At 37.6% G+C, this 144179-nt stretch overlaps 3 protein-coding genes across 7 annotated transcripts; 1 reads left to right on the top strand and 2 right to left on the bottom strand.

Annotated features, from left to right (window-relative positions):
* Positions 1-16057: 16057 nt before the first annotated feature.
* On the top strand, positions 16058-78215 carry LOC109060922. Of its 4 annotated transcripts, none has more exons than XM_042731600.1 (8): positions 16058-17560; positions 29198-29266; positions 29807-31744; positions 37337-37507; positions 58436-58609; positions 63635-63802; positions 76482-76528; positions 76643-78215. In XM_042731600.1, exons 1-8 carry the CDS (start codon positions 16059-16061, stop codon positions 77191-77193), a joined length of 4620 nt encoding a protein of 1539 aa, XP_042587534.1. In that variant the 5' UTR covers position 16058; the 3' UTR covers positions 77194-78215. The 4 variants fall into 4 exon arrangements, with proteins under 4 accessions (XP_042587534.1, XP_042587541.1, XP_042587550.1 ...); XM_042731607.1 differs by having other exon boundaries at positions 29207-29266; XM_042731616.1 differs by having other exon boundaries at positions 29210-29266.
* Positions 78216-98039: 19824 nt separating this feature from the next.
* Positions 98040-132842, bottom strand: LOC109063857 (ras-associating and dilute domain-containing protein-like). Its single transcript, XM_042731633.1, is given in 18 exon segments — positions 98040-100272; positions 101794-101933; positions 103442-103569; positions 105195-105537; positions 106730-106887; positions 107149-107293; positions 115177-115349; positions 115758-115977; positions 119505-119617; positions 119805-119980; positions 121839-121876; positions 122202-122876; positions 125425-125687; positions 126028-126093; positions 129668-129903; positions 130688-130893; positions 130895-131015; positions 132110-132842. Coding segments are annotated over 18 exon segments (3417 nt in total). The 5' UTR covers positions 132238-132842; the 3' UTR covers positions 98040-100184.
* A 2559-nt stretch (positions 132843-135401) lies between these two features.
* On the bottom strand, positions 135402-141384 carry LOC109063856 (luc7-like protein 3). 2 transcript variants are annotated; one of them, XM_042731651.1, is made up of 10 exons: positions 141056-141384; positions 140938-140977; positions 140567-140711; positions 140307-140381; positions 140123-140227; positions 139820-139981; positions 139124-139452; positions 138532-138719; positions 137850-138031; positions 135402-137750 (listed from the first exon to the last, which is right to left on the bottom strand). In XM_042731651.1, coding segments are annotated over exons 2-9 (1155 nt in total). In that variant the 5' UTR covers positions 140940-140977; positions 141056-141384; the 3' UTR covers positions 135402-137750; positions 137850-137882. The 2 variants fall into 2 exon arrangements, with proteins under 2 accessions (XP_042587585.1, XP_042587578.1); XM_042731644.1 differs by having other exon boundaries at positions 135402-135881; positions 141056-141379.
* Positions 141385-144179: the final 2795 nt, after the last annotated feature.

Consider the following 144179-nt stretch of genomic DNA (forward strand, 5'->3'; position numbering starts at 1 on the left):
CGCACACGAGAAATTTTAAATGACTGTTGGGAATATAAAAAGAATAATGGGAATAGTTTTGGATGGAAGTATAAACAATGGGTTAAGGAATGTGGTCTGGAAAATGTAGATATTTGTTCCAATATGCCATTAAAAGGGGTATCGGTGTGGAATATTCCTGAACCTAATGTTGAAATGAGATTTCTGGAGGATCGGGAGAAAGCAGAAGATAGATATTCTAATAGTTATGAAATTAATGGTTTTATGAGAGAAAATTTTTATTCTTGTATACAGATTTATACAGATGGATCTAAAGACCCAGTTGAACAAAAAGTGGGACAAGGAGTATATATTCCAAAATTTGAGACAAAAATAAGTTTAAGGTTGAGTGATAAAATGTCTGTATATTCAACAGAACTAACTGCTATAATAGTAGGGTTGCAGTGGTTAGAGGAGACTAAACCAAATAGGATGCCAACTGTAATTTGCTCAGATTCTGCATCAGCACTTAAAAGTATATTGTCAACAAAAACTGACAGAGAAGATCTGCTAGTAGAAATTTATACATTATTATATAGGTTGAACATAGAGGGTATAATTGTATACTTTTGTTGGGTGCCGGCACATATTGGGATAGTAGGAAACGAAATAGCGGATAAGTTAGCAAAAGAAGCGTTAAGGAAAGAATTGATAGATATTAAGATACCTTTAGGAAGAAATGAAGTTAGATCAATAATTAACAGAGAAATAACAAAAATATGGCAACAAAGATGGGATAGTAGCAGTACAGGTAGGTGGTATTATAGTATTGTTAAGTCAGTAGGGAAAAAAGAAATGTGCTATGGAAGGCATAGAAAAGAAGAAGTAATGATTTCTAGACTAAGGATGGGGCATACAGGATTAAACTCAACACTGGCATTAATGGGAAAACATGGAAATGGTATGTGTGATGAATGTGGTGTGGTTGAAACAGTAGAACATGTGTTTTTTAAGTGTAGTAAATATGAAGAAAAGCGTAGTGATCTTTTTAAAAATATAAAGAACAGGTCAGTGAGTATAATGGATTTATTGGGAAAGGGTTTGAGTGATAGACAGAGGTTTAAGGACGTGATGACATTTTTAGAGCTTACAGGACTAGATCACCGGATCTAGAGCCTGAGGAGAAGGAGCAAGTAGCTCTGATCATCCTGGAGGTTGAGGAGATCAGTGTGGAAGCTGGAGGAGCTGAACACGCAGCGTCAGCTGAAGCTTGGTATCTGATCCTCTGGGATGTTAAAGGGATTTAAAAAAAATTTTATTTTTATTTTTTTATTTTATTTATTTATTTATTTTTATTTTTTTGCAATTCAGATCCATTATTCATGTGGGCAAGGTATACAGTAGGTGGCGGTAATACTCCTAAGGAGTGAACGGCCATATAACGGAAGGAAGAAGAAGAAGAATTCACTCGAAGGACCACATAAGTCATGCAGTGGTGCATGGAGGTATGGTGAGAGCATTTCTTTAGATACTGATTGATTTTTGTGGTTTAAAATCATAAATATGTTTATGTAGAATGATGAGGTAAATAATTTTTAGTGGACACATATACCCCCAACACGTATGTATTCTCTATTTTTAACAGGAGCGCCAAGAGGACATAAAGTGGAAGTTTGTAAGGGACATTGGTCCAGCGTGGTACAGAGTCATCGTGGGTTATTCTGTGGGGAGGTGACAGGGCCTGCCTTTCTCCAGATGGACAGTAAAAATCAACAGAATGCCATCAGAGACTACCTGGAGGGAGAATCGGAGGATATATTGAAGCAAGGAATCTCTCTGTGTAGTCTATGTATGTATGTGTGTGTACTGCATGTCAAGAACTGTTTATCTGATCATTCAGCTGTTCATTCAGCTGCTCAGACTTTATAATATTTGGAGCATATCTTTTGTTAAACACAACCAGTCAAAAGTTTTTGAACAGTGAGATTTTTTAATGTTTTTAAAGAAATATCTTCTGCTCATCAAGCCTGCATTTATTTAATCCGAAGTACAGCAAAAAAACAGTCCAATTTTAAAATATTTGTATAATATTTTGCTTTTGTAATATATTTTGCTATTTAAAATAACAATTTTCTATATTTCTATTAAAATGAAATTTATTCCTGTGATTTCAAAGGTGACTTACTCCAGTCACATGATCCTTCATTCTAATATGCTGATTTGATGCTCAAAAAACATTTTATTATTGTTATGTTAATACACTGAAGACTGGAGTAATGATGAAGAAACTTCAGCTTTGATCACAGGAATAAACTGCATTTTAAAATACATTCAAATAGAAAGCAGTTCTTTTAAATTGTAAAAATATTTCACATTACTGTTTTTGCTGTGTTTTGGATCAAATAAATGCTGGCTTGGTGAGCAGAAGAGACTTTAAAAAATAATAAAAATCTTACTGTTCAAAAACTGGTGGTGTATATTATTATTATAATTTTTTTTTTTTTTTTTTTCAAATTGTACATGTAATTATTTTTGTAAAATAATAAATATAAAATACCCAATGAAACAATGGATGCCTTTTTCATTCATCTTTAAGTATGTGGAGGACCTGGACATGTTTCATATCAAGTTGTGATGAACAAGGCCTGAAGGTCAATGTCATGTTACTTATATAATCTATCAATGCAATCTTTATTCAGCCTAAGTATGTGTAGCCTACTGCATATGGGGAACTGTTGATTCTATCATTCAAATGTTAACACTTTATGATAAGTGGAATAAATCTTTAGAAAATTAAATGACAATTATACAATACCAACTTTTACAATAATTTTGCATACTTTTACAATACCAAAATCTAATTGTCCCTTTAAATTTGATGCATTTCAATTTTGCCTTGGGTAGGTCAAAATCGTTTTTTAATAAAAGTGAATTTATATCATTACATAAATGAACAAGGTAAGGTTTAAAAGTTTTAATTGACAATTAGCCTACTTTAATCAACATAAGCGTTTTAGGAGCTGTTATGATGACGAAATCAGCTCCGTATATTAGACATATTAAATATATATTAGATTTACATACTTCCGGGTTTCCAGGTACGGGGATGGGGAAATCACATGAGGAGACGTATTTGATATGGGCGTGGCTTTCGTTTACGTCACACTTGGACGTGGGCGGGGATGGGCGTGACTTATGACGTCACATTTGGATGTGGGCGGGGTTGGATGTCCAGCGCAGGCTGCAGCGAGCCCTACTTGCTAATTAAAGCCGTTCCATGTGCTCCTTTTATACTTTGAGCACGTGCCCCTCCAGAGGTCTCCGCACGGCCCTGCACAGTCCAGTGCTCTGTGATTTATTTGTTGTTATTTATTTATTTACGCCTGCTGTAGCGAGTACGTAGATAGCACGTAGCCTGGATTCCAAAGACATGGCGTTCAGTCCGATTTGTTGCTGCGCTGTAGGTTTTTTTTTTTTTTTTTTTTTTTTTGTGGAACTCAAAAGTGAAACCGAAAGCGATCTCATCAGATGACTAGACGCCATTTCAGAGGATTCGAAATCAGCGTCTTCTTCACGTTATGGTAAGTTCGTTAAAACTTTCCATAGCAGTAATATTGTATCAATAAGAACATGTTGCGTCGAAACAGACAGTATGTCGAACTGAAATATCTCAAAGATGTTCGTTAGTCTCCTGAAAGCGACGAGAAGAAGAGCAGGGCGGTTAAAACATCACCAGGCCTGTAGTAGGGCCTACTAACAACTCTCGCACATTTTCGATCTCACTCTTCCTAATCCTAATCAAACATACTCACCCAGGGTTTCAAACACAAGGTTTAAGCCTAGTCCCAGAATAAAATATAAATCTGAGCTGTTTCAACTAAAAGAAACGTTCACTGACTGATCTTAAAATATATCAGTGCCTTTGTTTTGACTCAAGACCAGTAATGTTTTTTTTAAGGCATGTTAATATAAATTACTTGTACAGTATGTCCTAATTGAACTATAGCCTAATCCTGGTTCAGTCTAATAGCTTTCTGTGAAATAAGGCCCTAAAGTTCAACACTGCAGTTAACTTTGTTTTATATTAGACATTCGTTTGACATTTGCGGTAAATGCCCGTTGTTCTCATACTCACGGAAATCAGTGGTACTTAACTCAAGTACTTGAGTAAAAGTACAGATTAGATGCTCTAATGAAATATATTACTCCAGTAAAAGTATTAAGTGCTCCTTATAGTTTTAAGTGTATTTTATTTATATGTATTATGTATGAATTAATAAGTATTAAACGCAAAAAGTACTGACCGATGAATGTGCATCTATTTTGGAATTTCATATACTTAAATACTTTTATGTTTAATTATTTAATATTATATATTTCATATAATTCTACTGCTCAAAATACCTGGGGTACAACAAGGAAGATTAGTGGATGCAGATACTTATATAACATATAGTATTTAAAAAAATGAGGAAAAACAGAATGTGTGCTGACAAACAATATAAAAACAGACGTCACTTTATGTTGTTACTGTATGTATAGTTTTTTTTTTTTTCATTTTCAGATAGTGATACACATGTGAATATGTCAGCATTCAAGCATTTCATACAGTGGAGTTTAACAGCTCACTCATTTACAAATAGTTGACAGTCATGGTCTAAATATGATTTTCATTTAAAATAATCCTAAAATTTGGCATTAGTAGCTTACTTTTCGCGGCATCAGTTGTGTGCACACTCAAGCCCAGAGGATATCCGTTCTTTGCCCATTTTGAGTCAGACTTGTGAATTCACTGGAGACTCCCTCTGACTGGATCATTTGAATCATTGAAAAGAATCAGCCGGTTCATAAATCAGACATCACTATCACATAAGTAACAATTTCTACACTTCAAAATTACGAGGAACAACGTTTTTACTTTTTAGGAAATGTAATGGGGTAAAAAGTCTAATATGCTTTGGAATGTTGTGAATTAAATGTAAAAGTTTCTCAAAATAAAAATATTCCGATAAAGTACAGATAGGCTACTTGAAAAATCTACTTAAGTACAGTATCTAAGTAAAAATACTTCACTACTGTCCACCGTTGTTGGAAATGCATGAATAGGTTCTTTTCCCTTCATGAGCCCCTTTCACACTGAGATTCCGGATAATGTACGGGTAATGTGTCCCGGCAATTGTTCCCGGATCGTTAGATTTTGGTTCATTCACACTGCCAAGTGATTTCCCGGAATATGTGCGTGTGTTCACACACAACCCGTAAAGGTCCTGCAATGACACGTGACATCAGGATGTGACGTGTAATGTACGAGTCGAAAATGCTAGTTAATGCACATTAACTTTCACTTAAGCTGGCGAACGAACTCAGCTTCAGTGCGGATTGTGAGGAGCTAACTGATCACTGCTTCATTACAGTTTACACATATTTTTTCGTTGCGAACATTGATCTGCCTTCAAAACACCTTGTAAAAGAGTCGCACGATAACGTGTGTAGCGTATCAGACCCGAACCAGACAAATTAAAAATTCGATCGGGAGCATGGTTGAAACATGAGGAGCCGAATTCCACAGAACTGCTCAAGACAACAGGATGTTGTAAATCAATTCCTAGCACCACAAGTCAGAAGCAAGTCCACTAACCAACCAACTCTTTCACAGAACAGCTTTCAACATTAATACCATTAGAACAATTAATGACAATTTCAATTCGGAAAAGAGATTGTCAAATTTGGGGCAAGTAATCCAGATTGAGGGTCAAAGAGATGCACAGTATGACCATCACATGTAAACCCATGAGAGTAATCATGATCACAAGATCTTTGGATTGACTTACTCCACCTAGAAGAAAAGAACCAGACTGAAATTCCTAAGGGGACCTTTTAACCTCTGGTCTCCACAAAACGTCCTTATGTCAAAGAATGGCACCGAAACTGTCTTTTACAGATGTAGATGCACCAAAACGAACTCAAAAAGACTTATAAACGAATACCAGTCCAATGCTCGACTATTTCATTAATTCCATTAAAAAAGTGAAACTTGTATATTATATTCATTCATTACACACATATTTCAAATGTTTATTTCTTTTAATTTTGATGATTATAACTGACAACTAAGGAAAATCCCAAATTCAGTATCTCAGAAAATTAGAATATAACTTAAGACCAATACAAAGAAAGGATTTTTAGAAATCTTGGCCAACTAAAAAGTATAAAAATGAAAAGTATGAGCATGTACAGCACTCAATACTTAGACTATTTTTGCCTGAATTACTGCAGCAATGCGGTGTGGCATGGAGTCGATCAGTCTGTGGCACTGCTCAGGTGTTATGAGAGCCCAGGTTGCTCTGATAGTGGCCTTCAGCTCTTCTGCATTCTTGGGTCTGGCATATCGCATCTTCCTCTTCACAACACCCCATAGATTTTCTATGGGGTTAAGGTCAGGTGAGTTTGCTGGCCAATTAAGAACAGGGATACCATGGTCTTAAACCAGGTACTGGTAGCTTTGGCACTGTGTGCAGGTGCCAAGTCCTGTTGGAAAATGAAATCTGCATCTCCATAAAGTTGGTCAGCAGCAGGAAGCATGAAGTGCTCTAAAACTTCTGGTATACGGCTGTGTTGACCTTGGACCTCAGAAAACACAGTGGACCAACACTAGCGGATGACATGGCACCCCAAACCATCACTGACTGTGGAAACTTTACACTGGACCTCAAGCAAAGTGGATTGTGTGCCTCTCCTCTCTTCCTCCAGACTCTGGGACCCTGATATCCAAAGGAAATGCAAAATTTACTTTTATCAGAGAACATAACTGTGGACTACTCAGCAGTAGTCCAGTCCTTTTTGAAGCGAGACGCTTCTGACGCTGTCTGTTGTTCAAGAGTGGCTTGACACAAGGAATGCGACAGCTGCTGAAACCCATGTCTTGCATACGTCTGTGTGTAGTGGTTCTTGAAGCACTGACTCCAGCTGCAGTCCACTCTTTGTGAATCTCCCCCACATTTTTGAATGGGTTTTGTTTCACAATCCTCTCCAGGGTGCGGTTATACCCATTGCTTGTACACTTTTTTTTCTACCACATCTTTCCCTTCCCTTCGCCTCTCTATTAATGTGCTTGGACACAGATCTCTGTGAACAGCCAGCCTCTTTTGCAATGACCTTTTGTGTCTTGTCCTCCTTGTGCAAGGTGTCAATGGTTGTCTTTTGGACAACTGTCAAGCCAGCAGTCTTCACCATGATTGTGTAGCCTACAGAACTAGACTGAGAGACCATTTAAAGGTCTTTGCAGGTGTTTTGAGTTAACTAACTGATTAGAGTGTGGCACCAGGTGTCTTCAATATTGAACCTTTTCACAATATTCTAATTTTCTGAGATACTGAATTTGGGATTTTCCTTAGTTGTCAGTTATAAACATCAAAATTAAAAGAAATAAACATTTGAAATATATCAGTCTGTGTGTAATGAATAAATATAATATACAAGTTTCATTTTTTGAATGGAATAAGTAAAAAAAATCAACATTCACATTACACTAAAACTATACTAAAAAAACCTATACAATAAACCCACACATTTGACTATCACGTTTCTAATTGGTTGTTGTGTATGTCTTTTTAATAACTATCGAATAGCTTAAGGATTCATATTCATGTTTAGTATGTGTGTGTTTGAATATTCTTGCTTGAAACATTTCTGACCATCTGGTATTTGTCAAATGTATCATATTCTTGTTATAGGAATCATGTCCAAAATTATACCCTGCAAGAGTGGGAAAATTCGGACCACATGTTTGATAAGATAACACATGATTTATGACACCCCGAGCAAAGACAATATTTAATTGGTTAAGACAGCATTTGAGGTGTGGCCAAAAGGCCAGTTTAAATACTCAGGACACCATCAGATTTTGCTTTTAGCTTTTGCTTTTTAGCTTTTGCTTTTAGTCATGCCTCCTCTTAGCTTTGGCTCTTAGCTTTTGCTTTTAGTCATCACTTTTAGCCATGCTTTTTGACATTACTTTTTGCATTCTTTGAGTGCTGTTCCAGTGTGCTTCGGCCTGGATGCCTGCTACTACTTAGCCACGATGAGAAGAAACACCACCTAGTCTCGTCAAACTTTACTTCTATTCTTTATTTTAGTTTCTTTTCTTTTCCGTTTGAGAGTTTCGTGTTCTGAGTTAAGTTTTGTAACGGCGTGTCTCAGAGTCTGACCTCGAGTGCCTGTTCAACTTCAACCAGCCCACAGCCCACAAGACATCACTTCAACGACTACTGAACTTCCAGCCAATCAGCAACCTCGGGAAACCCCCTTTTAATTACCCCAAACCTCAACCCCTTCAGCTGAACTGAATTCAGTCGCTACTGGTTGTAAAATTGACATGCTCTATCTAAAATAAAAAAAATGGTGTAACATAAACCAGTGAACTGCAGAACACATTTGTACTAATCATTTTATATATTATTTTATTATATATAAATAAATTAAAAAGACACCACAACCCGGGATTTGAACCTGTGTTGCTAAAATCACTGACTAACTTGATAAACAAACTTCCCTTCTCCAGACACGCTCTTCATTCATCTCACTTCGCAATAATAAAAATAACCGTGTCATCAGGCAGATAATTCTTGTATGTTTATTGTAGTGTTTAAACGCTGATCTTATATATTTGGCCGCGAGGGCTGTGTGTTGTCGTGCTACTGGGTTGAAATATGCTGCCTGCACTCACAGCAGCCCTACTCTTTTTATTTATTATTTTCTTGCGGCCCATATTATTATTTTCACCAGACCATAATAATAACAAATTCTTAATTGATAATTAAACCATTTATTTTTTGCAAAAATCATTGTTATTTGTAAACGTAGGCGTTTGAGGAAGGCTTTAAGACCAAGCAGAATCCTCGTGCTAACTGCACCCAGGTTCACCTTCCGCAAGTTTTGATTTTACAAAATCAGTTTGGGCAAATACAACTTATTTATCGTGAGCCCAACATTTAGCAAGGCAGGAAAACATTAAGTCTACCTGAAGGAAGACATATTTCATTGTAAGTTAATGCAGTTAAATAGAGAGAGAAAAAAATACATTGAAAAAAAAACAAACAAACAAAACTTAGTGTTGGCTATACTTAAACTTGGACCTCATTATATTGAAGTATCAATCCAAACACCAAAAGCAACCTACACTCTCTTCAAGTGTTCTTTCATTGAAAAGTATGCATTTGTATTCATTCACAGGCTATATGGTTGAAATAATGATTTAGTTAAAAAAATGCTTTATTGACTGACGTTTCATAGACCTTCAGGTTTTTTATTTTATTTTTTATACTAGATTTAACTTGAATCTCAATACTATTAAACTGACTTTAAAATCTCAAGGAGTTCATAAGTTGAATGTTACCATGAAACTAACGATAGAATTTGATTGTTTTTAAAATGAACAATTCCTGTATAAAATGTGACAGCAACCTTTATATCAAACATATAAACAAAAATAAATTGTCCACAGATGAGCAATGCGGGAGGCAGGTTCTGCGCCAGAGCGCACAAAGTGAATGTGCATGCACAGTTTTTGGGGGAGGAGGCTTTTTTGTTTCTTAAAGTGATTTTCAGTTGCAATGGAAAAAAAAAAAAAAACGGGATAAACACAAACATGAAACTTGTAAATAGTTAACAACATAGTCTAGATTAACCCACAGTAACAAAATTGAACCAATGAATTTGTTAACCCAAAGTAACATATTTTAACCGATTAATCACCTACGGTATTTTCGTTTGCTGCATGTTCTTTAAAAACATGCTAAATATAAAGATTTTAAGAGGAAAAAAATATGTCATGTATAAGTTGCATTTTATTACATTCAGAAATTGTCACTATAGTGGGTCTCTTCTTTGCTTTCCCCGGACTCTATTTCCCATAACCCCTGCCTAAGAATTCATTATTACACCACACCTGGTTCCCATCAGTGACACTATAAAGGTTGCACTCATCCACACTCGCATTGCTGATTATTGTTTAGCCTGTAACCTGTTCCTTTTATCCGTGTTTCCTTGCTTTGCCTTGCCTTCTTTTTTTTTACCTTTAGGCCTAATAATGTTATAATGTACCAACAGGATATTTTTTAGTTTCCCTCACCTTACAACAAATCCTTTAAATTTAACAGAAGAGAACAGAAAAGAACAAGAATTAAAAATATATAATTCTAATGCAAATATAATTGCAGATAATAATACAGGCTTAGCTATAAAAAAAAAATAAAATAAAAAAAATAAATAATAATAATTTAAAGCGAAACATAAGGTAAGGTTGGGGTTACCTCTTTCATTCGGGACAAATCCAAACGTTTCCATATTCGTGATGTTGCCCAATTTGAAGCTAAACTAGTATACATTAGGTAAAACAGGCTTTGTAGATTGTAGTTGTAGTTATATATTTAGTTGTGGCCAAAAATATTGGCCCCCTTGGTAAATATAATCAAAAAAGGCAGTGAAAATTAATCTCCATTGTTAATCCTTTTGGTCTTTCATTTAAAAAATTCACAAAAAAGTATCCTTTCATTGGATAACAAGAATTTAAAATGGGGTGAAATATCATTATGAAATAAATGGGTTTTCTCTAATACACAATGGCAACAATTAATGCCCCCCTTTTATTCAATACTTTTTGAAACCTCCATTTGCCAGTTTAACAGGTCTAAATTTTCTCCTGAGGTTAGAGAACACCTGACAAGAGATCAAAGACCATTCCTTCATCCAGAATCACTCCAGACCCTTTAGATTCCCAGCTCCATGTTGGTGCTTCTCCTCTTCAGTTCACTCCTCTCATGTTCCGTAGGGTTCAGGTCAGAGGACTGGAATGGCTATAGCAGAAGCTTGGTTTTGAGCTCAGTGACCCATTTCTGTGTTGTTCTTGAGGTTTGTGTTTGGGTTATTGTACGGTTGGAAGATCCAAACATGGACTATTATACGATTTCTAACAGAGTCTGTCACGTACTGATTTTTTTATCTGTTGGTATTTGATAGAGTCCATGATGCCATGTATCTAAACAAGATGTCCAGGACCTCCAGCAGAAATATAGGCCCACAACAGCAAAAATACAGAAGTATATTTCATTGTACACATGGGGTACTTTTTATCCCTGTTTTCAACAAACCCATCTTGAGTGTTTGCTGCTAAACAGCTCATTTTTTAGTTTCATCTGACCATAGAAGCCATTCCCATTTAAAGTTCCAGTCGTGTCTGATAACTGAATATGCTTTAGTTTGTTTTTGAATGAGCGAGGATAATTTTTCTTGTAACCCTCCCAAACAAAATGTGTTGATGTAAGTTCTGTTTGACAATTTTTTTAAAGGTTTTCTGAACCAGAGACTCAACTATTTTCTGCAATTCTCCAGCTGTGACCCTTGGAGAATCTTTAGCTACTCAAACTCTCCTTCTTACCGCACATTAGGACGATATAGACACACATCCTCTTCCAGGCAGTTTTGTAACATTTTCTGTTGGTTGGAAATTCTTAATTCTTGCCCTGATGGTGGAAATGGGAATTTTCACTGCTCTAGCTCTTTTCTTAAAGCCACTTCACCAATTTGTGAAGCTCAATTATCTTTTGCTGCACATCAGAAATATGTTCTTTGGTTTTTCTCATTGTGATGGATGATTAAGGGAATTTGGGCTTTATCTTTCTGTGAAACAGGAAGCCAGAGCTGGATGATTTCATGTTTATAATCATGCTGGAGTGCTCAAAATTGTGAATATGAATAGGAATATACTTCAGAGATATTTTACTCATAAGAATTTATAGGGGTGCCAATAATTGTGACCAACGAGTATTTGAGAAAAACATTCATTTCATAATGATATTTCCCCTCCGTTTTAAATTCTTATTATCCAATGAAAGGATACATTTTTGTTGTAAGACCAAAAGGATTAACAATGCAGATTAATTTTCACAGCCCTTTTTGATCATATTTACCAAGGGGGCCAATATTTTTGGCCACGACTGTAAATATGTATATATTTATATATATATAATGACTGTTTTATAACAATAGCATGCAGAAAGAGCCTCTCTGTAAAGGTCTTTCTCTTAATTTTCGATGTGTAGACTGTAGCCTAAGACTATCCCACATTTTGAAATTAACTCACTGTAAATTTTTGTTACAATTGTTTTTTAAGTATGTTACAATGTTATATTTTAATGTTATTGTTGTTTTACTTCGTCGTTTCATCTCCATTTACAAACCAAAATTTTACAATTACAGTCAGTTTGCAACCCGTGCCTTTGCGCCACCTGGCGAAAGTTTCGCGAATAACTTTTACACGCGACTGACTTGCAGTTAACGCCACGGCCCATCGGCGGTGGTACAATTGCCGGTATTATCCATTTTGGTTGTCCACCTACTGTACAGGCAAGCAGATGAACCCAGAATATAAATGCAGTGCACAAAGTTTAATATTAAATGTTTTCCCATAGAAAAACATTATAAAGAAAACGCTTCGCTATTTAGTGCATTGCATTCATATTCCGGGCTCATTTGCTTGCCTGCATAAAACACGCATCATCAATAAGGTGTGTACTGAACTTTTAATATAACTGTTTTAAAGGCACTTTAAGTGTTTTTACACTAAACATTTTAGAATGTCCCACTGTTTTTAGCAAAGTCTCTTTAAGACAAGTCATTTCACTCGGTGGCCATCTTTGAAACGCCTCTTGGGTATGCAAGTGCAGCTCCTATCTCTTTGAATGGGGAAACATCAAATTCTCTAAAACTGTCCGCCAAGCTTAAGATTAAATTTCATATTTGAAATCACCAATGAAATCTGACAACTGTCTCTTAAATTTTGCTTCTATTGCTCATATAGCATTAATAAAAGCTTATTTTTCAGACTAGACCAGCCAATGCGCATGCACAGTCCTAAGCGTACGTCTTAGAACTAGAGATGCACCGATCGATCAGCCAGGGATCGGAATAGGCCGATTTTCCTCATGATTGACCGGGAGATCAGTCAGACTTCTTTCTGATTTAGAGCCGATCCGTTTTGTTACCAGCGACACAGGCAATAACGTCACATCAGCCGCGCATTCTCGCTCTCTTCTCTCTCACACACATCTCAATTGCTCAGGTTAAATTGTGCTTGTATTGCACATTATTTTAGTCATTCCCACAGGTTTTGCACTTACACCAAAAGCGTGCGCACCACCACTGATCTATATCAGTGGAGCGTACAAGCTGCGCTCAGTCTCAGACAGCTTGTGAGCCACAAATATCAAAATGAGTGGCTAACTGTGCTAAAGCGTTCAAAAACATACAAAATTATGTCAAAATGCCCGTCTTGGCGAGTATCCAGGTAAACACAGTCAGTTTTGGAACGTTAAATAGTTGAGAAAGAGAACGCATTTTGTGTAACAGTATATTCTGTGGATAAACTCTTAAAGGGACCGCAGTCCAATATTCCTGCTGCTGTCTGTCATGTTAATCAAAGAACAAAAGACAGAGAAAGTCACTGTCTGCTCTTGACTGAATACGCTTTATAACTTTAATGGTAGGCATTAATTTCTATTAATTTTTACAATGAAGACTACAGAAATTTAATTTGATAAAAATTTACATTTGATTACTTTTATTTCTGTAGTATTTCTTACCTGAATAAAAACTTACTTAACCTGAAAAACTTATTTTCATAGCTCTCTTTATTCTATTGCATTTATTTGTGCTTTTGTTTGCAATTTTTTAAATTGTTCTTATTTTATTACTGACGTTTTACTTTTTTTAATGAAACTTTGCATTGAAGAAAAGTAGATTTTTGTTTGTATATGCTGTCAATTATAACTTTTAGGGAAAAAAATGGAATAGGCAAAACAAAAAAATCAGAAATCGGAATCGGCCAAGAAAATTGCAATCAGTGCATCTCTACTCAGAACACTGACTGTTTCTATAGCAACCGGGACTTCAAGCTGCAGCTGCAGTGACACAATGAAATAAAACATCAATATTGAGTGTTGCATTTCAAAACCAATCAAAACAATCGAAAGAAACACCACAATTATCCTTTAATTTTTTCCCATTCAAAACTATAGGAGTGACACGTCTTGGGTATTCTACAGTCTTTGTTTTTACTGATTGAAATAATGTAGCACATTATTTTACATTTATTCCAAAATAACTCAAAGCAGTAACAATTTAAATAATATATTTTATGAACTTATTTTTTTTAGCTATTCTTTTTAATAGTTAACTTTGAACTATTTTTTAATTTTTTTGGATCATCAGTCATCAAAGCTTGGTAAATATTGGTCAAAGACAAGGAGATTTACTTGTCTGTACCAAGTAAACTTGTCACCAAGCTAACCAAACTAAATTTCATCAAGCTGATTGCTCACTAAAAACTCCCACATCAAGATCCCAGATCTTGTTTTCGGGCCATTTCAAGTCTTATTTTGACATGACATAATTTAGTTATCTAAGTGTGTGAGTTGTTTACTTACTTTTTAAATTAGTCTTCCCATTAATGCCATTATATTGTTCATTCAGACTGATTCACGAACGGAAAGCACATTAACACAAGAGGCTAGATTTATTGCATGAACCAATCCGATTCCACATTTTACTAGTACTGTACCAGTACTTTAAGAATGTGTTCCAATAACAGCCGTACTTCCTGAGTTGCGTTGAGGTGTGACAGCAGGACAGTGTGTGTGCAGCACTCTGCTTCTACTCCCTGCATGAACACTAACCATGACAAACTTTATTTATCTGCACAGTGCAGCATGGTGCGGCTGATACACAAGAGCATACGCAGCATACAGTGATATGGAGAGACACAGAGGAGATTGTTCACAAAGGAATTGTTGAATAAAGTCAGTATTTTTGTTTTCTTCGCTTACAAAAAGTATTCTCGTTGCTTCATAACATTATGGTTGAACCACTGATGGCAGATGGACTATTCTGACGATGTCTTTCATACTTTTATGGACCTTGACAGCGTAACTTACTTGGCAGTCTATGGGACAGCCACAGGCCTCCCGGTTTTCATCCAAAATATCTTAAATTGTGTTTCGAAGATGAACAAAGCTTTTACGGGTTTGGAACGACATGGGGGTAAATGAATAATGACAAAATTTTCATTTTGGGGTGGAGTATCTCTTTAAAGTTACAGCAGGCTAATATTCTGCTGTCTGTATATATAATGTTAATCAAACAACAAAAGAAAAAGAAAATCACTCACTGATCTTTACCAACTTTAGAAGCTTTAATAAGGACCAGTGTATATTTAATTCATACAGTTAAGACTATGCAGTTTTTTATTTTTACATTTTGATCATTTTATTCTATCATTATAACATTTTAATTTTCCTTTATCCTTTTAGCTAACTTACCAATGTTGCAAAGATCTACACATACCTGTAAGCTTGGTAGCTGCTCACCATAGTCCTATGTAGTGGCACTGACATGTGATTTTTATTCATTTAAAGGGGGGTGAAATGCTCAAAAACCAGGGCAGGCACACACTAGTCAATGGAAAGTTTTTTTTTTTTAATAGATAAAATAAGTTCCTTGTGGATCATTTATTATTCACTTACATTTCCTGTTGTTTTATGTTTTTGTCGTAGTATCGGTTCAGTAGTAGTATCAAGACATTTTAGTCAGGTATCATATCGAAGTCAAAATTTTGGTATTGTGGCAGTAGAATTGAGTGGATGTGCCACTGACTAACGTAAACATATCAGATTAAGTCATTGTGTTTGGTGTTAAACAGGCATGTCTGTGATAGGTGACAGTGCTCAATGCTGTTAAACACATCATACTTATGAGACAGGAGTGAAATTGTGGCTGCGTTTATGGCTGCATCCAAAATCGCATACTCTCTTGGGTAGGTACATATTTAGGAAAATATGCAATTTGGGATGCAGCCAGACTTACTGTCTTATCAAGGTAAACATTTTAACATTATTAGCCACTTGCTGTGCTTTCTCGCTTCTGATCACAAGCAAGAACTGAAATTCAATTGTATTAGTTTTCAGTGTATGTTCTCTGTTTCAACATAAAGGACAGAAATAATCTCCCTCATACACAAAGAAAACAACAACAACAACATCCAGTGTAAAATGAGTGTGTATGAGGAGAGAGAGCAGGAGAATCCTGTTGACACTCAGAGAGCAGCATCTCCAGGATTCAGTTATGTGTCTATGAAGAGCAACAACTCCATGGGTCTGCCCCCTGTTCTCAGTGATGTTGACTCTCAGAGAGCAGCATCTCCAGGATTCAGCAGTGTGTCTATGAAGAGTAACAACTCCATTGGTCTGCCCCCTGGTCTCAGTGATGTTGACGCTCAGAGAGCATCATCTCCAGGATTCAGCAGTGTGTCTATGAAGAGTAACAACTCCATGCATCTGCCCCCTGTTCTCAGTGATGTTGACGCTCAGAGAGCATCATCTCCAGGATTCAGCAGTGTGTCTATGAAGAGTAACAACTCCATTGGTCTGCCCCCTGGTCTCAGTGATGTTGACGCTCAGAGAGTAGCATCTCCAGGATTCAGCTGTGTGTCTCTGAAGAGCAACAACTCCATGGGTCTGCCCCCTGGTCTCAGTGATGTTGATACTCAGAGAGTAGCATCTGCAGGATTCAGCTGTGTGTCTATGAAGAGTAACAACTCCATTGGTCTGCCCCCTGGTCTCAGTGATGTTGACGCTCAGAAAGTAGCATCTGCAGGATTCAGCAGTGTGTCTCTGAAGAGCAACAACTCCATGGGTCTGCCCCCTGGTCTCAGTGATGTTGATACTCAGAGAGCAGCATCTTCAGGATTTAGCTGTGTGTCTATGAACAGTAATAACTCCATGCATCACCCCCCTTATCTCAGCGATGCTGACGCTCCGAGAGCAGCATCCTCAGGATTCAGCTGTGTGTCTATGAAGATTAACAACTCCATGCATCAGCTCCCTTATCTCAGTGATGTTGACGCTCAGAGAGCATCATCTCCAGGATTCAGCAGTGTGTCTATGAAGAGTAACAACTCCATTGGTCTGCCCCCTGGTCTCAGTGATGTTGACGCTCAGAGAGCAGCATCTGCAGGATTCAGCAGTGTGTCTGTGAAGAGTAACAACTCCATGGGTCTGCCTCCTGGTCTCAGTGATGTTGACGCTCAGAGAGTAGCATCTGCAGGATTCAGCAGTGTGTCTATGAAGAGTAACAACTCCATTGGTCTGCCCCCTGGTCTCAGTGATGTTGACGCTCAGAGAGCAGCATCTGCAGGATTCAGCAGTGTGTCTATGAAGAGTAACAACTCCATTGGTCTGCCCCCTGGTCTCAGTGATGTTGACGCTCAGAGAGTAGCATCTGCAGGATTCAGCAGTGTGTCTGTGAAGAGTAACAACTCCATGTATCTGCCTCCTGGTCTCAGTTACGTTGACGCTCAGAGAGTAGCATCTCCAGGATTCAGCTGTGTGTCTATGAAGAGTAACAACTCCATGCATCTGCCTCCTGGTCTCAGTTTTGTTGACTCTCAGAGAGTAGCATCTCCAGGATTCAGCTGTGTGTCTATGAAGAGTAACAACTCCATGCATCTGCCCCCTGGTCTCAGTGATGAACTTGCTGTGACCTCTGACTCTTTGTGAGTATCATGATGTTGGATGTGAATTAATTTAACATTTAGGTTATTTTTTCTGAACATGAATATGTTAATAATAATAAAAGGTTTCTAATTAAAGTCATTTAACTAGTTAAACTCCTAGGACACCTGCATAACCTCTGAAATTAAAACTGCTAAGAAACTTACTTCAGCTAAAGGAGAAACTATAATAAGGCATGAGATCAGCTAAAAAAATAAATAAATAAATAAAAACCTTTAACCACTCCCTAATGTAATATTAAAGAGAAATTTTAAATAATAATAAAAGAAAAGATGTACTTTTTTCAGAGTCAGTGTGTTAGACAACATTCTTATTTATTTTCCGGTCATGAAGTGTAGCGTGTGTGGAAGAGTGAATCCTTACTGTAAAAAGTCAAAGAGGGGGCATCACTGACATGAGATCACAGCAATAGCAAACAACAACCATCCAATTAATTCCATTCAATTAAATAAATGATGTAAAAATGTGGGCTATGCATGAGTTTTATAGGCACATATGGATATATTAAAGTTGGAATCAGACATTTAAAATAGAATACTATAAATAGTTTAGTAAACTATAAAAATAATTTTACTTTAAAAACATAGAAATATGACCCAAGCTGTGAAAAAGGAATGATTTCCATGAATTATATATTTCTATTCTTTATTAGTATAATTTTGCAGGGTCCTGCCATGTAATAGTTTGGGATTCACTGACCTACGCTCCTCTCAGCAGTTTATACTCTTAGAAACTGAAAATTACTTTTATCTTGTCCACAATGGGACATTTGCACCTGTTCTGTTCTGCTCTGCTATGTCTGTTATGAGTGTTGTTGTAAGGGGAAATTATGACAAAGGGATTCCCTTTTTTGTTACATGTTTCCCACTCTATTGTTATTCATTTTGCTTATCTAGGCCCACAGAGCTAATGATATAGATCCAACCCTGCTGTGTAAAATTTTGTAAAAATTGGGGTAGTGCAGTGAGGGTCAGCTTCCTTCTAGGAATGTCACAATGTGAAAATTTGACTAAATGATTATTGTCTCATAAAATAGCATGATATATACGATTATCAGCAAATTTACCTTCATTGAAACAATGAAAAAACAAAACAAAAACAAAACATAGTAATATAACAATTTTGGCCCTGTTTACACCTGATCACTTCATATTCGAGTATCTTTTGGTTTCTTTGAGGTGCACTCCAATAATTTACATAAAGCATGGGAACTGAAGATTGGACTTATTTCCATTTTTGCGGAGAAACATTTATGTGGCCAAATGTAAATGGAATGGTTTTAACAAACCAGATAGTTATCAGACCAGTTAAAACACATGAAGTGACCAGGTGTAAACAAGCCCTTTATTGCAGCCTTCATTAGGATATGCAGTTAAGATACACATTCCTACTTTTAACCTTTAAAGGATTTTAAAGGGGTCATATAATGTGATTTCATGCTTTCCTTTGTCTTTGGAGTGTTAAAAGCTATTCGTGCATACAGAAGATCTGTAAAGTCGCAAATATTAAATTCTTAAACCCAAAGAGATATTCTTTATAAAAGTGAAGACTCATCCATGCCTTCCTAAAACACCTCGTTCAAACACGCCCCACATGTCTATGTCACGATGTGGAAAGATTTGCATAACGCCGCCCAAATGTTCATACAAAGAAAAAAGGTGTAACTTTTATTCTCGCTGTAGTATTATTGCTGTCACCTCCATATTGTGGAGATGCTGAGTGTTTCATTGCAAAAGATAAAATACTTTGTTTGGCCTTCCAAAAGAGGACACAACTAAAAATCAGTGGTTAAGTTTTATTTACAACACTGTTCCAGAAGAGTATAACCCAAATATTCGAGTGTGTGCAGTGCATTTTACGGAGGAAAGTTTCCTGAACCTGGTAAGGGGTGTAACATTTCCATCACATGTTTGAGGAATTCGGCCAATCACAACACACTGGATAGCTGGCAAATCAAAGTACACAGTGCTTTTCAGAACGATGAGCTTTGTAAAATTTACACGTTTCAGAAAGGCAGCGCATAGAGGAGAAACAATAATGTACAGTATGTGGAAAATGTGTTTTTTGAACCTTAAACCACATAAACACATTGCATTACACCAAATACACAAAATAATGTTTTTTTAGCAACATCATATCATTGGTCATTTGCAAACATTGAAAACTTAAAGCTGTTTATGATGTTAGCAGCGCAATACTTAACTGGAAGGGTAAAAATAATGGTTATTTTCATCAGTTGCAGCTCATTAGCTGTAGCATTCTGCCCGCTTTAAATCAGATGAAATAGAACAGTTAGATCACATTTATTTGAATGAGTTGACATTTATATGGTTCAAGAGAGAGATGACAGTTGTGTGTGTGAATGACCTGCATATGTGTGTCCCTCTCTACAAAAAATGAAGCTGTTTAGTTACTCTGATTTTACCTTGTGTGTGTGCAGCGGGATCTGCAATCTCCGACCTCTCTCCCTCTCAAGCCGCCTTGTATATATACGTAGAAAACATATCCTTTTGGCGTGGCTGACACAGAAGAGCGTATGCTGCCTGTGTACAGTTCAGATTCACCAAAATGGCGCTATGCTGATGTGGAGTGACACAGAGGAGTCACAAAAAGCGTACAAAATGAACTTATTTGCGTACAAAAAGTATTGTCGTCACTTCATAACGTTACGGTTGGACCACTGATGGCAGATGATTATTCTGACGATGCTTTTCATACTTTCCTGGACCTTGACACTGTTATTTATTTGGCAGTCTATGGGACAGTCACCATCATCCCTTTTTTCATCCAAAATATCTTAAAATGTGTTCCGAAGATGAATGAAGCTTTTACGGGTTTGGAACAACATGGGGGTAAGTGATTAATGAGAAAATTTTCATTTTGGGGTAGAGTATCCCTTTAAGTGAAAATATAATGAATACATAACATAATTCATATATTCATAAAAATGCTTGTATCTTTATTTAAAGGGATAGCTCGCCCAAAAATGAAAATTCTATCATTTTCTCACTGTAGCAAATTAGCTCAAAAGGGAAATGTATATAAATAATTACAATTAATTATAATAAATTACAATTATTTACCCAATCTGCCAGTAGTAAATGTAGCAGAATTAATATTACAATTATCTAATCTGTTCATCCAGCGAACATTCAGTGCAATTTCATATCAACTATAAGAAAGGATATTTTCATGGCCACATAAAGTTACTTTCTTACAGTACTACTAATGCATTAGAGCATGTAGCTATAGATCGGATCATAAAAGGGACATTATTCACAAATGGTGACAGAACCAGAAACTCATCTATTTTGTGCACAAAAGTTTTATTAACTTAACACTAACACATAACTAATTTAAACAAACAAACATACTGTCACTCATACATGGGGGAGTTGAAGTGGATTAATGAAACCATTAGAGAAATGCAGTTATGGAAAATAAGTCAGTTAACCACCCGAGCAGAAACCATCAGGGTTGTTTTACAACGGGGTCTACAGCTTATACTAAACTTCTGTTTCTTTTAGTTAAAGGGGTCATATGATGTTGCTAAAAAGAACATTATTTTGTGTATTTGGTGTAGTGAAATGTGTTTATGCGGTTTAAGGTTCAAAAAAACATTATTTTCCACATACTGTACATTATTGTTTCTCCTCTATGCCCCGCCTTCTGAAACGCGTCGATTTTTACAAAGCTAATTGTTCTGAAAAGCAAGGTGTGCTCTGATTGGCCAGCTATCCAGTGCGTTGTGATTGGCCGAATGCCTCAAGCATGTGATGGAAATGTTACGCCCCTTGTCATACTGTGATGCGTGTCCCGGTCAGAACAAGTCAAAAACAATAAAACCCATTACAAACGAGCCATTTGTTGCATCCATTGTGTAGTGATAGTTGTATATATAGAAACTAACCACTAGGTGTCAGTATTATTATACTTACCGGTGATATAGACAGACAGAGAGTTAGACCATCACATGTGTTGTTGCTGTTCCTGCTCGCAACCTGAAAGTGAATTAAAAGATAAGTTTAATTACAAACAGTTTCTTCATTGAAATAAGAAACATTACATGGTACCAGGACTGGGGCTAATCACCAACATCGACAGTCGTCATGGAAAGTGTTAAACCGCCTGACGCTGTAAACTGGACTGGAAACATTGATCACGAATGGCGTATGTTCAAGCAGAGATTCACGCTGTACTTGCAAGCAGTGGGCTTGGATGAAGCGTCGGATGCACGCAAGATTGCATTGCTTCTCACCGTCGCGGGACCTCAGTCAATCGAAGTGTTTAACACACTCGTGTTTGCACAGGCCGAGGACAAAGGCAAATATGACGTGGTGATGGAAAAGTTTGATGTGCACTGCACACCAAGAAAAAACGAGACTTTTGAGAGGTATGTTTTTCGCTCTCGTCTACAACAACAAGGAGAGACGTTTGACAGTTTCTTAGTTGATTTAAAGTTGAAAGCTAAAACATGCAATTTCGGACTGTTGCAAGATTCAATGGTCCGTGACCAAATTGTGTTCGGCATCAATGATAAAAAAGTGAGAGAGAGGCTTTTGAGAGAGACGGAGCTAACCTTGAATGAAGCAGTGCGTATATGTCAGGCCAGTGAGATAGCTATTCAGCATGCTAAAACCTTTAGTGAACACACAAAGATGAGCGGGAGTGACAATTCAGCCGTAGCTGCAGTAACAGAGAAGCAGAAAAGCGGAATGAGTAAACTGAAACAGCAGAAAGAACTGTTTAACTGTAAGAGATGTGGCAAAAGACACCTGCCAAAACAGTGCCCAGCTTATGGCAAAGTCTGTGCTAAATGTAAAGGGCAGAATCATTTTGCCAAACAATGCTTTTCAAAAGGTGGACAAAGTCAAAGAGAGCGTGTGCATGCAGTGGAAGAAACATCCCTCAGTGACACATTCTTCGTTGGAATGGTGCAGAAGGCCGATATCAGTCAAGAAAGAACAGAACAGGCTGATGTGAATAGTGTTGCAAGGGACAAGTGGATGACTGCTCTGGAAATAAACGGAGTAACAGTATCACTCAAGCTAGACACAGGAGCAAAAGTCAATCTGATTTAAGAGCATGATGTCAGAGCAATGAAAATCAAGCCGCGCATAAGTCAGAAAACTGTGCAACTCAAAGCCTATAATGGCCAGAACATTCCAACAAAAGGAACATGTACTCTCAGAGTAAAAGTTAAAAACAGAGAACATTACCTCATGTTTGTGGTTGTTCCAGATGGCCATGATTCTGTGTTGGGAGATAAGGCATGTGAAGATCTGGGTCTGGTAAGAAGAGTATACACCATAAATAATGGAGAAACACAGAACAGTGTGGAACAAATCGTGAAACAGTTTCCAGACATCTTTGAAGGGTTTGGAGTATTACCATTCACCTACAAAATACAGTTGAAAAACGATGCCCAGCCAGTAGTTCACGCACCCAGACGGGTTCCAGCACCACTTCGTGAAAAGCTGAGGCAAGAGCTGGATAAAATGACAACAATGGGAGTCATAGAAAAAGTGGAAGAGCCTATGGAGTGGGTTAATTCAATGGTGTGTGTGTGAAGAAAGCCAATGGTGATCTACGTATTTGTATGGATCCAAAGGACTTAAATGCAAACATACAGAGAGAACATTATCAGATTCCAACACGGGAGGAAATTATAAGTGAGATGGCAGGTGCTAAGTTTTTTACGAAGCTGGATGCATCTCAGGGCTTTTGGCAGCTGAAACTACATGAGGACAGCAAAAGGTATTGCACATTCAACACGCCCTTTGGCCGCTACTCCTTCTTGAGGATGCCGTTTGGAATTTCCTCAGCTCCTGAAGTATTCCACAGGGCTATGGAACACGTAATCGAAGGTATCGAGGGTGTGCGTGTTTATGTGGACGACATTGTATTGTGGGGATCCACAATAGAACAGCACAACAAGAGGCTCATGGACGTCCTACATCGTGTAAGGAAGTATGGGCTCAAGTTAAATAGGAACAAGTGTCAGTTTGGAGCGAAGGAAATCACGTTCCTTGGAGATACGCTGTCAGAAAGGGGTGTGGAACCAGACAAGAGTAAGATACAGGCAATACTCAAAATGCCCAGACCCACAGACAGAAAAGCTGTATTGAGAATGATGGGGATGATCAATTTCGTTGGGAAGTTCATACCTAACCTGTCTTCAAAAACTGTTTATTTGAGAGAACTGTTGTGCGATAAAGGCGAGTTCAGATGGACAGCTGATCATGAACAAGAATGGGGACGACTGAAGACTCTCCTCACCACAGAGCCTGTTCTGACGTTCTTTTACCCGACAAAGAAGACAAAGATCTCGACGGATGCATCCAAAGATGGAATGGGTGCAGTTCTACTGCAGGCGGATGGAGAGAATTGGAGGCCAGTCGCATATGCCTCGAGAACGATGACTCCGACGGAACGTCGCTATGCACAGATTGAAAAAGAGTGCCTGGGCTTAGTGTATGGATTGGAGAAATTTCACGGCTATGTGTACGGCTTACCAACATTTGTGGCAGAGACAGATCACAAACCATTAATTGCCATCATTAAAAAGAACTTGAACCAAATGTCTCCAAGAATCCAGCGACTGATGATGCGACTGCAGAGGTATGATATGGAGCTAATGTACACTCGAGGGAAGCATCTAGTTCTGGCGGACGCTCTGTCCAGAGCTGTGGAACAGAGTGGAAATTGTGAAAGTTCCACAGAGGCTGATGTGACTCAACATGTGAACATGGTAGCTGAAGCTCTTCCAGTCACAGACACAAAACTCAAACAGATTGCAGTGGAGACTGGAAAAGATAAATGTCTGCAATTGGTCATCAAACATCTGAATGAAGGTTGGCCTAGAGGAAAGTGTGCTCAGTACTACAACATCAGAACAGAGTTGAGTGTTGTTAAGGGATTTCTGCTGAGACAAGACAGGATCATTATCCCTCAGTCACTGCGACAGGAGATGTTAAAAAAACTGCACGAGGGACACCTTGGGGCCGAGAAATGTAAAAGAAGGGCTAGAACTGCAATCTACTGGCCCGGAATAAACGCAGACATCGACAAGATGGTGTCAACCTGTGATACATGCTTGAAGCATCATGCTAAGCAACAAAAGGAGCCAATGATCATCACTGATCCACCGGATGAACCATGGCAGAAAGTTGGGACTGACTTATTCTTTCTGGACGGAAGAAACTATTTGCTGGTGATAGACTATCTGTCAAATTACCCAGAGATTGCGTTGCTATCCAATACATCTTCTGCTTGTGTGATAACACACATGAAATCCATCTTTGCGAGACACGGCATTCCGCAGGTGGTTTGCAGTGATAATGGGCCATGCTACAGTGGAAGGGACTTCCAGAAGTTTGCTGAGGAATATGGGTTTCAACACGTGACATCGAGCCCATTATATCCGCAGTCGAACGGAAAGGCAGAAAAAGGAGTTCACATTGTGAAACTACTACTCAAGAAAGCAGTGGACAGTCAATCAGATCCTTATTTAGCTCTGCTGAATTACCGTGCTTCTCCACTAGAACACGGTGTGTCTCCTGCTGAAATACTGATGGGGCGCAGATTACAAACCACACTTCCGTGCTTGGCAACACAAAACAAGAGAAAGTACCTGAAAAGAAAACAAAAGCACCTGAAACTGAGACAAAAAGCGAACTATGACAAGGCATCAAAAAGCCTAGAACCACTCTCCAATAATGACACGGTAAGACTTGAGGATTCCAATAATACTGGACTAAAAAAGCCACAGTCCTGGAGGAGGTGAAGCCAAGTTCTTACACTGTCAGGACAGAAGATGGTCAGATCCTGAGGAGAAACCGGAGAAGTCTGCTAAAAACAAAAGAGACAGCAGAGAATACACATACAGGTGACACTGACTGTGCAGAGTCAACATCTGAAACACTTCCAGTACTGCATCACAATGAGCAAGCTAAAGAAATGCATTCACCTGTGCTGAGAAGATCCAATCGCACAGTAAAGCCTCCTGATAGACTGAACCTCTGAATATTGCTTAAACAGATCAGAAGCATTAGAATGTTCATAAATGAAAAGATAAAAGAAAATGTAATCAGTTGATTATTGTTACTTTGATGGTAAAGCAAATAATTCTGGAGATTGTTATTTGATATTATACATCCTGTATAATGTGTACAGTGCTTACTTAGTGGTTAGATAATCTAGAAGTCATTAGTTGTAATAACTTGTTCTTTATGTCTAAAGGAGAGGGGATGTAGTGATAGTTGTATATATAGAAACTAACCACTAGGTGTCAGTATTATTATACTTACCGGTGATATAGACAGACAGAGAGTTAGACCATCACATGTGTTGTTGCTGTTCCTGCTCGCAACCTGAAAGTGAATTAAAAGATAAGTTTAATTACAAACAGTTTCTTCATTGAAATAAGAAACATTACACATTGGGGACACAACTACGGATAATAATGACTTATACTGTGTTTTTATGCATAAACAAAAAACCATGTCTGCATTTGTGACCGGAGAAACGACAAACAATAATCGGTACTCTACACCAGCGGTTCTCAATTCCAGTCCTCGCGCCCCCCAGCTCTGCATATTTTACATGTCTTTTTTTCTTAACAAACCTGATTCAGATAACCAGCTCGTTAGACGTGAGCTCCGTGCATGAACTGTGTTCCCATTGACATGGTCCCTACACAGTGTTCACTGCTCCCTACTCCCTGAGCAGGGGAAATCTGTTGAAATTTATCTCACTTCGGAACATTCATTCACGGATTTCCGCTGCGCAATGTCTTCACACACGGACAAGTGTGACATCATATACCTCTGTAAATAAATACAATTTAAATTAAAGTCTCACACACTTCAGTGCACTTTGAATGGAACATAAACATTTGCTTCAAACTGGAATCATGGCGGAATATCCTGTGATGTCTACTTTGCAGGGCACTTACGTTTGAATAGAACAAACGTCTGAAGACGTCAAATGGATGTCAAATGGACTTGAATTGAAAACCGCTGCTCTACACTGCTCAAAGCTCACATTTGAATTATCAGTGGCAAATCCTTTACATATGTAAACGTACTTACAGACTGTGTGTCAGAAGCACCGGCATTGTAGTCTTCTCTCCCAGGATCAGGAAACAGTCCTCCATAAAATGCGTTGCACACATCTAAATATTTGGGTTGAACTATTCTGGAACAGTGTTGTAAATACAACTTAACCACTGTGTCCTCTTTTGGAAGGCCAAACTAATTATTTTTCGCTTTCACAATGAAACAGCGTCTCGACCGACGGCAACAGCGAGAATCAAAGTTACGCCTTCTTTCTTTGCGTGAACATTTGGGCATCATTATGCAACATCATTATGGGGTGTGTTTAAACGAGTCATTTTAGGAGGGCGTGTACATTTTTTAATTTTTATAAAGAATATTTCTTTGGGTTTGAGACTTTAGTCTTTGAAACTTTACAGACCTTATCTACTCACAAACAGCTTGTTACACTCCAAAGAGAAAGGAAAACTTGAAATCGCATCATATGACTCATTTAAATGTACAATACTTGCATTTCCTTGGCCGTTGAAAGAGCATCTGGATGCAGTCTCAGATAAAAAGTCTTGATGGTTTTAAGGTTTGGTGGTGTTGATATTATGATCACGTTCTTCTGGGTATGAAGGGGGTGATGACTCAGTGGTTGTCGGGAGAGTTTTCTCCTGGGTGAAGAGTGTAGACATAACAGAATAGCTAAAAGAGACATCATCTGAAATCTGAGGATCTTTAGTTAATGGAAGGACAAGGCCACAACCTGGCACAAGCTTAGGGTTTTTTAGGAGACATCTAGCTCAGCATCCTCATCTTCTCAGAATCTAAAATAAGTGCCCGATCTTGTGACTGTGGTAACACTCTCAGGATTTGAGTGAGCCAATGAGGAATGGTACCTTTGGGGGGAAATTTTATGACTCTTTGTCTTTGATCATGGTGTTTTGCACATTGATTGGGTGTTGATGCAAAACTATTGAATATTCTTAGAACACTAATATGTTGCATATGTATCAACATAAAATACACTCCTATTTAGATAATGAAAATACAAATTCTTAAATACTAAACATGCTATAGGTGAGGTCATATTAACTAAGGATTCTATCATAAGCATGCATAAGACAGTATACAATACAAAAGACAATATACAAGAACAGTAATAATATACACAATGACCTGAGGATATGTGTGTTCATTCAAAGAAAGGTTTGTCTATGAATTAATTAGAAAGGAGTCAATTTCTATGGGCATTTTGTGTCTTTCCTATGAGGAAAATTAGTGAAAATTACTGTGCCCACATTCCTTTGAGCAGTAAAACTGTAAAACTGCTGTGATTGGATCAAATATGATTTGTCTTTGGTTGCCATGGAACCAGGGGCCTGTTCTGCCTTTTTGAGGTGTTAGTTGCATTTCGGGGGAAGGGTCCATAGACCCTCATGGTTGGCTTGTTGGTTGAGTGAGGGGTCTTAGGGATTATTTGTAGAATATAACAAATTATTGTGTTTCTGATTGGTCCACAAGCTACATCACCCTTCTTCTAATGAACACAAAAGAGAAGGTGTTTTGAAGAATGTTGGTAACCAAACATTTGCTGGTAGCTATCGACTTTTCAAGCTATTTTATTTCCATACTGTGGAAGTCAATGGCTACCGTGAACTGTTTGGTTACCAACATTCTCCAAAATATCTTCTTTTGTTTTTTCTCTTGTGAAGTAATGAGTTTATAGACACAGAGTGGTTTTCCTGAGTTGAATAGCATTACATGACATGTTGTTTCACAAGCTGTTTCATTAATTGTCTTTCCACAGTTGAAACATGGTTATGTTATGCATTATAAATTTCAGTAAATTGCACTTTCAACATACCTTCTGATGTTCATTCATGTTTATTTTGTGCTGTAATGAGCAGTAAAGCAGGAGAGATGATCTGTTCGGGTTCATATGTTTCTGCTTGAACAGAAGTTCATCTTTAGCGATCTGCAGATTTATAAAGATTGCAAGTATTGTTAGGAATTTGTGATAAAATTGACAGAATATAAAAGATGAGACCCTGTTAATGTCAAAATAATAAAGCACGCATCTTATTGTGATTACTGGATGGGAGGCATGCTACAAATAATGTTAAGTGAAGTTAAGTAAAATTTAATATGTTTAATATGTTTTTAAACTATTGAATCTTTGGATGGTGATTCCTCAGGTGCTGTAACATTTTCATCTGCATGCTTTGCATATTGGATACCCGTCTTCAGCCAATCCTGGATTATTTTTTAAATAGACAAAATGATTCCAAATAGCCTAATTTGCATCTTCAGTCGAAGTCTGGGAGATTGCCTGGTTCCACCATGTTTTCATTTTGAGAGTTTCACATGTGCCTTTCCTAGACAATCACCAGTGAACTCAGCTAGTAATAGCCTCACAGAGCATTGAGCACAAAGCACAGAGGGCACTGCACATGCATGGCGAAAATAGTTGATCCAAGTCTGAAAGACTAATTTTCATGTTTTTCCTAGTTTTCAACCATAAGACCTGTTCACACCCATGTTACATGTAAAACAATATTTCTCTCTTTTTCTCAGTATTATCAGCAGGAAGAGAAAGAGAGCAGCTTCTCCACTGCAGCCCCCTGATCTCAGTGATGGATCAGTGTGAGTATATTCATGTAGAGTGAGACATTCAACACAAGAACAATCAATGTACTGTAGACAGAAATACACGAGAGATACTATTAAATTTAAATTTTATTTTAGCAATGAAGTTCTTTAGACAAAAAATAAATGGAAATTGTGTTCTCTTTTTTTAACAGCAAAAATAACATTAAAATGAATATCATAATATAAAGAAAGTAAACTGAAAAGAAAAAGTTAATAGGCTCTTTGTTAAATACTGTACATATGCTTTGTTATAGTGCTCTTGTGTGCTTCTCTGTGTCTTTTACCTTTTTGTCTAAATACACACAAAAATATGGGACACAGTGGGATTTCTGCATTAGTGTTATATTGACAGTAATAAAAAATAAATTATAATTTAAATGAGCCTATTAATTAAACACTCTTTCTAAAAGTGGCTGTGGTATGATTTCAAATAAAATCATTTAATATTAGAGACATGTACATTTTTTTTTTCTGTTTTGATAAAGCTCGTTTCTCTTTGTTTTTGTCTCTCTGTTCATCTTAATATCTTTTCAGTGGCTGGAGAGCTGATCAGATCAGATATGTGTCCTGTCAGAGCTTCACATCCTCTTACAGTCAGAACCACTTCAGTCATCATGACACAGAAGCAGATCTGCAGCTCGATTCTCACCAAACAGTGCATGATGATCTTCAGAGAGTCAAAAACCAGCACAAAACCAGCATGAAGAACAAGTATGAGCGCTTATTTGAGGGAATCAAACTACAAGAGAATAAAACCCTCCTGAACAGGATTTACACACAGCTGTACATCATAGAGGGAGAGAGTGAAGGAGTGAATGAAGAACATGAGGTGCTACAGATGGAGAAAAGTTACAGGACACTCCAAGACACTCCAATCAACTGCAATGACATCTTTAATCCTTCACCTGAACCAGGATATGAGGAGAAGAGAAGACAGAAAAATGACACAATAAAGACTGTTCTTACTAAAGGCATCGCTGGAATTGGAAAAACCGTCTCTGTGCAGAAGTTCATTCTGGACTGGGCAGAGGGAAGAGCCAATCAGGATGTAGATTTCATGTTTGTGCTTCCATTTAGAGAGCTGAACTTGATTAAAGATCATCATTACAGTCTTCACAGACTTCTGCTTGACTTTCATCCTGAACTTCAGTATCTGGACTCAAAGATTTATGATAAATGTAAAGTTGTGTTCATCTTTGATGGTCTGGATGAAAGCAGAATTTCACTGATGTTTTCAGACTGTCAGAAAGTTTCTGATGTGACTGAGGTTTCATCATTGAGTCTGTTGATGTCGAACCTCATGAAAGGAGATCTGCTTCCCTCTGCTCTCATCTGGATCACCACCAGACCAGCAGCAGCCAATCAGATCCCCTCCAACTACATCAACCGTGTGACAGAAATTCAGGGATTCAATGACCCTCAGAAGGAGGAATATTTCAGGAAGAGAATCAGTGACGAGCATCAAGCCAGCAGAATCATCTCACACATCAGAAGAGCAAGAAGCCTCCACATCATGTGCCACATACCTGTCTTCTGCTGGATCTCAGCCACTGTGCTTCAAAACATCCTGAAACAAGATCTCAGTGCAGAAATCCCTCAAACTCTGACTGAAATGTACATCTACTTCCTGCTCATTCAAACAAATATGAGGAACCAGAAGTATGAAGTGAGAGATTCAGAGAAACCCCTGCAGTCCAACAGAGAAGTGATTGTGAAACTGGCTGAACTGGCTTTCAATCAGCTGATGAAGGGCAATGTGAAGTTTTATGAGGAGGACCTGAGAGAGAGCGGCATAGACGTCACTGACGCCTCGGTGTATTCTGGGATTTGCACTGAGATCTTTAGGGAGGAATCTGTGATTTATCACAGGAAGGTTTACAGCTTTGTACATCTGAGCTTTCAGGAGTTTTTTGCAGCACTGTATGTGTTTTACTGTTGTTTACACAAGAACAGTGAGGTTCTGAAAATGTTCCTGACAGGAAAGTCCAGAACTCAGTGTGAGGATGTTCCTCTGGATGTGTTTCTGAAGGGAGTAATGAATGAAGCCTTGAAGAGTAAAACTGGACACCTGGATCTTTTCCTTCGGTTTCTTCATGGCGTCTCACTGGAGTCTAATCAGAGACTCTTACAGGATGTGCTGATACACACAGAGAACAACCCAGAGAGCATCAAGAAAATAATCCAAAACCTCAAACGAGGTCAAAAAAACAATGTCAGTCCTGAAAGATGGATGAATCTATCATACTGCTTGATTGAGATGAAGGATAACTCTGTTGTTGAAGAAGTGCAGGCGTTTTTGAAATCTAAAGCAAAAAGTAAAAGTCTTTCTCTTGCACAATGCTCAACTTTGGCAAACATGATCCTGATGTCAGAGGAGGTGCTGGATGAGTTTAACGTTAATAGGTACAACATCAAATCAAAAGAGGGCAGATGGAGACTGTTACCTGCTGTGAGGAACTGCAGAAAAGCTGTGTGAGTGTGAAAATCAAATAATATTGCAATATGAACATAATGTGAAAGAAGTTGTGATGGAGGTTTGATGAGTATTTTCTGGGTGTGTGTGTTCATAAGCATAAAACATAATTAAACTGCTCTTAGGCGGGGCTGTACGTTAACTTTTTTTGCACTAAGCACTGGTGCTACAGAAGTTGAAAGTTTTTTAGTACAGGCCAAACAGTTGTAGCACAAGTTAGGGGTGAGCGATATGGCAAAAATAGCATATCACCATTTTATTCAGGAATATGACAATTCACGATTTTATCATGATTCTTTTTCATGTTGGTTTTACATTTTGTAATTTGCCTGAGCAGTACAGCCAAACTAATTTCCCTACTGTAAAAAAAAAAAAAAAATTAACACAATATAAAATAAAAAAGAATGGCAGACATTTACGCCAAAGTGGGTGAAGATAAAAATCTGTCATTATTTTATATTTCTTTTATCTTTCTTATTAGAAAAGAAGAACAAAGATATACATTACAAATACACATAATTTACAAATAAAACTAATTTTATTTTTCAAGTATAGTAGTTAGCAGTAACTTTCAAGAAATTGAATGAACAAATATTAAAATAAAACACTATACACTATATAAATCAGTTATACATTTTTAAAGCAACTGTATTAAAGTACATCAGTCATGAGCAGTGAGTGATATATTTTTGTTGTTTTATTAACATTAAAAATAGTTCACCCAAAAAATGACAATTCTGTCATCTGTCTAATAATTCTGTCATAGTGTTTTATTTTTATACCATCATATAGACCCCTTAATCGCCTACGTGACTGTGACGTCACCGCTCTAGCTGGAGGCAAAACATAAGGAAGAACTCATAGCAGGCGCGCTAAAAGTTTGAGGTTTTGACATTAAAATGTCGTCTTGTTGTGTTTTTGGCTGCCAGAATAGAAGGAACAGCACTTTTGGTTCAAAACTAAAGTTTCACCGGATCCCGGCCGACATTCCTTCACAGAAATCAAGAAGACAATTGTGGTTGAATGCAATACGGCGTACAGACTAGACAGAGACGATCATAGATAATGCTCGTGTTTGCAGTGCACACTTCATATTAGGTAAAATAATCTATGCATATGTACTGGTGTGTTGGTTTTATCTAGTACAAATCAGCAAGTTTATGTTTTATAGGTGAAAAGGTCGCCAAACTTCAGCGCACTAGCTAGCTTAAATGTTAAACAAACATACAGCGATAGATGTGTGTGCCATCCTTTGAATGGTCTCTTAAAAATAATCCACATTGCTAATCATAGTTAGCCCAGCGATAGGTTACATTAGACAATAAGCCCTGACAAAATTCCCCAAACCACCCGAAAGTAATTCATATGTTGTCTAGGAAATATCCAAAACCTGGTTAAAATGTTTCCAATGAGAACAAGATACAAGAACTACACCAGGCTTAGATAAAAATAAATAAATAAATAAATTAGGCTACTGTAATGTTATCCACTCGTCATTATATTTTGGTCTGATAACCAGTTTGGTCAGTGAACTGAGTGATCAACTGAATTAATTGATAAATATGTGCTAACTTCCACTTTTTTTATTATTATTTTTTTTGTCACGGTCCCGCAGAGTCAGTGACTGTACATATTCGGACAGTTCCGAACCTTCTTCTGCATCCATGTTTAATAAATCCCTCCTAAAACGTGCTAGTTTACGCTTGTCAACATTGCATCCGCGCCTCTTTTTGCCTCCAGCTAAGCCCCGCCCACCCGGAGACGTTGCAATGTTTACAAACTTTTAAGGGGTCTATACTCACACTCAAGTTCATTTAAACCTGAATTAGTTTCTTTCTTCTATTAAACATTATGTTGAACATTCTGTTGATCATCCTGAATAACTTCTGTTGAAGTTATTTTGAAGAATGTGGGTAACCAAGCACTTGCTGATCCCCATGCATTTTTTTCCTACTATCAAAATCAATGGGGACCAGCTACTGTTTGGTTACCCACATTCTCCAAAATATTATTTTGTGTTCAGCACAAGAAAGAAATGAATACAGGTCTGGGACAACATGTGAGTGAGTAAATAACAACAGAAATGTAATTTTTGGGTGAACTATCCCTTTAATGACAAGCGGCAGCGTGTTTAGCTCTGTCCCTTTAAGAGCTGCACACATCCGTTTCTCTCTCAACTGTTTACTTTCATTTTAGACATAACTGGTGTTTATATGTAAACAGTACAGTATCAGACGCAAAATCAATCATATGCAAAAAACAACTTAGTCTTGTAATCAGGCGCTGTTTGACAGGTATGTGCATGTGCTCAGAAAAAGCGCACGTCAGAAATGCATGTGAATTATGTTCAACTGGCAGATGCAAATAATGCACTTTTGTTATTGTGAATAAGTGCAGTCTCCAGTGAGCGTAACTCTACTGCAGAGTTAACATTAGATGTATGTGAATGTATGTGGCGTTGTACAGTATATTTAGATGGAGGCGCCAGAACTGCAGCTGATAGAATGTGCGCTGTAGCATGGTACAACGATATTTCTTTAAAAGCAGACCGTGGCATGGAGACATTTTAATCATCCATGATCGAAAATCATATCGCACGCCTCTAACTACCAAGTATAATCAATATTGCACACAAAAACAAGCACAATGAAATCACTTCACACTATTAAGTATGGAAGCAGATTAGTCTCAAATATAATTCACGCAAAAAACACGATTCACACATGCGTAGACAATTTCACATGCATGAAACCTAATTCACGTACACACCAAAAAAATTCACGTGCGTGAAAAAAAAATATATATTCACAAAAAGCAATTCACATGTGCAAAATAAAATTATATATTCATAAAATACATTTCACAAATGCAAAACACAATTCGTAGATATACAACTGTGCACAAAAACCTTTGAATGTTTAAAATGTACGAGTGTCTGAATGTACAAATCGTCATTTACTACGAATCCACTCGGATTTGTGTGTGTGTGTTTTTGAGACTTTCCTGGCAGAGCTCTCTTCCCACGTGGGTCTGTCGTACTCTTTAGCCAATCAGATGCGAGCTTACCATTCAACCAATCATATCATAAGCCACTGAGAGTGCATTCAAGGAGCACGATTCTGCGCACCTTTTGCGCAATATGGATTAATTAGAATGGAAATTAAGCCTTTACATCAGTAATCCCATAGACAGTAAAAGAAATGGACACAGCGACCCAATTGAAACTCAATTGAGACAAGTGAAGCCCATTTTTAGCGATTTTTAGCACTTCCGTTTCTGACGCGCAGACTCAAACTAAGCTTGCTGACGTCAGCAACCTGTCTGACAGATGTAAATCTTCTAGTAGCTGTGCGTGCAAACTGCCATCGTTAATCTTGCAGAGACGGAGAGCTTGAGCGGGGAGTTCTTTGGCGTGAGTGAGCAGGAGTAAGTATTCTGATTAATTGTTTTGTATAGTATATTAAAATGTAACGCCAGGGCTTCTATGGGCTTCTCTCTTGACGTCTCCCCGATTGCCTGCGAGCTTCTGAATGCACTCTCAGTGGCTTATGATATGATTGGTTGAATGGTAAGCTCGCATCTGATTGCCTAAAGAGTACGACAGACCCACGTTGGGAAGAGAGCTCTGTCAGGAAAGTCTCAAAAACACACACACACAAATCCGAGTGGATTCGTAGTAAATGACGATTTGTACATTCAGACACTCGTACATTTTAAACATTCAAAGATTTTTTTGTGCACAGTTGTATATCTACGAATTGTGTTTTGCATTTGTGAAATGTATTTTATGAATATATAATTTTATTTTGCGCATGAGAATTGCTTTTTGTGAATATATATTTTTTTTCACGCACGTGAATTTTTTTGTGTGTACGTGAATTAGGTTTCATGCATGTGAAATTGTCTATGCATGTGTGAATCGTGTTTTTTGCGTGAATTATATTTGAGACTAATCTGCTTCCATAATTAAGCGGCTAAGTTATGAACTTGCAAAACTGTATGCACGCATGCAACAGTGGTAAATTTATTCATCACACAGACCAGTTTTTTCATAGCACGTGCAACATATATGTCGCACTGTACAGCCCTGTTAGGGCTGTGCCAGTCAGCGTCACAACTGCCCCACTGCAGTGGTACCAAAACAGTGCATAATCTTACAAATTAACTATATATATATATATATATATATATATATAAAAAAACAAAATATATATATATATATATATATATATATATATATATATATATATATAAACAAATATATATATATATATATTATATATATAGTGGATATTAAGGTACAAGTGAAGTATGAAGCTTTGTTGTGTGAGCCCATAAATTAAAATTAAGCCATACATGGATTTGTGTGCTAGTGACTCAAATTTCTACAAATTTAACAATATTCCATGAATTATTCCACTGGAACCTCTTGTTTCTTTTCCCAAATCCTTACAGTCTAACCCTCTATTTTTGCAGGGGATTATAAATGTTTTATCTTCACGAGCTCCCTCATTTTAGTTAAATTGTGGCCATGTTGTACTAATTCCTTCCTTCATTTTAATTTAGTTAATTCTTAGCCACAGCAAACATAAATGTCTTGCTTATAAGAAATGTATAATTCACTTTTCTGACTTATTACAAACAGTGTCAGTTGTTTTGGAATATTTGAAGAAAACATGAAGATGAGTAAAGAGATTGGCTTTGTCCTGCTCGTGTCCCACAGTCCCCTTATGGCACTTTTCCACTGCATAGTACGGCACAGTACGGTTCACTTTTAGGGGGGTTTCCACTGGGTACAGTACCTGGTACCTGGTACTTTTTTTTAGTACCACCTCAGTTGAGGTTCCAAGCAAATCGTACCATTACCAAAACGTGATGTGTAAACTCTGCTGATCACGGATTGGCCAGAGTGAATCGTCACTACCTGCATCACTGAACCTGCGACACAAACACAAAAGAACCACTAGATTTAAATCAGCTCAGCCAACGAAGGATCAAACGCAACTGTTTTGTACAAGCGCACCTTTTTTTAACAACCAAAAAGATGTGTTGGCTGTTGCGGAAGTACAGACATTCCTCTCGTTGGTAGCAGAGGAGCAGATCCAGCGAGAGCTTGATCAGGCGACACGCAATGAAAAAGTTTTTTTAGGAGTCGTGGCAGTAGAGGCGGCGCAACTATAACGATATGTAAATAATCCCGCCCACTCTAAAACGATACTAAACTGCAGTGAAAACGCAAACCATGTGGAGCCGAGCTGAGTCGTACCACGCAGTGGAAAAGCTCCATTAAAGTGCAGGATATATGATGAAACATTTATATTTTTGGTGAAATATAAACTATACAATAGAACTGGTTGATGTAATAAGACTTTCCACAATAAATTCTGTTTAACTAAGAAGAAAAAAAATAGTTGAAGCTTCATACACATAATGCTCATAAAATATGACCTTTAACTAAGTCACATCTTTATTTCCTGATGTAAAGACCAGAGAGTGAATGGTCAACTAGCATGATCTTTCCTGGTGATTTCTTTAATCAAGGAAGACACCAGCACACCAACATGCCTTTTAACAACAGTGTTCTTTTTCAGATTGACAGGCTGTAATCTCACTGATCAGCACTGTGAAATTGTGGCTTCAGTTTTACAATCATCAAACTCCCTGAGAGAGCTGGACCTGAATAACAATCACCTGCAGGATTCAGGAGTGGAGCTGCTCTGTGCTGGACTGAAAAGTCCAAACTGTCAACTCAGCATACTGAGGTTTGGCTTTTACGTTGATTCATCTAATATGTTAACCCTCTGATGTTGGCAAATGTGCCAGCCCGCACAGTTGCACTTTTTCATAATAACAGCAGAAAAACTGTATAGGGTCTACTTTTATTTGTGTACTCTCACAGTAACAAAATGTTGTGCTTCAGTAAAATAGAAAATTGAAAGAAAAACTCTGTGCCATATTGGTTTTAGTGAACTTCTACTTTTATATATACCGATTCAAACTGAAAACAAATATTCACATGGATATTTGCATGGATTTTACATGGGCCAGATGTGGGCTGAATCTGGGCCAACACTATGTTGCTGTCTGGGGATGAACACCCACTGTTATCAAACAGAATCACTGAAGAAAACAGAAACAACAAGAACAGAAAAACAAGAGATCTGGGGTCTGTTCTTCGGATGTGGATTACTCAGTTAGCTCCAGGATTGTTAGGTTCTTTGAAGCTCATCCTGGAGTTACTATCATATCAACAGGTCCATTAGCTCAGACCTGCTTTGGAGCAGCTTATTTCACGTAAACAGGATTAAACTACGTTATTTTAAGTGAAGGTGATACTGAAAGTCTGTCCCAGCCACTGCTATTTTCTTACAAAAGCACCATAATGAACTAGGAAAATGAATAAAAAATAAAGTTATTGAAAAATAATTAAAATGTTGTGTAATCTATGAAAATATACACAACCAATATTACTCATTGATAGAATTATTTGTGAAGGTATAATTCTCATCATTTTATTGCAGTCATACACACATTCCATACAGTTTGAGCTGAGCTGTGCATTCATTTGAACAGTGAGCTTTTATGCAGGCTTTGATACATCGCAGGAGATGCAGACTTGCTTCTCAATTCTCAAAATACTTTTATAATGCAGAATTAATGTAAACACATTCCAAGTATGTCTGAATTTTATGTTATGTTGTAATTTAAGCAGATTTAAATGAAAATATTCAGAAAAAAGTAAATGGATATTCTGCTAGATGTTCCACAACATTTTTTGTTTTCTTTTTTTATAAATCTTGATTTTTAATTAAAGGGATACTCCATCCCAAATTGAAATTTTTGTCATTAATCACTTAACCCCATATCGTTCAAAACCCGTAAAAGCTTCGTTTGTCTTCGGAACACAATTGAAGATAGTTTGGATGAAAACCGGTAGGCTTGAGACTGTGCCATCTGCGTACTGCTCAGAATTGCCAAAATGGCGCTACGCTGATTTGAAGAGACACAGAGGAGAGGAATTGTTGAATAAAGTCATTATTTTTGTTTTCTTTGTTTCTTTTGTGTTCTTGTCGTTTCATAACATTACGGTTGAATCACTGATGGCAGATGGAGTATTCTGACGATGCTTTTCATACTTTCCTGGACCTTGACACTGTTATTTATTTGGCAGTCTATGGGACAGTCTCAAGCCTACCAGTTTTCATCCAAAATATCTTAAATTGTGTTCCGAAGATGAACAAAGCTTTTACGGGTTTGGAACGACATGGGGGTAAGTGACAAAATTGAATAATGACAAAATTTTCATTTTGCAGTGGAGTAACCCTTTAAGCAACACGTGGCAGAACCATTTACATTGAGTAAAGGCCCCTCATCCTCCGCAACACCATTCTCACTTACTGCAACAATTTAAGGCCAGTTGCGGTAGAGAGAACTTCTTTTTCGGTAATGAGAATTTAATCATACAGACTATTTTTAAATTTATATAATGAGTAATTAATTTAAATATTATTTAATAAATGTTGATATTTTGCTTTATGTCCTGTTTCATTGTAGACAGTAAGCAAGTGACAAAAAGAAAGCTTAAGCAAAGGCTAGGGTAACAAATTACAGAGAAAAACTTTACACTAATCCACCAACTCTCCAGTAGATAGAGAGGTTATGGGTTCGAGGTTACAGCAAGAGTAATTAGCAGTAAACAGTCTACAGTGTTGGGAATCCTACACAGTGTGCATGCTCACACACACATGTTGGTACATCTATCATTATGAGGACTTTCCAAAGGTATAATGTTTTTTATACTGAGCTGATTTTTTTCTATCCCTTAACCCCACTCCTAAACACAACCCTCAGAGAAAACTTTTGCCATTTTATATTTTTAATAAAACACTGGAAGTCTATTTGATTTAAGGGGAGAGCTGGATATCCTTAAAATCTAGGGGTAGAGCCCTGAAACATGAATACATACTACTTTATGCAGACATTGGCCACGTATACACTGCAGAAAAATTCAGTTGTTAGTTCACCTTTTACTCCTTAGTCGTGTTCTGTACACACATAATTCACTAAAATACAGGAGTGACAACCGCATTAACTCCCGAAAAATACAGGTAGTGACAACCGCATTTACAGAAATTCTGTGCAGTGTGTACGGAACCAAACTTAACAACTAGTTGTTAATGATGTCTCATGAGAAGCACACCAATGTGCATATATTGTCAGACATTAAGTGTTTACCTCAGATCTGACAGTATTCCGGAGAGAGGTGTATTGTGGACCGAGCAGTTGCGGTCCAAGAGAGCGTAGGCTGTTTAATAATAACAGTTTAAAGAACAAAACTACATTACGACGCCTGTCCCAATGGCACTTTAATAACGTTTTGCAGATTTTCAGTCTAATGTTTGTTTTCTCAACAGCAGCTAACACAAAACTAGCTAATCTGTGGCATCCATTCTCTCCGAGACACTACAACATTGCTATGCTTACCACACTGCCAGTTTCGGGAGTGAGTTGTGTTTTGTACACACATGGAACAATAATTTACAGGACTCATTGTGCATTTAAATGCGGTTGTCAGTCCTGAAACTTGCAGTGTGTATGTGGCCATTTAGTCCTCACAAAGCAGGTGAAACTAGTTAACATACACAGGTTTGTTTCACTATGTTAGTGAGACCTCTCATAGACTTCCACTGTTTTATATGTCAGGTTTATGATACTTTCTATGTCCTAACCTGACACCTAACCCTCACAAAATCCTGTGCAAATCTGTGTAAATTATAAAAATATATATTTAGATACATATAAAGATACATAAAATGTCCTCACAAGTCAGTTGTCATAATATTTCACTATTAGGAAGGAAATTAGGCCCTAAAAGTCCAGTTCAAACTAAGAACAACACCTATTTGTTAACTATAACATTATTAGTGTCCACACACCAACTGACAATAATGTTATGTTTATTCTAAGCACCTGCTGCAGTTGCTGATTTAAATGTTTGAGTTCTTTAAATTCAGGTGGATTCTTATTGACTATCAATGTTTTTAATATTCATGAGCAGGAAAAAAATCACTCTGAAACTGTTTCTCTGTGCCTTTATCATTGTTATGTGGACTCTACTATTGTCTTAAACCTATAAAAGTTTAAAAAAAATAATAATAAAATAAAAAAAAAATAATAATAAAATAAAAAAGTATCACAATTTCCCCCAAAAAATATTAAGCAGCACAGCTGTTTCCAACATTGATAGTAAATCAGCACATTAGAATGATTTCTGAATTTTCATGTGACACTGAAGACTAGAGTAATGATGCTAAAAATTAAGCTTTGATCACAGGAAAAAAAAAATGTTTTAAGAGTAGTAACATAAAAAACTGTTACTTTAAATAGTAATGCTATTTCATAGTATGTGTTTTTACTGTAGTTATGATCAAATATATGTAGCCTTGATGAGCAGTGTAGCCGCACTGGGTAGTACGTTAACGTTAGCTCAAATGATATATAGGGAATTTTAATAATTAATCAGGAATATGATTAATATATATATCTCGCGTAACAGTTACATTAAAATTATTGAAGATGAAAAATAGGTCAATTGTATATATATCAATAACTCATTACAAGGCACTGTAATTTACTCATTAATATGTCAATATTCCATTCTTCATATCAATTAACGTGATATCTTTTACTGGGAATTAATGCAAATCAAACAGTGGTTTGTCCAGCAAACGGCCGTAAGATTAACTTATCAACTTCAATAAAGTTATCACTTCTTATAATTCCAGGAAAAATAGTTTCTGGCCATGAAACCATTCTCCCGTCCTTATAAAATTTAGGTTACTGGAAAGTAACAAATAAGCTTTGTAGCTAAGATCAAACATTTCATTGACTTCGTAATGTGAGCATTTTAGACAGAAGCAATCATGAATATATTGGCTTTTAATAATTGAACTAATAATACATCAAACTACGATTCACACAGAGTAAAAATGCGTATAACAATACAAACAGTTAAAACAAATACAACACAAAACGAATAACAAAATGAGAGAGAGAGAGACAGAGAGAGAGAGAGAGAGAGAATGAGTGAGTGAAAGGGTGAGCGAGAGAAGGTGAGAGAGAGATAGGCAGAATCATGCAGAATGATCGCGCAGTATGGCAAAATCACATACAGTAACCTTTTTGAAAGACAACAAGGAATCAGATCACCTTGAAAGGGAATAGACAACCTTAAGCAGCGTTTAAATCTCTATAGGAAATAATACTTGCATGTGGGTATCTTTGTGCCTGCTAAGAGCTGGGCGTGTTCTCCTCGTGTCTTCCGGGGCGAGCAGACTCGCGCGAAGTTTCAAAGGTTCAACGAACGTGGAGTTACCAAAGAAATAATTCAAAGTTCGTCTCCCTCGTGTAGGGAGAGGCGAATATAAGAATAAAACTTAGTAAAGAAAAGAAAAGAAAAACGGAGATGAAAGCTCCCTAAGGAGCCATCGCGACAGACGTTCTCTCGACGAAGTGCCGAAACAAAAAGTGCAACGAGAAAGTTCTGTGTCAGTCTCTTATGGAGCGACTGGGTTCACGCCTCTGTTTGCGCGAACAACCAATGAACGTCCATGATCTGAAGCGGGAAAAAGTTCCTTTGTCTCTGGGGAGACACCCACTCGAGTGAGTTATGGTGTTGTCAGAATTCAGCAATTATATTCCAGCAAGATGGTAATTCCAGAATAATACATTTTACTGTAATTTCCTATGTATGAGTGGTACGGTCAAAGCAAGACGGTTAAACAGATACCAAAAATGACAGGTAAAGGTAGGAGAAACATAAAGTTACATTCATATGCAGAATTACACACATTTAAAGTTTGATTAACACAATAAAATTGTAGATACTCCAATTTGATATGGAAGACATCGAAGCACAAAAAGGAAATACCGTCAATACATTTAGAATATATTTACTTTCCTTTTTCCTTACAAGAATTCCTAGCGATCTGGGCTTTTTCTGTTTCTCCCAGTTTGGGGTAATAAAGTTTTACGATCTGGTCAGGAATTTAAACCCAGCCATGCTGGCACCAGGCCGGCCATTCAGCTTGCAGAGAGTTTGATTTACCTGCATGAGTTCAGGGGCTAAAAGCTTTGGGTTTTAGCCAAGGAATGTGCATTGTTTTAGATTCAACGAGCCATGATTCATTAATTCAGAACCAATGAATGAATGAACTGCTCATACGCTACAGTCCCCCTTTCCGTCGGATGAAGTCCCTGTGTGGACATCATCGGACGGCAATCATCACGATGGGCAGATGGCAGGCGAATCATGATGGTCATGTAGCAGGTGGATCATAATGGCAGGTGGTTCCTGGAGCTGAGGATTCAGCTTGATGAGGTTCAGTGTGGTCTCGGACTTGGCACCCCCCCTTCCGGGGATTCTGTCTGAGACCTGTAGAGATGCACAGTGCAATGTCGGCAGCGGTCCAGGCTCGGACCGCAGATGACGGGTTCAGAACGGGCCGTCGAGACAGTGCTTGGAGGGCTGTGTCGACGGGAGCAATGTCAATGTGTCGGGACCCCCTTTCCTCAATCCAGAGTTCCAGTTCTGGATCTAAGATTGAGGTTGTAATTCTTGAAGGATGGGAGTTCCAGTGCTGTCTGGTACTCTTCACTCAGAAAATGGTATAAGGCCAGGTCGTGAAGGTAGGGCGTGGCACCTTTCGGTACTTGAATCCCCCTATTCGGGTTGGGCACGTTGACACGGCTGGTTGTGTCATGCTGGTCGTAAGTGAGAGTAGCTGTACGCACGGGAGTGTTGACGAGCCATCTGTCACCTACAATCTCTGCTTGCGTCTCGGTGACTTGTGTACGAGGCTTGGATTCGGCAGGGCAGTGTGTGTGTCGCTGACCAGGGTTTGCAACCCGCAGATTCCTTCAGTGTTGTTCCTGAGGAAGGGTTTGCTAAGGCAGAGATAATGAATGTCTTTGGTCAAAGTACACATGTGCAGGTTTGGGGCCAGGTACAGCTGTGTGTCGCTGTCGTGGTAGGCCACCACATCTGGAATGTGTGTCTTGGTGTGGGTGTTGCTTTTCCAAAAACCTGACATTGACAATGTCTTTAAGTCTGTAGACTTGGCTTGACTCACTGATGGGTTGGTTCAGGAGCACATCCACTTCCCTCTGCTCGGGATTGACGTGCAGTAGGATGGCGCTACCCAGAGAGTAGGCCAGGTGTATTTGTAGTGGGTCAGCTGGCGTGGTGATGGCGGAAGCCAGCACAGTTAGCACAAGGCTTAAGGGTATCATGTAAGGTGGGATTCTACCCGTGGTTAGGCTGTCATTGGAGGAGTTAACCTCCCACAGCATGTCTGTCGTTAGCGCTGTAACCAGCTGAGTCTTGGCAAAGTCATTCTGGAAGGCAGTAAACAGCGGTTTCATGGAGTTCACGGCCTGGTTCGCTGCATTGACACTGGACATACCAATGTTAAACAGAGTTTTGGCGGCAGCGGCGGCTCCGAGCAAAGCTCCCAGGAACCGTTTGGAGTGGTGGTTGTGTCCAACTAACTCCACTTGTGTAACAGTCATTTTCTCACGTTGGCTGAACACGTGTTTGACATCGGCCTCAGCGTGAGTAAGGGAGTTCTCTGTCCATCGGGCACCTGCCCAGCTGTATTGGGCTACGGTGCTGGGGTAGTGTGGTCTGTAGTCGGTGGTCAGGAGTCTCAGTTGTTCTCTCTGTGGCAGCCGTCCTCTGGTTGGCTGACAGCACAGCATGGCGAACCACAGCAGCATCCTGGTACAGACAACAGGGAGAGAGAGACAAAAAGGGGAGGAACAAACAAGCGAGGGTTGTCTTTGGTTGGACAGGGCAGTCTCTTTACTTTGTGGGCGGCGACTGGGTTTAGCTCGCCTTGGCCCATGTTTTGCCACATCTTGCTGCTGGCATGACGCTTGCTTCAGTGTCTCGTCAGTGGCTCTGGTGCTGCGTTGTGCAGCACATGATGCGTCATGGAAATACATTGGCATTATCCCCCTTTTGCGCCGTGGCATTACAAGCCTTGGCATTGTGATGTCAGACGGTGCACAACCCACAGTGTTGTTCTGTGCACGCAGCATGTTCTTTGTTTCATGCAGTGGTCTGAGGCACTGGTTGTCAGTGAGTGTAGACAGCGTGCAAGGGTGGATGGAGGGGTTTGAGAGGTGGTTAAACAAAGTCTTTATGGAGGTGTCAGAAACCCCGCTCCTCTGCTATGTTGGTATTTGTAAACAGCGGAGCCAGCGTAAGCGGCTCTGAGGTAGGCAGTCTAGTTTGTAAAGTTCTTATGCTGTGTGTAATCACTTTAACCCTTGAAAGTGGGTGGGTGGGTTGGGAGTGACCACAGCCTGTTGTTAAGTGTGCCAGTTTTGGCGAGGGTGTCAGTTTGAACATTTAAGTCCTTGTCGAGACCTGGTAGCTTCGAGTGTCCTTTTACCTTCTTCCAGTACACAGTCACATTGTGTGTTTTTGTGATGTTATCACGTTCCTGGAACAGGTGTTGGTGTTTGACTGGCTTGTTGTTTGCAGTTTTGAAACCATTCTGTTTCCAGCTCGGAAGATGGCACACAAAACTGAGTCTGGCATAGTTAGAGTCTGTACATGCTTTGTTCAGAAAGATGTTGAATTCAGCTGGTGAGTTGGCGTAGCTGAACGGGCACCTGTTGAAGGTGAACTGTCGGTTGCCAAATGTGAATGCCAGCTTGTGTTGGTTTTCCAGGTGCACCAGAATGGTCCAGAATCCAGAGGCCACGTCAAGTGTAGAGAAGATTGTGGCTCCTCTGATTCGGGGCATTTCTTGTTCTAGCTGGGTCATGGGCCGTTGTGACAGCGGCACCTGTTGATTCAATCTCCTGTAGTCAATGGTGGGTCGCCATTCGCCGTTAGGTTTGAGGACGGGCCAGATGGGGGCTGAGTAGGTGCTGTTGCGTGGACGGATGACACCTTTCTCAAGCATAGATTCGATCATCTCCTGCACTGGTTCGTGTGAGGCGATGGGAATCTTGTACTGTTTGACAAAAGTGGGAGGAGCATCAGGGTGCGTAGGGATGTGGCACCATGTGGAGGTTGGTAAGACCACAGTCTAAAGAGTCTTTGGCACAGGATTCTTTGAATTTATAAAGAACTTGTCTCAGTCCTTGACGAACTGTATCGCTCCTGAAGTGCATTAGCGTCTTGTAGAATTCGCTGCACTGGAGATTCAAAACCTGGGTAAGGCTCCTCCATCGGTGTGTCATCAGTCGGTTTGGTATTAAGAGGTGTAGCAGGTTCATCAGTCTCACCGACGCTCTGGTGGGAGACTGTGTATACTGCGAGGTGTTGGTCCTCGGTCAGCTCCGTTCTGCACACCTGGTCTTTGGTCACTGACATGACAGATGTGATGGCGATGAATTTGAAGGGTGCAGTGAACAATGTGTTGTCTGTACTCCCTTCGGGTATCAGTGCAGGTGGAATGGGCCCTATGACAGGCCGTACACGTTCAAAGTCATGAAAGTCATGGCTCACTAGCCATCCCAGCCGGTAGGCCTTGGGAATGTTGATGTCAGTTACCGTCCAGTTGTTGCACAGGATGTAAACTATATGAGATGACACTTCAGTAAGGGGTGTGGCTTCAAGTGTGAGTCCGAGTTCCACACATTCAGGTGAGGGTTGGAAGAAACCCAGCGTGTGGTTTAAGGTTTGACCACATCGCATGTTGAGCCGAACAGCGACCCCTTTGGTGTAAGCTGGTATCACCGTTCCCTGTTCGTTGACTAAGGTGCAGAGGAGCGAACTTGAGCCCTGGTTTGTTGTTGAGGCTATGTACCCATGGCTGGCTGCTGGGGTTCCCGTGAGCTCTGTGACCTGGCAGTCTGGCTCTGTGGGAGTTCCCGTGACCTCTGTGACCTGGCAGTCTGGCTCTGTGGGAGTTCCCGTGACCTCTGTGACCTGACAGTCTGTCACCGGCGACCTGTGTGGCTGGAGGGGAAGAGTTTCTCGCACTTGAGCCCAGACTTTTAGCTGTTTGAAGTCCAGTAAAGGTTCAAAGCGATCTAGCAGGTCTTTGCCGATGAGGAGTGGGTAAGTGTCCATTGGTGAAATGTACACAGGATGTACTAGACTCATAGGACCAATCGTCAGGTGAATGGAAGCTACCTTGTCAAACCGGATGTCATTCTGGCTGTATGACTGTACATTCAGTTCACAAGTTTGAGGTGTAAGAGTTCGATCTTGTCTCTTAGCTTCAAATTGGAGTCTTTTGAAAAGTTGAGATGAGATCACTGTAAGGTCTGATCCTGTGTTGATCAGGGCTTCCATGCTCACTCCTTTTCCTAACGTGATGTTCAGGTGGAGTTTTCGGCCCACCCCCTTTTCGACAAGGTTGCCCAGGAATGTTGTCATCGGGGCAGGTGTGACGATCAATGGGTGGTTAGGACCGGTCTCGTGTAGCTAGCTGCGGAGGCAGTTAGCCAAAACAGCATTTTCTGGTACCTTGGGATTGTGGTACCTGGTGTGAGGAACTGTGCTGTCTCGTTCAGGGTGTGCAGCTGTCAGCTGTGGAGCTTGGGTGATGCTGTCACCTTGTGATGTGACAGTTAGCTCTGTGGTCTGTGGATGACGAGCAGTGTTCGGGGTGCTTGGCTCAGTCAGATGGCAGTTAGACAGGGTGTTGGTTTCAGTTCTTATGCTTAGACATAAGATGTCTGGTTCGTCTTTTGTCTTGTCTCCCTTGCGAGTTTTCATGTAAAGAAGCTCTTTCAGCACCCTCAGGATCTCTGCTCTCTCAGACGTGGCTTGCCCTGTGTTTTTCTGATGTGTGCACAGGATTGAGCTTACCAGTGTCGTGTCGAGAGTGGTTCCCCTGCCGGCTGTCGGGGCTTTGTGTCCTGGACGGTGGGGATCGGCTCTTTTTTGGGTCGCCGGTCCCAGAATCTTTCATAGCGCTTGCTCTGGTGCTTTGGATGAGCACCACCACGATTATGTAGCCCTCTGCTGGCTTGGAACGGTCTTGACTCTCTGTAAAAAGGTCTGTGACTGTGGTGTTGTGGGGCGCGCCTCTAGGGTCAACTCCGAGCAGTGCTCAGAGACAGAGTAGATTGTGGGGTTTTTCACAGTCTTTTCAGAAATAGTCTTTTGCTTGGTGTAAGCTTTGTGGGCTAAGTCCCATGACTCTTGTGTAGACATGCTACACGGACACGCTGAGACTCCGAGATGAAAACTCCAACTGGCATGTAGGTTTCGGAGGAACAGAGTTTTAAAGTTGACATCCTGTTGCATACCTGGTTCGTTGCGTGCTCCGAAGTAGGCTTTCCGTAGTTGACTGTAGAAAGTCTGTGGGTTTTCAAGTCGGCCCTGTTTGAGGTCCATAGCGTTAAGGAGCCCGTGGTCTGAGTCTGGATCAGAGAATTCAAGAATCAAAGTTTTTCTCAGTTGCTGGTAGTCCACTTTGACAGTCTCTGGTTGACGATCCAGAATCCTATGCACATCACTGCGGGACGTGATTCTTAACAGGTACAATTTGTCCAAAGCTGTCACGTTGGTGACAGTTTGTAAGTGAAAGTCAATGTCTTGTAAATAAGCGTGAACGTCATGACCTCCTGCAGGATCTGGATTGAACGTAGGGATGTTTCTGGCTAGCTTGTTCTCGGGGAGCTGTGCAGGGTTTAGTGGCATGCGTTCTCTGGAAGGGCTCTCCCCCCTCCGTTGCTGACAGGTATTCTTGGAAGCTGGCTGGTGATGTCTTGAGCCATGGGCTTACGCCCCCCTTTTCAGCTCTGGGTTCTTGGCTGAAAGGGTTGGAGTGGCGGGCCGGGAGAAACTCTATGGTGTGTGTTTCTCTGTTCCAGCCACTCTGTAATCTGTAAGAATGTTTCAGTTCAGCGTGAACAGTGTCAAGTTCATCTTGGAGCTCGTCTCTCTGCAGAGTAAGCTTGTCGATTTTAGCTCGGGCCGCTTGCAAATGTTTTTCACAGGCCCTGGCTTTAGAGTCTCTTTCTTTCAGTTCAGTCTTTGCTCTCTCTAGGAGAGTGTCACATTGCTGGAGTTTTTCGTTGAGTTCCTTTTGGGCTTCTCTCTCCAACTGTCCTCTTTGGTCTGTGTCGAGGCGAAGATCTTGCAGGGCATTTTGAAGTCTTTCTACTTCTTTCTGTAGCTCTGGATCTGTGGCGTCCTCTTTCTCGGGCTGGTTCTGGGTCTCGAGGAGGAGCTGATCAAGGCGACTCTGGGTTCGGGCCTGGTCCTTCCAGGCGTCCTCCGCTTGAAGCATAAGTGTTGCTGCATGCTGTTCCAGGTCGATGTTGCTCCATTCGCTAAGCCGTGCCTGGGTGACGAGAATGTGAACTAGGCTTCCGAGGATCCTGGCGAGCTCTTTGTAGTTGTAGCTTTGGGTTGGATCGTGTGCCATCAGTTCATCTGGCTCGGTGTCCAGTTCCTCTTGGTTTAGGTGCTGCAGGTTACTGGCGTCCTTGGGCAGGAAGGGGGTCGTCACTGCTTTCAACCATGTTGAGAGGTTGCCCCCGTGGACTGCTGGACTGGATGAACGGAACATCCTGGCTCACTGTAGGTGAGAGAAACACAGCATACACACAAAGAGACCAATGCAAGTTCGTTCTACGGTTAACGAGCTATACTCATACGGGCTATGCCGTTTATGAGAATTTTGGGGCTTACTGATGCAAACAGTCAGACAGTTCGCGGAGCCAATTAACTTGGGTCAACGGAGGACCTGAAATGGAGATTTGACAGGCAGTAGCCTAGCGGGTCACGTGATGACACCGGCTGCTGGTTGTCACTCTACTGTTTAGCTTCCTTGGTGGCTCTCATAGGTTACTGTCTTTCTGTGAAATGAAAGAAAGAAAAAAACACAACAGAACAAAGGACAGAAAAGATCAAAGTGAAACAAAACACTTGAAATGAGATAAAACAGTAGTAACACGATATGTGTTAGGGAGAATAAGGAGGCCTAAGCCTACTGCTAGGTTTTAAGATAGGGCCAACAGGTGAGTGGGGCTATCGGGGTAGGAAACCTAGGAAGATGGTGTGGCATGGAGAAGAGATGGGCCAAACACTTAAAATATATCCGGGGGAATATCTAATATTCTGTGGCTTATAATAAGTGGATGGGTTTTATCACATTTCGGTAACGCTGGCCGGGCAACCTTGCTCAATGGAAACCTGAGATGACTGTCCAATCACCAAGGGAGTTCTACAATCAAATACACAAAGGATGAACAAGGGAAACTTAAAGTGAATTAAGGCTTGTTTTGTTTAAAATCAATTGAGTAAATATATATGTAGAAATGAGAGGTAACAGCTTTACCTAATAATGATAAAACAAAAAGGGAATTATGATTGTGATGGTAATTATCAAAATAACCTAACCCAAAAGAGAGAAGAAAAAGAATAAAAATCAAAATAGAAATAGACAGGATGAAACATGGGAGAAGGCCGCAGTAGCTGGTTTTCACCACAAGGGGGTGAAACTCCCTCTCTGTGCTTCACCTGGTAAACAGAAAACTTAATTCAAATTTAAAAATTCAAAACTGGTTTAAACTGAAATTTAAAATAAGCAAGAAGAGAGCTGAAAGCTATGAACCGACTTAACAGGAGACGGCCACTAGATGGCTCACTTCCTTCTAAGTGGGTCAATCAGTGGTTAACCTGAGACACTTAATTTACACTATTAAACAATTAAATTTTAATTCAAATCATGTTTGAACCAAACTCAAAGTAAGTGTGAACAGTCAAAGGCAGGAAAATTTGTCTAACATAACATAATATTCGCACGAGCAAAGCTGTAAATGCAAATAATTATTGAGAATTTAGACGGGCTAATTCAACAACCACAGGAAAAAAAAAAAAAAATAGCATTATCTGAAACGGCCACGAGATGGCGTAATTGCACTCATGCAGACTGAAGTCAGAAGGCAGGGCGTAATTTGAGACTACTAAACCCTTAAAGGACGCCCTCTGGTGTTTAGTTAGCGGAATTACACCCTACTACTTCAGTGTGATTTAGAATCTGAGCGTTTGTCAGCGCTGATTCTCCAACAGACAAAGGTTTGTACCTTTAAGGTGCTATACTGCACAAGAGCGTGAGGCAGGATTTCTTCGCTGCAAAACACGCAAATGTGAACAACAGGAATTGTCCGTCTGTTGCACTCCCATACACATTTATCAAAATAGCACTTATGATTTAAATGTTTTAGGTTTAAAATTGGGTAACTAAGCCAATTTTTTGACCAGGAGTTTTATCATTTATTTTTGAATATCACTGTGGTTAACCACGAATTCAATAACGATATGTAATTACAAGGCCTTTTAATTACTGAATCAAAGGAACGTCGCTCTGATCAGATTTACGTCTCGTCCTAAAAAAAAGAGATTTCTTCGTCTTTAATAGGCGGGTTACTAATATTAAAATGTTCTCACTGCAGAGAGATCTTGATCTTCTCTTAACAGGACATTTAACATTATACTGCAGTGTACTTTCAGCAAAATAACAGTGACTATACTGTTAGGTATTTCTAGAAACTGTTAATGTGCTGACTGATCAGCTTTTTGCCTCAGTCAGTTAGGAGTGAGTTCGCGTCTTGCGACTTATCTCACAATCTCATAATTTCATAGCGCGCGTGCAGAAATTATTAATAACCATATAAACAGATTGAAACTGAATTGCTCATAAAACGAAGTTTGAAATCCCCACGTTTCTCCACCAAAATAATGTAGCCGCACTGGGTAGTACGTTAACGTTAGCTCAAATGATATATAGGGAATTTTAATAATTAATCAGGAATATGATTAATATATATATCTCGCGTAACAGTTACATTAAAATTATTGAAGATGAAAAATAGGTCAATTGTATATATCAATAACTCATTACAAGGCACTGTAATTTACTCATTAATATGTCAATATTCCATTCTACATATCAATTAACGTGATATCTTTTACTGGGAATTAATGCAAATCAAACAGTGGTTTGTCCAGCAAACGGCCGTAAGATTAACTTATCAACTTCAATAAAGTTATCACTGCTTATAATTCCAGGAAAAATAGTTTCTGGCCATGAAACCATTCTCCCGTCCTTATAAAATTTAGGTTACTGGAAAGTAACAAATAAGCTTTGTAGCTAAGATCAAACATTTCATTGACTTCGTAATGTGAGCATTTTAGACAGAAGCAATCAAGAATATATTGGCTTTTAATAATTGAACTAATAATACATCAAACTACGATTCACACAGAGTAAATATGCGTATAACAATACAAACAGTAAAAACAAATACAATACAAAACGAATAACAAAATGAGAGAGAGAGAGAGAGAGAGAGAGAGAGAGTGAGTGAAAGGGTGAGCGAGAGAAGGTGAGAGAGAGATAGGCAGAATCATGCAGAATGATCGCGCAGTATGGCAAAATCACATACAGTAACCTTTTTGAAAGACAACAAGGAATCAGATCACCTTGAAAAGGGAACAGACAACCTTAAGCAGCGTTTAAATCTCTATAGGAAATAATACTTGCATGTGGGTATCTTTGTGCCTGCTAAGAGCTGGGCGTGTTCTCTCGTGTCTTCCGGGGCGAGCAGACTCGCGCGAAGTTTCAAAGGTTCAACGAACGTAGAGTTACCAAAGAAATAATTCAGAGTTCGTCTCCCTCGTGTAGTGAGAGGCGAATATAAGAATAAAACTTAGTAAAGAAAAGAAAAGAAAAACGGAGATGAAAGCTCCCTAAGGAGCCATCGCGACAGACGTTCTCTCGACGAAGTGCCGAAACAAAAGTGCAACGAGAAAGTTCTGTGTCAGTCTCTTATGGAGCGACTGGGTTCACGCCTCTGTTTGCGCGAACAACCAATGAACGTCCACGATCTGAAGCGGGAAAAAGTTCCTTTGTCTCTGGGGAGACACCCACTCGAGTGAGTTATGGTGTTGTCAGAATTCAGCAATTATATTCCAGCAAGATGGTAATTCCAGAATAATACATTTTACTGTAATTTCCTATGTATGAGTGGTTCGGTCAAAGCAAGACAGTTAAACAGATACCAAAAATGACAGGTAAAGGTAGGAGAAACATAAAGTTACATTCATATGCAGAATTACACACATTTAAAGTTTGATTAACACAATAAAATTGTAGATACTCCAATTTGATATGGAAGACATCGAAGCACAAAAAGGAAATACCGTCAATACATTTAGAATATATTTACTTTCCTTTTTCCTTACAAGAATTCCTAGCGATCTGGGCTTTTTCTGTTTCTCCCAGTTTGGGGTAATAAAGTTTTACGATCTGGTCAGGAATTTAAACCCAGCCATGCTGGCACCAGGCCGGCCATTCAGCTTGCAGAGAGTTTGATTTACCTGCATGAGTTCAGGGGCTAAAAGCCTTGGGTTTTAGCCAAGGAATGTGCATTGTTTTAGATTCAACGAGCCATGATTCATTAATTCAGAACCAATGAATGAATGAACTGCTCATACGCTACAGCAGAAAAGACTTCTTTTAAAAAAAACATGAAAAATCTTACTTAACCCTAACTTTTGAATGGCAGTGTATTATAATATGAAAAAAACAGGAATTTAAATTCTAATTTGGAAAGAATTATTATATAATGGTGGAATATCCTGTGAAATCCACTCTGGAACTCTTTTGTATAATTAATTAATTTAAATTAATTTTTCTAATAGACACATTTATTGCAGAACCTCAAGTAAATCTTATGTTAATTTTTTTAGTCATGTACAGGTCGGAGCTTTTTCAACTTTTTACTCAGAACGACTTAGAATAGCCAACACCTTTCTTTAAAGACTTATTCAGGGAAGTAAAGCAGGATGCAGGAAATGGTTGAGTATTCTTTTAGGTATAAAATATCTTTATTGTAATGCTTGTAATGTCCATTTATAGTCTTTACACAGCAGCCTGGCTCCTCAAATGTTTAAAAACCGGCTAATTTCAAGATGCTGACATTGCATCTGGTCGTCATGTGGGTCACCAGCAGTGTAAGACACTCAAAGCTCAAGACTTTCAGATAGACGTTCGATTGATCAGTCGGTCGGTCATTCAAACGTTTGATTTTAGCATGGAGTACATGCCAAATATTTCTCTGTTCACACTCAATTTTATCTGCCTGTGAATTCAATGATCTTATCAGATCTCCAGCTGCCATGTTTTGAACGATCCAAGTGTAACACGCTTCCGCCAATCCCTGTTTTGAAGCAATGATTGACAGAGGGTGGGCGTGGTCAGTGTGGAATTTCTCTACCTATATGCTTCCTTAGAAAATTAGATTAAATTAAAATTCATAATGTAGCAGGCCAATGGTAGGAGTGAAAATTTCTATCTACTAACAGTTAGCAATAGAACAGAAGCCGAGAATGCTGCTCTGGTCTCTTCACGTAGCCACAGGTGCTCTTTGGATAATTGGAGGTAAATATCAAACTAAAAAGATGAAATACTACAAGGCACTCATTTAATAAAGATAAAAAGCCTTTAATTAAAGCTTGCTAATTAAAGGCTGGTTATCTTTATTATATGAGTGTCTTGGAGTATTTAAATTTTTCAACAGTTAACAATAGTTTTTTTTCAACAATGAGACTTATAAATCAGTTTACAACTAATCATCAACAAATAATCAACATCATCTGGTCATCTGTATTTTCAGCTTGCTTTTCCTTTTGTAATAATGGGCTTTGGTAAACACACCATTAACTAACGCCAAATTGTCAAGTCCTAAAGTGTCCAACTAAAGCGACTACCAACCACCATAATGGTGACTTCAAACAAAACTATCATTTTCAATGAAACATCAACATCTAAATGTAATTATCATTTAGAAATTCAGAAATTAATTCAGACTGGTTAATTATAAGTGAAGCTGGTGATGCTGTTTATGGAGTTGTTTAATCCTCCTCTGCTAGGATCTTGAGAGATTTAATGTCTTCTTTTATTTTAGTGTATTTCCTTTATAAGGCTTTGGCTGGAAGTCAGTTGTAGTTGTTATCCAGGTGGGTATTCCAAAAAGCAGATTATGTGACATACCCGGGTATGTTTGAAGATAAGCGAGTGGATTTACCTCAGCTTTCGGTTCCAAAATTGGAGGTTACTTTCAGGGTATGCAAGTAACCATAGTAACTTGCTCTCTGAAGATAACCTGCTCTGGAGCAGGTTGTGTTCTAGTGTTAGTTCACTTCAGCACTATCAGCGCATGCATGATCAGCGCACGTTTGATATACTGACGAGCCTTCAGTGGGCATGACAGATAGCGCACAACATTATATAATATTACAATATGTATATTATATTATGAGTTGAATGAACTTACTCCCAGATGCGTTTTTGGCACCACATACAATAGGCTATATTACATATTGTAATATTATATAATATTGTGCGCTATCTGTCACGCCCACTGAAGGCTCATCAGTAAATCACACGTGCACTGATAGCACTGAAGTGAACTAATCCTGGAACATAAGCTGCTGCGGAGCAGATTATCTTCAGAGAAGAAGTTACTATGGTTACTTGCATACCCTGAAAGTAACCTCCGATTTTGGAACAGAAAGCTGAGGTTATCCGCTCGCTTATCCTCAAACATACCCTGGTATGTCACATAACCTGCTTTTTGGAATACCCACCTGGATAACAACTACAACTGACTTCCAGCCAAAGCCTTATAAACAAAATACACTAAAATAAAAGAAGACATTAAATCTCTCAAGATCCTAGCAGAAGAGGATTAAACAACTCCATAAACAGCATCATCAGCTTCACTTATTATTAACCAGTCTGAATTCATTTCTGAGTTTCTAAATAACAATTACATTTAGATGTTGATGTTTCGTTGAAAATAATGTTTTTGTTTGAAAATCCAAACATTTAGTGAAAAACAATATTTTGTGGGGAACAAATATTAGTGTTGCACTAAATATGGTAAAATGTTACCATTGCTATTTGTATTATTATAAAATCCATTCATTAAAACATTCATGAATGTATTTATAGTATATACTGTACTATAAAATTAAAATACATTTATTTTAAATGTATAGCATATTTTTTTAATAAGGCAACAACATATGATAGATATGATAGGACAAAACAAATACAGTGCAGCATGAAGTGCTTAAATGTGCACATCCGGTGTGCAGAATGATGCGTTTGAAGCAAAACGGCATCAAAGCCTGATGCCATGTTTAATCAAGTGCAACATTCTGCACACCAGATGTGCACATTGTATGCGCTTTGTGTTAAATAGTGCAAAGCACAAAAGGGAAGAGAGATTGATGCATAGTGTATTATATCTGTGCAACAGTTATTAAGCCTTTCTTTTAGCAGTTTTAAATTTCAGTTACTGTGCACATAAAAACCAATTTTTAGTCTTTTCTATGCCTGTGTTTTGTTCTCACAGACACCCGGTAGAATGTAACAAAACATTAAACTCTGGCAATAAGATAAAGTCCTTTTTGCAAATTCATAGACATGTGTTTATAAATCAAGTAAAATAATGGGAACACAGAATGATCTTGGAAAGAGCTTTACTGAGCTGACTGTCTTAACCGAACGCGACCAGGGTTTAAAGGCTGAATGAACGACTGACAGCCACAGCAGAGAAAAGAGTTTGTGTGAACTTTAATGTAAGGACTTAAATATTCACATGTAGCTCACATTAAGCTATCGTATGGCTCCAGAATAATTTGCACAATCAAAAAAAACAAAAAAAAACAAAACAGATTTGCATCGGCCCTCTCTGACTGATACCCGATCGGCGCATATACAGTATATATATATATATATATATATATATATATATATATATATATATATATATATATATATATATATATATATATATATATATAAATATATAAATATATATATAATATATATATAATATATATATACACAGACACACACACACATACAGTGGTGCACATAAGTGGTCCGCATGCGCGTCCAAAATAAGAAATGCTCTGTGTAAATTAGTTCAGAGTGTGCGTTTGCATACCGACATGGTTGACAGCTGTTAATGAACAGTTACTATTTTAGATAGACAAATCGTACTGTATAAGATTTCTATTCAGACTATAAGCATAAATCTTGGCTACCCGCTAATCTTTTCAAAGCACAATGCAAAACTGACATTTCATTCACTGATGCTCTACAATCAGCAGCATTTAACCCGGAAGAACATTTACTTACTTGCCGGCAACCCGCCAAAATAAAAGCTTGCTGAAATTAAGTTTGAAAATGAAAAATTAAAATAATTCCAATTAAAAATAATAATTAAGGTTCAAATTAAAGTAATAATGATATTAATAGAAATAATAAACATATTTGCATTTTATTTTTAAGTTTACTATAAAATAATTGTATTTGTATTTAATACTGCCTTTTTATTTTAAAATAAAATAATATTATCACACTTTATTATTTAGTTTATTATTTAAATAAAAACTAAATAAAGTACAATAATATTATCACTATTATTATTCTTATTATTATTATTATTTTTAATATTTATATTTTATTGGACCCACCATGTTCCATGTGAGGACCAAATCAAATCTCCAGGTTCTCATAAGAGAACCAGGCTGAAAAACTTATGTGCACCCCTGTATATATGTACAGGTGCATCTCAATAAATTAGAATGTCATGAAAAGTTAATTTATTTCAGTAATTGATTTGTGAAATTGTGAAACTCGTGTAGTAAATAAAGTAGTTTAAGTCACTGGTTCTTTTAATTGTGATGATTCTAGCTCACATTTAACAAAAACCCACCAATTCACTATTTCAACAAATTAGAATATGGTGACATGCCAATCAGCTAATCAACTCAAAACACCTGCAAAGGTTTCCTGAGCCTTCAAAATGGTCTCTCAGTTTGGTTCACTAGGCTACACAATCATGGGGGAGACTGCTAATCTGACAGTTGTCCAGAAGACAATCGTTGACACCCTTCACAAGGAGGGTAAGCCACAAACATTCATTGCCAAAGAAGCTGGCTGTTCACAGAGTGCTATATCCAAGCATGTTAACAGAAAGTTGAGTGGAAGGTGTGGAAGAAAAAGATGCACAACCTCCAAGAGAACTGCAGCCTTATAAGGATTGTCAAGCAAAATCGATTCAAGAATTTGAGTGAACTTCACAAGGAATAGTCAAGGCATCAAGAGCCACCACACACAGACGTGTCCAGTAATTTGGCTACAGTTGTCGTATCCCTTTTGTTAAGCCATTCCTGAACCACAGACAATGTTAGAGGCGTCTTACCTGTGCTAAGGAGAAGAAGAACTGGACTGTTGCCCAGTGGTCCAAAGCCCTCTTTTCAGATGAGAGCAAGTTTTGTATTTCATTTGGAAACCAAGGTCCTAGAGTCTGGAGAAAGGGTGGAGAAGCTCATAGCCCAAGTTGCTTGAAGTGTTGTAGCTTGAAGAGCTACAATCAACCAGGAGATTCAGGAGTGAATGAAGCTGATATACTCAAACAACTGGACAAACTCAAGTATGTTGAGCAGAATGTATGTTAAGTATAATCCTGTCTGATGTTTATTTAAAATGCTACACTTTTCTCCTGTTAAGACCAGAGATTGAATGATCAACCAGCTTTACCTGGTATGGTCAAGCTGGTTAACTAAGGATGTGATGTGGATCTGATGTGACACTAGAACATGACTTTTAACCAGTCACATTTTTCAGTTTGGCAGGCTGTAATCTCACTGATCAGCACTGTGAAGATGTTGCTTCATTTTTACAATCACCAAACTCCCCCCCGAGAGAGCTGGACCTGAGTAACAATGACCTGCAGGATTCAGGAGTGAAGCTACTGTGTGCTGGACTGGAGAGTCCAAACTGTCAACTCAACATACTGAGGTATTTAATAGTGTATTTAACTCACAGTGCAGATCATTCTGGGAAACATACAGTACCTGGAGGATTTTTTAAAGTACAGTGTTAAGTACAGCAGGCTGATATCACTTATCTAGATGCAGAAGGTACTTGATGCAGACCAGTGTATGTGTTTTGTATTCTGATTTGATGATGATCCAGTCTGCTTGATCAAATCACACTGATCACATGTTAATATCAAGTGTAAAGACAGCCACAGACTCATAGACAACCATCACAAAAGGCTGTAAAAAGTCATTGATGCACCTGGTATAAAGAACCAAGAGTATGTACCTTTGAGCAGGATTATCTGTGTAAATCAAGTTAATATTTTGTCTTGGGGCTTTAACATCCTTTTATCACTCTCAGTAAACATATGAGACTTTCTTAAAGTGTCTCATGACACTTTTCTAAAGATGCGGTTTCGCCTGAGCACATACGGCAAGGTCTTCTAGCAATGCAAAGTGTTCCATCATCAAAACCTTTTCAAACAAAACTCATTATCAAGATGTAAATATGCATTACATTTACATTTAATCATTTAGCAGACGCTTTTATCCAAAGCAACTTACAAATGAGAACAATAGAAGCAATCAGACAAGCGAGAGAACAACAGTATACAAGTGACATGACAAGTCTCAGTTAGTCCAGCGCAGAACACGTAGCTATGTTTTTTTTCAAGAATAGAATAGATTAGAAAAGAAAAGAAAAGAAAAGAAAAGAAAAGAAAAGAAAATTATTAGTTGGTCGAGTGCTGGCAAAAAAAGATGTGTCTTTAGATGTTTTTTGAAGATGAGTAAAGACTCAGCTGTTTGAATTGAGATTGGGAGGTCATTCTACCAGCTGAGCACAGTCCAGGAAAAGGTCAGTGAGAGTGATTTTCAACCTCTTTGATATGGCACCAAAAGGCGCCATTCACTTGCAGAACGCAAGCTTCTGGAGGGCACATAAGTTTGAACTAGTGAGTTTATATTGGTGCCGCGCAAGTGGTCGTCTTGTAGGCAAGCATCAGTACCTTGAATTTGATGCGAGCGGCTACTGGTAGACAGTGTAACCTGATGAGGAGAGGAGTAACATGAGCTTTTTTTGACTCATTGAAGATAACTCTCGCTGCTGCATTCGGGATCAGTTGCAGAGGCTTGATAGAACATGCAGGAAGGCCCGCAAAGAGAGCATTACAATAGTCCAATCTGGAGAAAACAAGAGCTTGGACAAGAAGTTGTGTGGCTTGCTCTGACAGGAAGGGTCTGATCTTCCTAAAGTTTTATAAGGCAAATCTGCAGGACCGGGTAGCAATATGATCTGTAAAGCGTAACTGATGAACAATCACAAGTCCTAGGTTTCTGGCTGTCCTGAAAGGAGTTATGGTTGATGAACCCAGCTGTATAGAGTAGTTGTGATGAAACGATGGGTTAGCTGGAACCACAAGCAGTTCTGTCATAGTAAGGTTGAGCTGAAGGTGATGGTCCTTCATCCAGCTAGAAATGTCTCTCAGACAGGCTGCAATGGGAGCAGCTACTGTCAGATCATCTGGATGGAATGAGAAGTAGAGTTGAGTGTCATCAGCATAGCAGTGATAAGAAAAGCCATGCTTCTGAATGACAGATCCTATTGACATCATATAGATGGAGAAGAGAAGTGGTCCAAGCACTAAGCCTTGAGGAAACCCAGTAGCAAGAAGTTGTGACTTAGAAACCTCACCCCTCCAAGACACCCTGAAGGACCTACCTGAGAGGTAAGATTTAAACCACTGGAGTGCGGTTCTAGAGATGCCCATCTTTCTGAGGGTGGACAGGAGAATCTGGTGGTTAACTGTGTCAAAAGCAGCAGACAGATCCAGCAAGATGAGTACTGAGGATTTGAAAGCTGCTCTCGCCAGTCGCAAGGCTTCAGTAACCGAGAGCAGGGCAGTCTCAGTTGAGTGGCCACTTTTGAAGCCAGATTGGTTGCTGTCCACGAGGTTGTTCTGTACAAGAAACATGGAGAGTTGGTTGGACACAACTCGCTCAAGTGTCTTTGCAATGAATGGAAGAAGGGATACCGGTCTGTAGTTTTCTAAAAGTGCTAGGTTTAGAGATGGTTTCTTAAGCAGTGGGCTTACCCGAGCCTGCTTAAATGCTGTGGGAAATGTAACAGAGAGAAGCGAGGTATTGATAATGTGAGTAAGTGAAGGTATGACAGAAGAAGAAATGGTCTGAAGGAGGTGAGTGGGGATAGGATCAAGTGAACAAGTAGTAGGATGATTGGAAAGGATAAGTTTGGAAAACTGCAAAGTCATCAGCTGTAAGAGTGGATGAAGGAGTATGGGGAAGAGGACAAAGAAGAGAAAGTTTTTAAAAGTGTGTGAGAGTCAGAACAGTTGTTAATTTTGTTTTGGTAGTATGTTGTTTTAGCAGTGAAGACATTTGCAGAGAAGGAAGAGAGGAGTGACTGATACACACTGAGGTCGTTAGAGTTTCTTGATTTGTCCCATTTCCTCTCTGCAGCCCTGAGTTTAGAGTGATGTTCACAGAGAACATCGGACAGCCAGGGGGCAGATGGGGTGGTGCGTGCTGGTCTGGATGACAGTGGTCAAAAGTTGTCTAAGCAAGAGGTTAGAGTGGAGCAAAGAGTGTCAGTAGCACTGTTCGTGTCCAGTGCTGAAAACTGAGAGAGTGAAGGAAATGAAGATGAAACCATAGAGGATAGGTGAGAGAAAGGGAGTGAGCATAGGTTGCATCGAAAGGTGACCTGTGGAGGAGTGTGTGCCATGTCAGGAGTAAATGTGAGGTTAGAAGTGATGAGGAAGTGGTCTGAGGTGTGCAGTGGAGTAACTAAAGTGTTGTCAGTGGAGCAACAGCATATGTAGATCAGGTCTAGCTGGTTGCCTGATTTGTGCGTAGCTGTAGTAGACGCTCGCTTGAGATCAAATAAGGCGAGCAGAGTGTTGAAGTCAGCAGTCTGAGGTTTTTCTAGGTGGATGTTGAAGTCACCGAGCAGTACCAGAGGAGTACCATCCTCAGGAAAGTTTGAAAGTAACACATCCAACTCCTCCAAAAAGTTTCCCAGTGGGGGACGATAAACAACTACAAAGTGGATTTTAACAGAGTGGGTAATAGTAATTGCATGTGATTCAAATGAACTGTTACCTGTAAGACATGGTTGAAGATCAAATTTCCATTAATTTGAGATAAGGAGACCAGTACCTCCACCCCTCCCAGTCGTGTGAGGGGTGTGGGAAAAAGGGAAATTAGTGGAGAGGGCTGCGGGAGTGGCAGTGTCTTCGGGTTTGATCCAAGTCTCAGTTAGGGCCATGAGGTTGAGACTGGAATGAGTAGCAATAGAAAAAATAAATTCTGCTTTGTTAACAGCAGACTGGCAGTTCCAGAGACCAACTGGAATAGAGAGTAAAGTAGTAGAGGTCAGAGGGACAGGCCGTAGATTACTGGGATAGGCCTGCCTCCAACGTACAGTGCGAGCTCTCCGAGTGTTAGTAGTAATAGTAGAGATTTGAAAGCACATAGTGAGTACAAGTGACCTAAATAAGTATTTGAGAACAAGCTGTACAATATGTAAAGAAAGGGGAGAAAAGCAATACTCAAGTGTCTTGTCGGTGTCCTTGCTCGGTGGAATCGCGCAGGTAGAGTCGATGGTCTTTACACTCTTCAGTCTTCACATGAGGAGGCTTCACACAAGGGCTGCCGCGACTGCTACCGTGGTGAAACTAACCAATTTTATATTTATATACTTGTATTATATATTATATACTTGTTATTGAAGTCAGCTGGCCACGCCTTACTATTTAGCAAACCAAAACTGGGGAGTCCCGCTATAGGCAAACGCAAGAACTAACGCAACTTGAGCACGTATTTAACACGGTAAAACACAGTAAGTGGAAAAAAGTTTCCTAGCAACAACAGCCGCACTGAAATCTAATGAGAAAACGAGGCAAAAAAACTTACAAACTGCTGTCCTTTTCTGTTGCTTGACTGCTTCTTCTAACAAGGACTTCCAAACAGGTAAATAAATACTTTCACTGGCTTTGGCCACGCCTTACTATTTAGCAAACCGAATCTGGGGAGTTCCGCGATAGGCAAACGCGAGAACAAGTGCGACTTGAGCATGTATTTACCACGGTAAAACACAGTAAGTGGAAAAAAGTTTCCTAGCAACGACAACCGCGCTGAAATCTAATGAGAAAACGAGGCAAAAAACTTAACTGCTGTCCTTTTCTGTTGCTCGACTGCTTCTTCTAACAAGGACTTCCAAAACAGGTAAATAAGTACAGGTAAATAAGTACTTTCATGTTTGTGTTGTTATAAAGAGAAACATCACAGCATGAGTTGCAATGCTGCTTATCTTAGTGTTTAACTGAATATGTTGAAATTTGTGCTGTCAGTAGATTAAATTAACTAATCGAAATTTCTGTAATTAATTGCAACTAACATTAAAATCTGTATTATATTTTTATATTGTAATAATTTCACAATGAATCTCCAAATTTATGTTTAAACAACATACAGATGGTGTATTTTAAATATTTGTTTAATGAAATCTCTTTACTCAGTACTATGAAGGCCAGTATCACCGATACCAGTACTGCTACTGATGCCTCTATTAAAGGGGTCATGACATGATTTTTCTTATTATTTTGTTAGTTTTGGTTCGCGTTAAATGTTATTAATGTTTTTTGCACACACACACAACTTTCTGAAAGTTTCTTGTCAGTAAATGATTGCTAATGTCATTGCATAGGAAACAGTATTAATGCCTCCTTGCTATTGCACATGAGTAAGTGTTTTGACATCATTATCCATATCATGTACTTTTGTTGTTTGAGTAACATTAATGACACAGACAGCAGCTGGAATATTAAGCTGCTGGTACTTCAAAGCTGGTCACAGATCTGATATCTATTTGGACATATCCAATTTAAGACATTTAAACTTATTTAAGACTGTGCTTGCTAGGATACTTGTTTAAGATAGTGTATATCTTTTCATTACATTAACCCTTGCCATGTTGTTGTAGATTATCTGGCTGTATGGTGACAGCAGAAGGTTGTGCTGCTCTGGCATCAGCTCTGAGTTCAAACCCCTCACACCTGAGTGAGCTAGATCTGAGCTATAATCACCCAGGAGATTCAGGACTGAAGCTGCTAAATGAAGCTGATATACTCAAACAACTGGACAAACTCAAGTAAGTTGAGCAGTTACAATCCCCCACTCTTCTGTGACTGTGAAAGAATTAATCATAAAAATAAATGCTAAGGGTGTTGTTAGGCATGACACAGAGCAGAGTGCCTAAAACCTAGTATACCTTACGTTAGAAGAAAGAAAAAATGTTGACTTATTACCTGTTGCATTGGAGCTTTTATCAAAAGGCAATATATATATATATATATTTTTTTAAGTGATAGAGTAACCAAGGCACTGTAAAAAAAAAAAAAAATATTGCTTGCATTTGAGAAAGGTGAGCATAATATGCAGCCCAATGCAAAATGTAAACTATCTAAAGTTAAATTGTTACCATTCATCCGTTGTGTAGTTTGTCCACTTTGGATTTAGATTAAAGGCTGGTGGATTGGGCAGCAGCAATGAAAGATATTTCTCCAGTAAAGTAACAGGACACAACGGATTCCCCGGGTGTGCAAACATAAATCCCCATAGACTTTCTTTGTTTCTTTCGCCGATATCTTTGTGGTAATTTTGTGCATTAATTGAAAGACAGTGTCGCATACTTCTGTCCGTTCTCATCCAAGAGGATAATAAATTATTACATAGCTCCTGAAACTGTCAGGTTCACCTTTCCTGTTTTTCATGGTGGCATAAACATAATGGAGAACCTGGTTTAAGTCAGTTTTGGTTATGGTTTTAAAATCAATAGCCAGATCTTTTTCAGCACACCAGGACTCAAAACAGCAAACATCCCACATAGTCTGTCTAAGAGTACCAACTTAATCGACTTTTCCAGCTCTTCAATTCCTCTCATTAAATTTCAGTGTGTCTACTTAGTTTTTTGTCCTTTTTGTCCTGTCAATCTCTTTCCACCACTCATCCATATTTAACCCACCCAAATAATTAAAATTTACCAAAAAATCAGACACTTTGAAACATTTTCTTTGGCTCAGTAATACTGAGAGCCGAATGGTTGCCAAGCACCACAGACGTAGGAACATCTCACGCACGCTCAGTGGCGTGGCGATACTTATGTAATGCGTCAACTCTATGTTTTTGGGAATTTCACAAAGACTATGAGCACGGCTAAGCCAATCAGAATCAAGGACCAGAACTAACCGTTTTATAATGTCATTGTTTTTATGTTTGTCATGAGATGCTGTTTTGATTCTCACAACAAAGAATGATGCCCAACTTCCTTTAAAATAAAAAATACTGAATTATGTCCCACTTAAATGCTGAGCTTAATAGAGAGCCTATGAGAGCATTATGAGTGCCATTTGGGAAGAAAAAAAATCCAAATGTTAATTGGAAACTGGGCTTTAAAGACTGTGTTTCTGTCCTGGATTGGCTTCTCTTTGATGATTTGAAGAGATCTCAGATTGATTTACAACAAACAGCCAGTAATTGAACAGTGATACAGTACATGGCTGACAGTGCCTATTTTTTATTATTATTTATTTCAGCTGCACATGGAAAGAGACATGGTTTATTAACAATTATTAAACAGCATACTGTCATTTGTAAATGCATAAGGGATAATCAATAGATAGGTGTAGCCTCACGCTAGGGCACTTCTGAAATAAGGTTGTAGAAAGAAAAGAGGTATGGAAAGGAGCAGCCATAGTGGTTGTTGCGCAGGAAGCCTCACACTAGGGGCCGTTTCAGAAACAACTAAGAAGGAGGGAGGAAGAAAATGGAGAGGAGCGGGGCGGCGCTAGAGAATTTTGAATGTAGGTGCTGAGGTGGTGCTAGATCATTGACAGGGGAAGCTGGGCAATTCAGGGCTCAAGACTCATTCTTCCTACTGGTCGCTCTTTTGTGACTAACTTTCTCAGTTGGTGCACTAGTAGGTTTTTTTTTTTTTTTTTGCTACAACATGCAAATAATCAATTCATGCTGATGAACTTTTATCATAGTTTATAGTTATATGGAAACAAAAGTGGTTAACATTCAACCCGTTCTTTTTCATCAGTAGTACTATTTGTTGTTTTAATTTTGTGAACGGGAGTTCCTCTTTTTCTGTGTTATAAGCCGGCTTCAAGTGCTTTCACTTTCGATTTCGCGATCTTGTCACGTTTTACAATAAAAGATAACTGTCTGTTTTGCTTACATCTATAAACCTTTCACTTTTTAAGACTAAAACAAAACATGGATCCGTTGTTATTTTTAATTAAAAAGCATAACAATGATAAAACAGTAAGATACATTTAGTCATTTAGCAGATACAGTGACAAACTAGCTTACAAAACATTTATTAACAAAAAATGAATAAGATGAGGCATGGCATAGGTGAATTACAGAACATTTAGCAAACACTGAGGAATCAAATAATAATTAAAAAATAAATAAATAATAAAAAAGAGCCTCCATAGCATAACGTGAGGTAAACAGCAAAGGTGACAGTGCTTGCATGTTTTTTCCCTACAAGAATACCAACATGTTCACCTTCTCTGATTATGTAACAGAAATGGCAGCGCTATGAGTTGGCCAATACGGTGGTCGCGACAGTGTGATCGCTTACAAAATTTTGTCACACAGGCAGAAAAGATGGTCACAGTCTGGAGTCCTGCAATTAATAGGAAATATAACCAAAACAGGTTATGGACATTTTATTTCTATGAATAATATAATAAATACAAGGAAAACTCGCCCACTCGATTTTATAATATTCTTTATTTTTTTAGTCTGTATGAATAGGTGCATTAATTTCTATTAAAGGCACGTCCATGTGGAGATGGCAAGTCAGCGTCGGCATTCAGCAACTTCATCTTTGCACCCTACACTGACTCAGAAAGCAATAGTTTATTAATAAATAATTAAAATGTTTCCTTTTTCCCCCGACACATTCATAATCACTTTGCCGGTGCCTTTGAGGCAATTGCTTTATGCATGAGCTTGAGTGCGCCCTGCCTATATATTAAAGGACGACTTAGTATATTATTATATTAATCAATTTAATATAACATGCAACTAGAAAAATCTTTAGTCAGGGGCAGGCCTACTTAGCACAAGGAAAGCACTCCATTTTCTAAAAAAAAATGCTATAATGACATTACGAAAAGCGCGACAGCTGCAAATCACATCTTGCACGAGTCAACTTTTTTTCTTTGTTTGTTTGTTTTGTTTCTTTTTTATCATCTTAATTATTAAATACAATATGTACAGCATATAATCTTGAGAAGATCTCAACTAGCAGAATACAACAATTACATTTGTTTTAATTAGTTTATATTAAACTATATAAAGTTTTTGTGAGACATTATACAGTGTGCTCTGTGCAACGTTTTGAATTACAATTTTAGTAAAGCATAGTAAATCGCACACTGAAGTTTAGAGCAGTTGATCTCGATTCAAACGAGCCTATGCACAATATAAAGTGATGTTACAGATCCTGAGATAATGCTTACGAAATGTCATGACATGCTATTCATCTTAAGCTGACTTCTTGGATATGATCCCATCGCAGTGATGATGCAGTGTTGCAAGCGTTATTTGAAAAATATTGGTCAGGGGGTGGGATAGTCCAAGATGGAGTCCTGCTAACTTTCGCTGAAGTCTGCTGACCAACTTTTATAACAACATAAATATAATTCTTTCAAATTAACTATTACATTTGGTAATGTAACGCGCAAAGCATTGTTTCTTTAGGTTAAAACTTCATTGTTTTTTTTAGGAGTTTCATAATTTTTTCAGTGACACTACGTTTTGGAAACACCAAAGGGGAAATGATGTTTGGATGGTTCAGAGCATTCTGCTGGTGTAATAATAATGAAAAACCAATTTGCTGTTTCAGTGTAACAGAACTATATTGATCCCAAGTGGCATTTTCTTTTATTGGTAATTTGTGTTAATAGAGTTTTTATATTATTGATTAATATTTATGGATATAATACCTCCCAAGAGAAAAAAATGGTATAATACTCTTCCAGATGCTTTAATTTTCATTGGTGGAGATGTTAATATCGCTTCTGATAACAATCTTGATAGATTTCCTCCCAGACAAGTCTACTTTTCCTAATTCAAAATTGAAAATGTTAATGGAGAAGTTTCCAAATGTTCAATCTTACACATGAAGTAACAAGAATCAATCAAGACTTTCTCGGTTAGATTATTGGCTTATACCACACTCCTTTAAAAACTATGATGTTTCAGTCAGTATCCTTCCCTCACCCTTAACAGACCACCACACTATACTCATTTCTACTCCTTTATGCACAGGACACTCAAATACCAATTTTAGAGCTTTTTATTGGAAAATGAACTCCTCTCTGCTTAAGCATGATGAATTGATTAAAATAATTTCCTTCTTGATTCAATATTATTGGGCAAAATCATCATCTGACAAAAAATTCAGTTTTAACTGGGAGTTACTTAAATATGAAATAGGATTGGGTGTTAGGCATTTCAGCAGCAACTTTGCAAAACAGAGAAGGTACAAAGAGAAGAAGGGGATATCAAAGATCATAACACTTCAGAGTAAAATTCAGGAAGACTTAACAGAACTTGCAAACCTCCAATCTTAATTAGATAGCATTTATGAATACAAAGCTGAAGGCTCCTATGTTTGTTCAAGAAGGAAATGGTTAGAACAAGAATAACAAAGCTCTGCTTATTTTTTTTTTTTTTTTATATAATTCTGGCCATCTTACTATTGATTCTTTGCAAGTTAATGCAACTTTGACAGTTAATCCTAAGGAGATTGCCTCTTTCTGTAGTAACTTTTATTCAGAACTCTAATCTAATATCTAGAGATGAGCAGTTTGCATGTGATAAAACTATAAACATTGCTGATATTATTGACGGTATTGAAGGCCTTAAAAATAACAAATCTTCTGGAACGGATGGCCTAACGGCTGAATTTTACAAATGCTTTGTGGAAGATTTGGCACCATTCCTGCTAGATATGTTTTTGGAGAGTGTTCAGTCAGAAAATGTTCCAAGTTTAACACAAAGGCTACTAACTTTAATACCTAAATCCAAATAAGATACTTTTCTGATAGATAATTGGCAGCATATGTCTTCTCAACAATGATCATAAAATATTAGCTTGGATTCTAGCTAAAATACTAATTCTTAGTTGATGATATTTGTATTAATTTTTTAGATTTCTACAAAGCTTCTGGCTCTCTTAATAACAAGTTTATTTTTCTATCTCTCAAAAGCTTGAATTTTGTGATCCATTCTGTAAATTTATAAAAACTCTTTACAATAACCCCAACTGCTCTATCAATCTTAAATGGGGTACTTCTAGCGTCACCGTTCGAAAGAGGCGAAGACTTAAGTACAGGCAGATGAGGAGTCTTTATTTATAACTGACTAACATAAATTCTTACAATGAGACATAAACTGAGCACAGGGCACAGATGGTGATGAAAGGGAGAAACACTGGGCCTGGACCCCTGGCACCTAGATTTAAGTTGTCAAGAGGAGTTTATCAGGGTTGCTCTGTATCCCTATATTTATTTCTTATAGCTGAACAACTTTTTTTCCTCCTTTCTATTGAGTAGTCATCTGCAGGGTATTACTCTTGCCAGTAAGCATATTCTTATTAGTCAGCTAGCCAGTGACACTACTTTGTTTCTTAAAGATGAATCACAAATACAGATTGCTATCGAACACATTCATTTTTCTAAAGTTTCCGGTTTAAAGTTAAATCTTGATAAATGGGAATTGTTAGCTATTAAAACCTGTTCTTCTCCTTCTCTTTACAGTATTCCAGTTAAATCATCTCGGTTTATCTATATGTAAGGATGATAAAGTCAGATGCAGATTAAATTTTGACCTAGTTGTTGGAAAAGCTAAAAGGAAATTCTATTCATGGTTACGGAGAGATTTATCTCTAAGGGGCCGAACCCTTATTGCTAATGCTTAGGGTATTTCAAGAATGACTTACTCCGCTCTCTCTTTATATGTAGATAAACCTGTGTGTGCAGACATTAATAGAACATCATTTGACTCTCTGTGGAAGCATGTGAGACACTGAGCGCATTTACATGCACGTTCTTATGCCTATTATGCTTAATAAGCCAAAAACGCACTTGGTCATGTAAACGCAGTAACCTGTTTTCTTTTATCGGAGTAGGGATCATAAACGGCGTAAGCATAAACCCGTCGCAACAGGTAGTTTTTTTGCCTCTTACTCCGATTATGCACGGCATGTAAACGCATAACCCACTTTCTGTCGGCTTATTGAAGTGCGAATGTGTGATACGTGACAGGAACGCATCGTTAGTGCAGATTTAAGTGCATCTAGACCGAGCAAACATCTTGCAGTAAAGAAAGAAGGAAATATATCACAAAAGCAAAATACTTTTTCATGACTCAGAAAATGATAAAAATGTGTTCTCATCTCATAGTAGAAGTGGTTCAGTCACAATACTGCATGTATAACTGCATGAGAGGATAATATAGCCTACACTCTCAGAAATAAAGGTACAAAAGCTGTCACTGGGGCGGTACCTTTTCAAAAGGTACACTTTTGATCCTATTAGATTCTAATATGTACACTTTAAGTACTAAAATGTACCTTTTAAGGTACCAAAATAGACCCTTTAGGTACAAACATGCACCTTTTGAAAAGGTACCGCCCCAGTGACAGCTTCTGTACCCTTATTTCTGAGAGCTGTAAGTTTCCCGACATGCTGCAAGCTTAATTTAAATATTTAATAACTAATAAGGTAAAGGATGTTTCTTATAAATTACGTCATCTTTTTTACCCTGTTAAACTGTATTTAAAAAATAAAAAATAAATGTTTCCAGATATTGATTCTTTATGCTCCTTTTGTGGGGCTGAAGATGAATCTGCGTCTCATCTTTTTTGGAAGGATTTCCGTATTTTTGTACATGCCTTTTCTTCAGAGTTTCTCTTTATTAAACAAAGATGTTTTATTTGGTCATCACAACGAGAAGACAAGGAACAATATTTTTTGATAATCATTTTTCTAGCACTTTTTTTTTTTTTTTTTTTTTTACACAAATGTTTAAGTTTCAAGGTGCTAAGCCCTACTTTCCTGTTTACTGTAAGGAACTTAAATCCTACCTGGACTCTCTTCTTAAATCCAGCAATTCTAAAGCTCACTGCATCTTTTTTATAATGTCTTCCTGATTTTGTAACCTGTAATTGTATTTTCAATTACACACTGTAAAAAGTGAAACATTGGATTAACTTAATAAAATTGAAGTAACCATTCACAATAAAGATTTTACATTGACCTAATGTTCAGAAACCATTCAGTTCAAACTAATTTTCTGCATTCCATGCAAACTCTTTTCTGAATTTGGTGTAAATCAATATTTTAAATTGGCTTAAATTAAAAAAAAAGGTTTTTAAAAGAATTTATCTAAATAGAATTTTCTTCAATCTAAAATATGTATTCATTGCAAGTAATATAAAAGGCTTCACAATTGGCATAATCTAAAAAAAAAAAAAAATTCTCTCAATATATATATATATATATATATATATATATCTATATCTATATATATATATATATATATATATATATATATATATACACACATTTTTAAATGAGTCAGATCAGATCTTGTATGAAAATCACTGTTTTTAAGATTAGACTTTTTTTGGCAAAACAAACATTGTTTTACAAATACAAATGTAATTGAGAGTGATCAAGTGATCAGTTCATTTCAAGTTGAATTTCATATAGCAGTATTAAAATGTAAATATATTATAAGAACAAATAAAAACAAGAAGAACAAGAATAAGAAATAAGAACAAATACCTAAAAACAATTGGTCTGCTTCTCTCAGGAATTAACATTTTTGGCAGAAGAAATAAATGTAAATCAAATACAAAACATAGATATTGCCACATCCAGTAAACAACAAACAACTACTGAACTACTAATACGATGTAGTGGAGTCTGGGGTGAAAGCATTTCTGCCATCCTGTGTGTTTGTGTATGTGTGTTCATCAAAGCACTGAATGGAGGCTGTCAGTCAGTCACTGACTATGCAGCAGAGTGCAGAGGCGACATATCTTGGGGGTCATTTTTTCTTGTGTCAAGTTCCATTAAAACTTTCTGCAAAAACTCAAAAGTGATTTTCAGTTCTTTTGGATACTCGAGGTTTAGCACATATGTCAGTCCAAATAGCATTGCTACAGCAGCTGTGGTTGAGGGCACATTTCTGAGGACCTCTGTGTCCTCAATGAGAACCCTGGTGTCTGTCTCACTGATTTAGACGGCCATTGTTTGCTCCAGTCCATCACCTGGCATATCCTGGCGAGACAACACATAGTAATAAATAAAGAGTGCTGACCAGACCCAGTTGAGTGTGTGAGAGACACCCCTGCTTATTCTGCATTTCCTGAACTGAGTGAGTGTGCTTGTTTTGCATTTCGTAAGCTGCATGTATATGAGAAAGACCCTGTTATGTGTGTGTGTGTGCCTGTGTTTATATGACATCCCTGCTTGAGAGAGAGAGAGAGAGACAGAGAGAGAGAGAGAATAAACAGAAACATAATTGTCATGAATCAACTTTGTGACATGCTGACGTGTGTGTCTTAAACTCTCTCTCTCTCTCTCTCTCTCTCTCTCTCTCTCTCTCTCTCTCTCTCTCTCTCTCTCTCTCTCTCTCTCTCTCTCTGTGTGGGATAAAAAATTAGAATATAGTCAAAAAGTTAATAAATTTCAATAATTCAAGGTAAAAAGTGAAAACTTGTATATTACATTGATCCATTACACATAAAGTGAAATATTTCAAGTAAATATGTGTGTAAATGGAACAATGGTAATATCACTCATATTAACAAGTCATTGTGGAGAATTTTACAACATTCAGAGCGAGAAATTTTTTTTTCCTTTCATAATATCCGTTCAATCAGTCTATATAATATTAAGTTCTTCGATTTCCAAGGAAAATCGTTAGCTGTAAAAGGGCGCCATGTTAACGCTATACCGCTAATGTAAAAATTAACGTAAAAGTAAATTAAAAGTAAGTAAAACTGTGCCAAGGAAGTCACATTATAAAAACTGACCTATAGTCACCTTATAAAAAATTATAGTGTGAGTGCTGAAATAAAGGGCAAGGATAACGCAGACGTGCAATTTTGGTTAATTCCTCCCTTACCTGACAAAACGTGTCCTGTTCACTTCGCGCTGTTCAGCAGATAACCAGCCTCCTCCGACTTCTGCTGCATGCGGTCTCTTCCAGAACTTTCTCTCGGGTTTTCATGTGTGCGAATGCGCAAACCATGCTTAATCTAATAAAAGTCATTTGATCGAATGTATAATTTAAATTTCATTGTTATGTTATAATTTTATATTGTATCTATCTAAGAAAATAGATTGAAAGACACACATAAATTACAAAATGTAATTTTACTTAATCTAATCATTTTAGGCTATTGGAATGAAAAAAAAAATATCAAAACAGCAATGTTTTACTTTTTACAGTGTAGGTTCAATTCACTGATCTATATAGTCAGTTATTTCTCTGAATAAATTCAGATTTCAGAATGAGCACTTTTTCGTTTGTTATATATGTTGAGGTCGTGTCCGTCTGATGTTTATCATGTTTATGATGTTCGCTACTGTAATGAATGTAGCTTTTTAATACGTAGGGGAAATTCCCGACATTTAAAAAAATATCTGTTTACATGCCTAGGGTGTTTGCATTGTAATAATGTACAGAAATACTTCAGATTTAAAACCGGTGTCTCGTTAGGCAATGTTTTCTCATTAAAATCATACAATTTCCTATTAATTCAATAGAACGTTTACGCACACTAGGGATTACCAATATGGCGGCGCGGTGGCTTCACTTTAATGACGTCATTAGCAATCCAGTTCTATATTATAGATCAGTGGTTCAATTCAAATTTTTCAGTTCAATTTTTGTATGTTCTATCATTGGACAATAATAATAATAATAATAATAATAATAATAATAATAATAATAACAACAATAATAATCTGACCAATGGGAACTTGATCTAGGAAATGGTGGGTGGGGATTATATAGAGACCATTCGGCCACTGATTGACAGCTGGAGCGCGTTTGGATCGGATGGTTCATTCAGATTGACTTGTCTATCATTTATCATACTCTGTAGAGCAGGAGCACACAACGCTGAGACAGATCATCACACGTTCATGATTTCGTTACTTATTGAATCAGATTATAAATTTAGGAATACCGCTTAGACTTCAGATGGTTATAAATGGTTTCGGGATGAACGGGGAAATCACTCGGAACAGCGACTGGGCGACAGAAGTAGCGGCGGATATTTTCTGGCCAGTATTAGGAAAGGTGAGCAGAGCTGAATTTCTTGTCTTTGTGGGAAATGGATGTTTGGGTCGGGAGCGAGCCTCAGTCAGTTGACTGTCTGTCCGCGTTCCCGGGGCGGGAGAAGCGGGTTCGATGAAGGCGCCTGGGTAACGTACATCTGCAGGAGGTCGTTGACGGCCTCGATTTCCCGTGTAATGAGCTGAAAGTGGAACCGGATTAAGGGCGTCTTCTCAGAGCATTGCTCAGTGGAGCTGAAGTGCAGGAGTTCATCTTGTTGGGACGCTGTTCACGGGACGGTGAGAACAAATGCCGGTGGAATTGTTGCTGGAACGGAGCGATGATTGACACGACTCCTCTCGAAACTGTGTAACTTGGGAACCTCCCCCTTTCCAAAAAAAATTAATTCATTCATTAAGAGGCCACCGATCATGCACGGAAAAGGTATTTTTTTTTTTTTATTTTTTTTGCGTGGGCATTTACAATCCCAGGATCAGCTCCGATGGATTAATAAAGGACAAAAGAGTGTGATACGTGTTGCTATTTGTATGTTTTATAATCTTACATTTAAACGATTTTTAAAAACAAATAAACAACCAAAAAAAAAAAACGTCAATGGCCTAATTACGTTTTACTGTAAATTGTAGTGTCCTTACGAAAATTAACCTTTAGCTGTGTCCGAAATCGCTCACTCGTTCACTCATTAATCCCTATATAGTGTGTGGCGGTTGAGTGAACTAGGCTATATCAGAAAGGAGTGAACAAATAAGTGAACGGATTCGGACGGTGACGTATAGGCTACACTGCGCGTGAGACTTGGAGCTGTTGCAAAAACATTGTCATACGTATTTTTTTTATATTACATATACCTTATTTTAGAAAATAACAATAATAGAAATAACACTCAAAATGACTTTATATTGTAATTTATACATACCTCCGCGTCAGCTTTGTGGTTTCATATATGGTATATTATTAATTTGTTTTGTAATGCTTTTATGTTCATAATATATACTATTAAACTACTGATAACAGAAATAAACATGTTATGTTCATAATTTTATGTATTTATTATTGTTAGTATCTTGACACTCTCCCGAGCAGTGTTTTGAGCTCGGATAAGATAAAGGTCATAGAGCGCCCTCAGGCGACCATTAATTTTACATCAGCATGAATACGCTACCCACAGGTGATTTACGAACTTTTTTAAATGATCCCCCTAATTATCATCATTTTTGTAAGTTAACAACGATGCCACCTCAGTAAATTAGTAAAATATTAAACTGAGTTATTTCCTACATAACATATTTAAATATAATGTATGAAATAAACGTTAAAGCAGAAATAATAAAGATGTAAATGTCTTTTCCAGCTCGCCGGTTCACGCATTGGATTGTGGGAAATAGTGCTTCAGCGAGTGTACATTAGTTGTACACTCGAAATCAGAATGCATTGTGGGTAAAAAGTATGAACGAATGTAGGGAATGAAGTCGTTCACTCAGAATTCGGACAGCACTACAAAATGGCTGACACCCGATATAGTGCACTTTATAGTGTGTAGGGAGTGGTTCTGGACACAGCTGGGAACGCCCACAAAAACATCATAACCTATATAATTATAATTGATTTTACTTCATTTTATTTTATTGTATTTTATAACTTATTTAATTATATTCACATGTTTGCTGTATCCCCCACTTGTTCTTGTTGTAATATTTGTGTATTTTAGTTATGATTGTTAATTTAAAACAACAACAGGACAGGTATCTGAAGCAAATGGGTTTTCTCAAACAAACTGCATGTGATCGGTGACCTGTGCAGATTCTCAAATAGGCCACGCCTACCTGATGATGCAGCGTTGGTTACGCTCTTTTGAAACCCTGGGAAAAGTGCATCCCAGGAGCATTGCTGCACGGTTGCTAGGGTGCTCTGGGTGGTCGCTAGACAGTTACTAGGGTAATTTCCATGGTTGCTATGCAGTTGCTAGGGTGTTTTATGATTAGTTGGGTGTTTCAGTGATTCCAGTGAAGATTCACCTCTAGTGCAGAACTGCAGTGATAATTTTCACAAACACTCTGCCATCAGTCCGACGAACAGATCCTGAGTGTGTGAAAGACTGACGGATGGAGGGATGTGAGTGTGTGAAAGACCGACGGATGGAGGGATGTGAGTGTGTGAAAGACCGACGGATGGAGGGATGTGAGTGTGTGAAAGACTGACGGATGGAGGGATGTGAGTGTGTGAAAGACCGACGGATGGAGGGATGTGAGTGTGTGAGATTATATTTTTTGAAAGTTTGTGTAAAACAAAGGAAGAAAGAGATGAAAGAGTTTGTTTGTTTACAATATGAGAAGCTTTTGAGTGTTTGTAATAAACTCTATAAACTCTTTCTTTTTTGTGTGTGTCTATTTTTGTGTGTGTGTGTGTGTGTGTGTGTGTGTGTGTTCTAGTGTGGATCATGGAGGAGAGTTCAGGATCAGAGCAGGACTCCACAAATGTAAGTCCACACACAGTCACACAGTGTTGAGCGTTTGTTGTTCAGTTGTTGTAATGTGTGTGTTGTAATGTGTGTGTTGTAATGTGTGTGTTGTAATGTGTGTGTTGTGTTCAGACGCCTGTGATCTCACACTGGATCCAAACACAGCACACACTCAACTCGTTCTGTCTGAGGAGAACAGAAAGGTGACGCATGTGTCTGAGTCACAGTCATATCCTGGTCATCCAGACAGATTTGATGTGTGGGGTCAGGTTCTGTGTGAAGAGACTCTGACTGGACGCTGTTACTGGGAGACTGAATGGAGAGGATATGAGGTTCATATATCAGTGGTTTATAAAGGAATCAAGAGGAAAGGAGCGAGTGCTGACTGTTGGTTTGGAGAGAATGAAAACTCCTGGAGTCTGAGCTGCTCTGATCACAGATTCACTGTCTGGCACAATAAAAACTCCACTGTTATATCTGCTGCTCCAGGCTCCTGTAAGAGAGCAGGAGTGTATCTGGACGAGTCGAGCGGCATTCTGTCCTTCTACAGCGTCTCTGACACACACACACTCACACACTTACACACACTCACACACACATTCACTCAACCACTACACGCTGGATTTAGACTTTATTATAACTCTTCAGTGTCTCTGTGTCACATTAAACACACACACACCTGACACACACACACACACACCTGACTGACACACACACACACACACCTGACTGACACACACACTCACACACCTGACACACACACTCACACAGACAGACTGACTGACACACACACACACACACACACACACTCACACACACATTCACTCAACCACTACACGCTGGATTTAGACTTTATCCAAACTCTTCAGTGTCTCTGTGCCACATTAAACACACACACACCTGACTGACACACACACACACACACATTTACACACAACTGACTGACACACACACACACACACATTCACTCAACCGCTACACGCTGGATTTAGACTTCCTTATTCAAACTCTTCAGTGTCTCTGTGCCACATTAAACACACACACACCTGACTGACACACACACACACACATACACTCACACACTTACACACATCTCTGTCTGTAACAAACACACATTATTGGTGTGTAATCGTGTGAAAGTGTGTGTTTTCATCTGAACCCGGAGAGAGAATCTCAGTCTTCAGGAAGTTGAATATCAGACACAAGACAGTTTCCTGTTTCAGAGCGTCAGGATGAAGATGTTTCTCAGTCAGAGACACTTTCTGTGTTTCTGTCCTCCAACAAACAAACACTGATGTTTGTGTAAAACCATTATATGTGTCACATTTACACTGTTGTGTCATGTTTCTCAGGCCGTATTTCAGGAGATCATGATATTTTAGTCTTATAGAATGAATGAATGAATGAATGAATGAGGGACTGATGTAGTGCTTTATTGTGTATTGCTGGACACCCGAAGCTCTTTACAGTCACATGAGGGGGTCTCTCCTCAAACAGCACCAGGACGACGACAGCCGTGCGCTCACCACACTCCAGGAGACAGAGACAATCAGTAGAATTCAGACTAAAATTACTTCATCATCATCATCATCATCATCATTTATATTATTATTATTATCACATGTCTGAAACCAACATTCAAAGCACTGCTAGAGAAAAACAGTGTTTATGCAAACTGGACTTTAGATAAATTATTTTAAAACAATCGTCTGAGTCTCTTCATTTCAGGAACACCAATGTAATATATTTTGGTTCAATTATATTTTTTTTTTATTCCAAATTTTGATGATATTTAGCGGTAGGATGCAAGATTTATAATTTTTTTTATGAGCTATTTTTTCCATTAAGATTGATTAAACCGTGAGCCCCTTCATTTTCGGTTCATATTAGTACTTGAAATGTAACTCTTTTTTTTTATTTTCAGGAAAAAAAATAATTAATTTTGGTTCAATAATATTTTTTTGTCGATTATTTCAAATTTTGAGGATATTTTATGATATTATGTAATATTTATAACATTTGTATGAGCTATTTTGCCCATACAATTTTTGCGTCACATCTGGTACTTGAATAGTTGCATCTTTTTTTTTTTTCAGGAAAATCAATATAATATATATTTGTTCAATAATATTTTTTATTTTGATATAATAATGATATTTAAATTACAATATTATATTTTCATATAATAATGATATTTAAATTACAATTTTGTATGAGCAATTTTTTCCCCTTATTAAAATGAATTAAACTCTGAACCCCTTCATTTTTGGGTCACGCTTGCTACTTGAAAGGTTTTTTATTTTATTTTTATTTTAGGAAAATCAATGTAATATCTTCTGGTTCAATAATATTTTTAATTGATAATTTAGAATTTTGAGGATATTTTATGGTACGATGCAATATTTAAACATTTTTTATGAGCTATTTGTTCCACTAAGATTAATGAAACTCTGAGCCCCTTCATTTTTTGGGTCAAATTGGTACGCAAAATGTTTTTTTTTTAATTTTATTTATTATTTATTTATTTATTTTTGGAAAACCAATTTTAATATATTTTGGTGTTCCCATAATATTTTTTGTTTGATTATTTAGAATTTTGAGGATATTTTATAGTATGATGCAATATTTATAATTTTTTTATGAGCTATTTGTTCCACTAAGATTAATTAAACTCTGAGCCCCTTCATTTTTTGGGACACACGCTTGCTACTTGAAATGTTTTTTTTTTATTTTTTTTTGTTTTTTTTTAGGAAAATCAATGTAATGTCTTCTGGTTCAATAATATTTTTTATTGATAATTTAGAATTTTAAAGATATTTTATATTATTATATTAAACTCTGAGCCCCTTCATTTTTTGGGTCAAATTGGTACGCAAAATTATTTTTTATTTATTTAGGAAAATCAATTTAATATATTTTTGTTCAATAATATTTTTTTGTTGATTATTTGGAATTTTGAGGATGTTTATGATTCAGTGTAATATTCATAACATTTTTATGAGCTATTTTTTCCCCATTAAATTTAATGAACATCTGAGTCCCTTCATTTTTGGGTCATACTTGGTACTCAAAATGTTCTTTTGTTTTTTTCAGGAAAATTGATGTAATATATTTTGGTTCAATAATATTTTTTTATTGATTATTTCGAATTTTGAGAATATTTTATGATATTATGTAATATTTATAAAATTGTTATGAATTATTTTGCCCATAAATTTTTGCGTCACATCTGGTACTTGAATAGTAGCATCTTTTTTTCTTCAGGAAAATCAATATAATATATATTTGTTCAATAATATTTTTTATTATTTTTATTTAGAATTTTGAGGGGATTTTATGATACTATGCGATATTTATACAATTTTGTATAAGCAATTTTTTTTCCCCCATATTAAAATGAATTAAACCCTGAGCCCCTTCATTTTTGGGTCATGCTTGCTACTTTGAAAGTTTTTTTAAATTTTTATTTTAGGAAAATCAATGTAATATCTTCTGGTTCAATAATATTTTTTATTGATAATTAAGAATTTTGGGGATATTTTAAAATATGATGCAATATTTATAATTTTTTTTATTAGCTATTTTTTCCACCAAAATTAAAAAAAATCCGAACACCTTTCAAATTTTTTTTCACTCTTTTTTTTTTAAATGTTTGTAATTTTTTTTTTTTTTTTTTTTTTTTTTTTTTTTTTAGGAAAATCAATGTAATATCTTCTGGTTCAATAATATTTTTTATTGATAATTTAGAATTTTGAGGATATTTTATGGTACGATGCAATATTTATACATTTTTTATGAGCTATTTGTTCCACTAAGATTAATTAAACTCTGAGCCCCTTCATTTTTTGGGTCAAATTGGTACGCAAAATGTTTTTTTATTTTATTCATTTATTTATTTTGGAAAACCAATTTAATATATTCTGGTTCAATAATATTTTTTGTTGATTATTTAGAATTTTGAGGATATTTTATGATATTATGTAATATTTATAAAATTTTTATGAGCTATTTTGCCCATAAAATTTTGCGTCACATCTGGTACTTGAATAGTAGCATCTTTTTTTCTTCTGGAAAATCAATATAATATATATTTGGTCAATAATATTTTTTGTTATTATTATTTAAAAATTTGAGGGGATTTTATGATACTTTGCAATATTTATAAAAAAAAAATGTGTGGGGTCAAATTGGTACGCAAAATTGTTTTTAATTTTTATTTATTTATTTATTTTGGAAAAAATCAATTTAATATATTTTTTGTTCAATATTTTTGTTGTTTTTTGTTCAATGATTATTTAGAAATTTGTTGATTATTTAGAATTTTGAGGATATTATATGGTACGATGCAATATTTATAATTTTTTTATGAGCTATTTGTTCCATTAAGATTAATTAAACTCTGAGCCCCTTCATTTTTGGGTCAAATTGGTATGCAAAATGATTTTTATTTTTCATTTATTTATTTTGGAAAAATTAATTTAATATATTTTTGTTCAATAATATTTTTTGTTGATTATTTAGAATTTTGAGGATGTTTTTTATGATTTAATGTAATATTCATAACATTTTTATGAGCTATTTTTTTTTTCCCCATTAAATTTAATGAACATCTGAGTCCCTTCATTTTTTTTGGGTCATACTTGGTACTCAAAATGTTCTTTTGTTTTTTTCAGGAAAATTGATGTAATATATTTTGGTTCAATATATTTTTTTTATTGATTATTTCGAATTTTGAGAATATTTTATGATATTATGTAATATTTTAAAAATTGTTATGAATTATTTTGCCCCATAAATTTTTTGCGTCACATCTGGTACTTTGAATAGTAGCATCTTTTTTTTCTTCGGAAAATCAATATAAAATATATATTTGTTCAATAATATTTTTTATTATTTTTATTTAGAATTTTGAGGGGATTTTATGATACTATGCGATATTTATACAATTTTGTATAAGCAATTTTTTTTTCCCCCGTATTAAAATGAATTAAACCCTGAGCCCCTTCATTTTTGGGTCATGCTTGCTACTTGAAAGTTTTTTAAATTTTTATTTTAGGAAAATCAATGTAATATCTTCTGGTTCAATAATATTTTTTATTGATAATTAAGAATTTTGGGGATATTTTAAAATATGATGCAATATTTATAATTTTTTTATGAGCTATTTGTTCCACTAAGATTAATTAAACTCTGAGCCCCTTCATTTTTTGGGTCACAGCTTGCTACTTGAAATGTTTTTTTTTTTTTTTTTTTTTTTTTTTTTAGGAAAATCAATGTAATATCTTCTGGTTCAATAATATTTTTTATTGATAATTTAGAATTTTGAGGATATTTTATGGTACGATGCAATATTTATACATTTTTTATGAGAGCTATTTGTTCCATTAAGATTAATTAAACTCTGAGCCCCTTCATTTTTTGGGTCAAATTGGTACGCAAAATTTTTTTTTTTATTTTATTCATTTATTTATTTTGGAAAAAACCAATTTAATATATTCTGGTTCAATAATATTTTTTTTGATTATTTAGAATTTTGAGGATATTTTATGATATTATGTAATATTTATAAAATTTTTTATGAGCTATTTTGCCCATAAAATTTTGCGTCACATCTGGTACTTGAATAGTAGCATCTTTTTTTTCTTCTGGAAATCAATATAATATATATTTGGTCAATAATATTTTTTATTATTATTATTTAGAAATTTGAGGGGATTTTATGATACTTTGCAATATTTATAAAAAAAAATGTGTGGGGTCAAATTGGTACGCAAAATTGTTTTTATTTTATTTATTTATTTATTTTGGAAAATCAATTTAATATATTTTTGTTCAATATTTTTGTTGTTTTTTGTTCAATGATTATTTAGAAATTTGTTGATTATTTAGAATTTTGAGGATATTATATGGTACGATGCAATATTTATAATTTTTTTATGAGCTATTTGTTCCATTAAGATTAATTAAACTCTGAGCCCCTTCATTTTTGGGTCAAATTGGTACGCAAAATGATTTTTTTTATTTCATTTATTTATTTTGGAAAATTAATTTAATATATTTGGTTTCAATAATATTTTTTGTTGATTATTTAGAATTTTGAGGATGTTTTATGATTTAATGTAATATTCATAACATTTTTATGAGCTATTATTTCCCCATTAAATTTAATGAACATCTGAGTCCCTTCAATTTTGGGTCAAGCTTGCTACTTGAAATGGATTTTTTTTTTTTTTTTTTTTTTTTTTATAAATTTATGTAATATCTTTTGGTTCAATAATGTTTTTTGTTGATTATTTAGAATTTTGAGGATATTTTATAGTATGATGCAATATTTATACATTTTTTATGAGCTATTTGTTCCACTAAGATTAATTAAACTCTGAGCCCCTTAATTTTTTGGGTCAAATTGGTACGCAAAATGTTTTTTTTTGGTTTAATTTTATTTATTTTATTTATTTTTTTGGAAAACCAATTTAATATATTCTGGTTCAATATATTTTTTGTTGATTATTTAGAATTTTGAGGATATTATATAGTATGATGCAATATTTATAATTTTTTTATGAGCTATTTGTTCCACTAAGATTAATTAAACTCTGAGCCCCTTCATTTTTTGGGTCACGCTTGCTACTTGAAATGTTTTTTTTTTTTTTTTTTTTTTTTTTTTTTTTTTTTTTTTAGGAAAATCAATGTCATATCTTCTGGTTCAATAATAATTTTTATTGATAATTTAGAATTTTGAAGATATTTTATGGTACGATGCAATATTTAAACAGTTTTTATGAGCTATTTGTTCCATTAAGATTAATTAAACTCTGAGCCCCTTCATTTTTGTGTCAAATTGGTACGCAAAATGATTTTTTATTTATTTTGGAAAATCAATTTAATATATTTTTGTTCAATAATATTTTTTGTTGATTATTTAGAATTTTGAGGATGTTTTATGATTCAATGTAATATTCATAACATTTTTATGAGCTATTTTTTCCCCATTAAATTTAATGAACGTCTGAGTCCTTTCATTTTTGGGTCATATTTGGTACTCAAAATGTTTTTTTGTTTTTTTTTTCAGGAAAATCAATGTAATACATTTTTGTACAATAATATTTTTTGTTGATTATTTCATGATACTATGCAATATTTATTACATTTTTATGAGCTATTTTTTCCATTAAGATTAATTAACCTCTGAGTCCCTTCATTTTTGGGTCACGCTTGTTACTTGAAATGTAACTCTTTTTTTTTTTTTTTTTTTTTCTTTTCAGGAACATCAATGTAATATATTTTGGTTCAATAATATTTTTTGTTGATTATTTCAAATTTTGAGGATATTTTATGATATTATGTAATATTTATAAAATTTTTATGAGCTATTTTGCCCATAACATTTTGCGTCACATCTGGTACTTGAATAGTAGCATCTTTTTTTCTTCTGGAAAATCAATATAATATATATTTGTTCAATAATATTTTTTATTATTATTATTTAAAAATTTGAGGGGATTCTATGATACTTTGCAATATTTATAAAAAAAATGTGTGGGGTCAAATTGGTATGCAAAATTGTTTTTATTTTATTTATTTATTTATTTTGGAAAATCAATTTAATATATTTTTGTTCAATATTTTTGTTGTTTTTTGTTCAATGATTATTTAGAAATTTGTTGATTATTTAGAATTTTGAAGATATTATATGGTACGATGCAATATTTATAATTTTTTTTATGAGTATTTGTTTCCATTAAGATTAATTAAACTCTGAGCCCCTTCATTTTTGGGTCAAATTGGTATGCAAAATGATTTTTTATTTATTTTGGAAAACCAATTTAATATATTCTGGTTCAATAATATTTTTTGTTGATTATTTAGAATTTTGAGGATATTATATAGTATGATGCAATATTTATAATTTTTTTATGAGCTATTTGTTCCACTAAGATTAATTAAACTCTGAGCCCCTTCATTTTTTGGGTCACGCTTGCTACTTGAAATGTTTTTTTTGTTTGTTTTTTTTTTTTAGGAAAATCAATGTCATATCTTCTGGTTCAATAATATTTTTTATTGATAATTTAGAATTTTGAAGATATTTTATGGTACGATGCAATATTTAAACAGTTTTTATGAGCTCTTTGTTCCATTAAGATTAATTAAACTCTGAGCCCCTTCATTTTTGTGTCAATTGGTACGCAAAATGATTTTTTTTATTTATTTTGGAAAATCAATTTAATATTTAGGATACTATACAAAATTTGATTTTATTATACAAAACAAAAATTATGTTTTATGATTCAATGTAATATTCATAACATTTTTATGAGCTATTTTTTCCCCATTAAAATCTAATGAACGACTGAGTCCTTTCATTTTTGGGTCATATTTGGTACTCAAAATGTTTTTTTGTTTTTTCTTTTTTAATTTCAGGAAAATCAATGTAACACATTTTTGTTCAATAATATTTTTTTATTATTATTATTTAGAAATTTAAACAAGATTTTATGATACTTTGCAATATTTATAAAAAAAAAATGTGTGGGGTCAAATTGGTACGCAAAATTGTTTTTATTTTATTTATTTATTTATTTTGGAAAATCAATTAATATATTTTTGTTCAATATTTTTGTTGTTTTTTGTTCAATGGTTATTTAGAAATTTGTTGATTATTTAGAATTTTGAGGATATTATATGGTACAATGCAATATTTATAATTTTTTTATGAGCTATTTGTTCCATTAAGATTAATTAAACTCTGAGCCCCTTCATTTTTGGGTCAAATTGGTACGCAAAATGATTTTTTTTATTTCATTTATTTATTTTGGAAAATTAATTTAATATATTTTTGTTCAATAATATTTTTTGTTGATTATTTAGAATTTTGAGGATGTTTTATGATTTAATGTAATATTCATAACATTTTTATGAGCTATTATTTCCCCATTAAATTTAATGAACATCTGAGTCCCTTCAATTTTGGGTCAAGCTTGCTACTTGACTTGGATTTGAAATGGATATTTTTTTTTTTTTTTTTTTTTTTTTTTTTTAATAAATTTATGTAATATCTTTTGGTTCAATAATGTTTTTTGTTGATTATTTAGAATTTTGAGGATATTTTATAGTATGATGCAATATTTATAATTTTTTTATGAGCTATTTGTTCCACTAAGATTAATTAAACTCTGAGCCCCTTCATTTTTGGGTCATACTTGGTACTCAAAATGTTTTTTTTTTTTTTTTTTTTTTTTTTTTTAGGAAAATCAATATAATATATATTTGTTCAATAATATTTTTTGTTGATTATTTCAAATTTTGAGGATATTTTATGATACTATGCAATATTTATTACATTTTTATGAGCTATTTTTTCCCATTAAGATCAATTAACCTCTGAGTCCCTTCATTTTTGGGTCACGCTTGCTACTTGTAATGTAACTCTTTTTTTTTTTCAGGAACATCAATGTAATATATTTTGGTTTATACTAAAAAATATCTGTTTATACTAGTAAAGGAAAATTTGTTTATACAGGTAAAATAATATCTGTTTATATAGTGTATGGATATCTGTTTATATTGTGAATGAATATCTGTTTGTTGTGAATGAATATCTGTTTATATAGTGAATGAATATCTGTTCATATTGTGAATGAATATCTGTTTATATTGTGAATGAATATCTGTTGATATAGTGAATGGATATCTGTTTATACAGTGAATGAATATCTGCTCATTGTGAATGAATATCTGTTTATATTGTGAATGAATATCTGTTTGTTGTAAATGAATATCTGTTTATATAGTGAATGAATATCTGCTCATTGTGAATGAATATCTGTTTATATTGTGAATGAATATCTGTTTATATTGTGAATGAATATCTGTTTGTTGTGAATGAATATCTGTTTATATAGTGAATGAATATCTGTTTATATTGTGAATGAATATCTGTTTATATAGTGAATGAATATCTATTTATATAGTGAATGAATATCTGTTTGTTGTGAATGAATATCTGTTTGTTGTAAATGAATATCTGTTTATATAGTGAATGAATATCTGTTTGTTGTGAATGAATATCTGTTTATATAGTGAATGAATATCTGCTCATTGTGAATGAATATCTGTTTATATAGTGAATGAATATCTGTTTATATTGTGAATGAATATCTGTTTATATAGTGAATGAATATCTATTTATATAGTGAATGAATATCGGTTTGTTGTGAATGAATATCTGTTTGTTGTAAATGAATATCTGTTTTATATAGTGAATGAATATCTGTTTGTTTGTGAATGAATATCTGTTTATATAGTGAATGAATATCTGCTCATTGTGAATGAATATCTGTTTATATAGTGAATGAATATCTGTTTATATTGTGAATGAATATCTGTTTGTTGTGAATGAATATCTGTTTATATAGTGAATGAATATCTGTTTATATTGTGAATGAATATCTGTTTATATAGTGAATGAATATCTATTTATATAGTGAATGAATATCGGTTTGTTGTGAATGAATATCTGTTTGTTGTAAATGAATATGTGTGTTTATATAGTGAATGAATATCTGTTTGTTGGGACCATGAATATCTGTTTATATAGTGAATGAATATCTGTCTCATTGTGAATGAATATCTGTTTATATAGTGAATGAATATCTGTTTATATAGTGAATGAATATCTGTTTTATTGTGAATGAATATCTGTTTATATAGTGAATGAATATCTATTTATATAGTGAATGAATATCGGTTTGTTGTGAATGAATATCTGTTTGTTGTAAATGAATATCTGTTTATATTGTGAATGAATATCTGTTTGTTGTGAATGAATATCTGTTTATATAGTGAATGAATATCTGCTCATTGTGAATGAATATCTGTTTATATAGTGAATGAATATCTGTTTATATAGTGAATGAATATCTGTTTATATAGTGAATGAATATCTGCTCATTGTGAATGAATATCTGTTTATATAGTGAATGAATATCTGTTTATATAGTGAATGGATATCTGTTTATACAGTGAATGAATATCTGTTTATATAGTGAATGAATATCTGCTCATTGTGAATGAATATCTGTTTGTTCTAAATGAATATCTGTTTATATAGTGAATGAATATCTGTTTGTTGTGAATGAATATCTGTTTATATAGTGAATGAATATCTGCTCATTGTGAATGAATATCTGTTTATATAGTGAATGAATATCTGTTTATATAGTGAATGAATATCTGTTTATATTGTGAATGAATATCTGTTTATATAGTGAATGAATATCTATTTATATAGTGAATGAATATCTGTTTGTTGGTGAATGAATATCTGTTTGGTTGTAAATGAATATCTGTTTATATAGTGAATGAATATCTGTTTTGTTGTGAATGAATATCTGTTTTTATATAGTGAATGAATATCTGCTCATTGTTGAATGAATATCTGTTTAATATAGTGAATGAATATCTGTTTATATTGTGAATGAATATCTGTGTTTATATAGTGAATGAATATCTATTTATATAGTGAATGAATATCGGTTTTGTTGTGAATGAATATCTGTTTGTTGTAAATGAATATTGTTTATATAGTGAATGAATATCTGTTTTGTTGTGATGAATATCTGTTTATATGAGTGAATGATATCTGCTCATTTGTGAATGAATATCTGTTTATATAGTGAACGAATATCTGTTTATATTGTGAATGAATATCTGTTTGTTGTGAATGAATATCTGTTTATATAGTGAATGAATATCTGTTTATATTGTGAATGAATATCTGTTTATATAGTGAAGATATCTATTTATATAGTGAATGAATATCTGTTTGTTGTGAATGAATATCTGTTTGTTGTAACCATGAATATCTGTTTATATAGTGAATGAATATTGTTTGTTTGTGAATGAATATCTGTTTATATAGTGAATGAATATCTGCTCATTTTGAATGAATATCTTTTTATATAGTTAATGAATATCTGTTTATATTGTGAATGAAATATCTGTTTATATAGTGAATGAATATCTATATTATCATAGTGAATGAATATCGGTTTGTTGTGAATGAATATCTGTTTGTTGGAAATGAATATCTGTTTATATTGTGAATGAATATCTGTTTTTGTGAATGAATATCTGTTTATATAGTGAATGAATATCTGCTCATGGTGAATGAATATCTGTTTATATAGTGAATGAATATCTGTTTATATAGTGACATGGATATTGTTTATATAGTGAATGCAATATCTGTTTATATAGTGAAATGAATATCTGCCTCCATTGTGAATGAATATCGGTTTATATATCATCCTCCCCCTCCAATGAAATATCTGTTTATGTGAATGGATATCTGTTTATACAGTGAATGAATATCTGTTTATATAGTGAATGAATATCTGCTCATTGTGAATGAATATCTGTTTATATAGTGAATGAATATCTGCTCATACTGGTGAATATGAATATTTTACCAATACTACAGTCTCTGCACTGGCTACCTATTAAGTTCTGTATCAGTTAGAAAATATTATTACTTACTTATAAGGCCCTTAATGGTTTAGCTCCTGCGTACCTAACTAGTCTTCTACAACGCTACAATCCATCACGCTCCCAAAGGTCATAAAACACTGGACTTTTGGTAGTACCTAGGATAGCAAAGTCCACTAAAGGAGGTAGAGCTTTTTTCGCATTTGGCTCCCCAAACTCTGGAATAGCCTTCCTGATAATGTTTGGGTTCAGACACACGTTCTCTGTTTAAATCTAGATTAAAGACACATCTCTTTGGCCAAGCATTCAAATAATGCATCTCATAATTTTGGACTGCAGTTTTATCTGATCAATTGAGTATTATTATTCTTTAGCTTGGGTTAAACTAATTAATTTTACTTGGCTGGAACAGCAGCTAGGCTAATTATGTCTCTATTTGTTTCTCTGTTTTGCCACGGGATTTACATCCCGTGGTAACTAGGATTTACACAAGCTCCAGTCTAGATCCAGAACACCTGAGAAGAGATGATGCCAACCCCTTAGAGGACCTCAGATGATGCTAACCCAGAGACAACATACAGAGCTACCACATTTTGCTATAAGTTTGACTGCATAATTGCTGTTAATTGTCTGTTTGTTTACGTCTTATTTTTTTTGCCGTATGCACATAAACTGACAGTCATCACTGATGAGCTACTCCTAAATATTGTAGAAACTTAATTTTCTGTAAAGTTGCTTTGCAATGATTTGTATCGTAAAAAGCGCTATACAAATAAACTTGAATTGAATTGAAATAACACAAACCAACAGCACTGCCATGAGAGTCAGCTCTACTTTTAGTCAGGTCAAGTCACCTTTAGGGGATCTATAGTGCACTGTCTGATGCAATACTGAAGCTGACGGCTGCATGGTTACAATTTTATCTCTAATAGTATCGATCTTAGAAGTAAAGTAGTTCATAAAGTCATTACTGCTGTGCTGGTGGGAAATGTCAACACCTGTTGATGCTTTATTTTTTGTTAATTTAGCCACTGTATTGAATAAATACCTGGGTTTATGTTTGTTTTCTTCTAAAAGAGATAAAAAATAATCAGATCTAGCAGTTTTTAATGCTTTTCTGTAAGATAGGTTACTTTCCCGCCAAGCAATACGAAATACTTCTAGTTTTGTTTCCCTCCAGCTGCGCTCCATTTTCCGGGCTGCTCTCTTTAGGGTGTGAGTGTGCTCATTAAACCACGGTGTCAGACTGTTTTCCTTAATCTTCCTTAAGCGTAAAGGAGCAACTGTATTTAAAATGCTAGAAAAGAGAGAGTCCATAGTTTCTGTTACATCATCAAGTTGTTCTGAGGTTTTGGATATGCTGAGGATGTGATGGGTATTGAAGAGAGAGGACTCAAATGCGAGGGCAAAATGACAGTCTTTAATTAAACAAAGGAAAGCCACAGGTAAATCCAACCAAGGAGTACAAAAGATGAGAACAGAGGAAGACCCGTAGGCTGGGTAGTATAAATAACTCAGGAGACCTCTGTGGCTGGAACGACCAGCAGGCTGGCGAGGCGGAGGCTTGACTGGGCTCAGGGGGAGAACCGGAGACTGGAGCTCGCAGAGCGCGGAGGCCGCGGCGTTGGATAGCAGGTAAGGTTCTGTGGGGTGCAAATGGTGAGCACAGAGAAATTCGGGCAGTGATAGTGGTTAACAAACCCCACCCCCGACTAGACCTGACCGGACAGGACAGGACAAGACCAACACTAAGTGAAGACGCCAATGACCAATGCTTCATACGGAGGTAACAATCTGACAAAGAGACACGAGAAATGAGGGGGTAGAAGTAGCCCTAATAATGAGGCAGGATGAGAGCCAGGTGGAGGGGAAATTATCTTAATGAGAAGTGAAGACAGCTGTGACACAGAAGCGAAGAGCGAGGGAGATAGGAGGAGAGAAACCAGCAGGGGGAGAAAGAGAGAGACAAAGAGAGAGATAGAGACAGAATCATGACAAGACCATGACAGTACCCTCTCCTCAAAGAGCGCCTCCCGGCGCTCCAACGGGGAATGCTGGCGAGACCGGAGGAAATCATCAATGAGCGAGGGGTCCAGGATATCCTTAGGAGAGACCCAACTTCTCTCCTCAGGACCATACCCCTCCCAATCGACTAAATATTGGTGTCCACGGCCCCGACGACGCATATCTATGATCCTGCGGACAGTGTAGACCGGGGAGCCTTCGATACGAACGGCAGAGAAAGACGCCAGGGGGGGGGAGCGGGAGACCGGTTTAATGCAGGAGACGTGAAACACCGGGTGAACACGACGAAGATTATGCGGCAACCGGAGTTTGACGGCGACAGGGTTAACGATCTTGATGATGCGGAACGGACCGATGAAGCGGGGGGCCAAACTTACGGGAGTCAGACTGGAGGGGTAAATTAGATGTAGAAAGCCAAACCTTCTGACCCGAGATATAACGAGGACTCTTGACACGCGATCTATTAGCAGCCACACACATGCGCCTCTTAGAACGACATAGTGCAGATCTCACCCTCTTCCAGGTTCGCTTACAGCGACTGATAAAGGTCTGAACGGACGGGCAGTGAGAATCGGTCTCTTGGGATGAAAATAAGGGCGGCTGATAGCCGAGGCAACATTGAAAGGGAGAGATACCAGAGGCCGAGGAAGGGAGGGAATTATGAGCATACTCAGCCCAGGAAAGCTGTTCGGCCCAAGACGAGGGATTGCGAAAGGCTAGACTGCGGAGCATGCGGGCAACAATCTGATTGGCTCGCTCGGCCTGACCATTAGTCTGTGGGTGAAAACCCGAGGAAAGGCTAGCAGTGGCACCTATGAGACGGCAAAATTCTCTCCAGAACTGCGAGGCGAATTGCGGACCCCTATCGGACACGACGTCGGTGGGCAACCCATGAAACTTAAACACATTATCAATCATAATCTGGGCCGTCTCCTTAGCAGAGGGCAGCTTGGTAAGGGGAATGAAGTGCGCCGATTTAGAAAAAGCGGTCGACCACCGTCAGGATGACTGTATTACCGGCCGAGGGCGGGAGACCGGTGATAAAGTCGAGAGCTATATGGGACCACGGGCGAGAGGGAACAGGTAGCGGCCGGAGAAGGCCAGCAGGTGGGGAATTGCCCGCCTTGGTCTGGGCACAAACAGAGCAGGCGGCGATATTTTTTTTTTTTTTTAAACGGCGCGCATCACGTTCTAAGGAGGGCCACCAGAAACGCTGGCGGATAAATGCGATAGTCCCTCGAACACCGGGATGAACCGCCAGTCTAGAGGAATGAGCCCATTGAAGAACAGCTAATCGTGTGGGAACTGGGACAAAGAGGCTGCCCCTAGGACAGTTACGGGGAGTAGCGACGTGAGAGAGTGCGCGCTTAACCTGTTTCTCGATTCCCCAGACCGTAGCCCCCACCCACCCGACCGGGAGGAATAATTTCCTCTCGGGGGGTGCGGCCGATCGAGGGATCGAAAAGTCGAGACAACGCATCCGGCTTACCGTTCTTAGAGCCCGGGCGGTAAGAAATGACAAAATCAAAACGCGTAAAGAAAAGGGCCCCACGAGCCTGACGCGAATTCAATCTCTTGGCGGAGCGAATGTATTCCAAATTGCGATGATCGGTCAAAACTATAAAAGGAACAGTGGAACCCTCTAACCACTGCCGCCATTCACCCAATGCCAGGCGGATGGCAAGGAGCTCACGATTCCCGACATCGTAATTACGTTCAGCGGGGGAGAGGGCGGTGGGAAAAGTACGCGCAAGGGTGTATCTTATTATCCGACGCTGACCGCTGGGAAAGAACGGCTCCCACCCCTACCTCGGAGGCGTCGACTTCAACGATAAACTGTCTTGAGCTATCTGGAGTGAGGAGGATAGGCGCGGACGTAAAAAGGGTCTTTAGCCGGTCAAACGCCTCCTGCGCAGAACCGGACCAGCCGAAACGAGACTTAACCGAAGTGAGGGCGGTGAGCGGCGCGGCCACCTGGCTGAAGTTGCGTATAAAGCGGCGATAGAAATTAGCAAAACCGAGGAAAGCGCTGTAGCGAGACACGAGAATCAGGGACGGGCCAATCGAGCACGGCCTGAACCTTGGTAGGGTCCATACTGATCCCCTCTGCTGAGATAACAGAGCCTAGAAACGTTATAGACGAAGCATGAAAGGAGCACTTCTCGGCCTTAACAAAGAGTCGATTCTCGAGCAAACATTGGAGAACGCGGCGAACGTGCTGCACGTGAATCTGGAGAGAGGGCGAAAAAAAAATCAAAATGTCATCGAGATAGACAAAAACGAATAAATTGAGCATATCCCGAAGGACGTCATTGATCAGGGCTTGAAAGACAGCGGGGGGGGCGTTAACCAATCCGAAGGGAAGAACCCTATACTCGAAGTGGCCGAGGGGGGTGTTAAAGGCGGTCTTCCACTCGTCCCCCTCCCGAATGCGTACGAGATGGTAAGCGTTACGTAGGTCGAGCTTGGTAAAGACCTTTGCCCCCTGCAGGATATCAAAGGCTGAAGACATCAGCGGCAGTGGGTAACGATTCTTAACAGTGATGTCGTTCAGCCCCCGATAATCTATGCATGGGCGCAAAGAGCCGTCTTTCTTCTTGACAAAAAAGAATCCGGCGCCGGCAGGCGACGAGGAAGGAACGATTGTGCCGGCGCTGAGGGACTCAGATAAATAATTCTCTAAAGCCTCCCGTTCGGGAGCGGAAAAGAGAGTAGAGCTTACCCCGAGGGGGCGTGGTCCCCGGGCGGAGATCAATAGCGCAGTCATACGGGCGATGGGGCGGAAGAGACATGGCTCGGGAACGACTGAAAACCCCCCGCAAATCGTGATACTCCTCCGGTACCCCAGTCAGATCTCCCGTCTCCTCCTGCAACACAAAAACAGAAGACACAGGGGGAACAGCCGAGGCTAAACACTTAACATGACATGACAACTTCCAAGACAAAACAGACCCCTTCGCCCAGTCAATGTGCGGATTGTGAAGTTCTAACCAAGGGTGCCCCAGTACTAAAGGAGTAAAAGGAGACTGAAAAATAAAAAAAGGAAATTGTCTCCTTATGGTTACCAGAAATGGTCAGAGTTAATGGGATAGTCTGTTTCTGTATCCTAGGTAGGGCGCTGCCATCGAGGGCAAATAAAGGGGTGGGGTCTCTTAGCGGTGTGAGCGGAATACCTTGTTGGAGCGCCCACTCTTCATCCACAAAGTTTCCCTCGGCCCCAGAATCGATCAAGGCCGCACAGGAGGCTGACGACCCCGCCCACTGGAGATGCGCTGGCAGTGTCGTGCGGGAAACGGAAGGGATGGTCTTAGTGGTAGCGCTCGCCAGTAACCCTCCTCCTACTGGCGAGCGCTGGCTTTTACCGGACATGAGGACACAAAGTGAGAGGCACTAGCACAGTACATACAGAGGCGGTTAGAAATCCTCCTCTGACGCTCCTTAGATGAGATACGCAGACCACCCAGCTGCATGGGTTCAGGCTCTGAGTGGGAGGGGCTGACACGAGGCGGCGAGAAGAGAGTATCCTCCAGGCGATGAGCACGACGGCGTTGATCCAAACGTCTCTCCACACGGATGGCCAGGTCGATAAGGTCGTCGAGCCGGGCGGGGATCTCACGGACGAGGACCTCGTCCCGCACCTCTGGAGACAAACCCTCCAGGAAGCGAGCGGCCAGAGCAGGTTGGTTCCACCCGCAAGTGGTAGCGAGGGTCCGGAACTCGATGGAGAAGTCCGGCACGGATCGCCTCCCCTGCCGAAGTGTGGAAAGCCGACGGGAAGCCTCCTCTCCGTAGGCGGAGCGGTCGAAGACCCGGATCATCTCCTCCTTTAAGTGCTCAAAGCTTGAGATGCACTCCGCCTCAGTCTCCCAGTTGGCCGTTCCCCACTCGCGAGCCCGCCCGTGGAGGAGTGAAAGAACGAAAGCAACCTTGGCCCTCTCCTTAGCATATGTGACGGGCTGGAGCGAAAAAAAACCACCTCTCACTGGGTAAGGAAAGCGCGGCACTGTGTTGGCTCACCCGAATAGGCCGGAGGATTATTTATCCGAGGCTCCGTCTGAACGGGAGGACAATGAGAGGCGGAAGGCTGAAGGCGGAGGTTGTGGACCTGGCTGGACAGCTCGGACATCTGGGCGGCCAAAGTCCCGACGGCGTGTCGGGCAGCGGAGATGTCCTCCTCATGCTTCCCAAGGAGGACGCCCTGGTGCTCAACGGCGGTCTGGAACGGGCTGCCACTCGCTGAGTCCATCTTAATGGTCAGATTGTTCTGTGATGGGTATTGAAGAGAGAGGACTCAAATGCGAGGGCAAAATGACAGTCTTTAATTAAACAAAGGAAAGCCACAGGTAAATCCAACCAAGGAGTACAAAAGATGAGAACAGAGGAAGACCCGTAGGCTGGGTAGTATAAATAACTCAGGAGACCTCTGTGGCTGGAACGACCAGCAGGCTGGCGAGGCGGAGGCTTGACTGGGCTCAGGGGAGAACCGGAGACTGGAGCTCGCAGAGCGCGGAGGCCGCGGCGTAGGATAGCAGGTAAGGTTCTGTGGGGTGCAAATGGTGAGCACAGAGAAATTCGGGCAGTGATAGTGGTTAACAAACCCACCCCCGACTAGACCGGACAGGACAGGACAAGACCAACCTCTAAGTGAAGACGCCAATGACCAATGCTTCATACGGAGGTAACAATCTGACAAAGAGACACGAGAATGAGGGGGTAGAAGTAGCCCTAATAATGAGGCAGGATGAGAGCCAGGTGGAGGGGAAATTATCTTAATGAGAAGTGAAGACAGCTGTGACACAGAAGCGAAGAGCGAGGGAGATAGGAGGAGAGAAACCAGCAGGGGGAGACAGAGAGAGACAAAGAGAGAGATAGAGACAGAATCATGACAAGACCATGACAGAGGAATTGGGATACATCAGGAAGATTACTTACAAAGCAGTCTTTTGTGGTAGAAGTGATGGTTCTACTATACTTGTAACAAGAAGTAGAATTTACAGTTTTAGCTATATGATGTTTGCACAAAACTAAATAATGATCTGATATATTAGCTTGGTTGCATAATTTCAACATCAGCAACATCAATTTCATGTGACAGTATTAAATCTAGAGTATGATTTTGACAATGAGTAGGTCCTGAGACGTGTTGTCTAACCCCAATAGAGTTCAGAATGTCTATAAATGCTGATCTTAATGCATCTTTTTCATTTTCAACATGGATAATAAAATCACCAACAATTAAATCTTTATCTGCAGCCAGCACTAACTCGGATATAAAATCAGCAAACTCTTTAATAAAATCTGTATGGTGCCCTGGTGGCCGGTATACAGTAGCCAGTACAAACATCACAGGGGATTTATCATTAACATTTGTTTCTCTGGATAATGTTATATGAAGCACCATTACTTCAAACGAGTTATACTTGAAGCCCACCCTTTGAGAAATACAGAGAACATTGTTATAAATTGAAGCAACACCTCCCTCTTTACCTTTTGGACGTGGGTCATTTTTATAACAGTAATCTTGGGGTGTAGACTCATTTCAAATAATGTAATCATCTGGTTTTAGCCAGGTTTCTGTCAAACAGAGCACATCTAGGTTATGATCAGTGATCATATCATTTACAAAAAGAGCTTTCGTAGAAAGGGACCTGATATTCAATAAGCCAAGCTTTATCATTTGTTTATCCGTATCGCATCTGTTTTTAATTTGTTGAACCTCAATTAAATTCCTACTCTTAAATTGGTTTGGACCTTTTTTGTATTTTCTAGCTCTGGGAACAGACACAGTCTCTATAGTGTGATATCTAGGTGAAAGAGTCTCTATGTGCTGAGAATTAACTGACTTTTGGGACGTGAGGCGGCTAGCAGACGGTCGGTTTAGCCAGTCTGTCTGCTTCCTGACCTGGGCCCCAGTTAGTCAAGTACAAACTGTAAGACTATGTGCCATATTTCTAGAGAGAAGAGTGGCACCACCCCAGGAGGGATGAAGACCATCTTTTTTCAACAGGTCAGGTCTGCCCCAAAAGCTCGTCCAATTGTCTATTCTGAAAGTGAAAGTGAAAGTCGTGACATTTGCCAAATATGGTAACCCATACTCGGAATTGGTGCTCTGCATTTAACCCATCCAAGTGCACACACACAGCAGTGAGAAGTGAACACACCCCCGGAGCAGTGTGCAGCTATATCCAGCGCCCGGGGAGCAACTGGGGGTCCAGTGCCTTGCTCAAGGGCACCTCAGTCATGGTTATTGAGGGTGGAAGAGAGCGCTGTTCATTCACGCCTTCCCACCTACAACTCCTGCCGGCACCGAGACTCGAACCTGCGACCTTCGGGTTACAAGTCCAATTCTCTAACCATTAGGCCACGGCTTCCCACAGCTGCAGGCACCGCTTAGACATCCAGCCACTGAGTGATGACAGTCTGCTGTGTATCTCATCACCAAGGTAAGCATGGAGGGGACCAGAGCATATTACAGTGTCTGACATCATACTTGCAAGTTTACACACCTCTTTAATGTTATTTTTAGTGATCTTTGACTGGCGAAGTCAATCATCATTAGCGCCGGTGTGAATAACAATCTTACTGTATTTAGTGTCAGTCACTGCATAGAAACAGCATTTTAATGCCTTATTCAACCAGGTCAGTATGGTGAGACATTTAACTCCTTAAAAAGTGAGAGGATAAAAATATAAAGTAATTTATACATTTGTTAAGCTTTATAATTATTTTGATAGGCTGTTAATTGAAACCACATAGATGTCCCACATCCACAGTATGTTGTTTCAATTAACAGCCTATCAAAATAATTATACAAATTAACAAATGTATATTTTTTATACACAGATATTCAGATGTTATATCAAAACTTTCATCACAATAATTCAGTTTAATTTCAGTTTATTATAATTATGTTCAAGACGGTGATCCACAAAATTCTGTGAATCTACTTACTACTGTATACTGCCTGCTTTTTCAGTAAGTGATACAGGACGCATCATTCAACAATACATTTTGTCATATGACCTGATTTTGCTTCATGTTTTATTTAGAGAGTTGTGTCCAGTTATCATATTGTTCATATTATTCAGTTTTGGGTATTTAAAAAAAAAAAATCAACATTTGGCAATTATTCAGTCAAAACATGATACTGATTTTACGTCCTGTTTGAAATGACAAATTGAGTGAAGCACTTTGTACTTTGGGATAAAATATTCAGCTGAAAAAAACAGCTAAAACCAGCATAAGTTGATTGGCTGGTTTTAGCTGGTCGTCCAGCCTTGACTTAGCAGGCTAGTTTTACAGGGGTTTTGGCCACTACTTTAGCTGGTCAGGCTGGGAGACCAGCTTAAACCAGTTAAGACCAGCCAACCAGCTTAGGCTGGTTTTAGTTTTTTTTTTTTAACAGCAACATTCTGGCAAAAGTATATCATGTGAATATTCCATACAGATCATACAGAAAATCTGAACACTGTTATGAGTTCACATCCTATATTTAGAATAGTATGTCAGTCTGCTCTTCCGAATATAGATAGCGGATGTAATGCCTGCTGTCTTATTGGATCAGACATGAAGTTACGGCTGCAAACCCAATGTCTGTGTAAATAAAACAGCACTGGAATCTGAGAGAAAATCAAGATGAAAAAGATTTACATGATGCAGAATTAATTTAGAGTCCTCAGCTCATAAACATTAAAAATATATTTACTATTTAACATTAATATTCAAACTAACTCTGTTCAGCAGCTTTGCAGAATTGATTAAAATCTCTTTGAACTTTGTGTAAAGAGGTGAACGTGAACAGCATTTTCAAACCCAGTGTCTCAGCATGAGCTCCAGTATATGGTGTGTATGTGTGTTGCTGCTGCAGTGGAAACTTTACTCAATAAATGCTCTATAAATGGCTTTGAGTTTTGCGGTGAGCAGCATTTTCATCCAGACTTTCCCTTGAGCTCCTCAATGTTCTGCTGCAGCTCAAAAAGCAGCTGAGCTCCTCAGTTACACTGAAGTCTGTGCGGCTTCGTTTAACTTTCATTTGTAAACCTCTGCAGACTAACAGTCCAGCAGAGCTGTTCAACCGGTTAAAGACTCTCTGAATTTCAGACTGCAGTTCATGTCTGGTAGTTTTAAGGCCATTTATATGCATGTGTACTACTAAACATTAACAAAATGAGCTTTTTCAGATTTATTTAAAATTTCTAATACCTATAAGCAATTAAAATGATGACCATCTAACTTCCTGTTCAATAGGAAAAGCAACAACACAGGACAGAAAACTGTGCTTGTAATTCTGCATGATCATCTTGTCCAGAAGGATTATGGGATATTCTGATGGAGTTTATGTGCATACAAGATGTTAATAAAATGAATGGAATTAAATTTAAATTAAACAGATTGAAAGTCAAAGAAAATAAACAACAACAGTTTATCTATTTTCCTTAAAAATAAAAAAAATATTACACTTGTACATTAACAGTTAGCAACATAAATATTACAAACAAATGCTTTTTTAATGCCATCATGAACACTGATGACACAATATAACACTGTTTCTCTGGAACTGAGGAAGAACATTGTTTATGACATCAGGAACCTCACAATTAATAATAACATGAAATGGCATCAATGTGAAAATGGTAAGTAGTATGAACCACTTTAATAGTGATACTTTGGCTAAATATTAAAAACTGACTAAAAACTAATGCAGTTCTGACTGATATTCCCAGCAGTATTTGGATGTTATGAACAGAGAATGAATTTGTGTGACTCTTTCTCTTCCAGTTTGAGCTTTAGGGAAACTGAAATCACCCTGTTTGGACCACAACTATTTCTCAGGAAACCAGAAAATGACAGACGGACAGATTCTAAACAAAAATAAAACACCAGAAAACATCTGGTAAACTATGTTACATAAAAGAAACCAAGAAAAGTGTTACATAACCGCTACTATTAAAGAAGAAATCAACATATTATTCTGACCATTTGAGACTTTGATAAACAAGCAACAACAACACAAACAGCAACATTAATGAATCCATTTGAATTGACTTCCTTTGGTTTCAGGAATACATCCGAGTTCCAGTTCCTGAGATCTGACTGAATGCATCAGTGAGGAACGATCAGTCCAAAGATACAGTCAGTCATCCAGACGAGTCTGTTTTGTTTCTCAGCATCTGGTGATGAAACTCCTGGATTCAGTTTTGGCCACCAATAATCGGAGCGAATCGCTGGACGTCCGGATGAGTTCTCTTCCACTGACAGGAAAAGACAGAGCATTCGGTCAGTTTTAGGGCCAAGAACATTGATCTCATCTATAAAACCTCTCTATCAAATCTTATAAAGTGAATCTCACTAAACGAGTCCAGAACATTGCCAGGTCTTTTGACTCTAAAATCAAATATTGAAATAAGAAATTATATTTAGCTTAAGAAAATAGCTAGGGATGTAATGATTCACTCAAATTTTTTTTTTTTTTTTTCTTTTACAAAATGAGACTGAAGACATTTTACAGTAAATGAAAAGGTGTTATTTTATGAGGCTATTGCTGCACGCTTCTTTGTGAAATTAAAATATAACAAAACTAAATTGAAATTTTAAAACAAACCCCAAATCAAACAAGTTACACAAATAAAAGAAATCTCTTAATATGAAAAACTAAGGCTCTGTCTGTGCTCTTTCCATTTAAAATGAGAGGCAACCACTGCATTTTATTCATGATCCAAACAAAGATGAGTAGTTTTTACTCTAAATTAGATTGTAAAATTTCGAAATTCGAAGCAAAATCAGAATGGTCTGACTTTAGTTTTGTGAAACTATACATAAAAAATATCTGCATGAAACAGAAACAGCAGAAGCTCTGAATGAGACGCAGATTCACTCTCTGCCAGCAGGTGGCACATAAAACAAACAAATTCCTTGGTTACAGCTGCAAAAAAAGCAGAAAAAGCACCAATAAACACAAAAACAATACGCACTATAAATATACAATATAAAGAGACAAGATGAAAAGAAAACACCACGTAAACTTTTCTAAAGACAGTCAGTTCCCCTCAGAGATATATTCATATAAACTCCTGCTCCAATTGTATCATGTTTTGTTTAGCATCTCAACCGATTTGAATCGTCACATATTTGAATAACTTTTTTTTACTGTAATGCAAAAACAAACAAATAAATGATGTTAGTAATAAAGAATAATTATTTAAATTGTGAAGTATTACATAAAAATGGGGAAATTTACACCTCATGCGACTATTTGTTGTACTGTATACAAGCATGACAATTATCATTGAGAATAATGTGAATGAGAAAAAAATATATATCCCAAAATATTTTGGAATCAATAAATCAAAACATTGTAATGGTCCTAAAACAGGCTTCATTTTCTTTCAACAAAATCAAATGTATTATTTTTTCTTTTGATTTTATGGTTAAATGTGACATTTTTAATAAAACTGTACAAATACAGGAAAAAAATATCATAAGGTGTCAAAAAGAAATGTTAAATATAACCCTGACTGACAGCACCTGTATCAAAAACATCCAGTACTGTGGACGATTTCGTATTAGTGGAAGTTATGAAAGCTAAAGTTGACGTGTGTCATTTTTGCAGCACTAGTGGCAGCAGACAGAACTGCATAAATAAATCTCCTGTTTCCAGAACTCTCTGCCATTGGTTGGTATATATATATATATATATATATATATATATATATATATATATATATATGACACTGTTCAGCAGTAAGGCAGTATGTTGGATGTTTAGTGTTCACCTGTGGTAGTCCATTCCCACCATACTGACTCCATTGACAGCGAGGATGCGGTCGCCCTCTCTTAGTCTCTGACTGAGGGCTGCTGGAGAATCAGGCACCACTGACTTCACGTAGATGCCACTCACTCGCAGAGGAGTTTTCTATCATGAACAAGACAAAACAAAGTGAAGACGCAAGATGAGCTACGTCTACATGGTGATCCAACAGCAACAGGAAATGAATGAGTGTGATTCTCCTCTGTATCCGTCTAGTGGAACTGATGGATTTGTTTGCAAGCGTCCTGAGTCACAAGGGGAAAGCAGATGTTTTATTGTCTCTGAAGGCTCAACCTCACAGTCATCAGGTTCTTACTTCATCTTTTTGTTAACATCAACTCTACTTTTTCGATGACTATGCAGTTCTGGGAAACGCAGCGTTCAGTCAAGCTCTGGACTCATTACTGGCTTCAAAAGACGATCAGTGTGTCCAACCCAAACCCATTCATCCCCTACTGAGCCGCTTCTCGTAAAACAAACCCCCCACACATATACCTCACAGCTAACACCTAAGTCAGCAATACCAAGTCATTTACAGGGCCAAACTCTCTGAGGAAGCCAACAAAGCAGCCCCTTAGAGACTATGGCTCTGTTCCAAAAGCTAATGAGCTTTCTACATAGGCAGCATTCACAGACGAACTTGTTTGAAAAAAAGATTATGCTGTTGCCCATGTCATCTTTGGCCAAAACCAAATCTAAGGTAGCAACCCATTTAGCAGAAATCTAAGGTAGAATTAAGTGTCCTTTACATAGAAGACAATCCCATAATGACAATTTCAGTGAAGAAACCTAGTCTAAAGATGCTAACTGTTTATTATACATTTAATTAAATAAAATAGGCTTACTTTACCAAATATGAGTGTGTAACCTTATAAAGCAATAGTGTCTCTTCAGAAGACTTGGATTAAATGGATTGATTCATATGGATTACTTTTGTAATGTCTTTATTAACTTTTCAAAGCGTCAACATTTTGGGTGAATGGATTTTCAGTGGAGGAAGAGAATTCTCTCAGGTGAATGAAAGTCTTATGGGTTTGTAATAACATGAGTGTGAGTAAATGATAACAGAATTTACATTTTTGGGTGAAGTATCCCTTTAAATGTTTTTATGCTGTCTATGTAGGCTGTATCGCGCAAGGCAGCTCACTAGTTTTTGGAACAGAACCTACATGTGCTCAACCGTACAGATCTAGTGTATCCCTGATTATTTTTAGTCATAACAGCTGTTGATCGGAGAAGTTGTGCAGCAAGTGCTCAAATTGCGTTACAGTTTATATTATGCTTTACAGTGTCTACAGAGATATGGATATGAAATACCTTCTGTATCACAATGAAGGAACAACCATAAAAGACAATATGCTAAACAGTTCATAAGAAGGGCCTTCTTTTAATTAATATGAGACACAAAATGATCTCATTCTCATTAGCGTTAATCTGCCTCAACCGTAATTCACATACTGTGCACAGTTTGCCTACTATATAATTTAGCAACAGTATACACTATTATGTACATAGTCTAGAGGAGACGTGTACACTAGCATAAGGGCGAGAGTCAAGTACACAAGTACAGAATGAGAAGTAGAAAAGAAAAATACATCACAGATCATTCTCACCATTCCATCCACCAGCGCCAGCCCAAGACCGTGAGGTCCTTTCATCAGCTCTACGGTGAACACCTCATCTCTATCATCCTCATTTTCTTCTGTTCTTTGGTCTGTGTTTGCTGCGATGCCGTTCTCTACTGTGAAAACAAAATCAGACACTGCACATTATCAACTCAGGGTCTTCTCTAGTTCAGAAGCACATGCAAATCAAACGTTCTGCTCACAAGCTCTACATTCTGACTGAACTGCTTTTGAAGCCGTTGTTTGAAGCTGCAAATTTGCTTGGCGGTATAAAGAGTCATACAGTAAAGAGTCAAAACATCGACTCTTACGTCAACACAACATGCATGCGTCATTGTTTTTTGTGAATGTGCATCAGGTATCTATGCAAAGTCAATATTATTTAGGAATGATGGTTTTTTGTTGCTTCATAAAATTGGGATTCAACCACTGGAGTCAGTTAAAATAAATTCACTATTTTACCATTGTTAAAAACATGCTGATATTTTTTCTCAAGTTTATCATGTTGTAAGAATCTTTTTACCAGTATAATTTCCTTGTACTTTTTGTACTTCGTACAAATACACCTATATATTAAGTTGTTAAGTTGAAGTCTAACTCTTTTCCCATAACAAATTCTTCCATCCAAAAACATACCCCCCGCCCCCGAACATACCATGGTATTACTATGCGTATTTTTTTTTTCTGACATGCACAATGGTTTTTCCAGGGTATTTTCTGAAGTACCATGGTACTGTATATGAATATGGTAATCATCCATTATCATGGAATTATCATCACTGAACCATAGTATTACTTCGCTTAATTTCATGAAAGCTTTGTGTTTATTGCTCTCAGTGCTGTAAAAATGTATGATGTTTTATTATTTCATCAAGGAAATCATTTCTTGTCCTTGATAAAACAACAAGAGTTATTATTGTTTTCCGATAAATATCTGTACAACAGGTTTTAAAGAGCTTCATGGAGGAAGTCATATGTAAGGCCAAGGCATAATTTTGATTGCTTAATTTATAATAACGATTCATTTAATAATTCTAAGAAATAAAGTGCTCAGGAATGCCAGTTCCAAATATTAACCTGATCCCAACACCAGTTAAAAAAGATTTACTCTTGAACACAAGTGACCTCATCGGACCTTGTCTGTGAAATCCAGGCTAAAGTTTCAAAATCTAATTATGAGATAACAAGCATCAAAGTTTGATTTCAACCATTAATTTCATTATGATTTCAATCTTTGACATGGACTTAGTTAATATTAAAGATATAAAGGTTATATTTTCACAGAATGTTCTACATCTTTATGAAGGATGATGTTTTTGTAGAAAACACCAAATCAAAAAAAAAATAAAAAAAATAAAAGACCATAACCTCCCATACACATCCAGGGTCACATGTATTATGTGTGGGAGAGCACTCTGGAGAGGAGGAGGGCTGGTTTCCTCTTGCAGCCAGAGCACACAAACCCAACTCCACATCAACACCAGCACCTCCCATACGCCTCCAAAGACAATACTCTCTACCTTTGAAATCAGGGAACTCGCTATGGGATGAACATGAGATATTTCTCAGAGTACAGCTGACAAACAAACAGAAGACGACTAGAACTAGTGCTCAAGTATGTTTAAATCTTTGTAAAACTATATGCATAAGCAAGAAACATCGTTTTTCACCAGAATCTGGTGGAGAAAAGCAGATCAACATACGTTTTGGTGACTGCTTGGTCATGGTGAAGTGATGTTACCTTTCCTGTGCTGGCGTGATGTCTGCTGGACCTCCCCCTTCAGCAGACTGGCTTCAAGTTCGGCTTGGTCAAGACTCTGAGGGGTGTTGGGAGGCGTCAGCAGGCAGGAAGGATCGAGAGCCAGACTTTTGTGGTAGCCCAGGTCTGTATTCCCAGCCAGGCTGTTTTGGAGCTCCAGGCACTTGAGTTTCTGGGTCAGGACGGCCTCACACGAGCTCAGGTTACTGTGAGACCCCTGAAACTGAGGTGGTGTCATGCTGACATGCTGCTGATCCTTTGACTCTGAGTCTTGGCAGGTGATTGGTTCAGATGCTGTCTCTTCAGTCAAGTTACTGCAGGAGCCCTGAATGCATCCGAAATGTAAAAAAAATATTATCAGCCTGTATTTTAAGTCATTTCATTTATTTGTATACCACTTTTCACAATACACAACATTTCAAAGCAGCTTTATAGAAAGTCATGCTGTTAATAATGCATTAGTGCTTTACCATAGAGCAAGTTTTAGGGCTGGGCAATATGACAACACACAACAATAATTAGAGGGATCCTTCAGATTTAGATCTGGCTATATTGTAATTATAGTGTAGTCTAGTGGAGATATATGAGAGTGCTGAAGCGACTCGGATACACATCTGAGCGTTCAAAAGCAGTTCATGGATTTTAATATTGGTCAGTTCTGTTCTATTAAGAGATTTAAATGTTGGTTGATTTTGCTCAAAGCAAGAGTAAAGGCCCGTTCACACCAAGAACGATAACTTTATAGATGCTTTATAGATAGCGATATTAGCATCCACACCAGCAAACGTTATTGTCTGTTTATTCTAAGCACACACGTGTCTGCTGCTTTAAATTCTCAAGCTCATGATAGCAAGATGGTTTCTGATTGGCTGTCAATGTTTTTATAATTCATTAGCTGAAAAAAAAATCGTTCTGAAAATGATTCCAATGATATCATTTTTCTGTGCCTTTATCATTATAGTTGTGGTGTGGACTCTGCTATTCTTTAATATTGAGAACGATTTTTAGAACTATATCTTTATTGTTATCTTTATAGTTATCGTCTTTGGTGTGAATGGGCCTAAAGTGATTCTCAAAAATTATTAAAGAAAATTATGATCAGGTGTTGTAGGTTAAAAAGTCTAATGTTCAGGGAAAGTAATTAAGAAATTTAGACAATACTCAAGTTTTGTTGTAAGCGAGAGTAAACAATTTATAGAAAGCATCAATGAAGATACAATTCCATTGTCTTAAATGAAAAATAGCCAGTGGTCAAACAATCTGATGTGATTTTACCATTTTTCAAATTTAATAGTCATTTAAGCTACAACGTTGAGCAATCTTAATTAGTAGCATCTTTCGGGCAGAATATCTATAGCAGAATGACTATACTGACTTTAGTTGAAAATTACTTATTTCTAAACTATAGGCCAATGTTTCGAAATGTACCGTCACACATCAGTTTTAAACCATTGCAATAAATGCCTGTGCATTTTCTGTGGCGTCTATTGGGAGTTAACAGGATGGAGGAGGTTTACCTGTGCCTGGCTGTCTGGGAGAGACTGGATAAACTCCTGCAGATGCTGGAGAGGAGTGAACAGCCCTGGCTCTTTGATGGGATTTCCCAGTTCCAGATTAAAAATGCTGCTGGGCAGGATTAGAGGAGGATGGCTGTCGAAACCTTCCAGGATATTAGCTAAGAGAAATTTTTTTTTTTGTTGTTGTTAAGCACTCAGGCAGAGGAACGGAGAATCTTAGTAAACTAATGACATCACTTGAGCCTAATCTTTAACAATAATTTAAACAATCACTTCACAATATGTTTAAAAACAGAAATGGTGCTTGTTACTGACAGGGCTGTAGGTATAATAGATTTGGAAATGACAATGGTTAAATATTGTACATTGTATCATTCAGTTACAGGATGAAGTGTGTGTGAATTCATATTTGGGCTCACCGGTATTGAGGGCAGCTGTTGAATCCTCTGGAGATGGCGTCCAGCACGGAGGACACGTCCGAGCTGTGTTGTACTCTCTCAGCATGTGATGCAGCTGTGCAGGGTTCAGATGAACAAACTCAGCTCTCAGAGTGGACCATGAAGCCTGTAAACACACATATAGATGCTTAGAAGAATCAATCTGCAAGGGACCTGGTTGTGATTGGGTCAAAAATTCACACATAAAACTACTTTCTTGGGATAAACTGTACTGAGCTCAGTAAGTAATGGAAATTTCTAACCACTCCATGCACTGATTTCTCAGCACGGTTAACTCTATTCACGAGTCACAACACAAGTGTTAAACATAAGTTTTGGTGCAAACCTGCTATCAGTTGTTGTGAACATTCACACAGATTAATTTAGATGAAAGCTGTGTATAGTCGGTATAACAATGACATGCAATGTTCTCTAATAATATCTCCTAAAGGAAGTATGAACAGGGAATAAACCAAAGGACCAAAGACTGAGCCTTGTGGAATACCTTTCTTTAGCATCGGAGCATCATATTTTACACAGTCACATTTTCACAAACTGAAAATCTAAAATAGGATAGTGCCTGTTTAGAAATGTTTACACAATATAGAATATTGTTGTGTTCTATATTGTCAGAAGTGGCACTAAGTTCAAGTAAAACAAGCAGAGAAATGCAACTCTGGTTAAATATCATGTAGTCATTTCTATGCAATAATGAGAATAATAGGGTGGAAACACCATTTCCTATATTTTTGATAAAGAATTTGAAATAGGTATACAATTATTCATTTCACAAGGGTACATTATCTCTGACAATACATGCCTTGGTTTTGACAAGCAAACTCTATTTTCGAACAAGCAAAACATATTTAAAATACCACAAATGAAATACAGCCAAAACGCTTAAAAAAAGGAGAGCTCACCAAACAGCACTCCACATTTGTGTTTTCATTCTCCTTTAGTGGTGTCTTAAGAATAGCCGATCTTAATAACAGAGTAGTGTTTTCCTCTGTGTCATTTTGAATCCAGAACAAAACAACATCCAATACTTGTATGTAATTTAACCAGTCTCTTCACAAAATTTAGGAAACAACAGCTGGGAATGAACATCGTACAAACTCACCAGCACAACCGACTCCTGCAGAACCTGGCAGGATATTTTTGGCACATGGTTAAAGGTTACAGCTTAGTTTAATTCAGACAGATTATCTTTATTAATGACATTTTTGTTTCGATTTTCAGTGCTCCTTTCAGTTTAATTTAAATAAAGAATACAGTTCACGTGCCTCACGCAAAAAAACAAAGACACTCATTTTTTAAATATGTAAGACAATCTTTTAAGGGTTGAGTACATTTTACAGCTTAAATGCATTTACCAATATAGCTTAAATGCATTTACCAATTACATATACATCTAAGGAATGAAATGTTCTAGGATGAATGTAGTGGGAAAGTTTTAGCTGATGCATAGACATTTTTTAGAAAAGCCTCAAACACGTGATGGGTGGTGTCACATCAGTCTGGAAAAGCTGCAAGACTGACTGAAGTCAAAACAGTCATGCTATTGCTTTCAACCATGTGCATTAGAAGAATGATAAATATTTAATGAAGTCAGGTCTGATATAAGGTACCTGTTTTAACGACCTGACACAAGTTTGAAGTATAACTGGAATATAAAAAGAATAAACAAGTACCCAATCCCACGAGTACAACAGGTCTAGATATTTGATGTATCAAATTTCAGATGTTCCTCCTAAGCTTCCTTAAACATAGATGCAAACAAGACAATTGACAATGAATGTGGATAGCAGCTCAGATAATATTGTTTAAGATCTCTGATTTTGTTTGCAGACGTGACAAACCTAAGAGCACCTTTTGAGACACTGTTGAGGGACACATTTACTGGATTTTTTTCTTAAGCAAATGTTTATATTTACTTTTCATTTGATCTCATTGCTGTCTAAAAGAAATAACTGAGACATTAAGGATATGTCATGTTGTAATTTTTCTTTGCTAGACACCCACAAGCAACAATCTGGGCTGAGGAGTCCGAATGGCTGTCCCAAAATAGATGGATGGAAAAGGGGAAATGACATATGAAACTATGTGCAGAAATGGGTGTTTTACAAACCACAAAATGTGACCTCATGCCATGGGTGGAACCTTAACAACCAGTCTCTTAGTAACTGTGACATGCCACCATTGTTTGTTGACTGGATAGAGGACGTTAACATTCAGTAATTGCACACTGGTTGATACTGACAGACATATGTGATCTCATTTGTCTCAACAAGTGCTACATGTGCTAATATTATTAGCTAGAACAGTACAGTTCCTCAAGACAAACTTGTTGGCTAAAGTTGTCAAGAACTTTAAAATAGTTTAAAAAATCCTTGAAGTCTGAAGGTTAAATCCCTTGTGTAGTCTAAGATCTATACAGCATTATGGTTGAGGCAGATTTAGCGATTAGTGTTCTGAGTAGTTAGTAGGGTGTGCTAGGCTGTGCTAAGCTGTTGCTAACATTCTTAACAAATTGCCAGGGCATTGTTTAAGTGTTCTGAGTTGTAGAGTGTTGTGATGTATTACAATATGGCTGCTAAGCAGTTATTGTGGTAGCTTTAGGCTGTTTACACTAGTGCGTTTTTGTTTTAAAACGCATAACCTTTGCTACGGTTATGCCTGTCGTTTACACTACTCTACTCTACACTAGATTTCCGAAAACGCTGCAGACACATTTTGGTTTGAAAACTCGTAAACGGACCAACACACACACACACACACACACACACACACACACACACACACACGGTCTAGATGCAAAAGTTCAAATATTTAAATTCACCTGAAGATCAAATCGGATCTGAAAAGCTTGTAATCATATTCATATGATTACACCTCCACGCAGCTCCTGTTCTACCCTACATTAATAGACATCTTGCATTCTGTCATTTGTCAGAGATAAAACAGCTTTTGACAAATTCAGAAAAATTAGAATAAAGTTAGAATAACGCATACCATGTTAGAAAAGGCTGAAGGACTGTACTGAGTTTGGTGAATTAGATTCTGTTATTTTAATAACAGAGAAACACCCATAATTCAATTGGGACTGAAATGCTGCTTTCGAAAAACTTACTTCATTTACAGTTTCACACTGTTTAAAGTGCATTTATGGTTGACAGCAGAATGTAAGATAAATAAACAGAGCTGTCATGTGAGAGTGAGTCATGTATATGTTTGTTTGTCATCTCACCCAATACAACAGCTTAAGAGCCTTACACTAGCCCCTCCCACCCAGAGCTGTAATCCAGCTCTCACGTCTGCTGTGTGCTACTCTGACAGCTTAAGAGCCTTAAAGGTCAAAGTTCACGTACCGAGACCAAGACCTTTGGCCACCAGCCGAACGACAGACAGACTCTTAACCGTCGTGAGCCGCGTCACGAGACCTGTAAACCCCCTACAACACAGGATGAGTTTGGGTGGCGTGCAGTCAACTTTGTACTGTCCTCTGTTATTGTGCCTTTGTTTTATGGTATGATAAGCTAAGAGAAACTCTTTTCCTTATGGACAAAAGAGTAATCAATGCATTTCCCACTATCAATGGATTCTGAAGGAAGTTGACAGGTTTAGGACCAGACAAACAGCTGGATTGAGTTCTTCTATTTCCTGTTCGTCTACGGACTAAAGTCTCTCCTGCTTGCGGCGCGCCGTCTACATTGTGATTTACAAAGTGATTCAACATTGATGACTTAGCTGAATAATGCATATTATTAAGGATTATATGACAGAGCGTTCGCAGATGAATCCATCGGCATGTTCTGACAAGCTCAACCGGGTTTTATTTATGTGATGTATGGAAAAATGGCATGACTCAAGATGTAAATATGACCTTTGTCATGAGATTGATGCTATTATGTGATTTTATTGAATTAACCTGATACCCCAGGCAATGCTGTTGGCTTATGAAACAGGTTTGCTCAGCGATTATTGAAACATCACAATATTTTTATAGTCCTAGTCACTGTTTGATGACCAATAAAAGGGCTTTATCAGGATTCCTATAACTGATACTTACACCTGTCTAATCAGCAGTCAAAAACAAGCTGTTTGTCAAAGGGAAATTGAACAGACAATACAGGGATGCTCTAACACCATTTTTGACACCAAGTACAGTACAAGATTTTTTTTGGTAGTCATCGATACTCATGTTTCCCACACTTCATGACCAATGTATTTTGTGTCTAGTAAATTGTGATCACCTGATAAGTGCATTTAAATGATTTGTGAACTAGTTTGACTAATTCATTAAAAGCAATGAAAGAGAACACTTTTTTTCTCACAACACATTGGCTTGCAAGAAACTTTTACTCTACAAAAAAACTATTTCTATCTGATGGAGTAAGACAACAAAAATGTATATGTAACACTTTACAACAAGGTTCCATTTGTTGACATTAGATAACGACATTAGTTAACATAAACTACCAAAAATACTTTAATGTTAATATAACCATTTACCAATACATTAACATTATTATATTAAAATCAAAAGTTGTACCTGTTAAAGGGGTCATATGATGCGATTTTAAGTTTTCCTTTCTCTTTGGAGTGCTACAAGCTCTTGGTGCATAAAGAAGATCTGTAAAGTTGCAAAGACTAAAGTCTCTAACCCAAAGAGATATGCTTTATAAAAGTTAAGACTCTTAGACACGCCCTCCTAAAACGCCTCATTTAAACATGTTCCCACACGTCTACCTCACAATGTGGGAAGATTTGCATAATGCCGCCCAAATGTTCAAGCAAAGAAAGAAGGTGTAAAAGAAGGTGTAAAAATACTTAGTTTGGCCTTCCAAAAGAGGACAAGACTAGAAATCAGTGGTTAAGTTGTATTTACAACACTGTTCCAGAACACTTCAACCCAAATGTTCGAGTATGTGCAGCACATTTTATGGAGGACTGTTTTCGTGATCCTGGGAGAGGAGTTTACAATGCCGGCTTTTCTGACTCACAGACTGTAAGTACGTTTACATATGTAAAGTATTTGCCACTGAAATTACAAAAACATGAGTTTTGAGCAGTGTAGAGCAGCGGTTCTCAATTCCAGTCCTCGCACCCTCCTGCTCTGCACAATTTGTATGTTTCTCTTATGGCTTTAGACATTTGTTCTATTCGAAGTTAAGTGCCTTGCGAAGTGGACATCACAGAATATTCCGCCATGATTCCAGTTCGAAGCGAACGTATATGTTCCATTCAAAATGCATTGAAGTGTGCAAGACGTGAATTTAAATTGTATTTATTTGCAGAGGTATATGATGTCACACTTGTGTGTGAAGATGTTGCGCAGCACAAATCCGTGAATGAATGTTCCGAAGTGAGGTAAACGTCAACAGATTTCCCCTGCTCAGGGAGTAGGGTGCAATGAACACTGTGTAGGGACCATGTCAATAGAAACACAGTTCATGCACGGAGCTCACTTCTAACGAGCTGATTATCTGAATCAGGTGTGTTAACAAAGAGAGACATGCAAAATATTCAGAGCTAGGGGGCGCGAGGACTGGAATTGAGAACCGCTGGTGTAGAGTAGGGCTTGTTGTTTGTCGTTTCTCCAATCACAAATGCAGACATGGTTTTATGTTTACGCGGCGCGATGCAACGCAATGCGTAAAAAGACAGTGTAAGTCAATATAATTTGCAATTGTGCCAACTGGATGCAACAAATGGCTCGTTTGTAATGGGTTTTATTGTTTTTGTCTTGTAGTGCCGGTGTTTTGACCGGAACATGCACCACAGTATGACAAGGGGTGTAACATTTCCATCACACGCTTTTGGCATTCGGCCAATCACAATGCACTGGATAGCTGGCCAATCAGAGCTCACCTTTTCAAAACAATGAGCATTGTAAAAAACAAAACGTTTCAGAAAGGGGGAGCATAGAAGAGAAACAATAATGTACAGTATGTGGAAAATAATGAGTTTTTTTAACCTTAAACCACATAAATACATTTTATTTACATCAAATACACCAAATAATGTTCTTTTTAGCAACATCATAGGACCCCTTTAATATTATATAATGGACCTGAGCTAACATGAACTAAAAATTAACAGTTGTATTTTTATTAACAAACACACACACACACATATAGATAGATAGATAGATAGATAGATAGATAGATAGATAGATACTGTAACAAATTAATTTCTCATTGTTAGTCAGTGTTAGTTGCCTTAAGTGCATTAATTAACTTTACCTTATAGGACCTTCATGTAAAGTGTTACCAATTTATGTTCACTATAGAAACAAAATTCTCTGATATTTTCAAGGTATTCCATGACAATAGGAAACAATATATTGGGTAGGTTTAATAATTTAAAGCCCATGTTGCAGGTTAACCACCACTGTCGATTAATGGGTACATAAATCGTTCAAGATATGTATATCATTTTTAAAATGTCTCAAAAATGGCCTTAAAGACCAGTTTTTACGTTTTTGGTATTAACGGGTTTTTTTTTACGCAATTCGGTGATGACGTCACATTGGGGAGAAGTGGAGGAAAGGTAGCCTCAGCCTATTATGATGCGCGTTCCAGGCAACCCGTAACCCTGTTTTTTCAAACCTTAAACCCGTGAAAGTGCACTGGAACGGCAGTCAAACCCGTGACTTCCCACCCCGTGAACTCGTACTAGATCGATGTACTCCGAGTTCCGACGTCACACAGGACGCGAAACAACAATGACAGCCCCTACGGATAATGCCTACGGATGCAGTGTTTATGCAAGTGGTACACGTTGAAAAAACGATTTTAGGTCAATGTAACGTTGCAATAAAATAAATAATCTAGCTACAATTCAAAGCCAATTAAATGCATGGTCCGAGGAGAATGAGAATGAGTTGGTGAAGTGTCGTTGAGTTGCTATCATTTAGCAATGCAGCAATGAGCACTGGAGCTAGTCTAACGAGCAGCAGTGCACAATAACGACACCATATACATATATATTTTACTGTCATTGGATAGCACCGATGAAAAATAAACGTTTTCTTTATATCTAGTGGCAGTGATCATGACGTTAGTTCATATAAGTACCAGTGACCTTTGTCATAGTGTCGTACTGGTAAAACTTTGTCTTTGTTTGTCATCTAGAAATAGGAGGCATCATGCTAGCTATATGGGCGTTTCTAAGCGTTTATCTCTTCCTCCGGTGAAAATGTTGTTGCAAACGTAGCCGCGTGTCTGTCGCTATGTTTGGCTGGTGCTTGTGTGTAAACTGCGTTGGAAAGCTGGTGCTGTGTAGGGAAGTGAGTGCGTTTGGTCGCTGTTGGTCAATATCTATGTATCGATCTATCTGTCTGTATATCTATCTATATCTATGTATTTATCTATAATCTGCGCTATCTGAATACTCTCGTCTACTACTCGTCACTCTCAATGCTCTCAAGGCGGGCTTTGGTAAATTCTCTCCCCAATGTGACGTAATGCAGTGCATTGTGGGGGAATCATATTTTGCCCCAAAATGAAAAGAAATTATATTTTGCTTACAGAAAATGAAACATTTCCCCAACATTCTCAATCAATCAATCAGTCAATCAATCAGTCAGTCAGTCAGTCACTCACTCACTCACTCACTCAAAAAATCAGTTCTTGTTTGGATGCTTTATTGACATTTATGGCATTTATAAAGGCTTCAATATTGTATGAAAAATACACATTTAAAAAATGTACAAATTGTTTGATTTATAAGCCTGGTTGATAAATCAGTATATTACTACACTGGATTTTTGTTCTGCTATGGAATTAAACTTTTTGTTTATTTATTTAACTTAATGTTGTTTGCATTTGCTATAGATATTGGATTTTTTTTTTTTTTTTTTTTTTTTTTGGTGTCAGAACATTTTATTGTGTACGAGTACATTAGCATAGCACTGGAATCTGTGAATAAAAGGCACATCTCTAGTACAATACATCTGTAAATCTCTTATATTTGCATCAGTGCAAGCATTTGTGAAGGGTTTCTGACCTGCAGCAGGGTCTCCTTTGGAGTTGCGAGCAGGTTGACGGCAGAAGAGAGTCTCTGGAAGAAGTCAGCAGCCAAATCTCCCATGCCAATGCTCTGAATCCAGTCCATCAACAAATCCAGATTGGCCCGGATCTGCACTCCTCGAGACCACTGGTAGAAACCACCTCCAGACCCTTAAAAACATCCATATCAATATTTATTCAGAAGTCTCAATCAGTGCAAAAGGTAGCATGTTATTCATTATAGTTTTTCAGCAATCGTCAAAAGTCGCAATCTCAGAAAATGTCAAAAGCTCAATTCAAACAAACATTTTGTCAATTTTATCCGGCTTCAGCAGACTATTGTCGCACAAACAGCTAGGCTATGCGGACAGTGATATTTACACCTAGGTACAAATATTCCCGCTGTAAAATTCATACCCATCCCAATGGAGCAGCAAGACCGCGGTGGTGGAACAGACGGTTCGACAAAGCAGTTCACACCACACTCTCTCGCCTTATATGTTGTCTGAGACATTGTGCTTTTGGTGAAAACAGCTTGCACAACAAGTCCTCAGAAGGACCTTCAATGCATGTGCTCACCTCTCTCCATGAGTGTGTTGAAGAGGGAGGCGTTGGTGAAGAAGAACAGGTAGGTCAGCAGTTGAGATGTGATCTCGCTGTGCACCTGGAAAGTGTTGAGGAGATGCAGTGCCTCCTTCAGGACGTCCAGGATCTGGCTGACTCCCGCAGGCATGCGCAGCTGACCGCTCTCAGAGAACGGGTTACTATCCAGCAGCCCCGGCAGCACAGCATACAGACTCTAACAGAGGAGACGGGTAAAAGGGTTGTTTTGCTGTGCTTACAGATCGCTTGAATGATGTATACTGTAGAGAATCTGATAATGTTAATACTGCTAGCTTAAATACTTGCTAAAAAGTTGTCTAATAGCTTTATTAAGTGTAACTGTCTAACCTCTCCATATATAACACTTTACGTACTGCAGTACATATACTTAAGGAGTCTCTATTTTGCAACATTCATAAATGTATACATTTATTCACTACTAAATCATGACAATTATCCAGTATGATTTTTTGTTTAACAGTCATGTGAGGGGCCAAAAAAAAAAAAAAATTGGATACAGAACAAACATATTTTTAAATCTGAAGGATCATGTGACACTGAAGACTAGAGTAATGATGCTGAAAATTCAGCTTTACATCACAGGAATAAATTAGATTTGACAATATATTCAAATAGAAAACAATTGTAATAATATTTCACAATATTACTGTTTTACTGTATTTCTAATCAAGTAAAATGCAGCCTTGGTGAGCATTAAAAAATCTTACCACCCCAAACTTTAGTGTGGTAGTGTATATGTATCAATATTAGAATATATGTTTATATTTATAAATCCTGAATGTATATCTGAATACATTATATGTAACTCTAAAAAAATTCTGAATGTATAAATGTAACCTTAACAGCACAGAGCAAGACAGGTCACATTATTTGTGCTATCAGTACTGAGGACGTAGCCAGGGGCAGTGCTGTGTGCAGTTCCTGAACGTCGCGTCTGAGCCAACAGGAAGTACGGCACAGGCTGACTTCCCCTCAGCGGGGTGATATGTGGCTGTGACTGGACTCTGAAGAATGTCTCTGCACTGACTGCCCATTGTTACAGCACCAGTGAGAGTCCTGAGAATCATTCAGATAAGACTAAGCCTGCAGATGCATCTCACATCCACACTTACTTTTCTCACTGCTGCCCCTCAGGAACAGATAAAGGGATTCTGTAAACAAATAAGACCAAGCAGATAAACTGTGCCAGACGGGAACTCAGGCAAGGCTGAGAGCCTAGCGGGAACGTATTTTATCACAGAGTAAAAAAAAAACATACTGCTAAAAAAAAAAAAAAAAAAAAAAAAAAAAAGGGAAAAAAAAATCGTTCTACATTCACCAGGAACTTGTGTCTTTAAGCAGAAGGAAATACGGAAAGAGAAAAGTTCTGGCAAGAGATTATGACCATCCACTGCAAATGAAACTTCAGATTTCAAACTAAAGGTGTGACCACATTTGCGGAATACCAATATTAAACAATATTGAATTACTTTTAATTGCAAGCCTGAAATACACTAGAACTCTTCTTTTGAAATGTATAGGCTCTACTTTTTAAGTCTCTGCTATGTTGACTGATCATTTAAACAGATGCGGGTGGTAAAAATATGCACTCGATTACGACTGCCTTAAAATATTCACACCATAAAGTAAGCATTGCCATAATTTATCAATAGTCGATCATAAGCAATTGGCATAAATGTGCTTTTTGTGTGTTGATTGTGAACTGCTCTGAAAAATCGAGACGGTAGAAAGCGCAACAGCGCTGCATTTTTACTTTAAAATGTGCATTGCTCATATTTATTTAATTAAATCATAGCCTTTTTAAGTTTAATAACATTTTGCAATTTCTGTTCTTCCATTTCCAAATTAAAGACCTCTTAAAATAATTAAGACATTTGTGCGAGTGAAATGCGAGTGAATTGCTGAAATTTTTATAAATAGTGAAGTGATGTATGACACAGCTCACCATCACTATGACAGTCCATTGTGAAAAAAACATCAGAATTGCATCAGAATCGCATTGATTCCTACTGAAATGACTGGATTTTGTCCATGTAAATTCTTTAAACATGGGTAAATGTGACTGCTCCTCAATGCAACTCATAAAACATACACACACTGCCAATTTGTCAGGGCACAGCAAAGGTAATGAAGTCGAAACAAGTGCTTCACACTCTATGCACTTCAGCCATATGATGTCATTGAGAAACTAACCAGAGCCAAAGGTCCCGCCCCCATGACTCATCACTGATTAACACATTCTTGGCTTTATGTCATAGCCATGACATCATAGCATTCATTATCATGACTAAGAGATGCCTGGATCCCACCATTCACAACAAATGACATACAACCGAAATATCTAAATGCTATGATGAAATCCGTTTTAATAGCAACGATGATCCTTATGCTGATAAATGATCCATATGCTCTTTTAACAGGAAAATACAATTTCCTGTCAACATCCAATCACCTTACACACAGCTGGCTTCTTCAAAGAGATGTACATGCTAATGATCCTTAAACTAAACTCCATGCAACTGTAAACTTCCTGAAGGGTATTCTGACTGCTTTAACTGGACACTCCTCTCCCTTTCTGGTGACGAGAACAGAATAGCTCCTGCTCAGGAAACAGATGAACTCTGAGTCCACATGTGGAGGTCCACAGCTGCTTACCCATCAGGCAGAGGATGGGTAACTATGGCCTTCCTGTCTACTTAAACCCTGATATGCTAGTTGTTTTGTAGGACAGGACTGGAGTGTTTGAACCGTGAAAGACGTAACCTCTCCATTTACTTTTATCCACAAAGTTAATCTGCAACAAATGCGTCACATATTTTGAATTTCTTGTCTCCACCTAGCCCGGATTTCAAGGTGACTTCATCACCTGCAGGATTTTCTGCACCACTGAACTGATGTAACTCTGATATAATGCAATAGAGAATGAGATTCACAACGTTTTGTTACGTGTTATTTTAGCACTGTTTATATACTATTATACAGTAGTATTTATTAATATTTTTAATTAGCTTTTATTGTAATTTTTTATTTTAATATTAGTTTAGTAATGTTATTATGTACATTTTACATTTTTTACATTTTTAATATATTTCTGTATAGCATTAAATTATAGTTATTTCAGTTTTAGTATTAGTAATTTCAGTACTTACTAAAGTACTTGTTCTTTTATTAAAACATGACATTGGACAGAAAATAACAATCTCAGTCTGATTGTCTTTAAGACATTTATCAAGTACAACAACAGACAAATCCAGCAAAAAAACGAATGTTGTCGACATCGTGTTCCAAAACATTCCACGCTCGTCTGAGAGAGGCAGGGATTTGTCATTAACTTGAGCCTTGAGAAAATACACTGTTAATGTGTTTGTTTTTGATTCTTTGGGAGAAGAGGACAAGTTATCTCGCTCATCAATAGCTATGGCCAATCCCTATGTCTCCACTGCCTTGTTATGACTTTATTTTGGCTTACAGACTGGAAGCACAGAATGGTGTTTACATGGTTATGTCCTGTTTCACATATTTTACATCCTTTAGGGCTATGAGGATCATATTTAATGCAATATAAACATTACCTATCAAGAACAATTACTAAAAGATTATACTTTTAGTAGTAATATACTTAATATACTGTATAACATAAACACACAAAATTTTTAAATAATTTAATCAATAGATGGACACAATGGTCTTTAATGAACTTACTTTAGTGAGATAGTAGACACACTGCTGGAAGGTGAACATGATGACTTCCTCTAGTACTGTCATAGCCTCCTCGCTGGCAGCACATGTGGACTGGATCTGACAATCCATTGATTCTGAGCAGATGAAGACATGATATTTTTGTACATTCACAAAAGATCTCATGTACCAGCATTCTTATGTTCTGAAACCAAAAGCTGAAATTAACCAATAACTAAAGCAATGAGCCAAAGAGGCCATGTGTCACGGTGATCTAACACATATTTAGTGTAATTTAGGACAACACAGAGGGAAGGCTGGTACCTTTGTCCATTTCCTGCCTGTCCTGTTGTCTCCACGTTAAGAGCAGGGGGACCTCATGATGGATGAAATGCAGCAGCTCAATGGAGTTGGACATCCACAGCACCAGCGGCTGCAGGTCTGAGATCAGATCCTTGATGTTCAACACATGCTGCTCTGCTGACATATCACTGGTGCTTCTGCAGCATAGAGAGCATAATGTTCATGTTATCAAAATACAGACTTGTGTAAGTTTATTCATCCTTCCATCCATCCATCACTCTGTCTGCCTATCCAACAAACCAATCATCCATTCTTTATCAGACCAACCAACCACTGATTCTCCAAACCAAACAACCATCTGTCCAGCTATATATCTTTTTGTTCAAACAAACAAACAAACAACCATCCATCTAACCAACCAACTATCCTTATCTCTAAACAACTATCCATTGACCTGTCTCACCAATCAACCATTGACCTAAACAACCATCCCTTGATCTGTCTGACTAACCAACCAACCATCTATACATCAAAATATCTGTACATCCAACCAACCAGACATCTGTCTATAAACACCTGGCTATAAGCTTGTCCACCCATACATCTATCCATTTGTCTAACCAACCATCCTTCTACCTTTTCGCCTGCCAGTCTAAATATCTGCCGAAATAATCAATCAACCAACCATTTACCTCTGTAACTTATTTTATTATATGTCTGGCTAACCAACCAAACAACCATCTTTCTATCTAACCAACAATCTATCCAGATATCTATCCATCAACATTTCTGTCCACCCAACCAACTAACCAATCACCTATCTAACCAGCCATCCATCCATCCATCAACCTGTCTGTCTGTCTACATGTCTGTCCAACCAACAAACCAATCACCATATCATCATATAACCATTTATGCATCTGTCTATCCAAACATCCATCTATTAATTTATGTGTCTAACCAACAAACCAACCAACCAATTTACCATTGATCTAAACAATTATCCCTTGATCATACTAACCAACCAAAAATCAGTCTATCCGTCAAGATATCTGTCCATCTAACCATCTATAATCTAAACACCTATCTATGAGCTTGTCCAACCAAACAAACCATACATCTCTCCATTAGTTTAACAAACCCCTGAACTACCTTTAGTCTTTAAGTCTAAATATCTATCCAACCAACCAACCAACCATCCATCTCTCTAACCATTTATTTATGTCAAAAAAACTCTCCATCTTTCTTTCTAACCAACCATTTGCCTGTCTATATACACCTATTTATTTGGTCTATCCAACAAATCAGCCAGCTGAAAATTTTCAGTTTGTCTGTCTAACCAACCTATATTCATCCATCCATCAACCTTTCAGTCTGTTTCCATGTCTGTCCAACCAACAAGCCAATCACCAACCATCCATCTAACCATTTATGTATCTGTCTGACCAACCATCCATCAATCCATCCATCCACTAATTTGTCTATCCAACCAACCAATCACTAACCATCATCTAACCATTTATGTATCTGTCTGTCCAACTGTGCATCCATCCATCCATCCAATGAACCATAGCCCCGAAAAGAAGCAAGAAAGCCATAATCAAAATCAAAGATGTTGAGGTTTATTAACACCCCCCACCCCTTTAGTACTTCCATTCTAACCACTAATCTGTATACCTCACCACAATATGGAGGGAAAAGATAAAAAAATCAGGATGCGAACTAAGTGGAAAAAAAAAAACTGAAAGAAAATGCCAGCTCTCTGCTAGCCAAATCTACAATTTAAACATGAGACAATCAGAGCCTGAACCACTTTAACACTGCTGTCTGTCTGCAGACAGATTTATTACTGAACACTTCAACAGTTAATGACATGCTCAAGTGGCCCCGTCTCGGGTCATGATTGGGCGCCACAGAGAAAACAAAAGTGAATTGAACACACACAGCACCATGGGTGATAATGAGCTAGCTACTGCCGTTCTTTAAGTCCCCTGCTCTTATTTCAGAGAGGCGTGTGAAAGAAGAATGTTTGCAGGAAGTTATAAGCTCTCTCACATGTCTGGCTGCAGAGCTGCGAGTTCTTTTGTTCTTTCCTGTAGCAGAGAAGAAAAAAAAACATCTCAGAAGATAAGATCTCTTTAAATGTGCCACAACCTTTAATCTCTGGTGACAACAATGACCTATTTCAGCTATCCAGAAGGAGTGTCAAACAGGACATGTCCTTGTCCTTTAAATAGCATCATATGGACATCATAGACTTTGATACACCATAGTACTAATGACTCTTATATATTAATGGTATATGCTATATATAATAGCACCATGGTATACTCCAAGGTACTTTCTTATAATAACATGGTGCTTTTCTTGTTAATGGTATTGTTGGCTGATATTTGTACTCTATAAACTCCCACTCACCCACATGGTGAGCTGGATCTGATTAGTGATAGAGAGCAGCAATTTCCGGAGGTGAACCAACTCAAAGTTGGTGGCGGAGTGCTGAATGCACAGACAAAGCAGAAAGGCTGGAGTAAGTTTGGGTTCTTCCTCTCCTGGGTCCACCATACTGAGAATCTTCTCCAAGATCTGATCTTCGTGCTGCACCTGATAGGACAGCGACACCACCCTGCCGTCCAAGTCCCTCCAACGGGCAGCCATTTTTTGAGTCCTGCTCCTCCTGACAGACGTTCCACACAGATTACAGGGTGATGCTATGGTAGTAGGACACATCGTGGCCATCCAGGATGGGGTCTGAAAGGCTCCTGAGGCTGTAGGGTCCTTGAACATAAAGAGATAGTGCTGACCGAGCCCCACCAGGTCCCCTGGACACAACTCAACCTCATCATCAAGGGGGACGCCGTTGTGCGTAACATGTGCGCTGTGGAGGGGTCTGAGCATGGTTTGCATCTTGCTACTTCCCTTGGTTTGATCACTGGTGGCATCAAGGCGCTGTACGCAGCAGTGCTGAGGTAGGATGTCAGGAGCAAAGAGTAGAACATCCACTTTAAGGGTCTCCTCATTCTTACCAGTGGAGGATTCAATGGAGGAGCCAAATATACAACTGTTACCACTCATCAGGTAGATCAGAAAGTCCTGAGAAGAGATCAACAGCAAAAACAGGAGATTTTATTAACCCGAAACATAACTGCTGGCCAATATAATCTGAAACAAAACTTTCAGTGAATTCACTCATTGTTAAGTACTTGGACAAACAGTTTGGGGAAAATGATTTATATACCAAGGATAAGAGATTTTGGGATAAATCTGTAAAACACGTATTCGCCTTTTGTTTTGGTGACACTTCCTGCATCTTTCATTTTCTCAAAAAAAGTTCTTCTTTGCCTAAGACTTAATATGTGTCAACATGGTCTTGATACAACAATGTTATGCACTGTTAAGTTAAAATATTCACTATAATTATCGAAAACTCTATTTGTGAGTACTGTTCTTATGGTGTTAACAATATAATGATAATTTGCATTAAATGCAGTAACCATTTTATTTTTGGGGTGTTTTTAGCTACTTAAAATCAAAAAAAAATTCTTTACAATTTATGTGATTACCTAAAATTATACATGTATATATACAGTATAAACTATAACATTTATCAGAATTAATGTTGCTGAAATAGCACTAAAAGTATGCAAAGAGGACCTTCGTGTTGTGGAATTTTAAAGAGTAAATGCTGTTATATTTTAAACTAATGTCAGTTAAAGGTGTGGGACACATGCTTTGTTTCATGTCTCAAGAATCAATGTGTTATGTAATCCCAGTGCACTGACGATTGATCGTAACAGAAGGAGGAAGCACAATACAAGGACGGCCTTGTCTAAATTCTTCATCTGCTTAAACTGAGGTGTCTAAACAGACTGCACTGTTAGTCAGTTGATCCACTTTGAGCTGCTAAACCACATGATTCTGCTGCTCTGAAGAAGCACCTCTCAGCACTATGAGTGACTGACATAGAGCTGTTCTAAGTCCTTCAACCGAAGATAATCTCCCAAGCACTTTACGCCAGAAACTCACCCTCATTCACCCCTTTCTAAACTCTTTTTTTCTTGACATGAACTGTTTTTTGTGGAAATGGACTGAGGACCCCATCAAGGCTATTTTAAGAGGCTAAGAATTAAGCCCACTTTCAAGACCAGCTAGAGTCTGTCATGAATTATCCCGTATTACTAATTAAAATAATTCATTATTTTAGCTGTTGGAACACTGATATCAAAATCACATGATCAATATTTCCCTGAATTCAGATACATGCAGTCAGTAGATTTTCATGTCATTTGTGTGGGGAAAAACAAACCCGTATGTCTATTTTAATCTAATTACTACATTTCCTCAAGTTCAGAGTTTCCAGTATATGCTGCTTTGTTGATTATAATAGGATGGGAGAAATCTGGTGTAGACATTGTGAAACAGGAAAACTAATTTTTTCCAGCTAAAATCGAAAACGTAGAGGCTCAAGGGACTATAGACAAAAGCAAGAGAAACAGCAGTGCGAGGCAGAATGAGTCGTGTCAGTGCCATGGCTCACCGCAGGCTTAGTAAACAATGCTGATTATTACCTACAGTAAAGTGCAGTGTTGCACGTGTCCACACGGCACTGGAATTTTAACTGCTGATTATAGTTCAGCATTTAAACATTGAGACAATATGCATATAATTACTGCTAGAAACGCAAACCCGTTTATCGCTCTCTCACATGCATGTGCCTTGAGCAGGAGAATGAAATGATTGTCTTTATAAGATAAGATTCTCATTGAATGTTCTGTTTCAACTATAAATATTCCACATTCGAAAAAAAAAATGGCTTGTGAATGGAGTTTCATGTCTATGGCTCTTTTGTTTTTTCTGTGGTTACGTTGTATAGTTATGGTTTTCCTGTGTAGTGTGTACATGCAAAAACTCATACATACTTAATGCATACTCTGGACCTGGGCCAATCCTGGAGAAAACTCTACCTCTCTCTAGTACAGTGAGTGGCTAGCAGCTAGGATACTCCTCACCAGATTAAACCTTTTAAGTCAAGCCTTTACTGCGCTGTCAACAACATGGGATGAACGTGCCAATGACTTTTGTAAGGTTTAGGAAAGCGTCTTTAACTGGGGTCGCGGACATTTTATCACATCGTGCCATGCTTGTTTGTTATTTGGACAAATATTGCGATTTTTGACCATTATATGATACATATGTAGCATCTCAGACTGATGCTAGTAAGATATCAAGGCTAAAAGAACAAAAAAACAATCATTAAATTGCACTGAAGCAGCTTGTTCAACAGGGTATGCAAAAACCTGATAAAACTGTAAGCCTTCAATGCAATGTAAGTTTCTTCAGATAACAGCATAAGTGCCAATGAGTGTGAGGATGTTTAGTGAAACACCATGGACCACGTCATTTCAACATGGCTAAACACACCGAGCGGGTGACCTGCTTAAGTAGTCGTCATCTCATGAAGTGTACACCATCCAGATGAATTTTTAACAAAAACACAATTTATATCTTAACATGTAAAAACTTTTTAAATTGGCAACAAACTACTGAATGTGTCTTCAAAAGCCAAAAGTTCTCCTCAACAAGCCACATGATTTGATAAATCACTGATGTACCTACATAGTCAAAACAGCCCCTGTCCTACCTGTCTGTGGTTGTATTCTTGCAGCAGAAGGAAATATGGGAAATCAAAGGGCAGGTGGATGGAGTACTGTGTGTTGTTGTCATCGCTGCTTTCTGTCTCCTCTTTCTCTGCGTTGAGACGGAGATCCTCTTTATCAGCCTCTGCCTCTGGATCCTCCTGTAGAGGTGCATTATGGGTCTCACTGGCTTCTTTTCCCATAGTTGAGACGTCCATGTCACTCAAGCTCCTCCAGATACCCAGAGCATCCAGCCCTTCATTCGTCCTTAAAGGGAAGTCGTGGCCTAATGGTTAGGGAGTCGGACTCCCAATTGAAGGGTTGTGAGTTCGAGTCTCGGGCCGGCAGGAATTGTAGGTGGGGGGAGTGCATGTACAGTTCTCTCTCCACCTTCAATACCATGACTTAGGTGCCCTTGAGCAATGCATCAAACCCCCAACTGCTCCCCGGGCGCCGCAGCATAAATGGCTGCCCACTGCTCCGGGTGTGTGTTCACAGTGTGTGTGTGTGTTCACTGCTCTGTGTGTGTGCACTTCGGATGGGTTAAATGCAGAGCAAGAATTCTGAGTATGGGTCACCATACTTGGCTGAATGTCACGTCACGTCACTATCCACAAACAGAGAGGTGACCCGCGAACGGGCGTGCTGCAGCTTTCGGGCTTGGGCATTGAGGCCTGGGGTGATAAAAGTTTTTAAATATATGTTTACACATAAAAAATTTATACAATTTCACACTGTAATGCTAGTATAAACATATAGACAACATATGCTTAAGAGGACGATAGAAGTGATTATTGATTAGTCAGACTTCTTACTGCATGAGCAACAATTTTAAAGCAGCATAAAGTCATAACTGCCTAAAATGACGAAATGAAAACAATTAAATATTTTAAGATCATGTTTTCAAACATTCTTCTAAATATAGCTGTAAATCTGCCACATTTTGTTCCGATGATCTGCTATAGGATGACTCTGGATGGGAGTGACCTACAGCATATTAAAAGTAATCAAGTAATCTTGCATTACTTTTTCATTTAGAAGAAAATATCATAATAATAGTTACTTTTTCAGATAAGTAATACCAGCTACTATGTTTTCACAATTATTGACTGACAGCTCTCCTGTCCTCATGTTCAGAGAAATTGGGAGTAAGTGCAGAGGCGTTGTGTGCGCTGTGTGAACATGATGTTACTGTATTTCTGGACTAAATGTGAACGTGATGTTACTGTAGCTCTGGACTGAATGTGAACGTGATGTTACTGTAGCTCTGGACTAAATGTGAACGTGATGCTTACTGTAGTTCTGGACTAAATGTCAACGTGATGTTACTGTAGTTCTGGACTAAATGTGAACGTGGTGTTACTGTAGCTCTGGACTAAATGTGAACATGATGCTTACTGTAGTTCTGGACTAAATGTGAACGCGACGTTACTGTAGTTCTGGACTAAATGTGAACGTGATGTTACTGTAGTTCTGGACTAAATGTGAACGTGATGTTACTGTAGTTCTGGACTAAATGTGAACATGATGCTTACTGTAGTTCTGGACTAAATGTGAACACGACGTTACTGTAGTTCTAGACTAAATGTGAACGTGACGTTACTGTAGCTCTGGACTAAATGTGAACATGATGCTTACTGTAGTTCTAGACTAAATGTGAACGTGACGTTACTGTAGTTCTGGACTAAATGTGAACATGATGCTTACTGTAGTTCTAGACTAAATGTGAACATGATGCTTACTGTAGTTCTGGACTAAATGTGAACATGACGTTACTGTAGTTCTAGACTAAATGTGAACGTGACGTTACTGTAGTTCTGGACTAAATGTGAATGTGATGTTACTGTAGTTCTGGACTAAATGTGAACATGATGCTTACTGTAGTTCTGGACTAAATGTGAACGTGACATTACTGTAGTTCTAGACTAAATGTGAACGTGACGTTACTGTAGTTCTGGACTAAATGTGAACATGATGCTTACTGTAGTTCTAGACTAAATGTGAACATGATGCTTATTGTAGTTCTGGACTAAATGTGAACGTGATGCTTACTGTAGTTCTGGACTAAATGTGAACATGACATTACTGTAGTTCTAGACTAAATGTGAACGTGACATTACTGTAGTTCTGTACTAAATGTGAACATGATGCTAACTGTAGTTCTGGACTAAATGTGAACATGATGCTTACTGTAGTTCTGGACTAAATGTGAATGTGATGTTACTGTAGTTCTGGACTAAATGTGAATGTGATGTTACTGTATTTCTGGACTAAATGTGAACATGATGTTTACTGTAGTTCTAGACTAAATGTGAACATGATGCTTACTGTAGTTCTGGACTAAATGTGAATGTGATGTTTCTGTAGTTCTGTACTAAATGTGGACATGATGTTATGTTACTGTAGTTCTGGACTAAATGTGAACGTGATGTTACTGTAGTTCTGGACTAAATGTGAACATGACGTTACTGTAGTTCTAGACTAAATGTGAATGTGACATTACTGTAGTTCTGTACTAAATGTGAACATGATGCTTACTGTAGTTCTGTACTAAATGTGAACATGATGCTTACTGTAGTTCTGGACTAAATGTGAACATGATGCTTACTGTAGTTCTGGACTAAATGTGAATGTGATGTTACTGTAGTTCTGGACTAAATGTGAATGTTATGTTACTGTAGTTCTGGACTAAATGTGAACATGATGCTTACTGTAGTTCTAGACTAAATGTGAACATGATGCTTACTGTAGTTCTGGACTAAATGTGAATGTGATGTTACTGTAGTTCTGTACTAAATGTGGACATGATGTTATGTTACTGTAGTTCTGGACTAAATGTCAACATGATGCTTACTGTAGTTCTGGACTAAATGTGAACGTGATGTTACTGTAGTTCTGGACTAAATGTGAATGTGATGTTACTGTAGTTCTGTACTAAATGTGGACATGATGTTATGTTACTGTAGTTCTGGACTAAATGTCAACATGATGCTTACTGTAGTTCTGGACTAAATGTCAACATGCATTTACTCATATCTCATTTGCACAAAAACAGATTCAGTTTCCTCGAAATGACTACAAACAGTGAAAAGCAAACTCAGAATATTATGGAAACGTGCAATAATTAAATATGTTAAATAACACAAATATCCTTTATGTATTAAATCCCATTTTATTAACCAATGCTACTGACCTTCAATGATCCAATTTAACCATACTAACAAGCAATTTTGGTTTTGCATATGCAGTTTTGCATTTGCAAAAAAATATAACTTTTTTAGACTAAAAACAAACAAGCTAGCCCAGCCCAAATGAGAAAAAGTAATGCAACACATTACTTTCCATAAAAAGTAACTAAGTAACACAATTAGTTACTTTTTAGGGAGTAATGCAATATTGTAATGCAGTACATTTTAAAGTAACTTTCCCCACCACTGTTGACATAACATAAACAGAACTGGACTGAAATGTTCTCAGAGCTCAGGCTTTCACACCCAGCAGCACTCTGGGCGTTATCAGCTGTGGAAGTGGGCGGTCATCTACATTGTTCTGCCAGAACACACAGCGATGGGGGCCAAGCTTCCCCAGTCACCGATTCTCAAGGGAACCCTGTGGAACACCACAGCCCCATGCCAAAGAAAAAACACCCTCAAGAGTGCAGGAAACACGCTCAGAAAGAAAAACAAGCGGTCATTTCGATGTTGGCGGCTGAAGCGCAGTGGGAAAGCTCAGTGTGAGAGCTGATAGGACTATCCCAATAAGAGAGCAATTTCACTAAGCTTCTTGCTGACAGGCTTTTGTTGGGATAAGCCGTGAGGTACCTCACACTGTTAAAACATTCCTTAATTGTGTCAACTGGAACATCGATCAAAGGTCAACTAGTCAAAACATCTCTAAAAGCCGTTCACACTAAGAACGATAACTATATTTGTGTCAACACCAATGCATGAAAACATTCTGTTTATTACAAGCACGCCCAGGTTTGTCTCCTGCCACTTTAAAAGTTCAAATTCTTTAAAGGTGAGGGATTCTGAATGGCTGTCAATGTTTTTTAACGTTCTTCGGCTGAAAAACTATGATTCCAAAATATCATGTGGCTTTACCATTAACAGCTGTGGTGTGAACTTCCCTATTCTCACAGAATTAGAATGCTTATTAAAACTTTATAGTTATTGTTATAGTTATCATCCTTGGTGTGAACAGGCCTTAATCGACTGGTACCTTTCAAACATTAATTTGCTGCAGTACCTGCAGTGATGGTGTCTGTATTCTTGGCACTTAGCGCCTCCACGTTTGCCCTTTTCTGGATCTCGAAACGCCTGGAGAATCCCTCCTTGGGTTTCCAGAGCGACTGCAGCATGAGGGGCTTCTCGTGGTCACCGACAACCCGACAGCACTCCGTCTTCCATTCGTGGTCCAACCCAGTTCGGCCAATCACATCACAGAGCACATATGCACTAGAGTCTTCCTTTTCCAAGCAGTACCTGTGAGGCAAGAGAACAGCTCCGTTGACCTCACTGGCTAGACTCATAACAAGTCTACAATAGAAGCAACCAGTGACTTGGCATTAAATGTATTTCTGGTCTTAATAACTTAACAACTATTAACATAAAAAAAGGCTTTTGTGCGAAATAGATTTGCAGGGCCAAAGTCATTGACCAAAACAGTTAAGGCCCATTCACACCAAGAACGATAACTATAAAGATGTCTATAGTGGCATTCACGCCAACGGATGATAATGTTCTGTTTATTATAAGCATGTGCTGCCATTATGTTGTCTACCACTTTAAATGCTCAAGCTTTCTAAAGTCTGGTGTATTCTGATTGGCTGTAAATGTTTTTGTTCATCAGATGGAGAAAAAAAAAAAAAAGTCAAACAAATTGTATGGTTTCTCTGTGTCACTATCGCTGTAGCTGTGAGGTGGACTTCACTATTAGAATTGAGTTAGAATGATTATTGAAACTTTGTTTTTGTTCTTTGTTGTGACTGGCTCTTAGCACTTTGACGACGTGTTTTGATTGTGTTTGACTGTGTTTTCTATGTGCACACAATCTGGATAATCTACAACAGGTAAACACCTCAGCAGTGTGACCAAACATCACCCAATTACCTAAGTTTAATTACTGTTTTTTAGCAAAAATGAAAGCTTTAGTTTCGGTTTTGGAGTTCTGATCCCAAGTTGACCATCCCTAGTCCAATCATGGATGCACCCTTATTCACTCTCATCTGACCCTTCAATCTGAATCTGGCAGGAGCGCATCCCTCACCTCTCCAGAGCCTCTTTGACCAGCTCGTTGGCGCTGGAGTGACTGGTGGCCAGCACGCTCTTATAGTTGGTTCCTTGGCAGATGTCACTGCCAAATATCTTGAGGATCCCTGGGATAGTCCTCCTACAACACAACACCTCAGCATCGTCCTCCGCTTCCAGCACTACTAATCATCTGCCCTCACCACCCCGCCGTCTTCTCACAAAAAACATTCCTTCGAACAAACACCGTGGACAGTCTGTTGTTGTGTCGGCGTATCTTGCTCTTGGCCGGCTGCCGGACTCCAGTGCTCTCCACAGACTGAGCCGTGCTATCAGACGTGCTGGACCTCAGAGAGACAAGGTTAAGATGACTTTAAAAGCTTGCCACTGATCTAAACATCTGCACACAGTCTGCTATAGACACAACAGTTACAGAACGAGTGTAATAGACGGTGGATCAAATACAAACCCCTGCTAAGAAGAGAGAGTGTCTTTACCTGAGAAAAACAACTGTGACTGTTTCACCTTGTTAGAAATGTAATATACAGGTTTGACTAATCTTTTCATATACTGTCTATAATTGAGTTAAACTGGCATCTTTTCTTATCTCAGGGTTGTTGATTAGAAGCTAACTTGAGTGACAGATGTTTTTTTTTTTTTTTTTTTTTTAAAGGTTTGACTTTCAAAATGTGTTATGAATTTTATTTCATTAAAGCATCAAGGAGGTTTTTAACTCATCAGCTAATTAATTTACTTTCAAATAATTATAACACAGGTACAATTTAGACTTTTGCTTTAAACTTGTATTATTCCTGACAGACAAAGGAATCAGTACCGTATAAAAACAAAACCATACAGAGACATTAATATCTATTAATACATTAAGTATAAACATACAATTAATAAAAAAAGATGAAATATAATTAAATTACATTATCACTCTGAGACATACCTTTATGTGACATTCAGTTTTTTTTTCCCATGTACCAATATGATATTCTTATAATTGCAATCATATATCAATGTTTTCATATGTAAATAATTTAATATTACTGTTATGCTGTTACATATGCATGCTGCTTATACTAAAAGATGGCCAGAATTTTTGTAGCACTTAGAGTTATTACTGAATGAGAGAGAGAGAGAGAGAGAGAGAGAGAGAGAGAGAGAGAGAGAGAGAGATGTGAAGTATTTTTTACACTATGGATTTCATTGCATGATTTCAGCAGAAGACCTGAGACAGTGCATTATAATTAAATTCTAATAACTATCTGTCTGGAAAATGTTTTGCGTGTCTTCTGTTCTATTCTAATGCGATTACCGTCATCCTTGTTTAATTTTACGTCCTCAAATACTTTCGAAGCGCCATTTGATTCTTCATTTGTGTTTCATGTGTGATTAAAGCAATTAAATGCCATGCATACGTGTATAAATAACTCACTGTAGAGATCCGTTGCTGGCCTTTCTGCCCAGCATTGCCAGGCGTCTCTTGGGCGAGCGGATCAATAACCCAACTGGAAAGCCGAGAGCTTGTTTAGGGACGTGACTGCTTCTTTCCTCCGAGATCATTTTAATATGTGCAAGGATAGAATGTATTATCGCAAATGTCAGGTTTTAAGTAGCTAGGCTATATCCCTACAGTCTGTGCGCTCCGTGTGCTGTCAAAGTAACAACACATGTTGCGCGTGAAAGTGTCACTACTAAAATAAGTGCTAAAAATCATCAGTCGTCCTGCCTCTCATCTCAGTCCTTTGATCGCCTTCATGAATATAATCCATTGCCACGTTTTAGAGAATAAGATTATCCACATCGACATTAAATAATGCTGATTTGTTATCCGGTTTGAAGAAGTCCTCTTTAATTAGACATGTCCGACGAATGATTAAGCCGATATAGTAATAACGAAATAGTCTCCTAAAAGCTTCTCGCTGAGTGTCCCCTGTCCCGTGTGTGCGTGTGTTTGGGTCCCGTTTGAAAAGTTAAGCGCTCTAGCCGGAAGTCAAATCCTACTATGGCATAGGTTTAGCTCATGAATATTAATTAGGGTGTGTGACTGGACGCGCGAAGAGCAAACGTCAGCTTGAACTAATTCATATTCATGAGCGCCAACTTCGCCACAGCAGTGACAACAGAGGCGCATTTTTCCACTGACATATTAACTTAACTGTCACCCAACATAGACGTGAAAGTGCACTTTTTAAACTTAAATTGTTATAATTCATGCACGCTTTTGAATACAGACCTAAGGTTGATCTCTTTCTAAAGGCAATCTGCAGATTATTGCAGAAGTGAAATCATTTCAAAAAATGAAAGTATGAAAAAGTTATATAAGTTTACATTTAATGTAAAGAAAATGTAGGCCTACTGTACTATTTTTTAATATAAAATAAATATTCTACAAAATATGTTAAATCCAAAATTGCTATAAAATTAAAGCCATATGTCTAAATAAGTTGTGCTCCAAATTCGAAGTTGATATTTAAAAAAAACTGAGTTACCTATATGCAATTTTGGTTTTATACCAAAAAACAATCAGAATCAGAAGAGCTTTATTACCAAGTATGTTTACACACACAAGTAATTTGACGAATTTTTTTGGATGCATTTTTCTGTCACAAATGTTTAAATTACTCTCTCAATATTACTTCTACCACAAAATATGGACTCTTAAGACTCAGGCCTTTCCAACTATATGTATTTTGTCAAGATTATAAAAAGTTTTGATTCTAAAAGACCATAATACATTTTGTAATATGACTCCTCCCACTAAGGGGGAGGAGACCACAAAAATAATTAGAAATACCATTTCTATGGTAACAATATCCGATTTCAAAATGGTTTTACAGGATGATTTAGAGGTTTTACGCTTTCAAATGATACATAATTTATGATTATTAAAAGGAAACGAAAAAGATGACTGTTATGATAGTATATGTTTTGAGGTGCACTCATGTCATAAATTAATCTATTACTGTTCCTACATCATTTTTAACAACAAACAGTTCTAAAACATCTATTTAGGAGTCTTAGACCTTTCCAGCAATACAGTTTGTCATAATTATATTAGAATTTAATTGTAATATATTGAAGTGTCAGTTATTTCTGAATACAAAAAATAAAAAATTGTTGCATTTAATTGAGAGACAGTTTAGACATTCAGTTTAGGCATTCTTTCTACTTTTGTTTTATAAATGTGGTGGACAACATTATTCATTCATTAAATAGCATACATTACGGTGAATAACTAATATGTAGTACCGTCACTTAAATGACTGAGGCACTTAGTCATTAATATAAATACATGGAAATGGTTTATGAAACAGCCTATCTGTCAGTTCCCTCACTGTGTGTGAATGTGAGTGGACAGTGTAAGGAAAGGGAAGGGTGGGAGAGGATTTCCCTTGCACTGGGTGTGAAAGGACTCAGCAAGGTAAAATATGCAATCCATCTTTCTGCTTTGTCATAATATCAGCTCATTCTGCAAGCACGTCACTGTTTTAATTCTAAATATCAGAAATTGGTGGCGTCCTCCCTCTAGTGGCAGTACACTCAAATATATTCGATTCTGTCGTCCCAAACCTGTACTAATGTCCTTCTTGTGCTGAACACAGAAGATATTTTGAATAATGTGGGTAACCAAACAGTTGCTGGTCCCCATTGACTTTGAAATACTCACATTCTTCAAAATAACTTTTATGTTCAACAGAAGAAACTCTTTTAGCTTTAAAACAACTTGAAAGTGAGTAAATGGAGACAGAATTTTTATTTCTGGGTGAACTATCCCCTTTAATGTTAATAAAGTGAAATAAAAAACAGAAAAATCACTTACTGCTCTTGACTGAAGACCTTTAATACAGTTGCTTTAATAAGAATCATTGTATAATTTATACAGTGAATACTGTCAAATACACCTACAGTACCGGAAAAATAAAGCACTTTTTATTTTATTTGCATATTACTTTTTTAAATAAAGATAATGACAAAGATTTGCATCTTCACCAACTTTGGCTTAAATATCTAGATTTTGTTCCCTTATAGGGCTTTGTTTTTGTCTAGGCTGTACTGCTCAGACAACTTGCAAAATAGTAAAACCAACATGACAGAATAGTGATTTTTCTGCAAAAAAAAACAAAAAACGATATTTTAATAAAAGAAAATCCCCATATAACCCACCCCTAGTTCAAACTGATTAATTTGTTTGATTCATTTAAATTCACAGGTACCCCAATCAGAGAAAATGTGTTGTGCATCACATTAAGTGTCAACATGTTTAACAATCAAGACTTCTCCAATTTAACCTGCTACACAAGGTGATGAGTTTGCAGGTATGTATTGAAACTTAATCTGGACCTCTCTGGAGATTTCAGTCGTTCCCTTTAATGCTGTCCATCTAGTGAACCGACAAGCCTGCCCAGGCCATCATGAATTCTGAGACACGATCAAAATACTGAAATACATTTACATCATCAGCTACTGATGAGGTATGTTCTGTAGGTTTGCAGATGTGTAGTATTAATGCAGTCCTGCACAGACTTCTAAACATTTCACACTGTCCTCTGACCAAGATTTGTTTTGACCTCTGATGTATTAACAGCAGCAAAATTACCTTCTAAGTTTAACAAGGAAAAACGTTTTAGTATCTGTAGCAGTTATATTTGAAATAACCCACTTGGATCTGATCAGTTTTTATTTTTTCCAACATGCACCAATAGCATTTTGAAAAAATAAGGCAACAGCATTTATTCTTTATTTTTATTCAAGACAAATACAGGTTTTAAAACTGGAACAAAATGAAAACACTTCTCTAAAACCGTATAAAGATTTGGGATTTAGCATACAGAGGGGAAAATAAGAAATAAAGCAGTTGAGAGACCTTTAGGTCTTCCAGTCAAAATACTGAACAAAACCGATCTTCAATAATTCCAATGTGTGAGAGCGGACTGTACAGAGCAAACATGCCACAAGTGTTTTATTCACTCTGAATGCAGACTAACAGAAATAATGGTGGACCATGCCAGCTTATAGCAGTAAGACCAAAAAAACAAACATAATAAAAAGAACAAGAAAGGTCCTGTGGAAACATTGTGGATTTTACATTTACATCTTTATCATATAGGCCACTACATCTGTGGTTCACCTTGTTTTAAAGCAGCGGAGCTGAGTTATCAGATGGATGTCTTCAGGTCTTCCTCTCGCAGATGTTCTCACTCCTCCTGATGTACACAAATGGTCAGAGAAAACCCCATTAGTGTGTGAAACCAAAAACACGGCACCAAATTAACAGTCTCATTTACACACCTTTTTAAAAATGATCAAACTACAATTGTTAACGTCCGATCGGCACACATTTGATCACTTTCATAAATATCAGTTTTAAAATCTAGAGATTTAAAAGTTCATATTTACAACAGCAGCAGCAGCGATAGTAACTACTCGGCTGCAAGTAAAAATGATTGAAGGAAAGCACAAAAGTAAAACAAATGACATTTTTAAAGATTTGATATCCCTCTTCTACAAGGCCAGACTTGGACACTGTAGAACTGATCTTGCTCTGAAAGCATGCACTGCTATTTTAAGGACAACACAAGTAGGGAATTCAAACAAGACACGAGAGAGAATGTAAAAGTAGAAGTTTACTTCCAAAAGACACACCTGCATTAAAACACAAGCTAATTCACTGCTAGGGCTGAGCGATATCTCAGATATCCCTGATAGATTCAGCCACGATATACAATGAATCACCTTTGTGAATATATTCAATGATTTGAATGCATTTAAAAAATGAAGTAGAACGTGAAGTCTGATTGATCTGCGATTCGACATTAACAGATAAATATTAATGTTTATTCCGGTGTACTGTTATATCAGTACATATTAGGGCTGAAGATTAAACATGTAAATTTGTACATCATCTTTTACTGCATGCAAACTTAACTGCATGTTGTTTTTTTTCTTTTTTAATTCCCACTATTTTGCTACTTTCATTTTGAATTGTGTAGCCATTTTAAATAGGCTACGATGGCAAAATGATGGCTCCTCTTTTTAAAGAAAAAAAGAAAACCGCTAATTTAAGCCCATTTGAGAGTTAATAAATAGGCCTATTTGAAATGTCATCCATAAGATGAGCTGATATACGTTTGTTTAGCTATATCACCCAGCCCTAATTCAAATCTATTACTGGTTACCGAACAGGCAAAATGAAAATAAGAGACACAAACAAGGAGAAAGAACTGTTTTGTGCTCTATCTGGTTTGATGGGTTACTGTGGGATATCATCTGTAAACCTGACATCCACCCGTTTAGGTGTAGAGTAAACCATTGGCACTTGAAACCCAAATTGAGAACATTTAAAACTGGGGAAAAAGAGATAGGGTACAATAAACATCAAGCTCTGAGACACGTTCACAGGCAACAGCATTCAAATGGATGTGGGTAGTGAAAGGAGTACCTTGGGTGAGTACCTGCACAGATTGACAGTATCCTTGATTTTTAAATGGGCTTTTCATGGGGGTCGCTCACAACACCAACGCTGTGTGAGGTGCGGAAGTCAGCTGCAATAATTCATTAACCCTACACTTCCATCATCCCAAAGCTATCGGATCTCAACTTTAAGAACAGACGGTATTAAAAGTGCAACACATCCATGTAACTCCAACAAAAAAGAAAATGCATATATCTGTATTCACTGCAGTTCAATGAACCTCTTATTAACACCTTATAGACATCAGATGGTAAAATGCTGTGTGCTTATGCATGTACTTATGCATATGAGCACACAATCATTTTATATGTGCAATAGATGTGTAAACAAAGTTCAGTCAACTAGTTTAATCTTACTGCGAGCATAGAGTAGACAGGTTGAGGTAGTAAAGGCAGAGTTAGGAAAAATAAATAAATAATTAAATAAACACGTAAATTTGGAAGAACTTGTCTAAAGAGACAGATGTATGACCGATACAAAACGAGGTACCTCCAAGCATGTTTTTCAGGGCTACACTGGCCTTTCCCTCTGGGTTTGTTTCTTTCTACTTTCTTCCGTTTCATCAGCCTAGTCCCCATCTTCAGTGCATACTTACGATGCACTATTAAAAAACAGGAAGAAAAATCACAGACAGAACTGAAAGAAAAGGGGGGAAGGGGAGAGGGGGAGAGACCCGGGCCGGGGAGGACGGTGCACTTACCTGGGGCTGATCTGAGGTCCTATCAGATCAGTTTTAATTGGACTGTGTGTCACCTTCAGAATGTAGCTCTTGCGCGGTGCCGTTCACTTCCGCTTTGGGAGGCTCGGGCTTGGAGAGCTCATGAGACTTCTCAACCGAGCCCTTTCTGCTGCTCCTTTTCTCATCTGAAGAATCCTTGTGCTCTGTGAGAGGAATCACATCTGCATTCAGTACACAGACACCGTATCAGGGCCATTCAGAAAAACAGAGTTAGATTTGTGCAAATTTGATTTAGTTTCACAAGTCAGTTCAAACTGTTTCAATGAAACTCTTCCAAACTTCTAATGCAATGATTAGGAAAACTTTTTGACATTTTTACCATGACAAGCTACACAAAATTGCCAATGAATCGCCAGCGATTTTGAACTCAATTTTGTGTAGCTTGTCATGGTAAAAGTGTCAAAAATCTCCTCTTTTTGAAAGGTGGTGGGGGAGGGATGCCAAACAAAACATACAACAAACCAAACTAAATGAAACTACAATCAAACACAACAATATAACAAATCAAACAAAACTGAAAAAAGACAAAAACAAAACAAAAAATATTTTGTCCTATTTAAAATGCAACAAAGACCATGCTCTGATCAAAAGCTAACAATAACAAATAAAGTCTTCTGGAATTCATTTACATTAAAGGCCACACCTTTGTCTCTAGAGGATTTGTCCTTGTCTCGGTCTCCTCTGTCCTTTTCTCTGTCTCTGTCTCTGCTGCGGCTGCGGTGCCGGTGGCTCTTGCGCTCAGAGCTGCGGGACCTCCTTCTCTCCCTGCTGCGAGAACGTCGCTTCCTGTCCGAGCGTTCCCGGCTGCGCCTCCTCTCTCGGTCACGGCTCCTGTTGACGTGTAAGGGTTCATCTATCAGTACAAGCTAGATGTAGTAAAGTACATTCAACCAGTATCGTCATCGATAACTAAATCAATCTATTAAAAATAATTTTTGTTAACTGAAATATAAATATTAGATAATAAAAATACACAAATTAAATTACTTTGACAAATAAAAATAAAAAACAGAAAATATAAAAAAAGCTAATACAAAATTAATAAATTCTATAATAATATAAATAATTCTAAAATGACACTAAAACATAATAAATTTGCCTTTTCAATATAACAAATATATTTTGAAAAAAAAAAAATAATAATAATAATAATAATAATAAAATATATATAAAATAAGCATTTGTACATCCACCCAGCTCAGCTTGTGTGTCTAGGAGATGCTTGAGTTGTGTACCTGCTGCGCTTCCTGTCACGTTCCTTACTCCTGGACCTCTTCCTGTCTCTTGAGCGGCTCCGGCGACGTTCTGACGCGCGGCTGGAGTGTCTACTGTTGGAGTGACTCCTCCTGCGCCTGTCTCTTTCCCGTTCCCTCTCCTTCTCCCGCTCACGTTCCCTCTCCTTCTCGCGCTCTCTCTCCCTCTCCTTTTCTCGCTCTTTCTCCTTCTCCTTCTCTTCCTCTTTGCGTCTTTTCTCTCGTTCCTCCCGTTCACGCTCGCGGTCCTCCCTCTCTTTCTTCCCTGGGTCATCCCTCTCTGGCTCCCCAGAGCGTCGACGCAGCTTCTCCTGTGGGATCAAACAGAAAATCATGGTTTTAAAATCAACAACTTTTGATCTGCACCAATGAAGTTCATCGGAAAAAATTAGGGATTTGTTTTCCATTTAATATATTTAATGATTTAATACAAATTTAACATCAAAAAAACTTTTAATCAAATAAAAATATAACAACTCATTTACACAAAGCTTTATTTTGTCAAATAATGTGATGCACTAGTGATTTAAAAACTAATTTGTGTGTTTCTATAAAATATTTTTTAAATGTACTTAAATTTAAATGTGCCCTTCCATATTTTCGTCAAAAATACTTAAGTGTAGGATTGCTCAAAATGTCTATAAAGGACCCCAATCACGAGATTGACTATAAACTCACCTTCAGTTCCTCGACCGTGGCTTTGATCTTGGCATATCCCATATGCTGCTTTCCCATTAGATGATCATCCACTCTGGACTGAGCGTCACCCACTATGAGGAAGGCGCCACACACTTCACACACCTCCATCTGCTTCTCCTGAGCTGCAAAGCTCTCAATCGTCTGACAAACAAGAAAACATGTCAGTGCCAAAACCTTCTCGTCTTGATTTCAAACACTAAGCCCACAAAATACGCATATGTTCAACAATTAAATACAAAAACAGGCCATATATGTCTGCTTAAACCTGGATGTGTAACTCACTGAAGGATTGGAACTGAGCTGCTCCCTCTCCTCCTTCAGCTGCTCCACCAGCTTCATCATGCCCTGCGCCTCCTCAACACGGCCCTCCGAGCCCAACTCCTCAATCTGAGCACACAAACACACATTTATATCCCTCTCCAACAAAATCATGCTTATGTCTCGGCTTATGACACTCAGAACCCACCTGAACAACAAGCTCCTCAATCTTCGTGGTGAGGACCTGAGCTTTCTCCTCGTTCTTCCCAGATGGACCCGGTGCCTGGAAATCAGAGTTCGGAGTGAGACACGCAGCATACAAGCATAGTGTAGATTTAACTTTTAGGTTATTATAAAAGCTGCATATGAATATAACAGACTGTCCTAACCAGAAGTGCATGAAGAGTCGGGCAAAAAAATATGGTAATATGAAGATGTAAATGCAGTGAAGGCTATGGAAGTGCTTACTCCAGAGTTCTGCTGGGCTTGTGACAGAGCTAAACGTGCATGGCCCCTCCGAATCCTGCGCTCCACCTCGGCCAGGAGGCTCTGCAGGTATCGCAGGAAGTCTCGCTCATATCCATCCTTCATAAAGCGGGAGCTCTTCTCATACCTAAGACAATGTGAGACAATCAGGAGTCACAGGCTTAAAGAAAACTCATTACAAATAAGAACGAATAAGCAAAACTATACAAAAATAAAGCATAAAAAATATCTTAAATGTTCCTAAAAAAAAAAAAAAAAAAAACCTTACATTATTTCTTCCCCATCTAATTTGGGAGACAAATGTGGTCTGGATATTTTTTCATGCCACTTACAAATATAAAGTATTGACTTACATTTTCCTCAAGTTTTCATCATGGATTTTTTCACAAGGACCTGGGAAATAAAACGATACATTACAATGTGGATCGCAAGAATAAAACGAGACGGATGTATTTGAGAAGCGGTCCTCACCCAAGTCTGATCGTGTGTTTGTGAAGAGTTCAGCAGGGCAAAAGCCACACAGATAGTATTTGCAGACCTAAAGAAAAGAGTGAAGACTTGTGTTTAATCCTCATGAGTACTCAAAAGCTCTCTTTATGTGGGTTGTCTCCTCAAAAGATGACAAACAGAAATATGGCTGCAAGCAGTGATGACGGGCCCAAGCCATCAGTGCAAACGCCACCCCAGTGACACACATGCATTCACTGTAACCCTCTGGCAGTCTGGCTTTAAGGGATACAGCAATGAAAGGGATACACTATAAAATCAAAGAGTGTGAAACACACAGAACAATATATAAAACTTTGGGAACACTTTACAAAAGTTTAATTTAAGATCAACTATATTAGCTAACATGAACAATAATTATATAGCATTTATTTGTCAATGGACGGACAGAAACCTCTCGGATTTAATTTAAAATATCTTCAACTATCCCTTTAAGAGTACTTAGACTTCACCTCAATGACTTTGTCACTTAACACACTTTTTAAAAGTGCGCTTAGTAATAATGTCAAATTAAAAGCTTCACTTATAGCACATTTTAAACCATTTTTAACAATATTTTGTTTTGTTTTAAACTAACACCATGAAGCACATGTAAAGCACTTGATTATAATTTCAACTGTAATGTGTTATTCAGGATTACATTTAAAATAAATACATCAATGCTTGTCAGTATACTGAGCATATACTTGAACTATATTTAGACAACAGAAGTAATTATAATATTTTTTCATTCAATTGCAAATAACATGCAATTACGTTTACATTAAATTCAATTATGAAAATCAAGCCGAAGTTTACAACAAACAAATAAACACTAAAACTAAAGGCGCAGAACTCGTCACCACGTTGCCAAGATGCTGTTGGTGGTTGTCAAGGCGTCTCTATGTTTGTTGCTAAGGTGTCCGCGGAATTGTAGTATTTTTCGAATAGTTCGAAAATAGTTCGAATAAGTCGAATTATTCGAACAGTCATTCATTTGTAGCACAAATAATGCTGGACGAGTTTTCAAGCAAAAAGTTTGAAACTTAGCGAATGTTGAGGGCTAATAGAAGTGTTTGTGCCTCGTAACAAACGGATGAAGACGAGGGCGGGACAAGCCGCATGTGTTCAACAACGAGACTACTATAAAATCAAAGACTTGAAAACGCACGACCCCCCCGGCCAAACAGAACATTATATACCTTGAACTTTGGCAAACACTTTACAAAGTTAAAAAAAGATAAACTATATAGCTAACATGATCGACAATAATTAATCGCATTTCTTGTCAACTCGACATCGACAGAAAACCTCTCGGATTCATTTAAAAATCTGTTGTATCGCTCGCAGAGTTCTGAGACTCAACCCCTCCAAAATGACTTTGTCACTTAACAGGCTTACGTGATCTGTTAAAGTGCGCTTTAACAATGTCACTATTCAAAGCTTGCTCTTATAGCTCGTTTTAAATCATTTTAGCCACGTTCCGTTGTGTTTAAACTAACACCAGAAAGCACCATGTAAGCACTTGATTATACATTCTCAACTGTAAGTGCAGTAGGAAATAGCATTTAAATTAAGTACATCAATGCCGGTCAGTTATACTGAGCAATTACTAACCAACTAGATATACGACGTAGGAAGTCATTATAATAGATTTTTTCAGTCAATGCAAAATGGCATGCATGACGTGCCCTGCTATGACTCAAATTAGGAAAATCAAGCCGACGATAAAACGCAGCGGATGTTACACTAAAACTAAAAGGGGACCGCAAGCGTCACACGTTGTCCAAGTGCTGCGGTGGTTGTCAAGGCGTCCTCTAGCGATCGTTGCTAAGTGTGTCCTTGGAATTGTAGGATTTTTCGGAATAGTTCGAAGGGGTATTCGAATAAGTCGAATTATCGAACAGTTACCTGCATGATCTCGTTAGTGGCAAGCACTTGTTTGCTACCCAGCGTGTAATGGCTGATGCTAATAGAAGTGTTTGTTCTTTTGTATTCAACGGATGAAGACGATAGCGTGACAACCGCATGAGTTTCATCAACTAGATCGATTTTAGCTTGCTAATTAACCGCGACCTTCCCCGTATCATTGCAAACACACAAGTATCCCGGTCAGCTCGACAAATAAAACAAGTTGCTAACATATTTTTTGGCACATGTGCGTGTGATAGCTCTTGATAAACCGTTAGTTATTTCCTTGATGCTGCACTTTCAGGATGAACTTTTCATCCCAAACCCACTGACTTTGCTCTCATTGGTTTCGTGCTGGCTTTTTTGCTGGTCAAATAATTTGCGCTTGCAGATGGTGAATACAGTGTTTGCAAGTCGAAAGTTTTGATGACTCTTGAAAGTTCACGATGGTTCGATGCTTTACACTTTACTTATCTATCCAGGTGTATGTAATGGATTTTTCTTTTGTGTCTTTTTTAATTCAAAACAACACATATTTGTGGTTTTGAGACGTACAAAACTAATTCCTGGCTATGCTAATTTAAAATATATAGGATATTGCAAAAAAAGTATTCTTAGGCTCAAACATACGATGTGTGATAAAAGATTATTTGCAAAGTGCGATGTAACTCTTTGAAAACCTTTTATTTTTCCTGGTGCACTCTTCGAAGACTTTTCATACGCCCAAACGCACACTTCTTGCTCTCTTTTCTCTGCTGTCTTTTTTGCGGTCCAAAATATTTTGCTTGCGAGTGAATAGGGTTGGCAAGCGGAAAAAATTTTCAACAGTTGAAAAGTTGTTGCAATTGAAAAGTTGTGCGGGTGCACGTGAACTGTAGCTCAGTGGGGCGGTCTCTACCTAACCGATGAAAGGCATTTTTTCTATGGGTCCCACTCGATTGTGAATGTTACAAAATTGGCCCACCCACTACGTTTCCCGCCGCTGTAGCTTTAATGCCACCGAGAAGATTAGAGAAGCGAGAATCGGCGAGCACAGGTCGTTTACTGGGTAAGAGAACTAATTTAATATCATAACACGCAAGTGACACTGAAACTAAGATTCTCATCTTCTTCTATTCCTGTTCCCATTCTAAAATACTTAACTGGCTAACCTATCTGTAGTTAGTGTGACCAGTTGACTAGATTTAATTAACTGTTA

The sequence above is a fragment of the Cyprinus carpio genome, chromosome A3 (assembly GCF_018340385.1).
Source record: "Cyprinus carpio isolate SPL01 chromosome A3, ASM1834038v1, whole genome shotgun sequence".
NCBI classification, from domain to species: domain Eukaryota; kingdom Metazoa; phylum Chordata; class Actinopteri; order Cypriniformes; family Cyprinidae; genus Cyprinus; species Cyprinus carpio.

Excerpts from the sequence above, each read along its gene's own strand:
- LOC109060922 (XM_042731600.1), top strand. The coding sequence starts at position 16,059 with ATGAGTGTGTATGAGGAGAGAGAGCAGGAGAATCCTGTTGACACTCAG. Across the intron at positions 29,267-29,806 it reads GATCTCAGTGATGGATCAGT|TGGCTGGAGAGCTGATCAGA; the intron begins GTGAGTATATTC and ends ATATCTTTTCAG. Across the intron at positions 37,508-58,435 it reads TGTCAACTCAGCATACTGAG|TTTGGCAGGCTGTAATCTCA; the intron begins GTTTGGCTTTTA and ends CACATTTTTCAG.
- LOC109063856 (XM_042731651.1), bottom strand. Across the intron at positions 140,382-140,566 it reads AAGCCCAGCAGAACTCTGGA|GCACCGGGTCCATCTGGGAA; the intron begins GTAAGCACTTCC and ends TCTGATTTCCAG. Across the intron at positions 138,720-139,123 it reads CGTGACAGGAAGCGCAGCAG|GAGCCGTGACCGAGAGAGGA; the intron begins GTACACAACTCA and ends ACACGTCAACAG.